Genomic DNA, 144,179 nt, shown 5'->3' on the forward strand with positions numbered 1-144,179 from the left:
ATTTCTTCTGCAGTAAATAATCCCATGCTCTCACTCAGGAATGGCAAAGTGAGGAGATAATAAGCCACCAGGAGCCCAGATAGAGCCTAAATAACCTTTTACTTATCACAGAAAAATAGGCACATTCGCTTGAAGCCCAACCAGTGAAATAAGAAATTGCATATTCTCATGCCGTATAGTCTGCCTTTGTGTGTGCTTCCATCGTGAATCGCTAAACTAATAATCTGTCAGTATAACTTTAATTATTAATATGTGCACCTGGTTGGTTACATTAAATACAAACCTCTTCACAATTCCTGATAAAAATCAACACTAATTAGATGAGAATTTTAAAGAAAAAGCCCTGTGGTTTTTTTCTTAAATCATTCAAATAGAAGGCTTTAAGAGAATGAAACATGTCAAAAGAATGGAAGAAGGTATAAGAGGAAAGCTGAGATAATTCGCCATGTAATCCCATCATTGTGGCACTCCCTCCATTGGCACACATCCCATTCTTCTACGTTTTCTTAACTCTGCATGTATCATATTCACCTCCCCTTCTCTCCATTCACACAGTCACCACAACATTAGTTCAGGTCCTCATCACCTCTCTTCTGGACTATTACAATAGCCTACAAAATGTTTGTTTGCCTCACATCTCCCTTCTCTCTGATCTAACTTCCATAGAACTGCCAAAATGACATTCATATCCCTAAAGCACAGATCTGACCATGCTACTTCTCTGATCAATAAACTCCAGTGGCTCTCTATTTTATCTGGGAGCGAATATAAACCAATCTACTTCGAATTTAACACCATTGACAATCTGGTTCCCACCTGCCTTTGCATCTTTATTATATATTACACCTCTTCGCAAAAACTATACTGGCCCTTTTACTGTTCCTCACATACAACATACCCCCTCCTATCTCCATGCTTTATGCACTCTGTCCCCCATGCCTGAAAAGCATCCCCTTCTCTCTGCTATAGTTTACAATCCCTAGTTTCCTTAAAAGTTCAATTGAGGGCGTAGCTAGGTGGCACAGTGAGTAGAGCACCAAACCAGCCCTAGAGTCAGGAGGACCTGGGTTTGGATTTCACCTCAGACACTTGACACAAAAAACTAACCGTGTAACCTTGGGCAAGTCACTTAACCCCAATTGCCCCACCCTCCCCCTTCCAAAAAGCAAAAAAAAAAAAAAAAGTTCAATTGAAATACCATCTCCTATGTGAAACCTTTATTGATCCCCCTTCCCCCCTTCACCCTCAGATAGCAGTGCTTCCCCCCAAATTACCATATGATAGGCATTGCCATCCATTCTACTATTGCATCCTAAAGACTCTTAGACTTTGTCTTCAATCTTCCTGCTATACTCTAACGACTGTCATGCCCTTGCATCTTGCCTGCAGTTACAACCTCCACTGCGTGCTATCTCCCCTAATTAGAACGTGAGCTCCTTGAGAAGAGAGACTGTCTTGTGTTTCTATTTGAATGCACAGTGGTTATCACACAGTAACTAGTTCAAAAATACCTTCCATTCTATTTCATTTCATTTTGATGTCTATATTTATCTTATGTATACATATATGTGTATGTGTGTGTATACAAGTTATTTTCCCCTATAGAATATAAGTTCCTTGGAGGCAGGAATGTTTTCTTTTTGTCTTTTTATGACTAGTGCTCAGCATAGTCCCTGGCATATGGTACATGCTTAATAAATGCTTATTGATGAATTGATTGATTGGTTGATGAATAGATAGATAATTCATCAGGTCCACATTCAAAGCTTTTCCAAGTTGGCAGAACCTGTCAGAGATGGTCTTCTGCTGGCATAGTCATGATGAAATAAGAGAACAGGACTCAGTGGAGGGCCCAATGTAATAAAATAAATTGTAAAAGGGATAAGAATAAAATCCTAAATTTAGGTCCCAAGTGAATCAATTGTGCAATTCTAGGATGGGAAACATATAAATAGCCAGTTTATTTAAAATAAGACTAGGGATTAGATGACTCAACATGGGACTCAATATAAATCAGCTCTAGGATACAGCTGGTGGCTCAGTGGATAGAGGATTGGGGTGAAGGTCAGGAAGACCTCAGCCTCAATCCAGTCTCAGACATTTACTAGCTTTGTGACCCTGGGCAAGTCTCTTAACCTTTCTCTACCTTATTTACCTCATTTGTAAAAGGGGATAATAATATCATTCCCAGGGTTGTTGTTAGGACAAGATGAGATAACATTTGTAAATCTTAAAGTACTGTATGAAGGCTAAGCTAGTATTATTAATGAGAAAATTTTATTTTTTTAAAAAAGGAAATGACTAAAAGAAACAAAGGGTTTTAAGGGGTTGGTTGAGGAGAGATTCCAAAAATAGGGCAAGAGTGGAAGACTGAATATTGAATTTGGTGAATGGTCTAAGTTCGTTTAGATGGAGAATAGAGTAAGAGAAAGGGAATGATGTGCAAAAAGGTTAGAAAATTAGGCTAGAACAGAACTGAAAGGAGGCCAAGTAATTGCTAAGTGAGTGGGGTAGAACTGAAGAAAACCGTGTCATATTTTTAAAACTCTCATAAAATACACTAGTGAATCAGCTAACAGAGACAGAGCAATCTATGCTATAGATTAACCAACAATATCAAGCTTTTACTAATATAACTATTAAGCTTTATAAGATATGATTCTACTCAAATTACAATTGAAGCCATGAAATCATAAACAAGCTATGTTATGAGACTTCTACTGTTCCTGTTATAATAAATATTTAGGTCAAAGAAAAATTAATTTTAGAACTGAAAGTACTTCAGAGAGTCTCTCATATGGCCTGCATTCAAGGAGAGCCCTTGGGGTGGGCCTGTTCAGTCCACCAGGGTCATGAAGCTTTCGATGAAGCACAGCCTAAACTTGGAGCTATCATCAGTCGCCTGACCTTTTTCCAGATCTATGTTTTAAAATTGTTTCATTCTTTCTTTTTTTTTTTGAGATAATCAAGGTTAGGTGGCTTGTCCAAGGTTACATGGTCAGTGAGTGCCTGAGGCTGGATTTGAACTCAGTCCCTCCTGATTCAATAGAATTGTTTCATTCTTCATATTTGCATCCCTAGCACCTATCATAATGTCTGGCATACAACTGGTACTTTCTGACTGAATGATCTAAGACACATCTTTTAGGTACATGTCTTTTTGTCTAACAAGATGACCTAGATTTGCCTCTTCTTTCAAACATGATTCTCTTGAAATAACTGCTTTTACTAAAACTGAACTGAGCTACTTGTTAACAAATGCCCTGAAATCAAACAACTCTCTAGTCATTCTTGGAGCTTTTGTAGCATCTCTGCTATTTGCATTAGATCTGGATGGCTGTGCATACTTCTTTCCACTAATGACCTATGGCAGTATCTTTCTTCACTTGAAAAGTTCTTTGTTTTACACTCTAATCATACTTTCTGATAACTTTTTAATCCTTTTGCCTCCTGCCAGTGGGTCTTCTGCTCTACAAATTAGCACAGCAAAATAGCAGCCCCATAGCCAGAAAGGTAAATTAGGAAGTGTGGCACTGTCAAAGATGAGAACAGCACCTATTAAAACTTAAAATAAATGTAATTTGAAATATGCTTGCTAAATAATATCTTACACAACCCCTGCCCCCAAAGCCCATTAGTATAGGGCTCTCTCCTTTTTGGTATGGATGCATGACCTGCTCTGTGTGAAGGGTGGGACAGAGTTGGTGAGAGGCAAGAGACCTCCAAACTTCACCAGTCTCTTTTAGGACTCACCAGACTTCAAGTTGAATTCTTGAAGAAAGAAGAAGAGGCTAACCCCACTTCAGATTGCTGAAGGAAAAGACTGGGAAGACATGACAGGAAACAGCAATCTCCATGATGTCCCTATCCCTTACTTGCTACAGTACAGATTGTGGTGAGTTTCCTCTTGGGAAAGATCCAAGAGTCTTTCTCTTGGTTGAGCTGAATTACCTTGCTTGCAATGGTTGAGTTCCTTCACTCTTTATTGTCTGGTAAATATTCGCCTATATATACTTTCTCTGATTTCTGTTTTATTTTGATTTGGGATAAATGAGTGTCTTTGCTCTTTGCTGTTTGTGTTCACTGGGGAACTGGAATTTGGTGAGAAAGGGGTCAAGTTTTGAATATAGAGTTTGGGGTCCTCCTTTTCCCACAAAACGACAAAGTGATAAGAAGTTAGCTTGAACTCAATCATATCCCCCAGACTGACAATATTTAAGGAAGCAGATAGATATACTTCTAGCCTGATACTTGCTCTCTCTGAGGAGAGATGACTCTAAAACTTCTGATTTCCACCCCTCCCCCGGCAGGAATGAAAGCTTTCATAAAGAAGGGTGGGGAGGGGGGAGAAAAGAGGAGAGGATAATTATGCCTCCCTTAGACCCACACAGTGACAGGTCTCACAACATTTGGCCCTCTCTGAGCATGGAGGGCCCATTCCTTCACTAGTTATGTATATCTCCATAGTTTATTTTTTAAAAATCAAAGGGAAAGGCTTAAAACAGGAGCTTTGGTTCCTAAAGAATTTCTGACTTTTAATATGAACTGGTGAAAATTGGTGACAACTCTTAGACTTGAGGTCAAGAAATGCATTACTGCTACTAAGGTCAACTGCTCTCCAGGGACTTGAATGATGTTCTCTTCATCAGCAGTTATGAATAACAATCAAAGAGTATTCACCATTCTGGGATTTTTATGTAACAACTCGGAAAATTCAAGTAGTTATGAAAGTTTAATAAAGAGTGCTGAATGGCTAAAATGTAGTAATATCTTTGCATCTCTTGGGCAATGGTTGATAGCATTAAAGCCCTTAATTAAAAAGCCTGCTTATTCTGAGAAAAAAAAAGGCCATGTAATATTAGGACTAATGTCTGTGAGGATAATATATTTATATGACACTTTATCAATCACCCTCCAGTAACAGTTTGCATTTCTATCACTTTAGGGTAACATTAGCCTTTTGCAAATATTACAGTAAGGGGAAGGAAGTGAAGGTCATAAACACCTACAAAGAGCCTACTATGTGCTAGGCACTGTACTAAGTGTTTTTTTTTTCTTTTTACAACTATTATCCTCACAACAACCTTTTGAGGTAGATGATATTATTATCCCCATTTTACAGAGGAAGAAATAGAAGCAAACAGGTCAAGTGACCTGACCAGGGGTTTGAACTCAGGACTTCCTGCCTCCAACTCCAGCGCTCTGTCTACTGTACTATCAGTTGAAGCATGATAACAGTTTATATTTTTCATAGCCTTCCCACAGGACCTCCAGATTCCCACATGGGAAGTCTGGGGGGGGAGGGGTGGTAAAGGAGAACCCTTCTCATCAGGAATAGTCTTTGAACTATATCCACCTCAAGGCTAAGTTTGGAATTTTCAAAATGGCCATACTAACCCGGTCCAGATTCTGATTGCTTAGGCATACTTCAGGTTTTCAAGAGACTGGGATAATCTCCAGGGAATTAGATATGGACTATAGTCCAGGTGACAGCTAGACCAGAAGACAGAGAAGAAATGATGGACAGCGCCTGGTCCTGATGCCCTGTTCCCTTAGTTGTCATGTTGGGAAGCAACAACATCGTCAAAAACACTCCCTGCCTCCTGGGCATTTGTACCCTTGGTTTGCAACTCCCTGCTGAGAACACCAGTACAATGCTGCTGCCATGGACACTCCCCTAACATCCTGTTAAGAGGAATTTGATGGATGATGCTCCTCTTGTTCTGTGAAGATGGCAGGATGATAAGCCTGAGATGGCCAAGCAGGAGCAGAGACCAGTGCTCCCCAGGAGACATGTATGGGCAGGTGGCGGCTTTGGAAAATGGATGATGAGAGAGCTCACTGATTAATTTAATTCCTTGCTATTCGCCTCTTGATTTGAGAAAATGTCCTTTGCTTTGCTGTTATGTCACATGATTTATTCTTGCTTAGTCAAGGGAGATTTCATGGAAATAGGGGCTCATGAGCTATGAATCAAATAGATGATTACCCCTTAATTATCATGGGCTTGGAAGTAGTCAAAAGCAGGCACACTGGGTACTTGCAGGTATTATATGTTTATATATAAGGACAAAATACTTTACCTATCTTGCAGGTTGTTGTGAGGAAAGTGATTTGTAAATCTGAATCTGTATATAAATGTGACCTAGATGTATTATTATTATGCTCCTCACAAGAAAGGAATTCACATACCGTGTTTCCCCAATAATAAGACACTGTCTTATTAATTTTTTTGGACAGAAAAACACCAGAGGGCTTATTTTCAGGGGAGGGCTTATTTTAATGAACATTGACAGCAATTTTAATAAACAGGTAAATGTGAACAAAAAAATGTACCTTTATTCAATAAGCAAATCACTGGGGAAGAACAGGATGATGCACTCACTGCTGCAGCTCTGATTGGATGCAGCTCTGAGCGTGGAGTGCGTTTCACCTGGGGGGAGGGGGACGGTGCATACAGAGGGTACCGTAATGTAGTGTGTAGTGCAGGGGATCACCTTCACTACAGTAGCAATCTCAATAGGGCTTATTTTCGGGGGAGGGCTTATTTTAGAGGAATCTTACACAGTAAGGGGAGGGCTTATTTTCGGGATAGGTCTTATTATCGGGGAAACACAGTACTATCTACATTTTGCAGATGAGGAAAAAATGAGAGGTTAAGTAACCTGCCTGATGTTACAAAGCTAGTATAAGTAGAGCAGAGGCTTGAATCTGTGATTCCTGACTCACCCAACAGTCTTTGGAAAGAGAAGTCTATTTTGAGTTAGAGGAATTGGATTCATAGTATGGCTCTGCCACTTATTATCTATATGACTTTAGGTAAAACCCCTCTGGGTCTCAATTTACCCAACTGTAAAATGAGAGTTGAACTAGGTGGTGTGCTGAATAAAGCAGGAAAAGTGGGGGATGAAATCAGGAAGACCTGAGTTCAAATATCACCTCAGACATTTACTATGTGACCCTGGGCAAGTCATGTAACCCTGTTTGCCTCAGTTTCCTCATCTGTAAAATGAACTGGAGAAGAAAATGGCAAACCACTCCAGTACCTTTGCCAAGAAAACCCCAAATGAGGTCATGAAGAGTCAGATATGACTGAAAAATTACTGAACAACAACCCTGAAGGTCCCTTCCAGATCCATGAATATGATCCTATGATCCTTCTGATAAAGCACAACCAAAAATATAGTATACATGATTCTTTTCCATTATATCGATGCAAGAGTCTACTATGGAAGAAAAAGCATTCACTTATCATGAGATGATTCAAAGATCATTCCTCTTTGAATAAGGGAATCCTTTAATCGTTCCAGTCAAGACAATTATCAATGATCTCACTATGTGAAGAGTAACAACGCAGCACTGTAAGTCCCAAGAAAGGCATGCAGTCTTACTTTTTCATCATCATCAGTGAAGGGAACACCCTCAGGAGTTTTGTTTATTGCTTGTGCTACACCAATGATCTCCCCATCACTGTTTCTGATCGGCATACACAACAATGACTTTGTCTTGTATCCAGTCAGCTTGTCAATTTCATCGTTGAATCTTCGGTCCTAAACAGAAGAGAGATACAATATTAATCACCTGTGCTTCATTGCAAGAAGAAGGAGGGGAGTTAGGGAGCGATCTTTCCTTGGGTTGTGCAATCAATGAAAACTTTTTCCAATAATCTTTTTTTCCATATTTAATGGGTTTCATTTGATGTTTTGTTCAACTTGGGAATATGGTATAATAAATCATTGCAAACAGCTCTCTACACCCTGGTAGATGTCCTAAAAGATTTGAAGATTAACTCTAACAGTGTATAAAGGTAGGGTGGGGGTGATATTTATTCTTTTTTCACAAAAATGATATTCAGCATTTAATTTCAAAATGAAGGAGATATATCTCAAAATACCATCAGACTTACCAAATTAGGTACAGCTTTTGTGATAAAGAGGTGGGCAATTAGATGGCATAGTAGATAGGACTGGTCCTGAAATCAGGAAGACTACTCTTTCTTTGCCTCAATTCCTCATCTATAAAATGAGCTGGAGAAAGAAATGGTAAGCCACTCCAGTATCTTTGCTAAGAAAACTGCAAATTGGGTCACAAAGAGTTGGACATGACCAAAAAATGACTGCACCAAAACAAAGTAGATGACTACATTTCAGTGATGGGTAGTGCTTGAAACAGAGAACAACGAGGAAGAACTATGTCTTTGAGCTTCAGCTTCCTCATCTCTAAGATACAGGGATCAGATAAGATGACTTCTAATCTTACTTCCAATTCTAAATCCAGTTCTAAATATGACCCTAGGTTTGTTTAAAGTGATTTTAATCCTGCTTCCCAGATTTTTGCACCACCACAAATCATTCCACAACTTGGAGTGAGAGACATGGAAACTGTTGGGTTTTGTTTTGGGGGTCTTGGTGGGGAGGGGAAGTTGACCACAACCAAAAATGATGCTGCTTGGACTAATCTTTAACCATAAGGAAAATGTCATTATAAAATCCAGCTCCTTCAGTCCATGTTGTTCCCATGTTCTGCGTGGCCCTCCCTTAGCTTTTGATCTTCAAAGGATATCGATGCCTCCAATCGATGCTAGCACCAGTCCCTTTAAAGTGTTGTGATGGAAACTGATGAATAAAGACATTGTTTGTGATGGTTAAACAGAAAAACTGGAAAAAAGTGAATTTCCATTTATTGGGAAATGGCTAAACAAATTGTGTTGTAATCATGCAATTATGTAATACCTCATAAAGGAAGGACAAATATGATAAATACAGAGAAACTTGGAAAAACCTGTTTGAACTGACAGAAAATGAAGAAAGAAGAATCAGAATATATATGTATATATATGTGTGTATGCATATACATATATGTGTGTATATATACATACAAACATATATATGCATATATTAATGATAAACAGAATAATGCAAAGGAAAATAAGACTGAAAGACATTAGAATTCAATCCGTATAATGCCTAAGCTCTGTTGCATAGGGTTAAGATAAAACATTTTCCTACAATTGTAAAATGTAAACTAGAATGGGTTCTATGGGGTGAGAGGTATTGGAAAATAGCAGAAATATGGAGAGAAGAGGAAGAATCAATATTTTTAAGTGGCAGCTCCAACTTTCTATTTATTGCCTGGGATCATTAGCCTCCTTGAATGCATGATGTTCCCAGCCTCCATGACCATGGAGTCTCACATTATCTCTTGGATCACCTGAATTTTCCATTCAACTGATAATTGAATTCTCCTAATCCTTGTGGTTCATAGCCACCATCCACCAAAGCGAAAAAGCCTTTTCTCTGCTACCTCTTCCCATACTCTCAGAGCTCAAAAACTCAGTCCTCTTCATCCCCACCAATTCCCTAGTCTCCTCCACAATCTTTTCCCTATATGTACTCTGGAACCTATCAATGACAAATTCCTTCATTCTAAATTTCTTCCTCTCACACTTTTTGCATTTTCTTGAATGCACAGAAAATTAAATTCTCTAAAAGAGTTTACCCCTGACCACCCTCTCCCCGAATGATTACTCCTTTGTTCAGTCTATCCTCTACCACGAGGCCAAGAAAGTTGGCACACTCTTTGTTCCATCCCCTACCACTTCCAAAAGATCTCTGCCATTCTCACTCAGCCAGAACTTCTTCCTTGAGGTTCACTGTATCCTTCTATATCCAGCCCAGATCCCTTTTCCTGTCATGTGTAGCCTCCAAGTGGCTCTCCCATTCTCAACAAGTTCCATACTAGGCTCACAATTTTCATCTCTACCCTAACTCCTGCCCTCATTCTTAGAAACTTTAAGATTCACAGTATTTACATCCCTTCAAACATCTTTTTCTTCCAGTTTATCAACCTCAACTCTCATGATCATGATCTATATCTCTACTCTACTTTATCCATTCATTGGGTTGTCATACCTTAGACTATACCAGCACCAAAAACTATTTTGGACTACGAAATTCCCTTCTGTGCTCAAAATTTTCTATCCTTTCGTTTCTCTCTCTGCCCTACTCCTCCTAAATTGATTCTTCATCTTTTCTATGACCTCTAGTCCTTCCATTTCTCTCTGCTGTCACAGCATAATACACCCTGTTCCAGTGTCACTTTTCCTGCCTTTACAGATTGACCCTCTTGTGAACCAATACAATCATAACTTTCCTCTACCCTTATCCCCTACCCCTGCCTTTCGACCCAACCATGCCCTTTAAACCCAGCTCTGATTTATACCATCTGCCTTCTGTGCTCCTACTCCCAAACTACTACCTATTTTTATAGGAAATCATGCACCCATACCAACTGGCTCCACTACAAATCCATGAATCTTCTTTAATGGACCTTCCCTGCTGCATGACAGTCCTTTTATTCTTCCCTGATAGATTCCCTGGAATGTTCTGTATGCCTGTAGTGACTGTTTCAAACCTTTCCTCTCTCCTTGAAACCCAGATGCCAGTCCTACCCCCTCTGTTTTTCAGTAGATGACCTTACTTCCTGTTTTACTGAGAAAATTGAGACCATCCATTATGAGCTTTCTAATTTCCCTTACTTTATGTCTCCCTATCACTCTGCCTCTTTACCCATGCTCTCCTCCTTCACTCTAGCCTCTAAACAATAGGTGACCCTTCCCCTTGCTAAGGATAATCCTCTATTTATGCGCTTGATATCATCCCCTAACATCTGTAAGAACTTGCACTATTGATCATCCCCCTCCCCAACTCACTCCTCTTTGAATGTACAATTTAATTTCCCTTTAAGAAATTAAAAAAAAAACAAGTTGCTGATTTTCATTTCAGCAAATGCTAAATGGAAAATTACCAAGTCATTTGCTATACCTCATTGTTTATTCCCCCAGAGTCTTGGGTTTATAATAAGCTAAAGAACCCTCAGGAGTATACCAAGGAAACTAAACAAGTTTAAACTAGTCCTGAGGGGTCTGGTGCATCCCAACCTCAACCCTAAAAATGTAGAGAATTCACAGCAAAGAAAGGAAAACTCTATTTTTTATGGGCTTCTTCCTCCATCAACCCTAACCAGAAGAGATCAGGACTCCTTTTGTCAACCTCTCATGATCACTATTAGTATAAACTTCAAGGGTGGCTATAGCTTAGACCTTTGGTTTAACCCAATACAATTCGATGCACATGCATTGGCCTAAGGAACATTCTTGACTGTCAAGCTAGTTTAACATACATGGATACAGACCCAAACTAAGGCCTGTACAACACAAGTATACAACCTCTCAAACTATAATAATAATTCCTTACATGTATATAGCACTCTAGAATTTACAATGTGCTTTGACATACATTATTTCATTTGATACAACACTATTGTGTAGAAAAGACGGGTATTATTATCCCTATTTTGAAGCAGATCTCAGAAAGATTGTTTTTCCTGTGGTCACATCACTAAGAAGCATCAACAGGACTACAACTCATATGTTCTGGACTTTTAGAGCTGTGGGTTATTTTTTTCACCATACTATGGATCATTCTAATATCACTATTACAGTCCTCCCCTCTCCTCCCCTCCACCTCCAAATGAATTTGTGCCTTAGGGAGGAAAAAATTCACACAAGACAATGGAATAAGTCAGTGAAAAAGTATAATCAATAGTCATCCAACTCAAAATTTGAGAAGCAATAGTCATAATATTATGCCACAGTAATTCTTCAATTTATGAGTTTTCAAGGTCTCTGTTTCCCCACTTTATCATTTTCCCTTATAGCCTGACTCTCACACATTGTAGTAAATAGTTCCCCAGAAGAAAAGGAAGAAAATGAATGACAGAAGCCCCCATTTTCCTGACATATATTAGTCTCTAACCTCTTAGACACAATCTTACAATGAAAAGATTTAAAAAAAGAAACCATGCCCCAAACAGATATACTGTCACTTGTAAGAGACAAAGGAAATTGGGAAAACATTCTTTCAAATATAGTAAACACAAAAAGAGGACAAAGAGAAATAATGTTCTTTTGTCAAATGAAAGAGGATAGCTTAATAACAGATGACACCAAAATGGCATGAGTTGTCAATGTTGTTTTCTTTACCTCAGGCTTATCTGAACATCGGAGCAGGCAACACAATATGAGAGATCAGGAAAACAGGCTGAGATAGAGAACAAAGTGGTCAGAGACTGTTCAAAGAAGCTGGGCCTGTTTTATTCTGATAGCTCTGACACTGAAGGACTGGATGAGGTAACCAAAGCTATCGCAGAGTTATGATGCAGTCTCAGAATTCAGAGAGAACAAATAAAATTGAAAAATGTGGAGGTGAATTATTAGCTCTGAAGAGGGGAAGGCGGAGAGTAACAATAAATATCCTCAAATATATAATGAAATATGATATGAAAGACAAAGATCTTCCTGAAAGACAATGATCTTCCTGAAAGGCAGAACAAGAAGAAATGACCAAAAGGGAAGATTTACATTCAACAAGTCAACAAACATTTATTAATCAATCAATAGATATTAATTAAACATCTAATATGTGCCAGTCACTGTACCAGATGGTAGGGATAAAAATACAAAAATTAAACATCCTCTGCCTTCAAGGAGTTTACATTCAAACATGGGAAATGAGGATACGTATGAGTAAATTTTAAAAATTCAAAATAACTTTTGGTGGTGACACCATCTTTGGGGAATAAGAAAAAGACCTAATGTTGCTTGTGATACTTGAACTGAGCTTTGAAGAAAGCTAAGGAGGGAGTGCATTCTAAGCATGGGAATACCCTCCAAAGTCATGAGTACAGGAGATAGAAGGTCATTTTTGAGAAACAGCAAGCAAACCAATCTGGTTAGAATGGAGAGTGCATGAAATAGGGTCATGTGTAATAGAAACAGAAAGGTTAGGCTAGAATCAGATGGCCAAGTCTTTAAATGCCAAATCAAGAAGTATGTGTTTTTGATCCTACAGGAAACAGGGAGTCCTTGATGCCTTCTGAGAAGCAGAGTAGAACAGTCAGACCTGTTTTTTAGGAACATCATCTTGGAAATATATCCATACTGAAGATACCCAGCTAGCTATCTGAAGAGTTTGAAAGACAATTTAAAGAACAAATTCATTATCCCTGGAGAGGAAACCAACATTTTCTCATTCAACTTATTTCCCCACAAGAGTCAAGCAAGAGTTCATACTGCAAATGTAAAAGTCAAAGGGGTTTCTGGAGTTTCCTTTTGTGCTTTTTGGGTTTTTTAAGTTATTTTTTAGTTTACATCATTCATTTCCACAAGATTTTGAGTTACAAATGTTCTCCCCATTTTTCCCCTACCCACAATTATTGTTTTTCCATGTAGGAATGTAAGTAGTTCAACTTGGATAAGTTACTTATGATTTCTTTCCCTATTTACCTTCTCATGCTTCTCTTGCTTCTTGTATCTGAATGTCAAATTTTCTATTCAACTCTGGAATTTTTGGCAAGAATGCTTGAAAGTCCTCTATTCCATTGAATGACTATATTTTCCCCCTGAAACATGGTACTCAGTTTTACTGGGTAGGTGATTCTTGGTTTTAATCCTAGCTTCTTTGACCTTGGTATATCATATTCCAAGCCCTTCAATCCCTCAGTGTAGAAGCTACCAGGTCCTGTGTTATCCTGATTGTTTTTCCACTATATTCAAATTGTTTCTTCCTGGCTACTTTTAATATTTTCTCATTGATCTGGGAACTCAGGAACCTGGCTATAATATTCTTAGGAGTTTTCTTTTTGGGATCTTTTTCAGGAGGTGATCAGTGGATTCTTTCAACCTCTATTTTGCCCTCTGGTTCTAAAACATCAGGACAATTTTCCTTGAGGATTTCTTGAAGGATGATTTCTAGGTTCTTTTTTATCATGGCTTTCAGATAGTCCAATTATTTTTAAATTATCTCTCCTGGATCTATTTTCCAGGTCAGTGGTTTTTCCAATGAGATATTTCACATTGCCTTCTATTTTTTCATTTGTTTGGATCTGTTTAATAGTATCTTGATTTCTCATAAAGTCACTAGCTTCCATTTGCTCCAATCTAATTCTGAAGGAATGATTCTCTTCAGTGAGCTTTTTAGATTCTTTTTCCATCTAGCAAGTTCGACTTTTAAAGGCATTCTTCTCATTGGCTTTTTGAGCCTCTTTTGCCATTTGAGTTAGTCTATTTTTTTAAGGTCTCATTTTCTTCAGTCAGGTTGTTGACTCTCATTTCATAATTTTCTTGCATCATTCTCATTTCTCTTCCCAATTTTTCCTCCACTTCTCTTATTTGGTTTTCAAAATCCTTCTTAAGCTCCTCTATGGCCTGTAAGCAGCTTATTCTTTTGTTGGAAGCTTTTGGTGCAGGAATTCTGACTTTGTTGTATTCCTCCTGTCCATGCTTTGATCCTTTTTGTCCCCATAAAAGGAATCTAAGGTTTGACTGCTATGCTTGCTTAGCTTCCTTTGCTTGCTCATGCTGCCACTCAATTACTTGACTTTTGAGCTTTTTGTCACAGTAGAACTCTGCTACCAGAGGGGGGAACTTTCTCCCAATTGCTGGGGTTTTCTCAGCTGCTGGAGCTTTTAGTTGGCTGCCCTCTCTGAAGCCTCCACGTGCTCTGGCACACTTGTCACGTACCCCAGGACCTTCACCCCAGACAGTGATCCAGATCCAAACAGGTTAAAGTAAGAGCTATTACCCTAATACTCATTGGATATCTTGGGTTTGACCTTCTAAGTCTCCCTTTCCTCACCTGAAAACTGAAGGGATTTGAATTTAACTCCTTTCTAGTTCTAATATACTGTGATTCACTCACCTTATAAATCTAGATATCTTGTTGATGTCTCATGCTCAAAGATGTCCTTCTATCACATTTAACTCTCCTTGGTTAAGATTAATTCTACTAAAACTTTTTGCTACTTCTTTTGTTAGTGAAAGCCCATCAGCAAACATGGAAGGGAACTAGACACAGTGAATTGTCCAGAGGAAGTAGAAAATTTAAAACAGATTGGCTCTCAAGAGTTTGTCAAAATAGACTCTTGAAGTTATCCTGCTTCACTCCCCATACTCCTTAACTACCAGCTACTAAGACTCTCATACTGGGCTCTTCATAATTTAGAATAAATGATTTATAGCCAACTCCTGATTGTCTGAGGGCTGATTATCTAGTGTATGGGTTACCTAGGGAGCTACCTGCCTCCTGCCCCTCCTTTTCCTTTCTCCTGCCTTATGGTCATTTAAATATTTACTTCATTCTGCAACAGGGGATGATAAAAGGGGAGAAAGAGAACAAATACCAAATTTTGCCACAGATTTTCAGCTCTGGAGAAAAACTGGTAGAAAATAATGACTAGCATAAAATGGGGAGAGGATGTTTCCAGTTATTTTTCTTTAACAAAGAGAGGCAATGTGCATAGTGCATAGAAAGTCAGTCTCAAAGCTATGAAGACCTGAATTTGAGTCTTCCTTTAATATTTATGGGACAAATCATTTAACTTCTCAGTACAACTCTCTAAGACTATAAATTCCCTCCAACAGATGATAGTAATCCTCTCCTCCTTTCCACATTACTGTTATTCACTTCTGTAGCTCCTTTTTCCATACACAGATAAACATTAACAACAGTTCTAAAGAGTTTAAGATAAGAAAATCAATTGATTCTCCAGGTTTTTTAGCCAACAATTTAATAATGGAATACCCAGCCACAAAGAGAAAAGACAAGGAACTTTCTCCAGGGTTCTACTGTATTATCCAATACTGTTGTTATTCCTTCATTTTTAAGAGGACCAATGACATCTTCACTTGTAAGTTGAGGATAGGAATACAATATTTATCTCACCAACTTGTTGGGAGGAAAATATTTTTTAAAAAACTTAAAGCACTATTTATATATGGAAACAGGTACCATTATTCTTCTTCCTGAGGCTTACTATTTGAACAGTGATCCCTGGGTATATCCACTTACAATTAAAAAGCACTTTTGACTTTTTAGAATGATATTCTTTTCTTCGGGTAGCTAGGTGGCACAGTGAGCACTGGTCCCAGAATCAGAGACTACTCTTCCCAATTTCAAATTTGGCCTCAACATCTATTAGCTGTATGATCCTGGGCAAGTCACTTAACCCTATTTACCTCAGTTTCCTCATCTGCAAAATAAGCTTGAGAATACAATTACAAACTCCAATATCTTTGCCAAGAAAACCCTAAATGGGGTCACAAAGTGTTAGATATGGCTGAATGATAAAAACAATAAATTCTTTCCTTTAATTTTTCAGCATTATGAGCATGCTTCAATTTTGTAAATGCCAATGGAGAATGAGCACATTTAGTAATAAGAGTATAGAAGTATGACTTCAATTATTCGGGGGCAGCATAAGATACAATTTTAATACAATACATAAGAACTGTGCCACCTTTAAAGTTAAATGTGATACACTGAAGTCGGGGGCAAAAGCCCTTGTTAAACTCCAACCTTCTCAGCATACAATTAACATTTCATTTTGACTTTAATTTGCAGAGTTCGAAAGGATAGGTTTCAGTATTGCACAGAGGGAGTTAGCAACCCAACTCTCATTAATGTTAATGGCAGCAATGTGGCTCAACTTAGCACTGAAAATTTACCCCATGGTGTTATGGAGATCCAACTGATTGCCTTTTCAAAGAATCCACACACCTAAACTCCTGTGTATCTCATGTTATTTTTCCATGTTGTTGCCTGAGATTTTTTTTATTTAACTCATCTATTTATATGTCAGTATTACAGGTAATCCATAACTTATTAGAATTCAGTTTTATACTCTACTTATATTCTTCGCCTTGTTTTTTAATTCTGACTTTTAGGAACTATACTAGTTGGTGTCTGGTGGACAATTATCAGACCATAAACTAATTAACAAATGCAGATTGATAATCCCCCATGGAAATCATGGAAAAGACAAACAAAAATCTTATTTCTCCTAAGTGGGCATGTGCAGTGGTAATGCCTACTGAGATAGCAGTAGTGGAGTCATTTTGGGGAAAAAATGATGTTAGAATTGAGTTTGGGACTCACTTTAAATCTGAGGGATAGGAATTCTCACTTCCTTTCCCAATAATTTTTTGTAATGACAGATGGTATTGTGAACAGTAAAAGGTACCAAAAGAAATTAGTTTCCTTCCTACAGTGTGATCTGTACAATTTCACACCTGTTCTGTTTCCTTTGCTTTAAGACACTATGTTCACCCATCATCCCTGGAAAAGCCCTTAATGCTCCTCCCAAGGCCAGTACTAAGCATGAGATTTTAGGAAAACAACATTCTACTTATCAGACTCCAGAGCATTTTGTTTTGTGATGTTTTTAAAATTCTTCATGTACTAAGAATGTAAATCAGGGTACAGGATCAATAGCTTCCCCAACTAAGCAGGATTTTATTGCTGCTCTTAAAAGAATTTTGGGAGGTAGATAAGGTTCTCTAAGATTCCCTAAGGTTCCATCCAGCCTTAAAATTCTAGGATTCAACAATTTTATGATTCTAAATACTATAGCTAATTTTTGTTGTGGCTCTTAAATCATTTTTCAGTCATGTCCAACTCTTCATGACCCCATTTGGGGTTTTCCTAGCAAATATCCTGGCATGTTTTGCCATTTCCTTCTCCAACTCAATTTATAGATGAGGAAACTGAGGCACACAGGGTTAAGTGATTTTCCCAGGGTCACATAGCTATTAAGTCTGAGGTTGCATTTGTACTCCAGGCCTGGTATTCTATCCACTGTGTCACCTAACTGCCCTACTGCTGCTAATACTAGAGGCAATAAGGTGGCCCAGTGGAAAGAACACTGGACTAGAGTCAGGAGGAACTGAGTCCAAATTCTGCTTCTTACTAGATAGTCTGTGTGACCCCAGAGAAGTCACAACCTCTGTTTGCCTCACTTCACTAAAATAAGAATGATAATAGAACCTACCTCCCAGAGTTGTTGTGAGGATCAATAAGAAAATACTTGTAAAGCACTTGACAAATCTTAAAGGTGACTTTTATTATGAAAGGTAGCTTTTATTATTAATTTATTTAACAATAATCATTTAATTAATTATTTAATTTTAGTTTATTATTAGGTACTGTGATCTGGGGTGGCTACACAGTGCATTGGATAGAATGCCAGGCCTGGGGTGAGGAAAACTCTTCTCTCTGAGTTCAAATTTGGCCTTAGGAACTTACTAGCTGTATGACCCTGGGCAAGTCATTCAACCCAGTTTGCCTCAGTTTCCTCATCTGTAAAATGATCTGGAGAAAGAATTGGCAAAGCATGCTAGTATCTTTGCCAAGAAAACTCCAAATGGGGTCACAAAGAGTCAGACATGAGTGAACAAAAACACTGGAATCAACTATATTATTTACCCTATGTTCCTTTGTCTCTGTTACTGTCTAGAATTTAAATGTTGAACATGCTACCTTGATGAAGGAAAAATTAATAAAGAGACATTTTTTCTTAGGTAGACAAGGCTGGCTTCCCAATTCAAATAAGGGATGACCTGAGCAAAAATAATAAGCGTGTGGGGGCTGCTAGGTGGCGCAGTGAGTAAACTACCAGCCCCGGAGTCAGGAAGACTTGAGTTCGGTTCTGGCTTCAGACACTTAACACACACAAAAAACTAGCTGTGTAAACTTGGGCAAATTACTTAACCCCAATTGCCCTCCAAAAGGCAAAATAATAATAATAATAATAATAAGCAGCATGTGAGCTCAATATTCAAAGGGATCTGTGTTCTCGGCAATTCTGATATTCCCTCCTACAGTGCAGATCACAACCATGCCTGGCCAGCCCGTGATGCTTGTTCATGTCTTCCCTGAGTTCATCACAGAGTGTCTGCCCAATAAGGTGGAGACCTTCCTTGATTTCTCTTCATGTCACAAGGACACCAGCGTAGCATTCTGGCTGTCCACCTGTCATGTCTCACCTTGCCACGTGACCAGCCCCTCACATCATCCTATTTTACATTTCTGGGGACATCTCTTACTCCTTTCCTCCAAACTTCCTCATTGGTTGTAAGCTTTAGCCTATTAATGATTACCAGGTGCCTCCCCATTGCCTTTTCTATGATACTCATTTTCAGTGCTTTAGAGACTGTTGTATTATGTGTCTCATATAGCCATTCAGAAACAACAATAGGTTATTGATCTTTGTTTCCAGGAGATGCTTGGGGTTGTTAGAGATTTACAATTTTCAGAAAGCAATCCTGTCAAATGACTTCTTCCTTTTCAACTTTGGACCCAACGTATTTGTTTCTATTGTCTGTTCCAAATGTACAACCTCCACAAATTAAATACCCATGACACATTAAAATTCCATGTATTTCATGTCTTTTGGGCTACTTTAAATTCCCAAAAGTCCCTTAAGACAAGAAAACCTCTCATGCCAAATATAAACATTAAAAATTCAGTAATATTCGCTGCACTGATAGTCAATAATAGTCCATTGTCAATAAATATTTATTAAGTGCCTATTTTGTGTTGAGCACTGTGTTAAGTACTGGTGATACATATGAAAAAAGAGAAAGACAGTCCTTGCCCTCAATGAGATAACAATCTAATGGAGGAAGACAATATATAAAAAGAAACTGAAAAGGGACAGGTAGTTCCAGAAAGCAGAAAGTACCCAGCTAGTGGGTTGTGGAGGTGGTGAAACACCTGATGATTATGAAATTAAAACCAAGCAGAACACCTGATAAGAAATAAAGGATGATAGTGCTCGAAAGTTTGTAACATATTATGTGTGTGTGTGTATATGTCTCTTTCTCTCTCTCTCTCTCTCTCTCTCTCTCTCTCTATATATATATATATATATATATATATGTATATATATATATATATATACATATATATATATAACTAAAACCTTATAGTCACCTTTTAAAGTAGTTAAAATACAAATATTATCCCCATTTTACAGATGAGGAAACTGGAGTTCATGCTTGTGTCTTGCCCAAAGTCAGAGAATAAATGTCTGAGGAACGATTTGAATACAGGTCTTCCTGATTCTAGCACTCTAGAACATGTGATCTTATCATAGCATATTTTATGCATGGCACATATATAACATGTCAAATTCTTTCTGCCAACTTAGCTTCCTCTCTGTGCAAAACTGGGCTCAGGAAGTATTTCTGTTGAGTAGTATTTAAAATCCCTAGTTGTGCATAAAAATTCTGAAGCATATCTAAAAATCTCAAAGTTCATGTAAATCATTCTGTCTTATAAACTTTTGAAATTAATGTTTGAAATGCAAGTAAACAGCATATATGTGGTCACAAATTAGGCCATAGTCACACAGTTAGAAAGTATTTCAAGGCCAAAACTTGAATATATGTTTTCAGGCTCTTCTTTCCACCATATCCCTCCCGTTCTCTCTAATCTTAACTGGGGCTGCCTTCAGAGGAAATAAGAAAAGAAAAAGGGAATAAATAAAGACTCTCTTAGTAAATCTCCATTGTCCACAGGTTAAGGCCCAAACTCACACCGCTTTTTTCAGACTCCTTCATAACCTATCCCCACCCTAGTCTTTCAACTTTATTCCCTATGAATGCCTACATCAGTCTCCTCAATGCCCTGTTAACATGCCATACTTATTCTCACTCCAGACTTTGCCTATCCAAATCATACTCATCCTTCTTCAAGTTTTACCTCAAATTCCTTCTTCTCCACCACTCCCAATTAACTCCAGTCTATTCTGTTCTTGTCTTTCTCTGAATTCCTAGAGCACTTATGATCTACACCATTAGTTTTTATATTTAACCATACATGCCTTATACTCAGTGGGATGCAAGAGCCAACTCATTCTAGTTTATTGTCTCACAATAGTCACTAAATTAACTCCTAAGATACAGCACTCTAGCTCAAAATGCATTGCCCCAAATACTGACAGGTGGTTCATGGCAAAGAACAAGGAAAATGTAAGAGCAGTACCTCTAATTGCAATTATTGTTATCATCATTATGAATAGTTACAGGGAATTTGAAATGCAGAAAAAGCGTTCATGAGTAGGCACAACTATTGAAGCATTATAAGTAGCTCTGTGGATAAAGTTCAGCTTTGGCATCAGGCACTTACCCTGGGCAAGTCACTTAACCCTGTTTGCCTCAGTTTTTTCATCTGTAAAATGAGCCAGAAAAGAAAATGGCAAGCCTCTCTAGTAACTTTGCCAAGAAAACCCCAAATGGGATCATGAGGAGCCAGGCATAACTGAAACAACTTTGGGCAAGTAATCCAACCTTTCTTAAAAGGTAAAAGAAGGGGATGGATTGGTGGCCTTTGGGGTCCCTTCCAGTTCTAGATCTCTGATTCTTGTGACAGTATCACTGATTTTTTATGATCTGATATTAAAGGATCTCTAATATCTTTTCTTGCTCTAAATATAAGATCCTACCCTATTGGATATAAGTAAAGAATTGTACAAATGATAAACACTAAAACAATTATTGAGTTTCCAGTCACAAGGAAATATCAGTCTCTAAATTATAGTAGCATCAAGTATAGAGTTTGTTTGACTTTTCACATAACAAGACTGACTGACATAGGAGGGAAACAACAATTCCTGTGGCTGAATTTAACAAGGTACTGGACATTTTTATGACTGCTGATACGCTGGTTGAGAAGAGAGAACAGATCATGACAAGGTAGTGATTAAATCCTCTTCATAGCAGATTCAGGAGATTCAATGGAATATTTTCTTCTCTCTGAAGATGCATATATAAAAGAAGAGTTCAAAGGATGTTCACTTTTTTTCCATTTCACTTAAAATTCTTTCCAATTAACAAAAATCTATTTTCTTTCACTTTTACCTATCTTCCCACCCACTTCCCATTGTTGGTGGTATGGGGAACCTCATAACAAATTTGCAATGTCAAGCAAACAAATTCCTGCATGGTCCATTAATATACATATATATATATATATATACACACACACACATATATGTATATATATGTATGTATGTATATGTATATATACACATATATATATGCATATATATTACATTTTATACATTGGGTCCATCATCGCTCTGTCAGTGGGTGGGTAGCATGCTTCATCATTAGTCCTCTGGAATGAATCATGGTTGGTCAATGCACTAAGAGTTCTTAAATTTTCCAAAATTGTTTCTTTTTATAATGTTGTTGGGTTTCTTTTGGTTTTGTTTGCTTGGTTTTGATAAATTGGTCTCCTGGTTTTACCCACATCAGTTCATTCAAGTCTCACCAGATTTCTCAGTAACCATTCCCTTTATCATTTCTTATGGCACAATAATATCCCATTCTATTAATATATAATCATTTCTGCTATAATGCTTGTTTTGAAAATATGAATTTATTCCAAAGGATTGCTACATTTGCTTCTGTGCAATTTCACCCTCAAGAAACAATAGCACAAAGGCAGAAAACTGCCCTACCTCACAATAATTTAGGAGGTCCAACTTTTCTGAAGGCCAATTTCATAAGAAAACTTAGGTCTTTTTCAAAGTGTTATGTTTATTATATATCTTCAAATGCAATCGGAACTATGAGTGCAGGAGAGTTGGTCCACACTCAGGCACTCCACACTCTGCCTTTACTCTTTCTTCATGGCCCCAGCCTGGTGAGGCCTCCTCTCTCGCCTATAGCCCTAGACTTTGCCTGGTCCCAAGGGAAGTGGGACATAGGTAGAGCAACGGTCCAAAGCTGCAGGTGCCACCATTATTGACTATACTCTTTATGTATTTCTTAACCGTTTGACATATATAAAACTGTGCTGACTTCTTCTTAGGTTCCTATCTTTTTTTAAATGTGTCACTAACAAAGTTTCTGTGTATTGTGCCCCAAACCCCATTTTTTCCATAAGCCCTGTGGTCTTCATTGCACAATCTTGCATAGTGCAGTGATTTTTAGGAAGGCAGAACTGACAGTACCATAGTTTGTTCAACTATTGCCTAATTAATGGATACTTTGGAAATAGGCTCCCAAATTACAAAAACTGTGCATACCCTTTGACCTAGAATACCACTACTGTGCCTACACTCCCAAAGAGATCAAAGAAAGAAGAAAAGTGCCTATATACAAAAATATTCATAGGCATCTTGTGTGTGTGAGTGTGTGTGTGTGTGTGTGTGTGTGTGTGTGGTGGCAAACAACTGGAAACCAAGCATAAATTCACTTTCTTTAGATACTCCATTTGCTTTTGGTTGCATAGAAACAGGATTACAACACAATGAGCCATTAATTTTACTGACAATACTGTAACTCCTCTATTGCTGTACGCTCCTGATAAATACTAGGCTAATTAATAGTTGTATCAAAAAAGCGTATACCTCAGTGGTCCCATTTAATAAGAAGAGAATAGCAATCTTCCAAATACATGCCAATATCCTTATTACTTGTTTCTAGTGAGGGATAGGGAAGCATATTTTTACTCAGCCACTGAGCCACAGGAAAAAATAATCAAGGGCTACATAAGCAAAAAGTAACTTAAATTCTTCTTGTTTTTCACAGAAAAATATAAAGCACTGCACTCAACCAAATTTTTCTCATTTTTAACAACTTTAAAAATTAAGAATGAGGACAATAATCAAAGGCTACAGACCCACAAAACTGTTCTCCTTTTGCTTGAAAGAGAAAGGCACTGGAGACAGAATCATGATGGCAGAGTGAGAGGAACCATTTTTTGCCTAGCTGGCCCAACATACCTCCTCCTCAATGACCAAGAAAATTCACCAGACCTATTTGAGAATGCCAAGAAAAAGTCATGAGTCACTTTTCCAGTCAGGGCAACTTAGGGAGACAAAGAAGTCAACAGATACTGGAGACAGGGGCTCAACATGAATGCACCACAGGGGCTGCATTTAGGAGCATCCTAACATCTAGGGACAGAAGGACAACTAAGACAGAGTACCAGGGAAGGATGAGATTCTGAGGGATCCCTGAACTAGCACCAGATGAAGGGACAAGTGCCATATGACAGCTGTATTGTCCCATTACACAATTCTGGGTCAAAGATGCAGGGCAGAGTGGAGTACATGCAACCAACATGGACCCTAGCTATATACTTAGCAAAGTACAAAGTCCAAAAATGTAGCTGTGTGACTCCAAGCTCAGGAGCAAAGCATCATCTCAGTCCTAGCCTTTAGCCCAACATAAAAGCCTACAATGGAATAATTTGGGCAGAAGTCTCAGACCAAAAAAGTTCCAACAGTTCAGTTGCTGTAAACCTACAGAACCTCCCCATGACTGAGTCCAGCAGCTGTCTACCAAAATCCAATTACCTAAAAGCCAACAAATGCATGCTTCAGTCAGGAACTTTCAGAGCTCAGACCAAGAGGGCAATGAACAGATATCTTCCTGGAGAACACTACTTTGGAGGCACTGAAAATTTACAGGTCTCCAGAATGACCTGTGAAAGCACCAGAAGGATATAAAAGGACAGATGCTCAAGCCAGATATCCCCTCTAGAAGTACACATGACACAACATGAACATAAAATACAAAGTCAAAAAATAGGCTGGAAGAATGGGCAAACAAACAAAAAGAATAAAGTCATATACAACTACTATGTGACAAGGAAGCCCAAGACACAAATATAGGAAAAAAAGAATGATGTAAAAAATCAATAAGCAAAGCCTCAAAGAAAAATATAGATTGTACAGAAGTCCAACAGGAATTTCTGAAATAGTTAAATAAAAATAGTAAAAACCAAATGAGAGCTATGGGGTGGGGGGAAAGATATGAAAAGGTAAAAAAGACATAAAAAACTTTACTGAAGAAATCAACTTCTTGAAAATTAGAATTGTCCAAATGGAAGTGACTGACTCTGCAAGACATCAAAAAACAATAAAACAGTCAGGAAGCTGAAAAATTAGAAGAAAATGTGAAATATTTAAAAATACAACTGACCTGGAAAACAAATCAAGGAGAGATAATTTAAGAATCATTGGATTAACTGAGATCCATGAATAAAAAAACAAAGAACTCATACTTCATGTTTCAAGAAATCATAAAAGAAAGCTGCCCAAATACCTTAGAATCAGAGGGGAAAAATAGAAATTAAAAGAATCTACTGTTCATCTCCAAGGAGAAATTTACAAATGAAAATTCCTAGGAATATTATAACAAAATCTATTACTCCCAAGTCAAAGAAAAAATTATGGAAGCAACCAGAAAGAAAGAATTCAAGTACTACAGAGTCAGCCAGTATCACAGAAAATTTATCAGCCACCTAAAGGAATGGAGAGCTTGGAAAAATTATAATCATGAAAACAAAGGCTTACCACCAAGAATAACCTACTCAATCAAACTAGATAATAACCTAGAGAGAACACAAATGGGCCTTTAACCAAAAAGAGGACTTTTAAGCATTCATGATGAAAAGATTAGCAGTTACCAGAAAAACTGTCTTACAAACACATGGTTTAAGAGAAGCATAAAAAAGATAAACATGAGTGAAAAATCATAAGGGACTAAACAAAGTTAAACCATTTATACTCATATAGGGAGATAGATGTAACCCCTCAGAAATATATTTTCATAAAGGGGTCTTAGAATCTAACTAGACAGAGGATGTAGGTAGTAGTCTATTGTTTTTGGATAATCTTAAAAGAAAAATGGAAGGGTGAGGAAGGGCAATGCACTGGTAGAGGGGTAAAGGGAGACAAAAATGGGGAAAGTTATCTCACAAAAGTAAGGTATGCAAGAAAGACTTTATACAATAGAAGGGACAGTGAGGAAGGGAGGTGGTGACACTTGAACCTCACTCTCATCTGAACTGGTTAAAAGTGGGAAGAATACACATTCAGACATAATTGGATACAGAAAAACATTTTACCCAACAGGAAGGTGGGAAGAAAGAAGGAAGGGAATTAAGAGAAAAGGAGTTGAGATTAAAAGGGAGGGCAGATTAAGGGATGTAGTAGTGGTCAGAAGCAAAAACAAAACAAAACAAAAAAAGCTCTTACAGAAGGAATAGGAGGAAAAGGATAAAAGATTAGGATGGAGGAAAATACATTCTTAGTTACTACAACTATGAATATGAATGAAATGAATTTACCCATAAAATGGAAGAGAATAATAAAATGAATTAGAAAAAAGAATGCAAAAATATGTTTTTGTTTTTGCCAGAAACACACTTGACACAAAATTACACACATAGAATTACAATAAGTGGTTAGACCATAATATATTATGTTCCAGCTGAAGTATTAAAAAAAAGTTAGCAATCATGATCTCAGATACAGAAAAAGCAATAAATAGGCCTAATTAAAAGATACAAACAGAGAAAGCATATTTTGCCAAAATATACTATAGACAATGAATTAATAGCAATACCGAATATATATACAACATATGGCACAGCAACTAAATTCTTAAAGGAAAAGTTAAATAAATTATAGAAAGAAATGGACAGTAAAACTATAATAGTAAAATATCTCAATTTCCCTTTCTGATCTGAATTAATCTAACCATTAAATAAAAAAGAAGGTAGTTAAGGAGATGAGTAGAATTTTCAAAAATTTAGAGGATCTTTGAGGAATACAGAATGGAAATAGAAAGGGATATGCCTATTTCTTTTTTTTTTAGAGGGGCAGGGAAGGCTATTGGGGTTAAGTGACTTGCCCAAGGTCACACAGTTTGTAAGTGTCAAGTGTCTGAGGCTAGATTTGAACTCAGCTCCTTTTGAGTCCAGGGCCAGTGCTCTATTCACTGTGCCACCTAACTGCCCCAGTATGTCTATTTTTAAAGCAGCGAGGTGATTCAATGTATAGAGTACTGGGCCTACAGCCAGGAAGACCTGAGTTCAAGTCTGGTCTCAGACACTTACTAGCTGTGTGACCCTGGCTAAATCATTTAAAACTGTTTGCCTCAGTTTCCTCATCTATAAAACAAGCTGGGGAAGGAAATAGCAAACCACTCCAATATCCTTGTCAGGAAAACCCCAAATGGGATAACAATGAGTGGACAGGACTGAAATGATTGAACAACAACAATACCCATTTCTCAGCTGCACAGGCATTTTCACAAATAAGGCATAAAAACCTCGCAGACAAATACAGAAAATCAGAAATATTTGATACATCTTTTTCTGACCATAATGCAATAAGTATTACATTCAACAAAGGGACTTTAAAGCACAGATCAAAAATTAGTAGGAGACTAAAAATAACATTATACTAAATAATGGTTATGTCAAAGAACACATCATAGAAACAATAAGCAATTTCATTAAAACTAATGACAATAACAAGACAATATACCAAAATTTCTGGGATACAGCCAAAGCAGTACTTCAGGCAAAATCTCTATCTCTAAATATTTACATCAAAAAGAGAGAAAGAGCAGATCAATGAATCGGACATGCTAATAATAATAATAAAAATAACTAGAAAGCCACCAAATAACCTCTCCACCTTTAAACTCCAAAGTAGAAATATTGAAAATCAAAGGAGAGATCCACAAAATTGAAAGTATAAAAAAGAACTAATAAATAAAAACCAGGTGCTATTTTAAAAAATTGACGAGTCATTCACTAATTTGATTTTTTAAAGAAGAAAACCAAATTATCAGTATCACAATTTTTCTTAAAAGTTAATTTACAGCAAATGAAGAAATAAAAGCTATTTTAGGAATTCTTTCACCTGACTACATGCCAGTGAAATTGACCATCTAAATGAAATGGACAAATATTTATAAAAATGTAAATTGCCCAGATTAGCAGAACAAGAAAATAATACTTTAATCTTATTTTAGAAAAAATAAATTGAACAAGTTATAATTGAACCACCAAAGGAAAAACAAAAACAGAACTAGATGGATTTCCAAGTGAATTCTACCAAATATTTAAAGAACATTTAATTCCAATAGTATATAAACTGTTTTAAAAAATAGATAAAGAAGGGTACCTACCAAATTACTTCTATGACACAAATATATTCTTGAATCCTAACAGGGGACATCAAAATAGAGAAAGAAAATTATAGACCAAATTCCCTAATGAATACCAATGCAAAAAACTTAGATAAAACACTAATAAGGAGATTACAGCAATATATCACAAAGATAATAAGCTATAATCAGGCTGAATTTCAAAATGGCAGGATTGACTCAATGTTAGGAAAGCTATAATCATAAAAGACCATAAGAAGAAGAAAAACAGCAAAAAAAAAATACATCATTTCAATAGATACAGAAAAAGGTTTTGACAAAATGCAATGCCATTCCTGTCAAAAACATTAGAAAGGAAAGGAAGAAATGGAGCTTAAGTAGTAACTATCTGAACCAAGGACCAATATTATCCATAATGAGGAGAAGCTAGAAGCCTTTCCAATAAGATCAGGAGTGAAACAAGGATGTCCATTATCTCATTACTATTCAATATTGTACTAGAAATGCTAACTATAGGGGCGGCCAGGTAGCACAGCGAGTAAGAGCACCAGCTCCAGTGTTAGGATGACCTGGGGATCGAATCTAGGCTCCAACACTTAGCACCACACCCAGAAATAACTGGCTGTGTAACCTTGAGCAAGTTACTTAACCCCGATTGCTCATAAAAAAAAAAAAAACGCTAACTATAATAATAAGAAAAAATAAATTAAGGGAATAAGCATTGTCAAAAAAGAAACAAAACTATCACTTTTGCAGATGATATGGTGTTTTTTGTTTTTGTTTTTTAGAGAACTCTAGAGAAGCAACTTAAAAAACTAATTGAGGGGGAGGGGAAGAAGGGAGAGAGAAAATTTGAAACTCAAGGAATTGTAGAACTGAATCTTGTAAACTAAAAATAAACAAACAAATTAATAAAGTCCAAAAAAACTAATTGAAATAATTTACAACCAGTAAAATTGCAGAATATAAAATAAACCCACACAGATCATCTATATTCTGTATATTAGCAACGAAATTCAGCAGAAAGAAAAAAAGAGAAATTTCATTTTAAATAACCATGGCCCATATAAAATACTTGGGACATGGCCCATATAAAATACCTGACAGGACACACACTAGAACCATATGAACAAAATTACAAAATATTCCATGCAGGTATAAACAATTAGAGAAATATTGATTGTTCTTGAGAGGCTAAATCAACAAAGTAAAAATGACAATGCAACCTAAATTAATTTACATATTCAGTGCCATATCAATGAAACAACCAGAGGACTACTTCACAGTGTGAGAAAAAAAATAATAACAAAATTCACATGGAGGAACAAAAGGTAAAAAATATCAGAGGAATCAATGAAAAACAAATGTGAAGGAAGTTGGTTCAAACTACACTACAAAGTCATAATTATGGGGAGAAAATTATAATAGATAAGAAATAGAGAGGTTGATCAGTGGAATAGATTAGGTATACAATCTATCCCCAAGCTGCTGAAGAAAAGCAGCACAATAACCTATTATTTGACAAAACCAAAGATCCTAGTTATTGCAGCAAGAACTCATGATTCAACAAAAACTGTAGAAAAAAAAACAGAAAAAATAGTCTAGAAGAAAGTAGGTGAGTTGAACAACTCACAATATATACAAAGATAACTTCTAAAGAGTAAGTAGTTTACACATAAAAGGTGGTATCATAAGCAAATTAAAAGAATATGGAAAAATTATCATCAAATTCATGCATAGAGGAAGAATTCATGACCACACAAGAGATAAAAATGAACAGGGGGGGTAAAATAAACAATTCTAATTATATAAAATTATAAAGTTTTGCACAAACCAGTGGAAACTGAGGGTGGGGTGGGGAATCTTTGCAGAAAGTTTCTCTGGTAAAAGTCTAATTTCTAAGATATATTGGGAACTGAGTTAAATTTATAAGAGCCACTTTCCATTTCATAAACCATCAAATGATATGAATAGGCACTCTTCAGAAGAAGAAATCCAAACTACCAGTAGCCATATGAAATAATGTTCTAAATCAATAATAACTAGAGAAATGAAAATTAAAGCCACTCTGATTTGTCAACTCACACACATCAGATTGGCTAAATTGACAAAAAATGAAAATGACAAATGGGGAAGGAGCTATCAGAAAAAATGGTTCTTTTAATATACTGTGGGTAGAGCTGTGTAACAGTAATGTAATTCAATCCCTTTGTATTGGCAAAGATAACAGGTACTTAGCACTTAGTTAATCAAGCCTCTGTTAAAGAAACAGAAGGTATGAATTACTGTTGCTGACATAACAGGAAGGGGCTGAAAATGGAGGAGCAATACTATGTATAAGGAAAAGCCCTGGAGAGAGAGAGACAAACCTGACCTTCTTGGATCAGAAGCTTAAGAGGAAAGCTCCCTGCCCTGGGCTGGAGAGAATGATTTTTTATTTTGAAAACCTGGATGGAGTGATTTTGATTCTAGGAACCAGCTGAAACTTCTGCTGAGTCTGAGGGCCAACCAGAGCCGCTAAGGATTTCTGAGAGCCAGTCATAACTGAGGGCCAGCCTGAGCTGCTGAGGCTGTTGAGGATTTTTGAGGGCAAAGTGGAGCTGCTGAGGAGTTGCTGAGGATTTCTGAGGGCCAGTTTGGAGCTGCCAAAGACTAAGGAAACATGACTGTGATGCTGGTACTTTGCATAAACCTGTTTGTGGCTTTGTTGAGCCTTGTCTTCTCAGCAACAGAGACTGTGAAGGATTTGAGAAGGACTGGATACTGTGAGCTCCAGTGTGGAGCAGGAACTGTACAAAGAGCTGGAGGAGGGCCTGGGGGCTGTCTGCCTTTTAACCCAGGTGACAGTTTGGTGAATCCAGGTAGGATCTGGGACCATGGAAGGGGATCCAGGGAATCAGAGAAACCACTCCAAGTCAAGCTGAAAGAAAACTTTACTTGGATACTGTGTATTGATTGTGAAATTGTAAATTTACTAGTGACCTAGGGGTGGATGGTCTGTGTATTTTCTAATGATTGAATAGTAAACAATGAAGGATGATTGATTGACTAAATGATTGTACTTAGTGATTGATAACTGAATAAGTAATTGATTTGTGACCTAGTATGCCCCATGAGTAGAAGACTTTGACTATTGTACTTTGTGACTGAATTAAGGATTTTGTGAATGCTTGAGTTACTAAATGATTGTTCTTTGTTCAAAACTTTGTGACCACTGTTGTGGAAACTATGTGGCCATTTTCTGTGATAAGTTGTTGTGAATGCTATATTTTGAATTTCTGTGATAAGTTGTAATATTGTAAATGCTGTTCTTTAACTTATTGTGAATGTTTTGCTTTGATTTGTTATGGAATAAATAGAGTGTTCACTATACTGTGTAATCAGAACCTTAAAAGCTGTTCACAATAGCATTCTTCTGGAAAGCTGCTTATGCATGGCTATACAAGCTGTGAACCATTCTGGAAAGCAATTTGGAACTACGACCAAAATCTATTAAACTATGCATACCCTTTGATCAATATCTTTATTGATTATATACCATAAAGAGGTCAAAGGAAAAGGAAAAGAATCAATCTGTACAAATATATTTATAGAAGTTCTTTTTGTGGTGGCAAACTAAGGGGAAGCTGATCAATTGGGGAGTAGCTAAACAAGTTATGGTATATGAATGTGATGGAACACCATTGTGCTATAAAAATTATCAAAGAATAGCTTCAGAGAAATTTGGGTAGATTTATATGAACTGATGCTGAGTGAAATAAATAGAACCAGAAGAACAATTTATACAATAACAACAATAATGAAAGGATAAGATTTAGGAAATCTGATCAACACAATGACCAACCACAATTCCAAAGGATTTATGATGATACATCCTATCCACATCCAGACAGAGAACTTCTCTGTGATGAATCTTAGGGTGCAAATCAAATCATGTGTATTCTTCTTTCCTTCCTCTTCACATCTCTCCCTCCTTCCTTCCTCCTATCCTACCCTTCCTCTTTCCTTGGACATGGCTAATTAAAAAAATCTGTTTTGCATGGCTACACATATTGATAATGGGCTTTGTTTTTCTTGCCTTCTCAGTGGGTATGAGAGGAGGAAGGGGAAGGGAAGAATTTGTAACTGAAAGTAAAAGTGAAGAAAAAATTTAAAAACATAAAAACAACTGATTTTTTAACAGATTTATAAATATATGTAAAACCATACTGTGCACACTTCTATTTAACAGTTCTTTCTTTGGAGGTATATTTCTTCTTCCTTCATAAGTCCTTTATAGTTGATTTGAGTATTTATAGTATTCAAAGTTATTTGGTTGTTCACAATTATTCTTTGAACAATATTGGTGTTGCTGTATACAATGTTCTCTTGGTTCTGCTCACTTCAATTTTCATTATTTTATGCAAGTCTTTTAATGTTTTTCTAAAATATTTTTTTATTTTATCATTTCTCATTATTCATTTCTCATCATTATCATTCAGTTTATCATTTCTCACAAGACAGTGGTATTGCATCATAATCATACACTACAATTTGTTTAGCTATTCCCCAATTGATGGGTATCCCCTCCATTCCTAGTTCTTTGCCACCACAAAGACAGCTGCTATAAATATTTTAGATCACATAGGTTCTTTTCCTATTTCCCTGATCATCTTGAGAAACAGACCTAATAGTGATATTGCTTTCTTTGGGTATTACATTACACTGAGTCAAAGGGTAAAGGCAATTTAATAACTCTGGGTATAGTTTCAAATCTCTCTCCAAGATGATTGGGTCAGTTGACAATACCATAAATAGTATATCAGTGTCCCAATTTTTCTACATTCCCTCCAACATTTGTTATTTTGCCATTCTATCATTTTAGCCAATCTGATAGGTATGAGACAATATTTCAAAGTTGTTTTAATTTGCATTTCTCTAATTAAACATGATTTAGAACATTTTTTTCATATGACTATCATTTTGATTTCTTCATTGGAAAACTGCCTGTTCATATCCTCTGAACATTTATCAATTGGAGAATGACTCATTCTTATAAATTTGACAAAATTCTCTATATTTGAAATATGAGACCTTTATATGAAAAACCATCTATAAAAATGTTTTCCCAGTTTTTTACTTTTCTTCTAATCTTGGCTACATTGGTTTTATTTGTACAAAAACCTTTCAATGTAATCAAAATTATCCATTTTATATCCACAATACTCTCAATTTCTTTTTTTATTCATAAATTCTTCTCCTATCCATAAATCTGATAAGTAATATGTTCCATGTTCTTCTAGTTTTCTTTATCTCCCTTTATAAATAGTTCATTTTGACCTTATCTTGGTAAATGGTATACCCAATTTCTTCCAGACTGTTTCCAGTTTTCCCAACAGTTTTATTTTTACTGAATAGTTTATTCTTATCCCAAAAGTTAAATCTTTATTTTTGTCAAAGATAAGGTTACTATAATCATCTACTACTGTGTATTTTATATCTACTCTATTCCACTGATCCACCGTTCTATTTCTTTTTTTTTTTTTGCTTTTTAGAGGGCAATTGGGGTTAAGTGACTTGCCCAAGGTCACATGGTTAGTTTATGTGTTAAGTATCTGAGACCGGATTTGAACTCAGGTCCTCCTGACTCCAGGGACGGTGCTCTATTCACTGCACCACCTAGCCGCCCCACCACCACCTTTCTATTTCATAGCCAATGCCAGACAGTTTTGACAATTTCTAATATAGTTTAAGATTTGGTACTGCTAAACCTCCTTCCTTTACATTTTTTTCCATTGATTCCTTTGATATTGCTCTTCCAAATGAATTTTATTTTTAATTTTTGTTGCTCAAAATAATTTTGGTGGTTTAATTGAGATGGCATTGAATAAGTAGATTAGTTTAGGTAGAATTGTCATTTTTATTTTATTGACTCTGCCAACACATGAACAACCAATTTTTCCCCAATTATTTAAATCTGACTTTATTTGTATAAAAAGTGTATCATAACTACTTTCATGTAGTTTCTGGGTTTGTCTTGGCAGATATACTCTCAGATGTTTTATATAGTCTAAAGTTATATTAAGTGAAGTATTTCTTACTATTTCTTCTTGTAGGGTTTTGTTGGTTATATATTGAAATACTAATGACTTTTGTGAGTTTATTTTATATCCTGCCACTTTGCTAAAAAAGATTATTAATTATTTCAACTAACCATTTAGTTGAATCTCTATGATTTTGCAAATACATCATCATATTGTCTGCAAAGAGAGATACTTTTCTTACCTCATTGTTCATTCTGATTCTTTCAATTTATTTTTCTCCTCTAATTGTTATTGCTAGTATTTTTAATTAAATACTGAATAATATTGGTGATAATGGCCATCTTTGTTTCACTCCTGATCTTATTTGGAAGGCTTCTATCTTATTCCCATTACAAATAATTCTTGCTCATGGTTTCAGGTAGATGATTCTTATCATTTCAATGAAAAATCCCACTTATACTTATGCCTTTAAGTGTTTTTAATAGACATGGTTGCTTTTTTTGGTCAAAAAGCTATTTCTGTGTGTATTGGTATAATCATATGATTTTAAAAATATTTTTGCTATTGATATAATTAATTATTTGTTTTGTTTTTTGCTTTTTGGAGGGGGGAAGGCTGGGCGATTGGGGTTAAGCGATTTGCCCAAGGTCACACAGCTAATAAGTGTTAAGTGTCTCAGGTCAGATTTGAACTCAGTTCCTCCTGAATCCTGGGACAGTGCTCTATTCACTGTGCCACCTAGCCACCCCTTGATGTCTTTGTTTTTTTTTTTTTAGGAAGCTCATTTATAGACTGTTCAATTTCTTTTCCTAAAAAAAGGTTTATTTAAATATTCTATTTCCTTGTCTGTTAATCTAGGTAGTTTATAGTTTTGTAAATATTCCATTTCACTTAAATTGTCAAATTTATTGGCATATAATTAAGCAAAGTAACTCATAATAATTGCTTTGATTTCATCTTCATTAGTGATTTATTCACCCATTTCATTCTTGATACTAGTCATTTCTCTTTCTTCTGTCTTTTTTTCAAATCATATTAGTCAATGGTTTATTTTATTTTTTTTTCATGAAACCAATTTTTTATCTATTAATTCAATGGTTTTCTTATATTCAATTTTATTACTCTCATCTTTAATTTTTAGGATTCCCAATTTGGTGTTTAACTGAGGATTTAAATTTTTAAATTTGTCCCACCTTTTCCAGTTTTTCTTAAAATTGCATACCTAATTCATTTGTCTGCTCTTCCTCTATTTTATTGATGTAAGCATTTACACATATACATTTCCCCCATGATTATTGCTTTCATTGTATCCATGATATGTTGTTTCATTATTATCATTCTTTTAAAAAAAATTATTTGTTTCTATGACTTGTTGTTTGACCCACTCATTCTTCAAGACTAAGTTATTTAGTCTCCAGTTAATTTTTATCCTGTTTTTGTGGTTTCTTATTAAATATAATTTGATTGCATTATGATCTGGAAAAGATGCAGCTAATATTTCTGTTTTTCTGCATTAAACTATAAAGTTTTTATGCCCTGATATATGGTCCATTTTTTTAAAGGTACCATATAACTGAGAAAAAAGTATATTCCTTTCTATTACCATTCAATTCTCTCCAGATATATATCATATTTAGCTTATCTAAAATTCTACTTGTTTCCTTGACATCTTTATTATTTTTTGTTAGATTGGTCCTGTTCTGAAAGTGGAAGATTGGTGTCCCCCCACTGTTAAAGTTTTGCTATAGGGGGCGGCCAGGTAGCACAGCAAGTAAGAGCACCGGCTCCAGTGTTGAGAAGACCTGGAGATCGAATCCCGGGCTCAGACACTTAGCACCCACCCAGAAACACCTGGCCGTGTAACCTTGAGCAAGTTACTTAACCCCGATTGCTTAAAAAAAAAAAAAGTTTTGCTATAGCATTTGGAGCATATAGGTATAGTATTGATTTTTACTTCATTATCTATGATACCTTTTATCATAATGTAGTTTCCCTGTTTATGTCTTTTAATTAAATCTGTCTTAGTTTTAAATTTGCCTGAGATTATGATTGCTACCCCTACATTTTTGTATCAGTTGAAGTATAATAAATTTTACTCCAGCTCTTTATAAGTTTGTCTGAGATTATGATTGCTACTCCTACTTTTTTGTATCAGTTGAAGTATAATAAATTTTACTCCAGCTTTTTATTTTTTCTCTATTTGTATCTCCCATTTTTAAACATGTTTTTGTAAACAGCATATTGCTGAATTGTGGTTTTCAGTCCACTCTGCTATCCATTTTCATTTTATGCGTAAGTTCATCCCATTCGCATTTAAAATTATAATTACTAGTTGTGCATTCCCTTCTATCCTATTTTTCACCATTGTTTATCCTTCTCTCCCTCTCTTTTTACCTTATCCCTCCTCAAACATCTAATTGACTTCTGACCACTGTCTGCCTAATTCATACCCCTTCTAAGAATCCCTCACTTCTCTTCCCCCCTTATCCTCCTTTTCCTTAATTTACCCACACTTCTAAGAGTTCCTCTATTTTCTTTATCCCCTCACCCTCCTATTCTCTATAAGTTAAGAAGACTTTTATACCCTTCTAGATATATGTTATTCCCTCTTTAATCCAATTCTGATGAAAATAAGATTCTACCACTACCAACCCTCCACCCATTCCTGCCTCCATTCACATTTCTTCCATTCACATTTTGTTTGTATCAGATAATTTATCCATTTTACCCCTCCCTACCCAATTTTATTTTTTAGGAGCATCTATCATACACAACTCAACCCTAAACATAAGCTCTTTCAAACTACTCAAGTAATGATAACACCCTTAAGAGTTACAGATAACAAAGGACAGGTTCATCTGATGATATATAAATGTCAAAACCAGCCTGCTCCAATTTTAGCCTGATACCTTAACTAAGGGAAAACATAATTTCATCAGTTTCATACTTGATTTAAGTATGGAAAAGTCTTTGAAATCCATTTAATGAAATAAAATTGTTCCAGAAAAGAGATCTATCCCAATTGTTTATGAGACTTTATTATCCCTCTGGGTCCTTTATGAAAGCATTGAGTTTGAAGCTAAAGAAGAAAGCTTTTTCAGGAATTGAAACAAATGTAACTTTCCAACACTCTACTAAGATTGGAGAAAAGAAAGACATTAGCTACAGCTGGGTCTCCTTCACCCTCATCTTTGACAAGAGAAAGATCTTCCATTGTGGAAGGGTCTAGTGTGTATTGGACTTCCCATCTTCCCATCAGTATCCTAAACAGAATCCCTGGATCATTTGACAACAACTTCCACATTACCAGGAACCAGGGATAGATTGAATTCATAGCTCTATAAAGAACCTAGCAAAAAGACAAGACTATATCTAATATGGTTCTTGAATACTTCGTGAATGGGGGTGGGGGTGGAGAAGGGGGGGAGACCAAGAGTTAGAAGTTATCTCTTTGCCAAATGTTTTCTCTAAGCTTGAATCCACTTTCCTCTGGACTCTGTATGTCCTTGTGGGAAAGTGCATCACGCTCTTTGGTGAATGTTTTATGGCAACTATTCTCTTTTACTCCCTGAGTAATTACCCTTTTCTAAGGCGTAATTACCCCCTTTCTCAGCTAGAATCAGCTCAAATCAGCTTATAAGAATCTATTATTAAATTTTCTATGTGAGTATTTACCCCTCAGAAATAATCAAATGCTGACAAACTGACTTGTTTTGTTCATTGTCTAGACTGAAGAAAGTGATAGAGAAAATGTTAATCATACATAGTTAACTTAAAAATGTGTTGTGCATATATACATATTGTTTTTTTCAGAGTTGGTTGTTAATCTATTTACCAACATACCACTTTACTTTCTAAAAGTTATTTAAAACTCGTTGACTAACTAATTCTCAGCTGATAATCTTGGGGGAAAGTATACCAGTGGGGATTCAAGCTTATGAAATTAAAGAAAGTCATCTTCTAACCATTCAGAGTCCTTTAGGACTCTTTGGGGGAAATCCTGTAGCCAGCCTATCTCTCAAAACTCTTCATTTGTGAGAGTCAGGCTGGTATAAGGATGCCCCAGAGCTTTACACTGGCTACATAAAAACACAAAGTAATGACATAAGAAAAGTCACTGAACCTAGAATCATCTTGCTATAATATTCAAGTTGTGTGAAAGGATTGATCAAAATCACCAAACTGGATTCCCGCTGAAGAGTGGTTTGATATAAACCTAGCCTATTTTTCTATTAGGTCAGTGGCTAATCAAGTATCATATATCCAACTGTTTTCATATGAAACTGTTTTCACTCTCTGCCACCTGCCTGTATCCTTGCTCCCCTGGGGTAACTAAAGTGTAATGACTAAAATCCATGACAGTTACTTACTGGTAGATAGGGAGTAAAAAGGAAAAGAGAGAGAGAGATAGGCAGACGTGACAAGAGGAAGGAAGAAAGAAGATGAATAAAGTCCTGTGATAGGAATAAAGAGACCAGATTTTCAGGTCTATTTGTAAAAGGACACTTCCTTAGAGGTTTTCATATATTCCATGTCTTACTTAAAGTAGTCAAATTCAAGATTAGCAATTTGGATCTTCTCTTTTTTTGCCTTTTGGAGGGCAGTTGGGGTTAAGTAACTTGCCCAAGGTTACACGGATAGTTGGATCTTCTTCTGTAATGGTCTTACTTCACTCTAGGCACCATAGCTATTAAGACCAATTTACTATGTCCCTCTCCTCCACCACAGGACTACCCTGTGAGAAATCCCATTTAGGCAGTAAATTCGATTTTTAAAATTGAATTCTGAGGAAGTCTTTCTTTCCCAGTGTCTGAAGAAATTCCCCTCTAAGCTCATCTAGGTTTTCCTTATCTAAGCATCGGCCAAGTATACCATGGAGCCTCATCTATACCCAGTTGAGAAAGATGATCTTTCCATACCTATTTGTCAATGTAAAAATAGCCCACCACAAAGAACTGGAATTTGAGGGGATGCCTATCAACTGGGAAATGGCAAGCTGTGGTATATGAATGTAATGGAATGCTATCATGGTATAAGAAATGACGAGCAGGTAGATTTCAGAAAAACCTGGAAAGATATATGAATTGATGCTGAGTGAAGTGAGCAGAACCAGGAGGACATTGTACATAGCAACAACAACAGTGTGCAATTTTGATAGCTTTTCTCAGCAATACATGATCTAAGACAACTCCCAAAGACTCATGGTGGAAAATGCTATACACACCCAGAGAACGAACTATAGAGTCTGAATCCAGATCAAAGCATACTATTTTCTTTTTGTTTGTTTTTTCTTTCTTGTGGTTTTTCCTTTTGATTATGATTCTTCTTTCAAAACATAACTAATGTGGAAATATGTTTAATATGATTATACATGTATAGCCTATATCAGATTGCTTACTGTCTTTGGGAGGGGGAGGGGAAGGCAGAAGGGAGAAAAAAAATTAGAAATTCAAAATCTTATAAAAGTGAATGTTGAAAACCATCTTTACATGTAATTAGGAAAAAATAAAATACTATTAAAAAATTTTAAAACAGTCCGTAAAAGTTTATTCTATAAAATTCTGGAATAAAAATTCAGGAAATAGGAGTACAGAGTAGCAATGCTCTACAACCCAGAGTGCATAACCAAACAGCATACTCACAGTCAAAGACTGTGCAACACAGATTTTTTTTTCTGCACACATGTGGGTATTTCAGAGTATTCTAAAGTCTCTAATACTAGAGTGCCAATCCTGAAGAAACATATGCTACAGCATAATTTGCTTTAAGATGCAGGGGTACAGAAAGTAAAATGACAATAAAAAACAATAAATAAAAAGATTTTGCACAAACAAAATCAAATGTTGCAAAAACACGAAACTGGGGTGAGGGGAGGTGAAATTTTACATCAAGTTTTTCTGATAAATGTCCAATTTCTCAAATATATAGGAAACTCTGTTAATTTTATATTTAAAAAAAACATTCCCCAATTGCTAAATGCTCAAAGATAGTTTTCAGAAGAAGAAATCAAAGCTATCTATAATCATTTGAAAAATGCTCTGTTATTATTGATTAGAGAAATGCACATTAAAATACTTCTGAGGCACTGCCTCACACCTATCAAATTGTTTAGCATGATAGAAAAGGAAAATGACAAATGCTGGAGGACATGTGGGAAAATAGGGACACTAATGCACTGTTGGTGTTGTGGACTGCTCCAACTATTTTCGAGAACAATTTGAAACTATACCCAAAGGGATATAAAACAGCGTATGCCCATTCATCCAGAAATACCACTACTAGGATGTATCCCAAAGAGATCAAAGGAAAAGGATTTATTTGTACAAAAAAATATTATAGCATCTCTTTTTGTAGTGGCTAAAATTAGAAATAGAAAGAATAAATATCATATGTGGCATATAATTTTTTTATTTTAAATTTATTTATTATTATTTTTAGTTTACAACATTCAGTCCCACAAGCTTTTGAGTTTCAAATTTTCTCCCCATTGCCTCCCCAAGATGACACACAATCCAATATAGTCTCTACATATACATTCACATTAAACATATTTTCACGTTAGTCATGTTGCAAAGAAGAATTATAAGCAGTGGAATGAACGATGAAAAAGAAACAAAACAAAACAAAAAAGAGAGAGCAAACAGTATGCTTAGATCTGCAATCAGATTCCATAATTCTTTCTCTGGATGTAGATAGCATTTTCCATCATGAGCCTTTTGGAGTTGTCTTAGATTCTTCCTTTGCTGAGAAGTGCCAAGTCTATCAAAGTTCATCATCATACCATGTTGCTATAACTGTGTACCATGTTTTCCTGGTTCTGCTCCCCTCACTCAGCGTCAGCTCATATAAGTCTTTCCAGGTTTTTCTGAAGCCTGCCTGGTTCAGTATTTCTTATAGCACAATAGTATTCTATTACATTCATATACCACAACTTGTCCAGCCATTCCCCAATTGATGGGCATCCCCTCAATTTCCAGTTCTTTGCCATCACAAAAAGAGTTGCTATAAATATTTTGATACATGTTTTTTTTTCCCATCTGTATGATCTCTTTGGGATACAGTGTGGCATATAATTGTAATGGAATACTCTTGTGCTATAAGAAATGACAAGAAGGATGATTTCAGAAAAACATAGACTTATATGAACTGATGAAAAGTGAAATGAGCGGCACCAGGACAACATGGTACATAGTAGCAGCAATGTTGTAATGATGATCAACTGTGAAAGACTTAGCTGCTCTGATCAATGCAATGATCCAAGACAATTCCAAAGGACTCATGATGAAAAATTCTACCTCCAAAGAAAGAACTGATAAAGTCTGAGTGCAAATTGAAGCATATTTTTTCATTTTCTTTTACTTGCTTTTTTTATCAACATGACTAATATGGAAATATACTTTGCATAATTTCACATATTTAATTGATAGCACATTGCTTGCCTTCTCAATGGATGAGGAAGGGACCAGAGGGAGCAAAATAATTTGGAACTCAAAAATTTTTTAAATGAATGTTAAAAATATATACATAATAAATTCAAAGTGGAAAAAAAATGTATGGGCATTCCTTATTCCAAAGCCAAAATTCTATCCCAGGGTTTGCTAAGTTCACTTTGGATTTAGTATGCAGAGCAAATTTTTTTTTTAAATTAAGGATCGATATGAATTAAATAAGATACAGTAGTCAAAAGGATTTCAAAGTATCAAACATGTTTGGGCTCTTTTTTTTTCACCCTATATATGTGACCAAGGGAAGGGAAAGAGAGGTGTAGAAAAGGGAAGAAATGAGGACTCAGACTCAGGCTACAATCTCTTCTAAAACCAAACTTTATATATATATATATATATATATATATATATATATATATATATATATATATTTTTTTTTTTTTTAAGCAATCAAGGTTAAGTAACTTGCTAAAGGTTACACGGCCAGGTGTTTCTGGGTGGGTGCTAAGTGTCTGATCCCAGGATTCGACCTCCAGGTTGTACTGACACTGGAGCTGGTGCTGTTACTCGCTGTGCTACCTGGCCGCCCCTTTTCTATTTATATTTAAGTGTTTTAAGGCTACACAGTGCTTTCTTCATTATAACCTTGTGAGGCAGGCAGTACAAATATTGTTATCTCCATCTTATAACTGAGGAAACTGAAGCTTTTTTAAAATTACTTTCCTATCAGTGTCCTCTCCCTCAATTTTCCTCATACTATGCTTTTTAAAAAATATACCTGAGTTTAAATCCAGCCTCATCTACTTACTACTTATTATGTGTGACCCTGGGCAAGTCATTTAACCTATTTGCTTCAGTTTCCTCATCTGTAAAATGGGGATAACAATAGAATCTACCCCACACACCAGTTCACCCAGCAGTGAAGGTCAAATGAGATGATAACTGTAAGGCACTTAGTATAGTACCTGGAACAAAGTAAGCACTACATAATGCTAGCTATTATTAGTAGTAGTAGTAGTGTTATTATTAGTGTTATCATTATCATTATTATTAATTGTATCTGCTTCACCTCAAAATAAAAGTAAGGTCTTTGAGGTTAAAGCCTTTTCTGTTTCCATATAAGTCACTATGGACATAAAGTAGGAATTTAGTGGTGTTAAATTTAATTGTCTAGTTCTTACATATTGAATAAATATCTGAGTCCTGTAGAGTGCTTGCCCTGGAGTCAGGAGGACGTGTCTTAGGATCCAGCCTCAGACACTTAACATACACAAACAAAAAAACCTAGCCGTGTGACCTTGGGCAAGATACTGGGGGACTAGGTGGCGCAGTGAGTAAAGCACCAGTCCCGGAGTCTGGAGGACCCGAGTTCAGTTTCGGCCTCAGACACTTAACACCCACACCCACACACACACACACACACACACACACACACACACAATACTCCTGTAAAAGTGTGAAAAATAAATATCAAAATAGATACTCCAAAAAAAAAAAATATATATATATATATATATAAATATATATATATATATATATATATATATATAGATATATATATATATATATATATGAGTCCTAATACTTAGAATATAAGGTCCTTGAGGGCTTTGCCTTTCTTTGTCTCCAAGACTCAACTCAATGCCTGGCATATAGTAAAGGCTTAATAAGATAGTTCACTTACTTCCAGACAAAGTTGCTCTTGCTCTACCATCCTCCATTTTCCCTCTGTTCACAAGTCAAATATTCTTTCTCTCCCTAACCTGACTAGGAGCATATTCAGTCAAAATAGGAACAGCCCTGAATAGTTTCCCTACCTCCACTCCCATCCCCTCCTTTTCTAAATCAGTATATTGAAGATTTTGAGGCAGGAGGGAAAGAATCCAGTACTCCTCCAATACTCCTTTAGTATTCAGTACTCCTCCAGTCCTCCTAAAGATCAGTCACAAAAGAGTTTGGAAAATAGAGTTGGAGGGGCAGCCAGGTGGCTCAGCGAGTAAGAGCACCAGCTCCAGTGTCGGGTTGACCTGGGGATCAAATCCAGGTGCAGATACTTAGCACCACACCCAGAAATAACTGGCTGTGTAACTTTGAGCAAGTTACTTAACCCCGATTGCTTAAATAAATTAATTAATTTAAAAAAAAAGAAAATAGAGTTGGAACATAGTGTAGAAAAGCTACTCTTCTTAGAGGTAGATGTTGGATCAGGGTTGGGGTGGGGTTGAAGGACATATAAAGCACCAGCACCAGCCCTGGAGTCAGGAGTCCCTAGGTTCAAATCCAGCCTCAGACACTTAACACTTAACTAGCCATGTGACCTTAACCCCAATTGCCCTATCTTTCACCCTCCAAGAAGCAAAAAAAAAAAAAATTCTAACGTGCATAATTTACTAATTTTCTAATATACATCATAGTAAAGTTTCTTCTTTATTATTACAATAACTTGAAAAGTCATACAGGGCCATCTCTGAGTATTTCCTGCCACTGAACCCAGATGGCTCCAGACAAAAAAGTAAGGCCAATGACTTTGCCTCATTTAAATCCATTTCACTTGCAAGTCATGGCATCACCTCCCTGCTGTCATGCCCTCTTTGAGAAAGCAGGACAAGCAACACCTGAAAAGTGAGTAATGATTGTCAAAGATGCTAGGTGGTATAATCAAATCAGTATCTGTAGTCAGTTTTTAGCAAAATATATCAGAAATAAGTCTCAGAAGTCTTGAACACACACACACACACATGTAAAATATTGTTTGTATGTGGAGAAATAAACTATGTATATATGTGTATGCATATTATAAGAGATTTACCAATTAATATCAGTGAAACCCAACCCTAGCTTCCAGCCTTCAGTCCATCTATGTTTGTGCCTGTAATTTTATACTAAAGATTAAAATTGTTAGAATAGAATTAAACCAGAACTGGACCTGTCCTGTGTTCTAAGGTGCAAGTTTGGGGCGGCCAGGTAGCACAGCGAGTAAGATCACCGGCCCCAGAGTCAGGATGACCTGGGATCAAATCTGGGCTCAGACACTTAGGACCCACCCAGAAACACCTGGCCGCGTAACCTTGAGCAAGTTACTTAACCCCAATTGCTTTAAAAATAAACAAACAAATAAACACTAAAATGCAGGTTCAAGACCAAGCTCTAAAAAAAAAAAAAAAAGACCCAGCTCCTCACTGAGGTCTTTTGACCTTAGGCAAGTCATTTAACTTCTTTCAGTCTTGATTTCTCCATGTGTAAAATGAGGGGGTTGAATCAGATGATCTCTAAATTTCCTTCCAGCTTTAACAACAAACAAATCCAAAATGTATTAAGTATATAGTCTTAGAGGCAGCGAGGGGATGCAGTGAACACAGCAGTGGGCCTGCACTCAGGAAAATCTGAGTTCAAATATGTGATTTGACTTTATTAACTGTGTGACCCTGGGCAAGGCACTTCATCTCTGTCTGCCTTGGTTTCCTCAACTGTAAAATGGGGATAATAATAGCACTTACCTTGCCAGGTTGTTGTGAGGATCAAGTGAAAGAATATTTGTAAAGAATTTAGCACAGTGCCTGGCACATAGTAAGCACTATATAATTTATTTTTTTTATTGTTGGTGTTGGTGTTGTAATTGTAAGAAGGTAGTAGGCCAAAAGTCCAAGAAGGGGAGAGAGGCATCACATTCCAGCTCCTGTTTCATCCTCCCTTTGGCCTCTAGACTCCCTTCTCACTCAGTTGGAATCTGGCTCTTCCACTGCCACCATATCTTCCTTTTGGCTCTATTCCTAACTGTCCCTCCCCTTCATATTCCTAGGATAGCAATAAAGAAAAGCTGCTGAAGCTAACCAGGCTCTTCAGAGCTATTCTGAAATACAGGAAGGGGGGAGGAGAGGTCTTTGGCCCAAGGCCCCAAGAGCTGAAGGCAGAAAATCAAACCAGGATTAATAGCTAGATATCCACCTGGTCTCACCCAACATTAGTGGTCACCTCTGAAGTCAAAGGACTAAGGGGAGGAATCCAAAGTGAAATTATTTGGGTATCTGGAACAGGTGGTCGTTAGAGAGCTGGGAACACCATTTCGCTTTCAAGCCAGTCATTGCTTCTGAAGTCCCTTATGTAAAAACGCACAGAAATGGAGGCTGGTTACCTGGGCAACCCTATCATACTCTCTTTCACAATGTCCCAGGCCTATAGTTCTTAATACTATTACAGCTGTTATTAAAACTTTAAATATGTAATCATGCACATTAACTTGCTAAATGCCCATTAAAAATGTTAACTTGTTAAACAGTTCCCTGCAATTTCCGTTTTTAAAAAGGAGCACTTCTTTTTTTAATGAGAAAAAAAATAAGGAAACACTATTAACAAAGCCAATACCCTACTTTCAATCCCTTGTTCCCAAGATCTTCAAAAAATGAAAACATGCTGATAAAATGGTGGAATCAGATTCATCTGAGAAACAAGAAGAAAGAAATCCCAAAGCTAGGATTAGCATAAGAATTCCCTAATCCAACACTCACAAATATGGTCTTCAAATCAACACAATCTGAATATAAAAGTACGCATAAGGAAAGCACCGCTTGATTAATAAAAGGCAATGAATTAAACAATGGATTTTAGAGGATATACTACCCAGTTGAAGAAAAGATCTGATCTACAATGAATGAGGAAATACCAGAGATTCAGGCTCACTTATTCTTTGATGTTAGGTGACCAAATTTATTTTTTGTACAGTTTGTGATCCAAATTCATCAATGAATTAAGGCTCTAGAATTTCATTGGTGTGGAAATTCTCTCCTTGGTATACATCAGCTAAGTCTTAGGAAGTTACCTGAGACTCAGATGAAGCATCAATATAGCATTTTAATGTCACATTTAAAACAATCCTGTGGAGTAGAAACTATTATCTCCATTCTATATATGGGGAAACTGAGACTTGGAGAGGTCAAGTGACTTTTTCCAGGATTACACAGCTAGTTAATATCTGTGGTTTTGAATTTGAATTCAAATTTTCCAGACTCTAGGTCTAGCACCCTTTGCACTGTACAGCCAAGTTATCTGATAGTTAAATAATTTATCATGTGGTCACAGGTCTAGCAAATAACATTCAGTTAATCAACTAAAACATTAAATTTCTATTATTTGCCAGCTCTGGGGATACAAGAAGACAGAGAGAAAAAGACATAAAAGGGAGATTTTAGGATGATCAAAGAAACAGGACTTGGCAACTGATTGGAATTTGGGAGGGGATTGATGAGAGAAAGTGAGAATTTGAGAATGATGCCTAGGTAGGGAGCAAAATGCCTTAGAAGAATGGGGGTAACCTTCCCAGTAATAGGAAAGTTAAGAAGAGGTAGTAATTTGGGGGAAAATATAATGAGTTTGGTTTTAGATAGGCTGAAATTAAGATGTCAACAATACATCTAGTTCAAGATGTCCACTAGGCAATTAGGGATACAAGACTAGGGTGAGAGAGAAGTTACAACTAGATTAGACAAGTAAATCTGAGAATTATCTACATAGGGGTGATAGTTAAATCTATGGGAGCAGATAAGATCACCAAATGTTTTGCAAAACTTAAAGCACTTTGTAAATACTAGGTATTATAATAGGAGTAGTAGTACTACCAGAATACTATGATAGTGCTATTATTACTGCTACTACTACTACTACTACTACAAAGGAAGAAGAGAAGAGGGACCAGGGCAATGCCTTGGAGAACACCTAAGGAGACCTCTTCGTATGAGCCAAGTGAAATATGAAGAAAAGTTTTCAGTTGAAGCGGGGGGGGGGGGGGGGGGGGTAGGAATGGAGACACAGGATGTTTGATGAGATATAAAAAAGGTATGGAAGAGCTTCTTGGTGAAAGGAATAGTGAGCCAATTGGGGAGATATGAAAGGATTGCTTTGCAACAGTGAGGGCCCACTTGAAATGATGCAGCATAAATTTGTAGAGCACACAGTCAACATGGTCTCATGATTCTCAGCAGTTTCATGCAGCAGCACCCAAGTAGGAACAGAAGTAGCAGATGGTGGGAATAATGCAAGGCTAAGACTCAGCAGGACAAGATTTCCAGTAGGATAAAGGGGCAAGAGATTCAAGAGAAAAAGGTGGGGTAGTGTCAAACTGATTCCCCAAAGGATCAGATAAGGAAAGGAGGGGAGTGTAGTCAGTACAAAGGTAATGAATGGCCTGGGAAGTAGCTGAGAGGTATTGTGATGGGGGGGGCGGGAAGGGGATGTAAACCCAGCACACCTTCCTGACTCTATGTCTAACACTCTTGTCTATTATCATATGCTGACTCTGCATGATTTTTTTTTTTGCTGTTTTTTTTTTGAGGGGAGAGGGCAGGGCAATTGGGATTAAGTGACTTGCCCAAGGTCACACAACTAGTAAGTGCTAAGTATCTGAGGCTGGATTTGAACTCAGGTCCTCCTGACTCCAGGGCTGGTGCTCTATTCACTGTGCCACCTAGCTGCCCATCTCTGCATGATCTTAACACTGCTAATAAAAATGTCTTGAAATTCCTTAGAAATGTTATAACAATAATATTGATAGTTTATTAAAAAAAAAAAAGATTCCAGCTAGACATTCATTCTGATATTGATATGTATGTAATTTCTTACAGAGTCAGTTAGGGGGGGGGGGGAGGGCAGTCAGGACTCTGTTTGCAGTCGATGGCAGAGAGAGAGCAATATTCTTCCAACACCCCACTTGCTCCTCACCCTACTACTGATTTAATTCATCCAGATGAGTTTCCCAGTATAAAAGTTTCATTCTTCCTTCTGGTTCTATAATTGTCTATCTTTATTTTAATTATGTTCCCAGGAGCCATGGATTGTGCTTTGGGCAAAATACTTCAGCGTTAGAGCTATCTCTGTTCCTCCTCTGGGAATGTCTCTCCTTCTTAGTTGCCTCCTCCCAACTGTATTCCCATTAAGTACACCCAAAAGAACAAATGCTGATGGTTAATGCAGTTTACAAAGAAACAGTAAATATTTAAAACAAAGAAAGGCAGACTTTCCCCATGCCTAAAAGAAAAGGCTTTAGGTTCCCATGAAAGAATCCACTGAGTAAAAAGGGTTAGAGAATTACTCCCTAGAGGTCTGGAGAGGTTTCAGCAAACCAGCTTCTGTCACAACATTATGTGGGCTTCCCCACCCTGATCCCAGCAGAACTGATCCCAGAATGCTATCCCTTTTCTTTGTGGCATTTTCTTCTGCTTTTGTTTCTATTCTCCCAGCTCCGTGTACTTTCTCAAAGCTTTCTCTTTCTCTATGTACTTCATCAGGAGTTAAGTCCTAGACTCAATGAACTGATTTAGAAGTCACCCAGAGTCATGGCCTATTATATTTCATCCTGTGGAATTACGTATTTTCCAATTCATTCAAGGAATAAATTTCTACCTCATGGAAGGGGTCATTGGTCAGTGATTATGTCTTTGAAAAACCATAATCCATACACTTTTAAGATAAAAGAAGAAATATGAAATGTACATCCCTGTCATACTTCACCATCATAGTCCCTTCAGATAAATCCAAATGATATGATCTTTATTTCAAATACCTTCTCTATTAAAAAAAAAATTGTTGGGGTGACTAGGTGGCTCAGTTAATAGAGCACTGGCCCTGGAGTCTGGAGGACCTGAATTCAAATTCAGCCTCACACACTTATCACAAAACTAGCTGTGTGACATTGGGCAAGTCATTTAACACCAATTACCCTATCTTCCCCTCTCCAAAAAAAAAAATTGTCAGGAATACATTACACTTTCATGTACACAGTAGTTGTGGTGATGCTATGTCTAAGATTGGGGATTAATTTAGTATGTTTGTAATAATGGAAAGAGTTTAGAAACAGAAGTACCAAAAGCTAAGTGTTAGAAAGGAGCTGTTCTAGTCACTTCAGTTCTCTGGGTCTCAGTTTCTTTATCCTAAAAAAAAAAAACCCAGGGGACTGCACAAGTAAACCTCCAGGTAGCTGCCAGTGCCAAATGCTTCAAACAATAAATCTATGAGTGCATTTTATGATATTAATTGCTTTATATTTGCACAAGATTTTATATGCATCAAAATGCTTTTCCGTACATTATTTCCTTTGTTCTTTGTAACAACCCTATCAGGCAGGTGTAATGCCAAGCACAAGCAGCTTTCCAGAGGACTGCTTCTATGAACCGCTTTCAAGGTTTGGATTATATAGTATAGCGAACTCTCTATTTATTCAATAACAAATCAGAGCAAAACATTCACAGAAAATCAAGGTACAGCATTCACAATGTTATAACTTATCACAGAAAGTAAAAATAGAGTATTCACCATGTCACAACTCAACAACTTAACACTAAAATGGCCACATAGTTTTCACCAAAGTACAATCATTTAGTAACTCAATCATTCAATCATCCTTAAGGAGACTTGCCTCCTTAAGGGTCACAAAGTACAAAAGTCAAAGTTCTCCACCCCTGGAATACAATTAAGTTACAACTTCAACAGTCACTACTCTGTACCCTCTTAAGGGGTAGTGGAAAATACAAAAGCTATCCATCCCTAGGTCACAAGTAAGTTACAATTTCATCAGTCACTGGTCAGTATTCTATTTCATCAGTCACTACTCAGACAATTATCTATCAGTCACTACTCAGTATCCACAGAGAGGTCTTTTCATCTTGACTCGGGGCAGGCTTTCAGTTTCCATGGTTCCTCTTCCATGGTCCCAGCTCCCACCCGAATCTAACCAACTGCCACCTGAGTTCAAAGGCAGACAGCTCCCAGATCCTTGTCTAGCTCTCTGTGCAGTTCCTGCTCCACACTGGGGCTCAGTGTCCAGTCTATCTCAAATCCTTTACAGTCTCTGTTTCTGGGAATACAAGGTTTAACCAAGCCACAAGAACATTCATACACATTAACAAAGCCACAACAACATTTATACAAAATACCAGCACCACAGTCATGCTTCCTCAGCCTTTGGCAGCTCCAGCTGGCCCTTGAAAGGCTTGCCACCACAAGTCCAAGTTCTGTATCAATTCTCAGTTTAGTCTTCAATAGTAGCAGCCCAGCCTCCAGATCCTCACTGAAAGAAATTCTCTTTTTCTGGCAGCAGCTGCCCTGCCTCCATGATGCCTACCCTAGGAAATTCTGTCTGTCCAGCTTGTGTTCTTCCTTATATATGGTACAGCTCCTCCCTGTTCTGCCCCTTCCTGTTACAACAGCAACCTCCTGCCAAGATGTTAATTGCTTCTGTGTTAATTAAATAGCTTAAACAAGGTGTTAACTTGGAACAAGGTGCTAAGTACCTGCTTACTTGCTAATACAAAGGGGCATGGAAGATCTTCAGATTCCATTAACATTACAGCAGGCAGGCCAGGCATTGTTATTCCCATTTTACAACTGAGGAAAATGAAACTGAAAAGTAAGTTGACTTTCCCAAGGTCATACAGCTAGTGATGGAGTCAGACCTAGAACATTGGCTGCCAAACTCCAAATTCAAAGCTCTTTATACTATGCTGTGCTGCCTTTGTTTTAAAAACCAAACATCATAGGGGCAGCTAGGTGAAGCAGTAAGTAAAGTGCTGGCCAGAGTCAGGAGGACCCAAGTTTTGTTCTGGCCTCAAACACTTAACACACACACAAACTAGCCATGTAACCTTGGGCAAATTACTTAACCCCAATTGTCCTCCAAAAAGGCAAAAAAAAAAAAAAGCCAAAAGCACAAAAGAAATAAACAAAATTTTCATTTCTCATATTTTGTCGATATCAACTTAGATGGCTCGTGCAGGGGAAAAGTCACAAGGTCATAGAATCTTTACTTCATTATACTAAATCTGGAACTGGAAAGACCTCAGAAGTCATCCAGCATTTTATTGATAAGGAACCTGGAGCCCAGGGAAGTTAAATTAATTGCCCAAGGTCATGAAGTCAATAAGCATCTGAAGTGGAATTTGAACCCAGGTCCTCTGATATCAAAACCAATTTTCTCCACTGTTCTTGCTACTGCCTTCCAACTGGTATAACTAAACCTAAAGCACATATTTACAACATCTTTGGTCAATGCGATTCAACAGTACTAAATTTACCCACTAACTGACAAAGCAGAAAATTATACTTAAATGAATTAAATCCTAAATTATTATCCACTGCAGGGAAGAAAGTTGCCATTTACTTCAATTAAAAAGTTTCATGGGAGAAAAGTTTTTAAATCCTATTATGAAAAAGGAAACAAATTCATAGATTTCATTAAAAGATAAATCATTTTGAGTTGGAAGAGACCTCAGGTACCATCCATGCCAATCCCCACCTTTTACAAATGAGCAAACAAGTTCCCAAAGGAGAAGTCAGTCAGGAAGTCAATAAACATGTATTAAGCTCCTACTGTGTGTGTGTGTGTGTGTGTGTGTGTGTGTGTGTGTGTGTGTGTGTAGAATGTGCTAAGTACTAGAGGTGAAAAAGAAAGACAAGAGTCCCTGTCTTCAAGGACTCACAATTTCATGGGCAAACACGAATTAAAACTATGAAATCCTCATGATGAGTGAGAAATAATGATGTGGCTGCCCTGGGCTCCCTCCTTAAATGGAGGATCTGGGAGGATCTCTCCAATTTCTGTCCCCCATCTCTACAATCAGATGGAGGAAGGGACCCCCACTGGTAATAAGTAACTTACCCAAGCTGAGAGCAGTTAATGAATCCTTCTCCAGTGCTCTGCTATACCATGACATATAGTGTGTTTTTAAAAAAATTAAATTGAATTGTTAATAGACAAAAATCTATTTTCTCTCCCTCCTACAACCTCACTCAGTGAAAATAGAAAAACAAAAATTAAACCACTTTAATAAATACGTACTGTTAAACAAAAGTAATTTCTATCGTTAATGTTTAAAAACTATATCGTTCAATCTAAGCTCCAAATCAAACACTACTCTGTTAAAAGATGAACAACTTGCTTCATTATGAATCTTCTGAAATCAGGGTTCATCTACATTTATATTAAATCAATTAAGAAATAAGAATTATATTAAGATTAGAACTTTTAAGTCCATTAAAGTTGTTTGTCTTTATAATGTAGTTGTTATTACATAAATTGTTCTCCTGTTTTTGTTGACTTCACTGTGTATCAGTTCACACAAATCTTCCCATTCATTTCATCAGTTCTTAAAGTGAAATAATATTGCATTACATTCACATACCATAATTTTATCACATCCCTAATTGTAGCCACCCTCCCTTAGCTTCCAATTCTTTGCCACTACAAAAAGAGCTGCTATAAGTAATGTTTACTTGTATAGGACTTTTTCCTCTTTCTTTGATCATTTTGGAGAAGATACCTAGTAATGGTATCACTGAGTCAAAGTATGCACAATTTAATAACTTTGGGGGGCATAGTTACACATTGCTTTCCAGAATAATTAGATCAGTTCACAGCTCTGCTAACAGTGGATTAATATGCCTGTTTTCCTGCAACACATCCCATCCCACAAACATTTGTTATTTTCCCTTTTTTATCAGTTCTGCCAACCTATTGAGTATGATATAGAACCTCAGGGTTGCTTCAAATTGCATTTCTCTAATTGTTATTGATTCAATTATTGATAGGTTGGATTTCTTCCTCTGGAAACAGCCTACTCATATCTTTTGACCATTTAGCAGTTGGGGGATGACTCCATGATATATAGTTTTAAAGAATAATTTCTTTATTTCAGTTGAATCTGTTTATTTAAAACAATCAATTCTTGGGCAGTTTTTTTCCCTTATGATTAATAATACAGATAGTGACTTTGAAAAAACAGCAAATAAATGAAAGCAAAGATATGCCTTTTCTAGAGAAATTTAATTCATATAAAATGATTGCCACAATAAAAAGGTTGAGAGAATTCAGAAACTGGAGTAGCCAGAAAATAAATAATCTCTTTGCTAAGCAGAAAAACAATTCACAAGGAAAAAATAGTTGAGAATAAAATCTCATTTGTAAGATATCAACAAAGACATCAGAAAACTGTGAGAAATTTTGCCTCAAAAGTAAAACAGCAAAAGAAATGGAGTGAACATGATGGGGGAAATAGATCGATTCCAACTCAGAAAATATTGTTATAGACTGGGTCTGGGAATCCATTTTTAATCTGTTACTCTGTTACACTGAGTAATGTTTCCTATTGTATTACCATTAATCTCATATGATTAAACACTTTGTACTTCATCTGGAGGTGAGCAGCGAAACATACAACCAATGACAGAACAAATGGAAGGAGCTGGTAGGATGGGGGCCAACTCATTGATCTGATTGGTGGAACTATGAAACCATATACCCCTAGAGAGCCTGAAAAACACCACCATTCATGAAGGGGCAAAGCCAAAGGGAATATAGTAGCCAATTGCTCTGAGAGCAAGAAAAGAACATAAGGAACTTGGCAGTTATTTTAGAGAGTCTTTGGTGTTAGATGAGACACATGACAGATAAAGTCTAGCGTTTATTTGACAACCCTATGCTTAGAGGTCTAACTGTCAAATTGGATCAGGCCCTGATCATAGCAACACTTCATGTGTCAGAACATTCATTATATTATGTCTAAGAATATTACAAAGCCTCCCTAGTGAAATATCCAATAATTATCAGCAGTTCTAGAAGAACAGGTGTTGAGGATAGGGAATATGTAGGCCTATACTTATTACAGCAGCAAAAGAGACACTCACCAAATATCATGCTAATAATACAGATCATCCTAGCTACAAAATGGTGGGTAATACTTCCTGGAATACCCCAGCTGGGAAACAAATTTCCTGCCATAATAAACTTCTTCAAGGTGAAGCTGGGAAAACTTAATGTTCAACAGGACAGATTCTTCTATATCTGTGTGAATATCCTGGCTAGGACTAGGATTTTTCTAACCCTGCTGCCCCTTCACCTTATTTTGCACAGGCAAACAACCAGGGGATTAGTCAGTCTGGTTGTCTTGTCATTTACGATGACACAACAGTATTGTCATGACCTTCCTTTCTATTCTAAACTCATAGTTAAATTTAGGGCATAAGGTCAAGGTTAAAGGAAGACCCAAGTTTGTGAGACTCAGATCTGACACAAACCTCAATTAGTGAGAAAGGTTCCCTATCACTAATGAAACAAAGGTGATGTAAGGCTTAAGTTCTGAGATCTAGGTCAGACTGTTCCAGAACAGGGCATTCCAGAGGGGCAACTCCCTGGCATATTTTTGGCTATTTAGGGGAAGCTCCAGGAATGTCTAATATACAAAATTCAGCTAAGCTTTTGTACTTATTGAACTTCATCAATCTCAATGGTCACTATGTGGCACCTTTTATCAGGAAGCTTCAAGAAGTCTAAAAGGTAGAAGAGGTTCAATTCCCAAAACAATTTTTTGATTTATTTGGACAAACTCTGAAATGCATATTTTGCATCAAAGTGCAGAAGAAGCTAATGAAAAATCTCCTTGGAATCATCAAACCGATGACTTTTCAAGAAGCAGGATGAGTGAAGAAGAAGAAAAAAAGAAAAATAGCAAATATACAACAAAATGGAATCAGTTATGTTCTCCCAAAAATCCACTTTCAACACTACTTAACCTAATCACTGACACTTACCTTGTTTACCAAAACGAGGGAAGGAGTTCAACTCAGTGGTCATTACATTCCCTTCAACTTCTAGAATTCCCAATATTTCCATGTGTAGGAACTGGAAGAAAGGGGGATGTCCTGTCTGTCTGTATTCTGGGAGAAGAGGGTTTTCTGGTAGGGATTCTGTGAATTTGGGCAGTCTTTGAATAATATGATTAAGCCATGGATGCAATCCAGTGCTCTCAGGTTGCTATGGGAATAAAGCTGTGATGAGAAAGGGCTCTGGACCTTGCTCATTTAGGGTGTCTAAGATGTCTCCATTTGATGCTTTCAAGCCAGGAGATGAAAATAGGAAGCTTTCAGACTTAGAGTGGGCCCACTTTGCAGATAGGTAAGAGAGATGATGAAATGTGAGGGTGTGCCCCTTTCAGACTTTGAGTAGCTGAATTTGCATTTGAAAAGATCAGAAATTCAGCTAAGCTTTTGGCAGAGACTATGGACTTTTTCTCAGGCTGTGAATTGCCACTCAATTAGGAAGACTAACATAAAAAATAGGTTAACTAGGGCCCTCAGAGGGCCTCTTGCCAAAAAGAACTGAGTAATGTTTCCTTGTAACCTCTTGCTTTCCCCAATTGGCAATGGCATCTTGCAACAGAAATATGTGGTAACATCTGTGGGGTTGGATTTATTTGTGGAGTTGAATAGAACTGAGCCCATCAAAGAGGAGTTGAGTCTAACCCTGAAGTTAAAATCCTGCTCAAAAGATTAGTAGATCCCAGAACTGAGGCTTTTGCTAGTGTGGTTTTTGGTTCTTTTTGAAAGTGTACCCATCAATAGAGAAATGGTTAAACAAAGCGTGATACATGAATCTAATGACATTATTACTGTGCTATAAGAAATGGTGAATGTGATATATACAGACAAGCATGTAAAGATCTATATGAACTGGAGGAGAGTGTAATAAGCAGAGCCAAGGAAACACAACAAATACAAAAATGTAAGTGGAAAGAACAACCACACACAAAATCAAAAGTGAATATTGCAAAATTCCAAGGAATAAGGAAGGCAGAAAAGAAGAGATGTAAGAGGATACTGTCAACCTACTCCCTCATGGAAGTGGGAGGTTCACAGGAGTTGCACATCGCACATGTTTTTGTACCTTTTAAATGTATTGGTTGATTGTACTGATTTGTTCCTCATCTTTTTCCTTTCTCTTTTTTTTTGTCTTTAAAAATACTAGTTGTTACATAGGATGGCTCTCTGGTAGAGGGAGGAACTAAGATTCTGGGGGAAAATATGGTGCTGTAAAACAAACAAAAAAAAGAAACCCAAGACATTGTGATAAATGAAAAAACCTTGAGAGACAAAGTTTCCGTTCAATTAATAATCAATGTATTAATGAGGCTAGCTGGCAATCAATAAATTGATGGTCAGTGGTTTATCTCAGCAACCAAAGATCCCCCAGGGAGATATTGAATGCCTTAAACACCTCAGTAAAAGGGAATGCCCCGACAAGTGAAAATCAGCCCTGATTGATAGATGTTTAATGAAGAGATGGGCTAGAAGTCTTCAGCTCCTCCAACTGAGAATATGGCTTGATCATGACGCTTAGCCACCTCCAGCAATCTAGGCAGGGAAATCTATCTGCATTCGGGCTACTCCAGTTGGTTTTCTCCTTCATGAGTTGGGTCACCCTGAACTCTAATGGAGTGGTACAAGAACAGGGGCTCATTTCCTTCTGGATAAGAACTCACCTAGGCTGAATTCTGTTTACGCACTAAACAGAAGTACGGTCTCACAGTAAACAAATTAGTGCTATCTTATTCATAAGATAAAATATCTTATGAAAATATTAACTTTTCTTTTAATAAAAAAAGAAATTCTAAAACATAGAACCTTGACAGTTTCCATTTTAAATCTAGCATAAGCACTTGTACTCACATTGGCTTTGACCTTGAGGATTTCTATCAGCTAAATTCACCATAGGAATTCAAGCCTAGTCTATGTTGAGCAAAATTTAATTATTGAAAATTTCAAAGGAAAAGAAAGTGAGCTCAAAATCTGTCATAGAGTCTGTATCACAAGCTCAAGACAGATGTGAAATATAATTGTTCCTTTTGAAATTGCCCAAAGAAATGACTAAGTCAAGATTTCTCTTATGTTTCGAATCTTTGAGCATATGCCTTCCCCTCCCAAAATAAAAAGCTGTCCCGTGGTTTCCTCCTCATCCATGCCAGAAGACTGGGAAAATGGAGAAAGGAATAAGAGGGAATAAAACCCTATTTTTCATCCTCCTTTCTCTTCTCTATGTATTTGTCTCCTTTCAAGTAATATATGCAAACTCTAAAGTATCATATAAATGCTAACTATTATTGCTATTACTATATTTCTACAGTGTTTCAGCTCAGTCTGGGAGCAAATGAAGGTACAACAGGCTCCAATTCAGATAAGTATATTTAGTTCTGGATTCAATACGGGAATCAAAGTCTAGGACTCTAGTTAAGTCAAGAAACAGATTAAAAATGACCAAAATTCAGATTGGTCCAAGGTCCTATAAAACCAGGAATAATCTGGAGCCAGATTACAATCCACACCTGGACAAAGACAGAACTATCAAGTGGTTTGTGGGGACCAAAGGATATAGTGACAATAATGAAAGGGGGTTGGAGGGATGATAAATAAGCTTAAAAATATAATCCCTACCTCTAATTCCCAAAAGATTAACTACTATAGTGATAATAATAACAATAATCATCATCACTGGCTTTTAGATAGTGTCTCAAGGTTTAGTGGCATGTATATTATCAGACAGTTCATAAAATTCAACAAGACGGAACCTCAAAATTACTTTACTTGCATTTCTCTGGTTATTAGTGATTTAAATTATTTTTCTATGGTTTTCCCTTCTTATCAGCTTTGCCAATCTGATAAATATTATTTGGAACCTCAGGGTTACTTTAAATTTCATTTCTCTAAGGAGAAAATCAGATATTGATTTTATATGTGATGTCATTCTGTAATTGATTTTATCTTGTAACTGCCTGAGTCATGGATTTTGGGAGGATTTCTTTTTGGTTTTGGCAAGAGTGAGGGGGGGTCTCTAGTTAAGTTCTGAAGTTCATGAGTCCAGTAGTTTAGTTAAGTTTCCCCTATAAATCACTTTAATTGAAAGAAAACTGTCATCTCTGTACCACTAGCTGCCGTCATACAATTAGAAGAAATCTGTTATCTTTGAAGGATTCAAGTGGATGTCAAGGAGTCTAGTCTGTTATCTCTGCAACACTGACTGTCCTTCAGGAAAGTCTAGTCCACTATCACTATGACACTAACTAGCCATGCAGGTGGACACCACCAATGAACTTTTCCTAGCAAAAAAATGGAAGGAAGGATTGTTGCTGGCCCTGAATTGAAGACTTCCATCAAATCATTGTTTTCTGTCATCTATGATACTTCAGACTTTGTACTCAATCATATTGTTTTCCATTTGTGATGTTTCTATTCCTTGTTCTCTTGTACTTCCCAAAAGTATATGAAGGCTAGTAAGCCCTACCTCATGGCCTTTTGGCTTACTGAGGAGATGAGAGACATCATTTACTGGTAATTTCCAGCCTTACCAATAAATTGATCATGCTCAGAACTTTGTGCCTCCTTCTACTTTATTTTCCATCATGACACTAATTGTTATTGATTTGCAGTATTTGGTTTCTGATAGCTTGGATTTATCAATTTAAGAATTGTCTATTAATATTGTTTGAGCATTTATCTGTTGGGAATGGCTGTTTTTCTCATAGACTTTCCCAACAGTTTTTGTTAAAGACTAGTCCTTAACTTTAATAGTTGGGATCTTTGGGCATATAGAACATTAAGCTACTGGCTTCATTTATTTCTGTATATTGTGTAACTAGTCTGTTCCACTGATCAACCTTTCTGTTGTTTTTTTTTTTAACTAGAACCAAATAGTTTTAATAATCAAGACTTTGTAGTATACTTTGAAGTCTAGTGGTGGTAAGCCCCCTTCTTTCTCATGTTTTTCATTGATTTCCTTGAGACTCAATATTTTGTTCCTTCAGATGAATTTCATTGTGGGTTGTTTCTTTTTTTCTAGCTGAATAAAATAATCCTTTGGTAGTTTGACTAGTGTGGCACTGAAAAAGGTAAATTAATTTCAGTAGCATTGTCACGACTTATGCATGAACATTTACTGTTTCTCCAATTATTTAATTCCATCTTTACTTTTGTAATGCTAAGTTCATATAGTTTCCAAGTGCTTCTTGGCAGCTAGATTCCCAAATATTTTATACATTCGTTAGTTATTATGAATGAAATTTCACTTTCTATCTTTTCTTGCTAGTTTTTGTGGGTAATGTACAGAAAAGCTGATGGTTTATGTGGATCTATTTCACATCCTACATCTTTGCTGAATTTGTTATTTCAATTGATTGTGGTTGACTCTTCAGAGTTCTTTAGATAGACCATTATATCATTTGCAAAATGTGCTAATTTCTTTTCTTCTTTGCCTATATCTGTTCCTTTATTTCTTGTTCTTCTCATTATTAGCACTATATTATACAGTAAGGTCATAATAGGCATTCTTGGCTTACCCCTCCCTGATACTATTGGAAATTCTAAACATTTTCCTTTACATATAATATTTAGTGTTAGTTTTAGATAGATACTACTTACCATATAAAGGAAAAATCTACTTATTCCTATGCTTCTAGTGCTGCTAACAGAAATGGGCAATGAATTTTGTCAAAAGCTTTCTTAGGATCTATTGATGTAATCATATGACTTTTGTTATTTTTGCTATTGATATGGTATGTTTTGTTTATGTTTTCCTTATGTTGTACCATCCCTGCATTCCTGATACAAATCCAACCTGGTCGTGATCTTTTTAATATATTGCTGTAATCTATTTCCTAATATTTCATTTAATAGTTTTGTAAATATTCTTTAGGAATATTGGTCTATAGGGTTTTATTTTCTGTTTTGTCTGATTTTTTTATTTATTGATTTTCTAGGGTTTTTTTTAGTTTTATGTTCAGTTCATTTGTTCTTTCTCTCTTTTGTTGATTAAACCATTTAAAGACTTAATTTTTTCTTAAGAATTTATTTATCTGATTCTCATAAATTTGGTGTATTGTCTCATTGCTGTGGTTTTCTTTGATAAAATTTTCTATCATTCCTATGATTTTTTGATTCACTAATTCTTCATTATTGTTATTTAGCCTTCAATTTATTTTTAATTATTTCTTCAAAGGCCACTTATTAAACATAAATTTATTATACTGTGGTCAGTAAAATAGGCATTTCATATTTCTGCTTTTCTGCATTTGTTTGTGAGGTTTCAATGCCCCCCCAAATGGCCAGTTTTTGTAAAGATTCCATGAAATGCTGAAAAATATGTATGCTCTTTTCTGTTCCCATTCAGTTATCACCAGAGAGCTATTATCTTTAATTTTTCTATTGTAATCTATTAATTCTCCTTGCTATATTGTACCTCATTGGCTATTCTATTTTGTGTCTCTTGTGTCATTTCTTCCAGATGCTTTTGTAATTCTTATAGACAAAGCATTCTATTTTCTGAGCCTCTACATGGACTTGTCATGGATTTACTCCCTTCTTTTGGGTTTATTCTTTGCACTAATCTCATAAGTTATTTCTTTATTATGTTAGCTTTCCCCTCCCCCCCCCCATTTGTTCATATCTGCAGCCTCGGTTTCTAGATTAGTAGCTTGTATTTGAGTCAATTCCTGTACTACTGGATGGTATGGGTAGGCACTGTTTGATCCCAAGTTTGGCGTCTTAGAGTCTTAGATGTCTTAGATGTCTATCGTTGCCCCTTGCCACAGATCAGGCCCAGGCAGCCTAGATGTTGGTCTGGTCCTATTTTCTCCTGGGGATGAGGAAGAGATCCCTGGTACCATTGAGTGCTGATCTGGACCTGTGCTCTTCTATGGGACTGGGCTGCTTTGTACTTCACCTACTACCTCCCCTAGCTTATCTCCACTATAGGAGTGGAGTCTTTTGTGTAATCCTAGACTGGATGGAGTTTATAGCTAATTCTCTTTTGTTTCTTTATCATTATTTCTTCTGGTACATTTTTAGAGCTTTATTAGGCTATTTGTGAGGAAACTGGGATACTAGAGACCCTAACATGGCAGTTTTCTTACTTTCCTCTTGAGAACAGCAAACATCTTTAAGTGCCTACTACACAGAGAGCACTGTACTATGTACTAGCACATTTACTTGCTTAATGTAAAATTTAATATCACAAATCTCATCATGAGTAAATATGTTGATCACTAAAGCATGTGCACATTTGGTTGAAGTTCCCTGTATGATTAAGTGACAGACAGTTATTTGGACCAATGTGTATGAAATCAGTGGCTGGAGAAACATTGCCTGGTGAAACCAGTGACCAAGAAAAAAGTCAGCAAGCCGAGTGAAAGGGGGCTGGGATTGAGTGGGAAGATGTGCACAGCAATTCCCTGCTACATCTGAGTGGGCCTCTGTGACTCCAGCATTGGATAATTTTCACATCAGAAGAGCTATCCATGCGATGTAACCCAACCTATTATAAATTAAATATAGCCTTGGATATTTTATTTTCTATTCTTTTTATCCATTCTTGACTAATAAGCAGTTGAGCTATATATTAATTAAATATCGTTATAATCAGATTTAGTGAAAGTCCTTCTCTATCCATAATAACAACTTACACAACTTGAGAAATACATAGAGTTTAATAGTGGAATGAATGCTAAACTTCTTGCAGTTTGCAGTTAGCTACCGATGAACAACTGTGGAATTTTCATTAGCATCTCCCACTACTATAAATGCTTATTATAAAATGTAAGCACTATCTTACTGACCTTTCTGAGATTTTTCTTTTAAGTTGGAGAATGAGGAAGTTTTCTTGCAAGGTAATCTCCAGCTAAAAGAGCTTCCAGAAATCTGAGAGCCATTTCTACCTTATGAATCAAGACACTTAAAGCTCTATGTCAGGCAAGTGTATCACTAATTTAGCTTTATATCATATAACGTAATACACAACTGATCTTGAAGGTATTTTTATCTTTATATGCCTGGTGTCTGGCATAAGTGCTTTATAAAGTGAATTAAATTAATATTGTCATAGAATCATAAAACTTATTTTCTTTTTTTGTATTTCTATACATTTCTATAACAAACATGTTTAGTTTCCTTCTTGTAAAAAACTTACAGAATAAATTATGTCTATCATTTCACCTGTTGACAATTGTTTTCTTTTCTTTTTTTTTTTTTTTGCTTTGTGGAGGGCAATTGGGGTTAAGTGACTTGCCCAAGGTGAGGTGGCTAGTTTTTGTGTTAAGTGTCTGGGGTTGGATTTGAACTCCTGATTCCAGGGCCAGTGCTCTATTCACTGTGCCACCTTACCACCCCATTTCTTTTTTTATTTCTAATACAGTATACAAGATAATAGAAAACCCCTCTCAGTACCCATTATTAACTCTTCTATGAGGTACCATAACCATGCAGCAGAATTTGCTTTTCTTTCACCATTTCTGGCCTCCTCTTATAGCAGCTGTGCTTACTTATTTTCAACTGATTTTATGAATCATCAAATTACTTTCCCATTTTTACACAGTGGAATATATAACATGCTTGGAAACGTGGTCTCAGACTCCTTTTAACTAGAACATGCTGTTGATATGTAAGAAGATACAAGTAACCTCCTCACTGAGAGAACTACAAGTCTGTTAACAACTACAATACCTATTTTTAATGTGCAAAGTGAAATGACAAAAAATATTTGTGACTTCATGAAACTCCTATCAAGTGTTACTCCTGTTTACAAAAGGAGAAATCCTGAAAGAGAGAGTCAGTGACTCAACCCAAATTGCAGGGAGAGGAGGGGATATTTTCAGGGTCATAATGAAAAGGAATTCTTCCTAAGTAGGCCTGCACCCAAGCCATATTTTCCAGCCTGTTATTTAAAATCTATTTTAAAAAATTAAACATTATCAAGTGAACCACTTACTAACAGGGCTAACAGTCTTTGAAGCTGTTAACTTAAAACAGACTGCACATTTACTGATGTTATAGTCCCTTTGAAGAAAGCATGTGGGCTCTTACACAATTAAATGAAAATGTAGTAAAATTTGAAAACCGATGGCCAAATTATTTAACTGGTCTATCTGCCTTCTTCCCCCTTCTACCCACCCAGCATGTCTAATACTAATTATTATAAACACCATTTGAGTTCTAATCCTATAATAATAACAAAGAACTTCCACTATGGACTCGTCATGGAGAGCTGCCTTTGCTTACAGTTGACACTGAAGGATAACAGACCCTGGCAAGCCATGAAGGGAAGGAGGCAAATTTCAAAGGGCCCTACCCTGGAAATCAGTATGGAGAACATCATAAACAGTGAGAGCTAATGGAAATGTAAACAAGACAAAATTCTTCCGTTCTATATACTCTCTTGGCATCAGTCAAGTGATCCCTGATCCCATGACAGCCTACACACTTCTGACCTTCCACAGCCTCATAAAGGCAAAACTCGGAAACAGGGCAGGTTTGGTTCCAGACCACACGATAAAATAAATATCATGATAAAGAAAACCACATGAATTTTTGGTTTCTCTGCACATATAAAGTTATGCTTATTCTATAGTGTAGTTGAGTAAGTGTGCAATTGTATTATGTCTTAACAAATTTATATACCTTAATTTTAAAAATATTTTATTGCTAAAAATTGCTAACCATCATCTGAGTCTTCAGAGAGTTACGTAACCTTTTTGCTGGTGGAGGGTCTTGCCTCAGTGTTGATGGCTGCTGACTGATCAGGATGGCGCTTGCTGAAAGTTGGGATGGCTATGGCAATTTCTTAAAATAAGACAACAATGAAGTTTGCCCGCATTTATTGACTCTTCCTTCACTTGAACACCTACAGGCCACTGTAGAGTTAACTAGCCTAATTTCAATATTGTTGTCTTAGAAAATAGAAAGGCCTGAGAAGAGGGAGAGAAACCGGAATGGTCAGTCAATGTAACAGTCAGAACACATACAACATTTATCAATTAAGTTTACCATCTTATATTGGTGTGTTTTGTGGCACCCCAAAACAGTTATAATTGTGACATCAAAGATAACTGATCACCTAACATAATAACAATGAAAAAGTCTAAAATATTGTAAGAATTATGTGACACAGAGACACAATATGAACACATGCTGTTGAAAAAATGGTGCTGATAAACTTACTCAAAGCAGGGTTGCCACAAACATTTAATTTTGTTTAAAAAAATACAATATTTGTGAAGTGCAAAAAAGCAAAGTGAAATAATATGAGGAATGCCTATACACATATTACACCAAGTTATTTCATTCCCCACACAGAAGTGTCCTAAATTCTTCTAAGCCAATAAGGCTTTTGGAACACCCTGTATTTGTTGAGTATCTACAATAATATTAATATTAATAATAATACAACAATTAAAGTTTCCAAAATACTTTTTAATCCTTACCGCGCTTGATCCTCCTGACAATTTTATAGGACAGGTATTAAAGGTATTTTTATCCTTAGGTGAGAAAACTCAGGGACTCACAGAGCTTCAGTGACTTGCTGAGGGGTCACTGTCGAGGATGAATATAAACCCTGATTGTCCTAGTTCCACGTTCAGCATTCCATCTATGATATCTCAATGCAGAAAACTATCATAGAGTAACTGGTGTGTGTCTAAGTATGCCCAGTTTGTCTAATATACAAATCCCTACTACATGGGTGGGGGTAGGTCGCCTCCCCTGATTGGCTGCCTACAACTTTAAAATGGTGAGATGAAGCCAATAGATCTTTTCCATCTCTCATTTCTGCTGCATTCTTTGCAACTACTTTTTATCTGCTACATCCAGAGGGTGAAAATCTAAGTTAACCCATAGCATGTAAATCAAGAGCTGAATTGATAAGAAGGGAAGGACTTTCCTTTCCCTGCTCCCTCTTTTACCTCAACTCCTGAGGAATAGGCCTGGGGGTGTTTGTTTCTGTACTGCTATTTGCCCTCTTCAGTTTCAGGAGCCAGAGCTGATCCCTACAGGACCTGGTAATTCAAGCCACGAAGAACTTGGAGCCAGGAATGCAGGATGAATGATAAAGCCAGCCTGCCAGGAATAGATACCCTGAGAACTCAAGGTGCTGGAAACTTGAACCCAAGAGGAGTTTTTGGACTTGGAACTGGGACTGTGTTCCATGCAAACCAAGGCAAGCTGTGAACTTAATCTTCTTGCTCTCCCCAGAGTCTGAGGTGGTACACTGAAAAGAAGAGGATTATGTTTATGTGTTTGTGATTATACCTTTGGAAGTAAGTACTGTCTATGTAAAAGCTAATCTGACTGCTAATGGCTAAATGGAACTGGGGCACTAGAGACCATCAATTAAGGAATTATTACAACTAGGGAACGTCACTGATGGGGGTTAGAAGCATTTTCTGAGAATTTAGACACCCTTAGAGAATCCTGAGAAGGGTAAAATCTAACCTACCAGACCTTCAGTTGGTAGGGGTCAGAGTAGTCTGTGTGTACTAGGAATAGGGGGTAATAAGTGCTAGCACTCGTGAAGTTCACAATCTATTAACAAATATGTACATACCTTGTTCTTTCATACCAACCTCTTTCTTGAATACATTTCCATGCACATATAATTCTACCTTTTTTTTGCCAAAACCCTATTCTTATTTCCAGTTTCTTTTTCTGTTAACTATGTGTCACAGACACAGATTTCATCTCCAATATAGGGCCACCATATTGTAAATGCATGGCCACAAGAGGGACCAAATGAGAATAACTGGATGGAGCTATAAATACGTACTATCAATACTAGCAAAATTATTCAACATATTGGGGGGGGGGTGTTAGTAGCTTTTCAGCATACAAAATAAATAATTACTTTTTATTACTGAGCAGGACCATAACTACACTGGGCCACTTGAAGGCAATGCTACATGTTAGGGTGCCCAGATGCCAGCTGGAAGCTCTTCTCTTTCTTTCTCTATCCCCTATTGAATTCTAAGTCTTCAGCTGGTGTCTGCTGTTGCTTCTAGCATTTCTGATGGCAGGGCACACATCCTTGGATTGATAACCAAACCTTTGTGTATTTCATTGTAGAAAGGAGATGGGAGACATTGTTGTGTACTCATATGCTCTGACACTAACTAGTTGCGATATTGATGAATCAGTTTTAGCTGATCCATATTGCAACCAAAGAAGCTTCTCCTCCATAGGGTTTTTTTTTTTAAGCAATTGGGGTTAAGTAACTTGCTCAAGGTTACACGGCCAGTTATTATTTCTGGGTGTGGTGCTGAGTATCTGAGCCCAGATTTGATCCAGGTCATCCCGACACTGGAGCCGGTGCTCTTACTCGCTGAGCCACCTGGCCGCCCCTAAGCAATCGGGGTTAAGTAACTTGCTCAAGGTTACACGGCCAGGTGTTTCTGGGTGGGTGCTAAGTGTCTGAGCCCGGGATTCGATCTCCAGGTCTTCTCAACACTGGAGCCGGTGCTCTTACTCGCTGTGCTACCTGGCCGCCCCCACCTCCATAGGTTTTTACATACTCTACAACTATATCTGATGTCTTTTGTGTACAAAATTTCCACATACGACCTTGCTACATATTGTTTCAGGTAGGGGCTGTTACATACTAACACAAATTCTCATGAGTATGAATTTAGTTCAAGTCAACATACTACTTGACAAAGCAGATGCAAGATAAATACATCTAGTATGTGCTAGGTGCTGGGAATAAAAATGTATAAGGAACTCAAGATACAATTAGAAGATACATTAAGAGACCAGGAGAAAATCATGAATAATAACAGAATTTCAGCTTTAGAAAGAACCTCAATGCTATCTACTTGAACTTATGCCTAAAAATGTTTCCCTCTATAACATTCATAAGTAGCCCCTGTTTGAAGACCTCAAAAGAAAAGGAATTCACCTCCTGAAGCAGTCCATTCCACTTTGGACAAATCTAATTGTTGGCAAATTTCCCCACCATCAACCCTAAATTTGCCCCTTTGCAAGTTCCTCTTATGGCTCTTGGAGCTGCCTTCTTGGGCCAAATAAAACAAGTTTTATCCTTATTCATCTAAGAGCTCTTCAAACACTAGAAGAGAGGTATCACCACATCTACCCTGATTCTTCTCTCCCCCAGGCTAAACATCCTCAGTCTCTTCAAAAACTTCCTATGATTAATTCATCATCATAATGCAATAGCTAGTACTGCATAGTACTTTAAGATTTGCAAATATCAGGGGCGGCTAGGTGGCACAGTGAGTAAAGCACTGGCCCCGGAGTCAGGAGGACCCGAGTTTGGTTCTGGCCTCAGACACTTAACACCCACACAAAAAAACTAGCTGTGTAACCTTGAGCAAGTTACTTAACCGCATTTGCCCTCCAAAAGGCAAAAAATAAAGATTTGCAAATATCTCTAGTTCTGTTACCTCATTTGATCCTCACAACAATGTGAATGCTACTTTTTCCCTTATTTTACAGATGAGGAAACTAAGGCAGGGAAAGTTTCAGTGACTTGCCTAACATCACACCATTAGTACATGTCTAAGATAGGTTTTGAACTCAAGTTGTCCTGACTCCATGTCCAGCACTCTATACACTGTACTACCTAACTGTCTGAAAAAATACTAAATAACTAGAATTTTCCTATGAAAAAATGAAATGAATTTAAGACCTTACACCTGGATGGTTAATCTTTTCTAAATAAAAACTGTGCTACAGAACTGAGCATGATAATCAATATTCAGTCTGTCTGGAACAGAGTACATAGAGACTATTACCTCCTTATTCCTGGAAGCTATAATTCTGTTAAGATCACGTTAGTTTTCCTGGCTGCCACACCACAATGCTCATTCATATTGAGCTTTCAGTCCACTAAAAACCCAAGGTCTCTTTCAGGTAAACTAATGCCTTACCACATCTCCCCTATCCTGTACTTTGGGAAGTTGGTTTTTAAGACTTGACATTTATTTCTATTGAATTATATCATATTAGAGTCAGTCCAATGTTCTAGCCTGTCAGGTTCTTTTAGAATCCTCATTCTTTTATCCAGTATATTAGCTTTGTGTCATTTCCCAGTTTGAGAACATGTCACCTTTCCTTTTATCTAAGTCACTGAGAGAAATTTTAAAGAATACAGAGTCAAACACAGTTCCCAGGGGGCAAGATCTCCTTCCAAGTTGGCACTGAACACTGAACCATTAATGACTACTTAGGTCTGGCCAATCAACCAGTGCCATTTAGTCATATTATTTTCTAATCAATCAATCAATCAATCAATCAATATTTATTAAATGCTTACTCCAAGCCAGGTACTGTCAGGTGCTAGAGATATAAAGGCAAAAATGAAACTTTCCCTACTGTCAACTTCACAGTCTATTTAAAGAAACAACATGCACACATACAAAATATATGCTAAGTAACACAAAATAATTAGTTAGGGAAGAGGGATACAAGTAGTTTCCTCCCATCCCATTCTCAGGGAAAGAACCTGAGCTGGACTTTGAAGGAAGACAGGAGCTCTAAAAAGGAGATGTGAAGTAAGTGTGCATTCCAGGATATCCTCTTCAAAGACAAATAGCGATGGGATGCCATATATAAGAAAACACTATGTAGGCCAGTTTGGATGGGTGAGTGAAGGGAAGTAATGAGTAATAAGACTGGACAAGTAAGACAGAGATAGACTGAAGGGTTTGAAAAGTCAAACAAAGGAGTTTGTATTTTATCCTGAAGGCAACAGAAATCACTGGAGTTTCTTTTTTTTCTTCTATTAGTTAACTTATTTATTTTTAGTTTGCAACACTCCAATAAGTTTTACATTTTCTCCCCCTTCCTCCCCAAGATGGCATACAATATGATACAGGCTCTACATATACATTCCTATTAAACACATTTTCACATTAGTCATGTTGCATAGAAGAATTATAATGAATGGGAAGAACCATGAGAAAGAAAAAAAAAAGAACAAACAAAATGAAACAAAAAAGGAAATAGTCTGCTTCTATCTGCATTCTGACTACATAGTTCTTTCTCTGGGTGTGGATGGCATTTTCCAACATGAGTCTTTTGGAGTTGTTTTAGGTCCTTGCATTGCTGAGAAGGGCTGTCTATCAAAATCAGTCATTGCACAACGTGGTTGTTACCATGTACAATGTTCTCCTGGTTCTGCTCACTCCACCCAGCACCAGTTCATATAAGTCTTTCCAAGTTTTTCTGAAGTCTGCCTGTTCATCATTTCTTATAGCACAATAATATTCCATTATATTCATAAACCACAACATGTTGAGCCATTCCCCAGTTGATGGTCTTCCCCTCAATTTCCAGCTCTTGGCTACCACAAAAAGAACTGCTATAAATATTTTTGTACATGTGGGTCCTTTTCCCATTTTTATGATCTCTTTGGGATATGGACCTAGAAGTGATATTGTTGGGTCAAAGGGTATGCACATTTTATAGCCCTTTGGGCATAGTTCCAAATTGTTCTCCAGAATGGTTGAATCAGCTCTCAGCTCCTCCAACAATGAATTATTGTTCCAACTTTCCCAAATCTTCTCCAACACTTATCATTTTCCTGTTTTGTCATATTAGCCAATCTGATAGGTGTGATGTGGTACCTCAGAGCTGTTCTGATTTGCCTCTCTCTAATCAATAGTAATTTAGAGCATTTTTCATATGACTATAGATAGCTTTAATTTCTTCCTTTGAAAAACTGCCTGTTTATATTATTTGACCATTTATCAATTGGGGAATGAGTCATATTCTTGTAAATTTTACTCAGCTCTCTATGTTTTTTAGAAATGAAGCCTTTATCAGAGACACTAGCTGCAAAAATTCTTTCCCAGTTTTCCTGCTTCCCTCCTAATCCTGGTTGCATTGGCTTTGTTTGTGCAAAACCTTTTCAATTTAATGTAATCAAAATTATCTATTTTGCATTTCATAATGTTCTCTCTTATTTGATCATAAATTCCTCCATTCTCCATAAATCTAATAAACTATTCCTTGCTCCCCTAACTTATTTATAGTATCAGCCTTTGTATCTAAATCATGTACTCATTTGGACTTTATTTTGGTATATGGTGTCAGATGTTGGTCTATGCCCAGTTTCTGCCATACTATTTTCCTGTTTCCCCAGCAGTTTTTGTCAAATAGTGAGTTCTTATCCCAGAAGCTTGATTCTTTGGGTTTGTCAAACACTAGATTGCTATAATCATTGACTACTGTGTCTTGTGTACCTAACCTATTCCATTGATCTACCCCTCTATTTCCTAGCCGGTACCAAGTAGTTTTGATGATTGCTGCTTTACAGTATAATTTAAGATCTGGTATGGCTAGGCCACCTTCCTTGGTATTTCTTTTCATTAATTCCCTTAATATCTTGGAACTTTTGTTCTTCCAGATGAACTTTGACATTACTTTTTCTAGCTTTATAAAATAATTTTGGGTAGTTTGATTGGTATGACACTGAATAAGCAAATTAATTCAGGTAGAATTGTCATTTTTATTACATTAACTTGGCCTCCCCATGATCAACTGATGTTTCTTCATTTAATTAGATCTGACTATATTTGTGTGAAAAGTGTTTTGTAATTGTGTTCATATAGTTCCTAGGTTTGTTTTGGCAGGTAGACTCCCAAATATTTTATAATGTCTACAATAACTTTAAGTGGAATTTCTCTATCTCTTGCTGTTGGGCTTTGTTAGTAATATATAGAAATGCAGATTATTTATGTTGGTTTATTTTATATCCTGCAAATTTGCTAAAATTGCTTATTATTTAAAATAATTTTTTACTTGATTCTCTAGAATTCTCTAAGTATATCATCATATCACCTGCAGAGTGATAACTTAGTTTCTTCTTTGCCTATTCTAATTCCTTTGATTTATTTTTCTTCTCTTACTACTAAAGTTAATGTTTCTAGTACTACATCAAATAACAGTGGTGATAATAGACATCCTTGTTTCACCCCCTTATCCTCTTGGGAATGCATCTAGCTTATCCCCATTATATATAATGCTTGCTGAAGGTTTTAGGTAGATGCTACTTATCATTTTAAGGAAAGCTCCATTTATTCTTATGCTCTCTAGTGTTTTTAATAGGAATGAGTGTTGTGTTTTGTCAAAAGATTTTTTCTGCATCACTGGAGCTTCTTGAGTGGGGGAGAGACATGGTTAGATGTTTGATTTAGAAATACCACTTTGGCAGCCTTATAGAGTATAGAGTGAGAAGGGAGAAATTGAAGGTCAGGGGTCAAGTAAAAAGTGAGGCCAATAGTCCAGGCAAAAGGCAATGACAAGGGCCTGAACTGTAGTGGTGATTGTGTGAGTAGAGAGAAGGGCATGGATTAGAGAGACATTATAGAAGTAGAATTGACAAAAATTGACAACTGATTAGATATGGGGGGATGAGGGAGAAAAGAAAGCTGAAGATTACTCTGAATCTATGACCTTAGGTGACTGTTAGGATGGCATTACCTTCAATTGAAAGAGTAATCTTCAGAAGAGGAGTGGGCTTGGAGGAAAGGGCAATGGATTTTGTCTTGGACATGTTGACTTTGAGATGTCTATAGGACAGCTAATTATAGCTCAGGAGAGAGACTATATGTATACACACATATCTCCCCCCACATACTTATATATGTATACAAATACATATATACAGATATATATGTAAGTCATATACACATATATACACGTGTACACATATGTGTCTATATCTGGGAAGCACTATACTAAGCATGAGATAAAAATAGAAAAGTAAGGTAGTCTCTGGTTTCAAGGAGCTCACATTCCAAGGACACAACACATACAGAAGGATTCAGCTGCAAGTCAGATGGACAATTTCCATGGACCTTAGGGTGCTGCAGATGTTAATGTTGTTCTGTCATTTTTCAGTCATGTTCAACTCTTTGTGATCTTATTTGGAGTTTTCTTTGCAAAGCTACTGGAATGGGTTTGCCACTTCTTCCTGCAGCTCACTTTGCAGATGAGAAAACTGAGGCAAACAGGGTTAAATGACTTGCCCAGGGTGACACAGCTAGTAAGTATCTGAAGTAAGATTTTAACTCAAGAAGATGATTCTTCCTGACTCTAAGTCCAGAAGTCTACTGTGCCACTTAGCTACCCAGATGTTAATCACTCTTCTTTAATGTCATTCCCACTGATAAAAATCTCATCAGTTTCTGATATTGAACCATCTGATGGTGTCAAAGACCATGGTGGTAAGAACTCTCTTTTCTGGGTCTTCATATGGATATAGCACCTGCAGGAGCAGTTGCCAGGCTACATTGCCAGAGGGTTGCTTCTTAGGATGATGGCTGTCAGTATTGCTATTCTCAAGACTCATGGTGTCAGGGTCCTGGCTATCTCCTTCATGGTCTGAGGAGAAATGGTGGTCAAGGTGGTAGAGGTGACAGTGGACTTGCCTGGCTTTCTCTCTCTCCCTTAGGGTAACTTTCAATTAGATTGACTTGGCAACTCTTTGTATGGCAGTAATATGTGTATACACACTCACATATACACATGTATTTACAGATATATGTGTGTATGCACATATATATGTGTGTGTGTGTGTGTATATATATATGAAATGATAATTGAATCCATGGTAGTTAATAAGATCCATCAAGGGAGAGAGCTAGAGAGAAAAGAGGAGACCAGATAAAGCCCTGGAAAATAACCACGAATGGAGCTTGGGAGAGCAAAGGAGACTGAGAAAGAATGGTCAGATAGGAACAAGGAGAATCATGAGAAAGCAGTGTCCAAAACAAACAACAACAAAAAAAACCCACAACCCAGAGAGGAGAAAGTGTCCAGGTGAGGGAGGTCAGCAGTGATAAATGCTATGGAGATCCAAAAGAATGAGGACTGAGAAAAAGTCATTAGATTTGGCTAGGAAGAGATCACAGGTAACTTTGGAGAGATGGTTTTAATTGAATGAAAGTAGGAAGCCAAATTGCATGGGGCTGAGAAATGAGTGAGAAGAGAAGAAGTAGAGGTGACAAATATGGACAGTTTTTTCTAGAAGTTTGGATGAGAAAAGGAGGAGGGATATACAGTGATAGATTGAAAGGATGATAAAAGCCTATATCTCTCCATGTTTTCCAACAAAATAATATAACATATTCTCAAATTCCTTGCTAAAATCTAACTAAACTAGGTATTCATCACTTTTTAACACACTAGTTTAGTAACCCTGTCAAAAAAGGAAATGAGGTAGTCTGGCACAACTTATTTTTGATGAAGTCTTGCTGCCTCTTTGAAATCTCCAGTATGTTTTGTAGTTTTTCACTAACAATATCTTTAATGACATATTCAAACTCACTGACCTCTCATTTGAAAACTCTATTCTCATCCCTTTTTTTAAAATCAAGACCAGTTAGGAAGTACCTCAAAGATGAGAAAAAAAATAGGTTAATTCCTTTCTGGAATCTTAGGTTTTGGAACTGATATTTACTGCTAAACAAATCCTAGATTAAATTGGAAAGAAACGCCAAATTCCAATAAAATTTAAACTACATCTATAAGAGAACAGAAACTCAATGAAATATTCTTTGAAGTAATACAGTAATAACTTAGGTAGAGTGTACTCCCAGAAATTGATGATGAAAACCTGGGAGAGTCCAAATAATACAGGACTAATTTGTACCTGCCTAAAATCCTCAGACAAAAAGAAAAAAGAATATCTGGAAATAACTTTGAAAGATTTTACCTATGTTAATTATGGTCATCCAAGTCCATAAAAAGAGGCAATGAAAAAAGTTTACCTCTAATTTTAGAGTAAAAAAATTTATTATGGGGAAACTTATATTTGGGGATTTAAATAAATGTATTCCACAAATATTATTTTATAATATGATATTATAATAATCATAAAATTATAATAATTATAAAATAACATTTGTGGAATACATTTATTTCAATTCCCAAAATAATTTTTTTTTGCTCTAAGTAGAGGTGAAATTTTATATTTTATATATATGTAATTTATGTTATTTATATTTGGGGAAACCAGTTTGGTTGAACAAAGGTTATACTTAACAATGGAACTCCATACCATACACAGGTTACCACGGAACAATTAAAGAAGTTCTAAGAAAGACCTATATTTGGTCTGTAAATAAGAAATTCTTCATCACATAGCCAATGTAGGAGAAAGAACGGTCCATCCCACAGAAGCAACAGAATAAAGGAGCCAAGAATGAAAGTAGGAAAAGAGCACTATGCCCCAAGCACTACCAATTCAATTCAATTCAATTCAACAAGCATTTATTAAATGTATACTACATTCAAGTAACTCTTCAGGGAGCAGAAGATAAAATCCATTGTTCAGTAATTTTTCAGTCATGTCAGACACTTCATGATCCCATTTATGATATTCTTGGCAAAGACATTGCCACGTTTGTCATTTACTCTTCCAGTTCATTTTACAGATGAGGAAACTGAGGCAAATAGGGTTAAGTGACTTGCCCAAGGGCACATAGCTATTAAATGTCTGATGCCAGATTTGAACTCAGGAAGATGAGTTTTCCTAAGTTTAAGGCTTGGCACTTTATCCACTTAGCTGTGCTGAGAAGATACAAAGACCTTACCTTCAGGGAGCTTACCTTCTATTTGGGGGAAACAATTTGTACACAGGTAAGTCAATGAAATTTCAGCAGGTTTGGGGTCAAGTGGGATCAGGAAAGGCCTTGTGTTGTTAAAAAAAACCACTTGAGCTAATCCTTAAAGTGAGCTAGGATGTTCAAGAGGTAGAGGGAGGCTGAAAGAGCATTCCAAGCATGGCAGACAGCCTGTGCAAATGTCCATGGAATGTCCATCTATGCAAATGTCCATCTATGTATGGGAAACATTAACTAGAACAGTTTGCGTGCAGCATAGAAGGTATGAGGGGGAGGGATGTGAAATCAGTCTAGAAAGAAAGGTAGATTGGCACCGGACTGTGAAGGGATTAACATGTCAAACAGCAGTCTGTATTTTTTCTAGAGGCAAGAGGGAGACACTGAAGTCTGAACGGGGGAGTGACATGGTCAGACCTCCTTTACCTGTCATTTCCCAAAAAATCCAATCATTCTTATCTGAAAACCGACTTACAAAAACTGCAGTTGACATTAAATAAAGCTGCTAACGAAGTTTTTTTTTAACCTGTAATTTCTCATGACTTTTAAATCTCTTTTCTTTAACCCAGTGATCCTAATACTGGGAATATATCCCAAGGAGGCCAAAGAAGGGAAGATAATGTACATATGCAGCAAAATAATCATAGCATCACTTTTTGTAGTAACAAAAAATGGAAACGATGGTGGCTAGGTGACACAGTGAATAGAGCACCAGCCCTGGAGTCAGGAGGACTTGGGTTCAAGTATGACCTCAGAAACTTAACACTTAACTAGCTGTGTGACCTTGGGCAAGTCGCTTAACCCCAATTGCCCCTCCAAAAAGCAAAAAAAAAAGGGAAACAAAGTGGGTGTGTATTGATTAAGGAATGGCTGGACAAATTGTGGCATATGAGTGTAATGAAATTACTATGCCTTTAAGAAATCACAAATATCAAGAATTCAAAGAAACAATGGAAGACTTACATGAAAAGATTTGAAATACATGAAACCAAAACAACATACACACCAAAAAAAAATAAAATAAAATGAGAACAACACTAAAATTGAGGCTAAATCCACTGACAGATCTTGGCTCCAGGGGACATATGAGTAAACAAACTTCATTTTTATAAAGAGGACTAGATGGAGGGAAAAAAAGAACAATAATTTATTTAGCCAGGCACTATAAAACACTTTACAAATCTTGTCTCATTTGATCCTCATAAAATCCTGGGAGCTAAGGGTTATTATGATACCCATTTTACAGTTGAGGAAACTGAAACAGACAGAGGTTAAGGGCCAGGACCATACAGCTAGTAAGTGTCTAAGGATGGATTTGAACTCAGGTCTTCTTGAGTCCAGGCCCAGCACTGTGTCACCTAGCTGCTTCTACTAGGGATGTGGAATATTGTATATATTATCAAGTATGAGAGTTGTGTTAGTCAGTTTTGCCTTCCTGTTTTCCATCGTACAAAGGAAGATTTAGGGGAGAGGCATGAATAAAACTTTTTTAAATTTAAAAAAATTTTAAAAACCATGCGTGACTAAGACATAAATTAATACAATTGGACAAATGCTAAATAAAATTCCAAAGGTAGGAGCTACTTTCCATAGGTACCTTTTCCTAAGAAGAAACATCCCTAAACAGTGAACACTAGGCTAATGGTTAGTAAGTCAGAAAATTCAGTTAACCAAAACACTTCATGCCTCACTCATACCATTCACAGATGTTATTAGACTAGGATGTTTTATCAGACTTTTAGTTCACTAAGGGATATTCTTTTAAAGGAGATCGGTTTATCCACCAAAGTCCTAATCTGATGCCTCATCATAATACAGTGGTGACTATAGATTTTCAAGGTGATATCAGCAAATCAATTATTAATTTTTTTTAATTAAACGCCTACTAGGCCCCAGGCACTGTGCTAAGCTCTTGACAATACAAGACAAAAACTGACTCAAAACTCCTTGATGAGTTTCCATTCTCATGGGGAAGACAACATGCACTATATGTGTGTGTATGTATTCAAAAGGTATGCAAAACCAATAGAGTAAACTTCAGGGTAAGGAGCTTAGAGGACCAGGAAAGATCTCACAGTACTGTAGAAAGCATTGTCCAAACTGACTCTTAAAGGAAGCCAGGGGTTCTAAGAGGCAGAGAGAATATATTAGAGGCATGAAGGACTACCAGTGCAAAAACATGGAGACTGGAAATGGAGCGTCCTAGGTAAGGAGAAGCAAGAGGGTCAGTATAAGGCCAGAATGGAGTCAGGCTGTAAAGAAATTTAAATGCCAGTCAAAGGACTTTATGTTTGATCCAAGGGATGAGTGAGAAGTCACTGGAGTTTACTGAGTAGGGGAATGACATGGTCCATCCTACACTTTAGGAAAATCCCTTTGGCAATGAACGGTGTGGAGGATGTATTGGATTGTTGAGAGACGGAGAACAATTAAGAAGTTATTGCATTAGTCCAAGTGAGAAATGAAGAGAGTTTGATCAAGGAAGGTTGAGTGGACAGAAGGGAGTGTTGGCAAGAGACACTGTGGAAATAAAAGCAATTGATTGGATATGTGGGATGTGTGAGAGTGCAAATAACACCGAGGTTATAAACCCGGGTAGCTGGGAGGATGGTAGAACCCTTGACAGAAATAGAGAGGTAGGTTTTGCAGAGAAGATAATGAGTTCTGGTTTAGACATGACGATTTTAAAATGGCTTGTTGTTTCAATCATGTCTGACTCTTGCTGACCCCGTTTGGGGTCTTCTGGGCAAAGATACTGGGGAGGTTTGCTATTTCCTCCTTAACTCATTTGACAGATGAGAAAACTGAGGCAAACAGGGTTAAGTGACTTGTCCATGGTCACACAGCTCGAAAGTGCCTGAGGTCAAATTTTTGAACCCAGGAAAATAAATCTTTCAGACAACAGGCCCAGTGCTCTATGCACTATGGCGCCACCTAGCTGTCCCTTTAAAATGTCTGTAATGTCTGACATGTTCAACAACTAGTTTGTGATATAAAACAGAAACTGAGGGGAGAGGCTAGTGGTTGATACATTGGTCTAGGACTCCTGTGTTTAGAGATGATAATTAAACTCTCAGAAGGTGATGAATTCACCAAATGGTGAATCAGAGAGAAAAAGAAGAGGCCCAGGACAGAATCTTAGGGCAAACTTCAAGCTCTGAAAATGCCCTAAGCATGTGTCCAGAAATGGTTCGTGCTTGTCAATTCAATTGGATAATTTATTATTTACCATTGTGCCAAGCACTGTGCTAATTATGCAGGGGAGGGGAGGGGGAAAACAAAGATAAAGGAGCAGCTAGATGGCACAGTGGAGAGAGTGCTGGACCTGGAGGCAAGAAGACTCAAGTTCAAATCTGGCCTCAGACACTACCTAGCTGTGTAAGCCCTGTTTGCCTCAGTTTCCTCATCTGTAAAATGAGCTGGAGAAGGAAATGGCAAAACACTCGTTTCTTTGCCAACAAAACCCCAAATGGAGTAGAGAAGAGCAGGACACCACTGAAAGGACTGAACAACAAAGATAAAACAAAACAGCCCTTGCCCTCAGGGTGTTTATGCTCTAATTGAGGGAACTGCCACATACCCTGAGAAACACAAAATAAATATAAAGGAGGTAACTCCCTCCTAACACTAAAGTAACAGTTGGAAGATTAAAAAAAGACAATTATTGAAAGAAACTAGGAATCCCAAAAGGTTGAGAGACTGTAAGGAGGGAAGGTATGTCATGCGCGCTGGCCCAGCTAAGTGGAGAGGGACTCAATGACCAAAGGATGACCACCAGATAATGATACCCTCCTCCAGCAACCCATGAAATGGGGGCTATACGGTATAGTGAAAACACCGTATTGCAATTGGATACTACTGGAAAGAGAGGATGAAAATTTATGCCAGAAAATACAAAGGACTCTAGAAAGAAACGTTTCTTCATTTCTTCCAATTGCCTTCTCTATTCTATAGGAATTCATCCTGTTTTCTTTGAACTGAATTTCATGACATTTATCTCCCCTTTAGTACTTAAAGAATTTTCATCAGACAATGGGAAAGAAATTACATGTTGATTAGATTTAGCTGGGGAAAAGAATACCATATGTAAATTAATCAGTATGTAAATTATTTGACTCATATATCCCCATGATTTTTTGATCGATGGAACAAATTGAATGATGCATTAACAGGAGTCCTAATCAATCTTTGAGAATTTGCATTGGGGAAAAGAAAGACTAAAATGATCATGAGGATAATTCAAAGCACTTGGAAGCAAAGATTTTTTATATATCTGATCAAATAAAAATGGGTCATCCTTTCCTTTTTTCACTGCTAGAACCAAGTCAAAATTCCAAATCTAGATCAGATATCATTAGGAAAATGAATACATATCATTCAAACCTGACCCACAGGTTCTTGAAGCCTATGCCTGCAAATTAATTATTGTTCCATTCCTTGGCTTGGATAATTTTCCCTGAAGAAATCTGGTGGTAAAAATTAGTTTCTGGGGACTTTTTTCAGAGTGGCTAGTCTACAAGGTCTCCATAGCCAGAACGAAGCCAAAGAATAGGCAATTGATTTTTTATTTGGTTATTAATGTAGAACAACAAATCCAAATAATGCACAAACTACTTAGGCTCTAATAAATCATGATTTTAAGATTTTTTTAAATCCAATTAACTAAAAGTGGACTTTAAAAAAGAATTTATCAATCTCAGCCATCTACACTGTATGAATTTACTGAATCTCCTAAAGTGTTTTGGTCGAATAGACCTGTCCTAAGGGAGTTGAGAGTAATACTCACTATCAAACTGTCAATGGGCCTGTAGTTCAATTTCTGGCATTCACCATGATGGGGAAAAGTCAGTCTAAGAGATGTCTCACATTGTCCATATTCCATAAAAAGGAAAAGTTCTTCTTACTAGGCTTCAAATCACCCAGAGCAAAATTATATGACATGGAAATGGAAATTATCATCAATTTATAGAATCTTTGTTTAATTACTAAAATCTATCAGCTTAATTAGAAAAATGGAGGCCTATAGAAGAAGGTAATGGTATATAATTTGGGAATGTCTACTGTGTGTAAGACACTAATCCAGGGTCTGAGATATAAAGATAAATAAACCTATACTCTTTATTCTGAGAGATTATTGCCTAGACTATGAGAACTAAGATATGTACACAAATAGATATAATACCAAACAGAATGTGATAAAAGTACAAAAAAGTATATGCATGGTTTTATGAACATTTAGAGGAGAAAAACATCATTTACAGCTAGGTAGATCACAGAGGGCAGAATCCAAGCTGGGCCCTAAAAATTATTAGAATTTCAACAGAGGGGGAAAGGAAGGAATAAGCATTTATATAACATCTATTATGTGCCAGCACTGGGCTAAGCACCTTGCAACTATTAATCCCATCTGAGCCTTACAACAACCCTATAAGGTAGATGCTATTATTATCCCCATTTTACAGACCAAAGCGAATAGAAGTTACATGACTTGTCCAGGCTCACACAGCTAGTAAGTGTATGAGGCTGGATTTATGAGGCTCCAGGCACAGAGCTCTATCCACTGCACCACCTAGCTGCCCCTATGGTTGGTACACAGTCTACCAGGTCTCCACAGTCAGAATGAAACAAAAGAAAAGGTAAAGATGAGAAAGCAGAGAATACCAGGTGTATAGAGTGGCATGAGGCATTAAGCTCAGGATTTGCTTGGAAAAGGGGCAAAAAGTACTGTTCTGTACATGTGCTATGTAGAGGGGAGGCTGAAAAGTTTAGGTACGGATTATGAAGGGCACTGAATGCTATACTAAGGACTTTATCTAGAATGTGCTAGGAAGGCACTGAAAGTCTCAGAGAAGGAAAATGACTTGAACAGAGTAGTATGTAAGCTAGTTAACTCATCTGTGAAGAATAGATTGAAACTTCCCTCACTGGAAGTCTTCAAGTAGAGAGCAAATGACACCTGTTGGTTATGATGTAAAGGGATTTTTTTTTAGCATGAGGTCCTTCGCCATTTAAAATTTAGAGATCCTATAGGAGACACTAAAACAGGGTTTATTTATTTTTTCAACACTCCAATGAGTCAATGGATAGATTTCCAGGAGTATGTGAACTTGGTTGGGAAACAAAATTCCATCTTTATTTTCAATAACCTCTAACTGAAGTTTGACATTTCCTTCCAATATTAAGGTCTGCAACAAACATTATTCTTCGATGGGTTTCATAGGTTTCACCAGGCTGCCAAATGGGTCTGTGACACCAGAAGGTTAAAGAACCCCTAGACTAGAAGCATGGAAACTGGCTAGAAGAACATTCTATTTTTATTTTAATTTAAAGGATGTTTACATTCAGCCTGACGATGTACAGAGGAACAATAACCAATGTCTCCTAAAACATGTCTTTTAATTATAGTGTTTTACAACTAAGATTCCTGCCAATTGATCAATAATCATTTATCAAGCATGTGTCTGGCACTGTGCCAAGCGCTGGGGCAGCAAAAAGATACAAAAGACAAGGAGTTCACAGATTAATGGAAGAGACAACAAGCAAACAAATAAATATAAACATGCTATATACAGAGTAAATAGGAAGTAATTAAAAGGAGGGCACCAGAATTAAGAGCATTTGGGAAGGTTCCTCATAGAACAGACCTGTACAACTTGTAAACTTCCATGGGTCACAGAGAGGTTAGACTAGAGACAGGCTGCCCATAGTTGGTTGCCGTGGGTCACGTGACAAACAATAGCTTTCGCATTGGCAACCCTACATTTTTCCGCCCAGCCCGAAATCCTTTGGCCAAGTGGCCTAGGAGGTAAGCTGTCCAGCTCTGCTGTAGAAGGTGAAATTTTAGTTGGAACTTGAAAACTCCAGGGAAGTCATGAGTCAGAGATGGGGAAGGAGAACATTCCAGTCATGGGGGACAGACAGAGAAAATGCTTGGATATGAGATATGCAGTATCTTGTTCATGAAATAGCATGAAAGCCAATCTCACTGGATTCGAGTATTATTGGTGGGGTATAAGGTGTAAGAGTGGAAAGTTCGGGGGGAGGTTATGAAGGGCTCTGAATGCCAAAGAATGTTGTATTTGATCTTAGAGGTGATAAGGAGTTCTTTAAGGGAAAGGTGATGTGAGGTGACAAGGTTGGACTACTGCTTTTGGAAAACTACTTTGGTAGCTGAATGGAGAAGAGAGGGATTTGCCTTGGTGAGAAACAGGGCCACCTCTTCATGTGAGACAGGATTAGCAGAAGATATAGTGGGAAAGGGTGTATGAGTGATAGGAGATGAGCAAGAGGGGAGAAAAAGGAGCTCACGGTGAATGACCATAATTTTTTCTATAAAATAGGAGACAAGGATCTTGGCTGAAAAGCTGGGACTAGGGAGAACCATGTGAGATTGAGAAGAGATAGACAGTTTGGAAGAGCCACTATAGAGAGTGAGATACTGAGCTGAGAAGGGAAGCATGGAAGGATTGTAGTGCTGAGGGCCCAGTTGAAGTTGTGCAATATAAATTTGGAGTGGACTCAGAAGGGTCACATGATTTTCTCCACCTTCATTCAGCAGCATATGTATAGTAACAAAGGTGGCAAATGGTAGAAATCATCAAAGGCTAAGACTTGGCAGGGCACGATTGATGAGATGATAAGGAGACCATAGGATAGGATAAGAGTTGAACTAATTCACCAGTGGGTCAAGATGAAGAAAAGAGGAGAGAGTGGTTAGTGCAAAGATGATGGCATGGAAGATTCAGGGATTGGAGGTCACAAGGCAGAGAAGAGTATTGTTTGTTATGGAAAGGTAGAGGGAAAGATAAAAAGTCGACAAATTATGGTTAGACAAGGAGATTTCAGAATTCTTGAATATGGTATATTTGTGGGTAATGACAACAAGATCAAGTGTATGACTATCTCTGTGTGTGACTTAGGTAGGGTGGAGTAGTCATGGGAAGTGAGTAGGCTGAGGAACTGAACAATGAGAGTATTTGAGGAAGAGACAACATGTACATTAAAGTCCCTGAGTATGAGGGCAGGAACTGGGGAAGAGAGAAAGATTGTGAACCAAAGGCTAAAAACATGAGCATCATTTTGGTTTTTGGAGGGGGGAAGGCAGGGCAATTGAGGTTAAGTGACTTGCCCAAGTCACTTAGTGAACAGCTAGTAAGTGTTAAGTGTCCGAGGCCAAATTTGAACTCCGGTCCTCCTAACTCCAGGGCCGGTGTTCTACTCACTATGTCACCTAGCTGCCCCTATAAGCATCATTTTTTTAAAAGAAATAGATGGATTTCATAACAGGTGAATGGAGCAGAAAATGGTAAACTGTGCAAAACTTGTTGACTTTCCTAGAAGACAATTCAAAGATTTTATAAAGGTAAATGTCACATTACTAAAAACATCCATGTAGCCCTCCACTAAAGTACTACTTCAGTGCTGAGTTGTGGACATGGAGGTGAACCTCAAAGGGTCACTCAAAGGTAAGTTCTCAAAGACTATGCCAGTGGAGTATAATTATATACTATCATGCTGGAAAGGTTTAAAGTACCAACCCAGAGAGGGACTGTATAACCAACATCTCAGCATTGACCTAAATAATTTCCACAAGGTGAGGCTAAATTACGAAAGGGTTGGTTACCAGGTAATGAATTTGAGGGCCACAGCAACTCATGATGCCATTATAGAAGAATTAAAATCTTCAGTGGAAGAAATAAATAGCCAGAGCCATAACTAAGGCAGGATGATAGTGGATCTAACCCAAGGCGCTGAAATTTAGATAACAAAAAATATAACTGAATTTAGCACCTTATGTCATAATTTCAAAAATGGTATTTTTTTTTTGGTTCATAAGACCTTAGCTTTGAGTATTTCTATTCCCTAGCTACTTTGGAAAGTCATTGATAACCTAAAAAACACTTTAAAAATGGAGAGAAGACTGAGAGAAAAAATAACACTGACCACACTAGGGAAGGTAAATATTTAAAGAAAATGTTTAGAAACTTATCTTTTTATAAAATGAAAATTTACTTCCCTTTTTTTCCTATTCCCATTCAACTGAAACTTCTTTTTTGGCAGTCACTAGTGGCTGCGTAATTGTCAGAACCAATGACTTGCCTTTCTTGACCTATCTAAAGCATTTGACACCACAGGTCATTCACATGTTCCAGCTTTTGACTTCCAAGACCCAGCAGTATTTTTATTCTCTTCCCTGGCTCCTTCTCCATTTCCACCTCCTCATTTTATTCTCTAAATGTGAGTGTTCATCAAAGGTTAACATCAACCCTCTTCTCTTCTTGAGGATCTCATCCATGCCAATGGCTTCAAATAATTGTGCAGATGATTCCCAAATCCACAGACCCAGTACCCAAATTCTTTCAAGCTCCTATCCTACCTGTTAAAGATTTCTACCCAGATGCCCACTAGAACCTAAAACTCAACATGTCCAAAACTGAAATCACCTACCCTCCCTCAAATCAGCTTCTTTGTCCTGACTTCCCAATATCTGTGAATGGCAGACACCACCATCATACAGGCTTGAAATCCTGAAACAAAATCATAGAATTTGGATGTTGGGAGAGCACTCAGTAGCCATCAACTCTAACTCACACACAAAACAAGTCCCCACCATAGCAATTCTGACAAGTGAACATATAGCCTTTGCTTGAACATCTCCAAGGAAGAGGAACCTACCACATCCTGAAGCAGCCCATTCCATTTCTGGACTAGTCTAATTACTTGGAAAATTTCCCTGACATTAAGTCTAAATTGATTTCTTGGCAACTTTCACTTGATGTTCTGATTTTATCTTCTGGGACCAAATAGCACAAGTCTAATTGACTAAACCGAGACTTGAATAAAACCTCAGTTTCCTCGTCTGTAAAATTGATATCACAGAAGCACCTACCACATGATGTCTTTGTGAGAATCAACTACTTAAAGACAAATAATCTCCCCCTCCCTCCAACACCCCACCCCCAGCCTTCTCTTTTCCAGGTTAATCTTGCTGGGCAAACCTGTCAAGTTCTTTCAAACAATATTCACCTTTAACTCTTCTTTCTCCCTCACCTCAAATCACTGAATGGGTGTTGCCTTAGACAAACTGAGACCTTAGCTTAAAAAGGCCAAGGTCTCCCACTGCATCTGGGGCCATTGCCATGTCCTGCCACTAGACTCAGATGACTGGAGGAGAGAGCGAGGCTGATGATTTCAAACAGCCCTCCCTCATTTAAATCCAGTTCACTTGCAAGTCAAGATATCACCTCTTGATGTCATTGGTTCTCTTTGAGAATGAAGAATAAACAACAAACAATGTCACCAGGACCTATTGTTTCTGAATTTGTAGTCTCTGGCTAATCTAACTCTTATTTCCATTACCATTGCCACCATCATAACTGAGCCACTTCTCCCCTAGATGGATGTAATTGTCTCCTAATTAGCCTCCCTGCTTCTGGACTCCCATCAGCATTCCATCCTGTGAATAAATGCCAGATTAATTTTCCTAATGTCACTCCTATACTCAAAAGTCTTCAATGCATCCTGATTTCCTACTGAAAGAAATCCAAAGTCCTGAACCTACTATTCAAAACCCTCTGTAATCTGGTCCTAAATTTCCTTTTTAATGCTATTATCCCTTATATGTGTATATACATCATATGCTTCAGACAAACTGTATTACTGGGAGTTCCCTAAAATGCCCCATGCTTTTCCACCTTTGTATCTTGGCCCATGTTATTCTTTCCATCTGGAATGACCTTCTGGTCACCTGGAGTGGCCTCATCCCCTCTTTGCTTACTATCTTCTAGGAACCTTTCCCTGACTCATGAAACATACTTTACGCATAGTAGGCACTCAATAAATATTTGTTCAATGAATAAATTCATGAAAGGAATGAATGAATGTTATGTAAACATCCGGTTTTTCTTAAAGCCTCGAACACCTGTGTTTCTGTCATCTGTCTCAGCTCACCCAACAAAACAGCTTGACTCTGTTTTTCAAATTCAAAACTGATCAAGCACCTGTATCATCATTAACAACACGAGCAAAACAAATAGTAAAGTGCTTTTTATTAATGTTTAAAGTGCTGTGTTCTGAATACTAAGAATGCTCTGAAAGGGAACATCTGTCACTTTGGGCATGTTGACATCATTTTAAACCTCTTTAGGGCATTTTTTTATTAAGGTATGGAAAACTCCTCCTGTTTGTTGACTATGAAGATAGATAGATTAGATAGATAGATGATAGATAGATAGATAGATAGATAGATAGATAGATAGATAGATAGATAGATAGATAGATAGATAGATAGATAGATAGATGAAGGAATAAGCAAATAAGTAGATAGATAAAGAGACAGACCGACTGTGGTCATTCTGAACATGTTTATTAACAACAAATGTTATGGCTCATTTATAGATAAGGATTTGTTATGTTACAGAGTCCATTATTTTGCTTGTAAGGTTAAGTCTGAGTATAGTGGGTGATTGGGGAAAAGTTGTTTATTTTTTTAAACTGATCTTTCTAAGTGTACTATTTTGAAACTATTTAGTTCAAAACCATTTAGCTCCCATTTCTAGAACTCTCAAGGATTGAGAGTGTACTCTCCTCACCATCACCCCTGTGGCACAGTGAATGCTAAATGCTGGCTATGAAACAACTGCATCTGAATCTCAGCTCTGCCATTTGCTATCTGTGTGATATTGACCAGATCTCTGGACCAAATCTCTCTGGACCTCAGTTTACTTGTTTGTAAAATAAGGGGTGGGAGGAAGAATAGGTGGTGTCTAAGATTTAAATCTGCTGAAACTATGAGATAGAGTATATCATCCCCATTTTACAGAGGCTCTGAGAGATTGGATTCCCCACAGTCACATAACTAGTAAGTATTACTCAAATCTAGATGTCACATTTAAATCCAGAATTCTACCCACTATTCCTCACTGCTATTAGACCTTAGCACGATTACTGTTTATTGATAAAGCCTTGACTGTTTTCTTCCTCTTCACCATAAGCCATTAAAAGCAACCTTTAAAATGATTACCTTAAAATGCAAAATACTTCTTAAAAATTTTAAGTACTTTCAATTTCAAAATCACCCTCAATTCTTCACCCTCTCTTCATATCCTATCAGTTGCCAAGTTTTGTCAATACTACCTGTACAACATCTTTCTAATCCAGGGATGGGCAACGTGTGGCCTCAGGTTCACATGTGGCCCTCTAGGTCCTCAGGTGCAGCCTTTTGACTAAGTCTAAGTTTTACAGAAAAATTCCTTTTATGAAGGGGTTTTGTTCTATGAAGTTCTGTGAAGAATGACTTTTATTCTTATAAATTTGACTCGGTTTTGTATATATTTGAAAAACTAGGCCTTTATCAGAGATATTTGCTATAAAAAATTTTCCCTCGGTTTTCTGATTTCCTTCTAATTTTTGGTTGCATTGGTTTCGTTATGCAAAACCTTTAATTTCATATAATCAAAATGATCCATTTTACATTTCATAATGCTCTATATATCTTGTTTGCTCCTAAATTCTTCCTTTCTCCATAGATCTGACAGGTAAACTATTCCATGTTCTTCTAATTTGCTTATGGGATCACCCTTTGTGTCTAAATAAAGTACTCGTTTTGATTTTATCTTGATATATGGTGTGAGATATTGGACTATACCTAGTTTCTGCCATACTACACTGAGCAAAAAAAATTTTTAAAAGTCCAAGTAGGAAAAACAAGTTCTCTAACATATATTTAGATAGTCCATCAAAACAAATGTCTACATCTTTTCCAAAAATTTGTGTCTCTTCCTGCATTTTAAGTTCATCACCTCTCTGGCAAGAGATGAGCAGCATATTTCATCTTCATTCTTTTGGACTCATGATTTTCATTATATTAGTCAGAGTTCTTTTAAAATTCTTTCAAATCTTTCAAAGTTGTTTTTCTCAATAATTGTGTATTATTATATAAATTGTTCTACTACTTCTGCTCACTTAACTCTGCATCATTTCATAAAGGTCTAACTAGTTTTCTCTAAAATTGATGATTTCACCATTTCTCATGTCACAAGAATATTCCATTACATTTATATGCCACAATTTGTTTAGCTTTTCCTTAATAAAAGGATATTCCTTTATTTTCTAATTTTTGGCTATCATAAAAAGAGTTGCTATAAACGTTTTTGTTTATGTAGATCTTTTTTCCTCTTTCTTTTAGTTCTTTGTATAATAATGCAAAGCTATTGAGTGATAATACAATAGTCCTACCAGTAGTATTGCTGGGACAAGGGGTATGCACAATTTATTGAATTTGGAGGCATAGTTCCAAATTGTTTTCCAGAATGGCAGAAGCAATTCACAGATCCACTAACTATTATACCTGTTTTCCCACAAATCTTTTCCCAACATTTGTCATTTTTTTTCTTTTGTCATCTTTGCCAGTCTGAAAGGTGTGAAGTAGAAGCTTAAAATTGCTTGAATTTGCTTTTTTCTAATTATTACTGATTTAGAATATTTTTTCATACAATTGTTGATAGTTTGGATTTCTTCCTTTGGACAGTGCCTACTTATATTCTTTGACCATTAGCCTGCTAGGGAATGGCTCTTAGTCTTATAGATTTAATCAGTTGAAATAAAATCTTTATCAGAGAAACTTTTTGCAAAGATTTTTTTTCTATTCAAAATTGCTCATTTTATCTTATGTGATCCTTTCATTTGTGTAGTCATGACCTCTCCCCCGAGACCCAAACTATAGGGGAATTACATATGGTTATTGTTACACATATTTTTGACTATGGCATATTTGAGTTATGCTTATTTTGCTCTTTTACTGGGAGTTGGTTTGCTCATATATTTGTTTTATGTTTGTATTATAACAATATCATCCCATTTTTCAGGTCTGTCCCTTGCCTTCTGTTAAAATCAGTTTAAGTGTTCAAATAGCATCATCAAAAGCGGAACATCTTGCTGATCACCACCACTACCCACAGGGGCTAGTGCTCTCCTTGGATTTATTTTGTATTTTCTTATTTTTATTTATGTTGGTGCTCTCTAACCAGCTAAGCAGTTAGGTGTGGCAGAAGATAGAGTACTGGGCCTGGAGGCAGGAAGACCTAATTTCAGATATTACCTTAGACACTAGCTGTGTTACCCTGGGCAAGTCTTTTAATCTCTCTCACACTCAGTTTCCTCATTTATAAAATAGGGACAATAATAGCACCTACCTCTCAGAGTTGTGAAGGTCAAATGAAATAATATTTGGAAAGTACTTGGTGCATAACAAAGTTTTGTTCCTTTTTTCATTTCCATTAGAATAATTATATTTCTTGAGGGCAGAGACTAATTTCATTTTTATTTTTTCATCTTCAGTGCCCAACACAGTGCCTGGAACATAGTAAGTGCTTAATAAATGCTTATTGATCAATTTCTGCTTAACTTCTCTACTTCCTCTTTCCACTCAGCAGAAGCAAGATTTTAATTATCATACAATTTAACACTGAAATTCACCAGCCAGTAACAAAAAATTAAGTGGCATAAAAAAAAAAAAAGCTCATCTCCGTCAGAAACATAGAAGCCTGGCTCTTCCTAAACAAATGGCGGATTTAAATATTTTCAATAATTAAAAAAGTGTCCCAAAAGTCTTGGTGCAGTTTTCAGCTATTAAAGCTAGAAAAGATTAAACTGCACTAAGACTTTTGGGACTCTCTGTATGGGGGGGAAGGTCCGCAAGGGGGAAGAGGATACTTGGAACCAGAGTGGTTCTGCTTTTACACAGAAAGCTCAGATAGAAATCTCAAATAATTGTGCACAATGTTAATCATGGTACAAACAAAACAACTGATGATACATTTAGAGGATTATTTCAGAAAGAGAAACCAGTACTATGAAGGAGACCGTGTGTGATAGTAATGGCAATTAAAGATTCCCCTGTATTGGCTTGGTTTTCAAACTGATTGTGTTAAAACCCAGAGCTTGTTAATCCCACCTGTGGGATGGATTTGTTGATGTGAAAAGAGAGTCCTGAACTGGGAGGAGCTGGTGACAAATAGATTTGGAGAGACAAGAGAGAGGCAGAAGAACTTTTTTTTGGAAGCCGCACCTCGTGGAGAGAGAGAGACTAAGACAATTGCTGGTGGCTGCTTTGAATTGCCCTGGACTTTTGAGACCTGCCCCCTGAGCTGCCAAGGACTGAGGAGACATGGCTGTTTTGCTGGTACTTTGTCTGTCTGTTTTGATGTTGTTTTGCCAGATTTGTCCACTGGTGAAAGACAGTCCTGTTGTTGAAGAAGTCCTGGAACCTGGCTTTTGGTTAAGAAGCCCTGAGACTGTCCTGCAGACAGAGAGTGAATACTGTCCACTGGTGAAGGACAGTGCTGTTGTTGCAGGGGTCTGGAGACTGTCCTGCAGACAGAGTGAATACTGTCCACTGGTGAAGGACAGTGCTGTTGTTGCAGGGGTCTGGGAACCTTTCTGTTGGTTCAGAAGCCCTGAAGAAGGATTTTCTGGTTGTATGTTTACAGAAATCCTGGGAGAGGGTTTTGCTAATGTTTTCAGGGGTTCTAGGACTGTTCTACAGACAGAGGATGAATTGATGAAGGGACTGGCAATGTATCTTGTGGCTTTGCTGAGCCTTGTCTCCCCAGGAACTAAGATTGCTGAGAATTTGCCTTGTGTCAAGATGAAGAAAAGACCTCCATTTGGGTATTAAGTGCTGTGTTTAAACTTGATGTAACTCTGGGGTAGATTCAATTGAGATCCAGGGGTGGGGAACTTTTGACCTTTTGGTGCTCTGTGATTGACAAATGAAGGTACTTTACTTATGTTTGGAAACTAATCTCCATTTGAGAAGAGGGGCTTTGTGGTGGACTAAATGAAGGTATAGCCTAGGGGTGGAGAAGTATTTAGACCAGGGACTTTGTAATTGATTGAATGATTGGAAGGTCCTGGGGTGGGGTAGTCCTTGGAGATTATTTAATCACACTTAGTAAATGCTGTATTTTGAATGATGTCATGTTTTGATCTTCTCTGTTCTGGGTTTGTCACTGAATAAAATGGAGAGCACCTATGCTGGTATTCTGAACCTTGGGAAGTTGACTTTCCTTGGCATTACATTACACCGTGGTATCACAGATTTAGAATTAGAAGGAATTTTAGAGGATATCAATGCCAAATTTATCATTTGAGGAATCTGAGGCCCAGAGAGGTTAAGTGTCATACTCAATGTCACATAGCTAGTATTTAAGGAAATTTTAATTCAGATCTTCCTGACTTTTTAGTCAACATTATATTGGGAAAGAGATAAGGAAAGCATTAGAATCAGAATGGGGGGGGGGGGGAGAGTAGCAATACCAGAACAAAGTGTTCTCAAATATTCTTTCTTACTGTCTCTGTCTCTTTGTCACACACACACATTTATGCAGTGAATATGGATGAAGAATTAGAATGCTTAAAACAGCTGAAACAAGGCCAAGTTTTAGAGGTTACATTTCAAGTGACATAGATGGAGAGTGGAGAGGAAGAGCGTGAACTGAATCTACAATAATGCCACAATTTTAGTGAGGCCATGTTGGTAAAGGATGGCTCTTATAAGTTCCAGACTTGTTGGAATCCACTTACAAAGGAGAAAAACAAAAATAAATTACCTGATGAAGCTAGAAAAGAAGCAGCTAGTAGGACAACATAAAAGAGTAAGGAATGGAGGGGGAAAGTCAGAGAGATTATTAAAAAAAGCAGCATAAAAAACCAAGACAGGCTTACAGGCAGCAGAGATAGTTTAAAAAAACAACAACAAAGAAGAGAAACCAAGAGGGCAAATAAGAGAAGAACCCACGAGCGAGGACGAATAAAATGAAGAGAAATTGAGATAGCTGTATTCAAAACCGTACTATAAACAAGGTGAGAAAGGAAAGTGTCAGTGATGAGTCAGAAAGGGAAATTAGAAAGCTGGAACAGGTAGCAAAAAGCAGCCAAAGCAAGGAGAAAACTGCTTCCTAGGCTAGAAACAAAGATGAGACTTGACTTCTAATCTGCTACCTTTGAGTTCCTTTGCCTGTACTATCTCACCATCACCAAACAGGCCCCTAGTTCAACAGGTATCACTGCTCTTAGAAACAAAATTCTTCCCAACTACATTTTCAAAATTTAAAAACCAAAATCTAGCACCGAGGCAAATACTAACTGCAGAATTAAAAGAATTTAAAAAACCAAGAAACTAAAACCCTGAAGCCATGCTGTCTCTGCCTGTGGTACTCTTTTAGAATTCTTCTCCATTCTTTGACAAATAATTGATGAGGAGCCTAGTAAAATGAGGAGGAAAGAACACAATATAGTATTTATTGGAGGTTAGAAGATGAAGGAGCCCAGTAAGAAACAAGGAGTACAAAAATAGGAGAAGTTCCATCAGTAAGGAATTTTTAAAAGGAAAGAAAAAAAATAAGGAAGATACATTGCTGGGTTTTATGTTTGACATCAACTGTTGTACAACTAATTGTTGGACAGTGTGATGGTACAGTGGGTAAGGTGCTGGGCCTAGAGTCAGAAAGATGTATCTTTGTGAGTTCAAATCTGGCCCCAGTCACTTACTAGCTGTGTGACCCTGGGCAAATCACTTAACCCTGTTTGTTTCAATTTTCTTAACTGTCAAATGAGCTAAAGAAAGAAATGGCAAACTATTTCAGTATTTTTGCCAAGAAAACAAACAGTTAGACACAACTGAAATGACTCATCAGAAACATCAACTATTTGACATGCACAGCTGGATGCAATTTTTGTGGTTATTAAAAAGCAAACTGAGTATACAGGAGGACTCAGTGAAAATGCTAGCAACAGAAAAATAAAGAGAACATTTTGAATATCTGCTTCTCATGGATACACCCAAGATTTTGTAAAGTTTTATATGATAGGAGCTCTAGACATATTTAGTATTCTAGTGGAGTACACACTTGTTGAATCAAAATAACATCTTCCAGCAAATTACAGCTTGATGTGAAACCATTTGGTTTTCTGTGAGAGAAGGAATTGAAGAACAGCATGCTCACCTTTATTATATGCTTTTGTTTTTGGACCTGGTTTATCCTCAATGTAGGGAACTCCTGGTATGGAGATTCCCTACATTGAGGAAGATTGGCAAGTCATCTGTAATTTATGGTCTTAGGATCTCCCACTGCATCTGGGGCCATTTCTAGTTGTCCTGACCTATATCTTGCCACTGGACCCAGAAGACCCTGGAGGAGAGTGAGGCTGGTGACCTTGCACATCCCTCCCTCACTTAAATCCAATTCACTTGCATCATGGCATCACCTCCCTGATGTCATGGTCCTCTTTGAGAATGAAGGACCAACAAAAATAACACTGGTTTTAGGGAATTGTCAGGGAGCTCTGAAACATTAAGTGACTTACCCAAAATCATGCAAATACTATGTGTCTGAGGGGCATCTAGGTGGTGCAGTGGATAAAGCATCAGCTCTGGAGGCAGAAGGACCTGAGTTCAGATCAGGACTAGATCTAGACCTGCACAGATCATGGGGCAAGTGTGCCAGTATACCTAGGCCCACCTCTCATACTGCCTATGCCTGCCTATTAACCCAGGTCTCCCTTACCCCACCACTGGTCTGTTCTCTCCCCTTTGCCACATTGGTTATCAAGCTGAGTTTGTTACTGACAAATTATTAATAAAGCTGAAGTTCTGGGTATGCATTCTATGACATAATAGCTCTGTAAAGTAAGGACCCAGAAAATCCATACTGGAGATTAGATTGCTCTACATTATCTTTCAGATGAGGTTAAAAAAAAAAAAGATGATTTTTTTTCCATTTCTTTTCCACTCTGAAAATCCGTTCTGGTTAAATGAGTACTAGGCCTACATGCACCCGAATGGGACAGCTGGAGGTTAGTTCACAGAATGACTCCAAAACTTTTGTGACCAAAGAATTATATTTGCATTTCTTGTGAATCCTAAAAATACTATGGAATATTATATACAACATTAATATTTTCAGTCAATGACCACTGACAATTATAAGTGATTGGCTTTCAAAGTCTTGGCACCTGGGTACCAAAATTTAAATCACTGTTTAAAAAAATGAAAGTAGCTAGTGACCCCATGGGTCACTAGGTGGCAGAGTGGATAGAGTGATGTGCCTAGACAGAAAGACTCATTTTCCTGAGTTCAAATTTGACCTCAGGCACTTTCTAGCTGTGTGACCATGGACAAGTCACTTAACCCTGTTTGTCTCAGTTTCCTCATCTGTAAAATAAACTGGAGAAGGAAATGGCAAAGCACTCCAGTATCTTTTCCAAGAAAACCCCAAATGGGGTCACCAAGATTTGGACATGAATGAAAAATGAGTGAATAAAAGCAAAAGTGACCTCACAGTACATAGAATATTGTTTTCTCCTTCCCAGCTCTGAGCATCTGAAAGTCACCTTTTCCCAAGTATTTACCTTTAAATCTAGTTATGACTTTAACTGAGTCTTCTCACAAATAGAAAACATACTCACTAAGAGGTTAATTACCCTGTTAATTAGAAGTTAAAAATAAGTTAAACACATACTCTAAGAAGTTAATTATTAAGAGCTTTTCTTCTTTCTGAGCCTAATGATAACCAACTACCAGCCTGTTTGGTCAAAACTCAGCAATCAAGAATAATTCACATTTAATAGAGTGCTTTACAGTTGTTTTTTAAAGTCATGCTCATAATAATCTTCTAAGTTAGAAGCACAGTTAACTTAGGTATTAAGAGGACATAGAGAGGCAGTGAGGAGCAGGAGCTTAGAGTGGCATTGACCTGAGGGTCAGGATGAGCAGGACCTCAGCCCAGTGATCTAACTTCTTGGTGTCCCAGGGCAGCTCTCTACGACTACAATTTAACAGTGATTTACCGGTTTAAAATTTGCTGATTTTTTCTCTGGTTTCACTCTTCTGCTTCTCTCCCTCTTCTGTCAGTGCAGCATTTCAAAAGCTTGTCAGTAAAGTAATCATTAGCATTTTTATGATCAAGCTATCTGAAGACTACAAACAAAAATGATGCCAACTTTATACTGCAAAAACTATGAGAACTACATACTTGAACAAAAAATCACAAGAGAGTGTCCATATAAACAGAAGAGGCAAATAATGCCCTTGGAAAATGAAAATTCACCTAAGAAGTTACTGACTCCTCCTCACAGGGGTGGGGTCTAATTTAGATACTTTGCCAGACAGAGAGCTAGGAAACTAAAAAGTGCATTGCAGTTAATGGACATTAAAGGGTCTAAAGTGGTTTTTTTTTCTTTGTATTAACATTAGATTGTTAGAAGATCTAAAAATTAAATATAAATTAGGACTGGATTCTTAATTTTCAGATATATTCTGAAAACTCATATGACTTGTTAATTTTGTATACATACTGGTATTTTTTTTTAAACAGAGATCTAAGAGTCTGGGTTCCCAGTAAACCATATATGTTGGGAAGTACCCAGTATGTTAGAGTTGTAGTAGATAAATTCTGATTTATGGAAGCACATGAAGGACCTCACATAACAAGTTTCATTTTGGACATAGCTTTATCTGTGTTGAGAGTAGTGAAGGGCATCTAATTGGAATGTCTCCAGTGGCTACTGAATGGGGGGGGGGGGGAGGGGGCCTGGGTTCCTAGCTAGGACATTGAAATGGTCCTACCTTGTAAGCATCAGGAATGTTGACTGTCTCCCCATGTTCCCCAACATAGCCAATGATGCCTTTTCCCCAAGGCACCTGCACCTCATTAGAGTTCTCTGTGCTGCTGCAGGGAAGGAATGGGGTCCCAGCATGCACATCAAAGAACTTAGAGACCAGGCTCTTCTTGCCTGAGGCTGTCCCCTCCACCAAGAACAGGGAGCATCGGTCAGCATCCACCATGAGGCAGACAAAGATGAGGATCTTGTAGCTGAGACTGGTGAGATCCAAGTCATTGGAAATCTCTTTGACCAGCTCCAGGAAGAACTGGCGCTCGTTGCTCTGTTTGAGGTGGCATTTGTAGTCAATAGCTGTTGGGGGATATTGTGGCAAGTTGACCCGAGACTCCAGGAGGGCGCTGAGAATGTGGGCAGTAGTTGGAGGCAGGGAGCTGGCCTTTCGAAGCAGGGCCCTCCGCCTTACGCTGCTCAGTGGTTCTTGGGCCCTAGAAGTCACTTGCTCGTCATAGGTCCTATTCACATGGATGGCTTTGGACCTGGCAAAGCTCTTTCTCAGTTCTTTCTGGGAAGCCCTCCGCTGTAAGCCTCCATCACTTCCACGGCCACTACTGACCCAGTTGGGACTTATGGGAACGTTGCCATGGTCTCCCACGCTTGGACTGGGCTGACTGTTCACAGACCCCTGCGGGACAGGAATACCACAAGTACCAGCAGCAGCAGCAGCACCACTCTCTAGGGTCCTGGCCTCAGAAGCAAAGTGGCCTGCCGCTGAGACCTTCTGGTTTGGGCCATGCTTCTTCAGCCACTTCTGCACCAGCTCCTGCCTCCCCTTCCTCATCAAATAGTCTTCGAAAAGCTCTGGGTGCCTGTCCAGGAAACTTTCCACCTCCCCAAAATCTAAGCAAGGAGTTGACATGGTCCCAGCTGTGACTGCAGACACCTCTGGGGCACTTGGGCACAAATTTTTACCTCCTGCCAGTCAACTCTCTTTGCTTCCACATGTTCTACCCCAATCAAGCACCAAGAACTCCAGCGGGACCCTCCTTTGCCAGCTGGTGGATCATGTGGAGCAGAGGAATCCCAGCAGGCAGGTTTCCTCGCCTTCCTCCAGCTCAGAGGGTGGGTCGCATGGGTTCCCCAGCTAGTCCTTCTTCCACCGCACGCTGGACTTGGAACTCACAGGTGCCCGGAGCCGCGATGCTGCCGCAGCTGCTGTTTGCTTCTAATCTTAAAAAAAAAAAAAAAAAGTGCGGAGCTAGCTAGTTGCTGCTGCTGCCCTTGCTTCTGTTGCTGCTGTTGCTGAAATCGATGAGTGGACCACAGTGAAAGCAGTAAGGGGACTGACTGATGCCTGGGTGTTTGGGGAGTGGAGGGGGGTGGGGGGGAAGACACGCCCCTGAGTCAGGGACAGTGCCTGGAGGGAGGGAGCAAGGGAGGGTGTGAGGAAAAGACTAGGAGCTCAAGTCAACAAGCCAGAGACTATGGCAGGCTGTCGCTGCATGGGAGGGGGTCAGTATCCACTGAGGCAGAAACCAGGGGATCGGGGTGGACTGTCTCACCGGAATGGAACTAGGGGAAGAGGAAAGAAAAGAGTCTTGTTCTTATCTCCTTCCCTCCTCTCCTCGCCGTTTGCAGCCCCCTCCTCCCCTCTCCATCCTCCCCCACCGGTTATTCAGCAGCATTCGTGGCAAGGGATCCCAGCAGGAGCACAGCTGGGACCTTAAGTGAAAGTGTTTATGTTTTACAAAGAAATCAGAATCCAGAGGTTAGTTCCTGTGGAGATGAAGGTGGACAAGAAGAGGTAGGGCTATTTTGTGTTTGCTTTGCTTTGCTTTTGGAGGGGGAGGGGAGTGATTGGAGGTCATTCATTTGCCAGATTAGAGTACTTCGTGATAGTGTCCTGTACCTCCGGAGAACTCAAGAAATATTAATTGAATTAAATTTTCCCCAAAGTAGCAGATAAAATTCTTTGTGCAAGCTGTTCGGGGTAGCTAGTAGAAATTCATTTACCTTGAAGTAAAAGGGAAACAGTATTTACCAGGTAAACACATTAGGGGGCTTACTTAGCGCAAGGCAGGATAATATGCTCTCTGACCTCAAGAGGAGGGGTTTGGGGAAGGGGGACGAGAAGGAGGGGAGAAAGAGGGCAGGACGCTTCCTCCTCTAAAAATCTATTTCTGTGATTTCTTTCATGAATGACTTACCCCTTACTCCTTCTTTTTCATCCCCAAGCCCACAGTCAGATATGTTTTCTCTCCTTATGAATTTCTAGTGCTTTTATGTAATGAATTCGATTATTCTTTCTCCAACCTGGAAGTTCCCTGAACCTTGCTTCTCTCTGCATAGTTAGGTTTCTCATTTAGAAAGGGTTTTCCTTTTTTTAAATATAGATAGGAAGTCTTAAGCAATTCATGGGGAAGGGAGGAGAATGTCAGAGAAGTGGATCCTTGCAGGCAAATGCACAGGGAGCAGATCAGCTCTGACCTTCCGTGGGGGAAAGAAGCAGACAGGAACAGGACTATGGTGATCTAGTCATATATGATCCCAGCGAATAAACTAATGGGTAGGATCAACATTCAAGAAATGGAAGATATATGTACAATGGTGTGCAAGTAGTAAGAGTTAAATCAATAGTTATTGTACTGATCTGCCCCCTGCTCCTCCTTGAAGAATCCTAAATAGTCAGAATTGAGGCCCACCAGAACCACGGGGGCCTGAAAGTGGGATCCAGTAACTGATAGGGCTTTGAAGTTCTATATTTGTTTCTCTTGGCCCATTAGCAGGATCCAAGAGGATAAAAAGTGTCACTTGTTTAAAAGCTCTATATTTTGGAGTTTTCCTGGAAAAAGGAGAGAAAAATGATGGACACAGATTGGGGAAAGACCAGTTTTGGAATGTCCATCTTATAAGAGCATTGGGTTTGAAATGAGAAGATTTAGGTTCAAACCCAGCTCTAGCTAGCTGTGTAATTTTACAGCTCATTTAGCCACTTAGTGTCTCAGTTTCTTAAACTGTAAAATGAGAGCACTGGGTCAGATGATCTCTAAGCTTCCTTCCACTGTTCAATTCTATGACATTAAAGGCAATGGACTATTTGGAGTCACAGGGCTAATTGGATAAAACTTCTCCCTGATTTAATTCTTAGTCTCAATGGTATTGTTAATTAGTGAAGGAGAGAGGAAAAGAGTGAGGTGAGAAACCTAGGGGAGATTGGGGGAAATCAACTTAATAGCATTTTGATGGCTATGGTCTCTTAAATCCCGAACTTAAAGGCCTTATGTGCAAGAAAGGAGGCTTCCAAACTGCTTTGGGGGCTCATTTGTTTTTCACTGAAAAATACTCATTTTTGGTGGGGGAGATGGGGAAGACATAGAGGCCTGGGTTGAAGCCTGCTCCTTACCTAAGTGGATGTTTGATGGCATTGCTTCAATTGACATTTCCACTTTATTCTCAGGTTCTTGACTGAAATCAGACCCAAGGAGATCAGCTCTTGGGACTCAGAAGATGCTGCCTTGACTGCCATAGCTGCTGCTGTTATTGCTGTTTTTCTGCTAAGTACCTCCTTTACCCCTGCTCTGTCATTTTCCTGCCCTGGATAGTTTTCATGGTTGTACATACACTAACCCTCAGATGTTAGAGGGATTTCAGTCATATATAGGTCCTACAAATAATTCAGTAACAGGTATTTATTAGACAGTTACTATGCTCCTGGAACTGGGCTAAGCCCTTGGGATAAAAAGAAAAAAAAAACAAACAAAAAAAGACCCTCTCTTCACATTCTAATGAAGGAGATATCACACATATAAATATGTATATACAAAACCTAGAGAGAGTACATAGAAAGTGACCCAGGAGAGGAAGGCATTAGCAGGAGGTGTAAGGCAGGAACCAGAAAGGAGACCGACCCACCTGGGTTGTATAAGGATAAGATAAGGATAAAATAAGATAATATTGCCTGGGATCACACAGCCAGTAAGTGACTAAAGGCCGATTTGAACTCAGATCTTTTCAACTCCAGGTCCAGTGCACTAACCAATGTACTACCTAGCAACTTCCCATCTCATTCATATCTGCTACCAAAGGGTATATATAACTTCTAATTTCATTGCTAATTTTAAAAGATATCATTTTCCTTTGAACAAAGGATAACCCTACAAAGGCCACACTATTAAGATAAGATCTCTTTGAAAGGAAAGAATATTTAGATGGGTACTAAAAATACATTAAAATTCAACACAAAACTTATTGTGAAAGTTATTTTAAATTTTCTTTCCTTTCCAATAAAAATATTTTATTCATGTTTATCATCATTTCTCTTTTTGTCATCAGGAAGAGAGCAATGGTGATAAACATGAATAAAATTAAAAGTATGATTAAAAAGCTACCCAGGCTTGACACAAGTCATATTTAAGGGAGAATTATTACCTCTTTCTTGTTCAGATGTCCTAGTTGTGTCCAACTCTTCATGAACTCATTTGGGGTTTTTGTAACAAAGATACATGAATGATCTGCCATAGAGCTGAGGAAACTGAGGTAAATAGCATTAAGTGACTTGCCTAGGATCACACAGCTTGTAAGTGTCTGAGGCTAGATTAAAACTCAAAAGAGATGAGTATTCCTCACTCCAGGCCTGGCCCTCAAACCACTATATTACCTAGCTGCCCTATTATCACCTCTTTTGGGATCAAGATCTCAAAAAAAATCACAGACTCTCAGAATTAGAAGCATAGAGGCCATCTAGATCAATTCATAATTGAACAAGAATTCCCTCTATAATATTTCCAAAGTGGCTGTCTGGTCTTTTTTTTTTTTTAAGATCTCCTGTAAGTAAGAACTCAATACCTTTTAAGTTAGTCCATCCTAAGTTTAGATAGTGGCAGTTTTTAGAAAATATTTCCTTATATTCAAGCACTTTGTGAAGCTCAAATAAGATAATGATTGATTTAAAGCATTTTGCAAACCTTAAATTGAGAGAGAAAGACAGAGAGAGAGAGGAGAGAAAAAGGGAGAGAGATTGCCTATTATTATTATTCTCCAGCCTCCATGCCTTCAGTGCGGTGATGACTTCATTCCTTGAGGCTTCTTGTGAACTTCTGTTGACCTCAAGCAATGTTTATTGAGCAAGGGAGTATGCCAGTAAACCGTTTCATAACCACTCTCTGGAAATAAAAATATATGTACAGACATTTAAGTTTAATTTGCATTATTAACACTTTTCTAAGTCTAAGAGTCAACAAAATAGTGAATCCAGTCCTGATTTGTAGTAATTTGTGAATTTCTGTGGTGTGAATACTCATAGTCAAAGTTTAAAAGTTGACTTTCCAATCCTATCAGAGCGGACACCAGCATACCTTGGCTTCTTCTGAACTGGAGTCCCCCTTTCTTTGAATTTCACCCACTGATCCTGGAACACCCTCTAGACCTAAGCAAAACAACATGGAGTAGTGGGGGAGATACTCGATGTGAAATCAAAGGACTCCCACATTCAAATCCTGGTTCTACAATTTATGCAATATTTTGGTGATCTTAAGCCAAATAGGTCACATATCTGGGTCTTAGTTTCCTCATCGGCAAAAAGGATTTTGGCTAAATGATTTCTAAGGCCCTTTTTAGCTCTAAGTCCTGTGAACTATATGTAAAATTCATTTTTCACATACTAGCCCTTCAAATATTTGTCATTTCCTCCCTCCTTCCTAAGATTTTTGTTTTCCTGCCTAAATATACCCTGTTCCTTCAACTGACCCTCCTTAGATATGCTTTTGAGTGTCCCCAGTAGTCTGATTATTAGTCTCTGGCTTATTAGAATCCTTACCAAAATCTAGTTTTCCAAATCTAGTCTAAGGCAAAATGCAATAGGGCAATCATTACCTTCAGTCTGAAAATCTAGGCTTCTGTTAATTGTATTGCCTTTTTGGCTACCATGCCATACTTTCTGACCTCAAATTAATTCATATTGAGCTGGTCTGCAAATGTATTCTGATGACATCACTTCTGTTTCTGTCCCCATTGATCTTTACCCAAAGTCTTTCCACTTCTTCAAATTAAGCCTCAGATATTTCCTAGCAGTTTGACCCTGGGCAAGTCACTTAAATCTTTGTTTGCCTCAGTTTCCTCATCTGTAAAATGGGGATAATTATAGCATTACCTTCCAGGGCTGTTGTGAGAATGAAGTGAGATAATAATTGTAAACCATTTAGCACAATGCCTGGCACATAGTAAACATGATATAAATGTTAGCTGTTGTTATAATTATTGCTATTAACATATACCATAGCCTACCTTGTTCCTGGATTTCCTCACTTTAGTAAATCTATTTCAGCTAATCAGCAAGTACTTATTTAATCCTATGTTATGCTAGGCACTACGATAGACACTGGAGAGACAAAGACAAAATTGGAATAGCCCCTCCCCTCAAGGAGCTCACATTCTATTGGCAGGGACATCATGCACATACACACAAAATAATTGTGAAAACTACTCACCATTCTCTCTACCCTTTAACCTCTTTTGTTCTTTTTGAATGAAGTACATCCTTCCAGAGCCATTTTCCATATGTGTGTTCATAGGTTTCATCTAACTAAGTGTTAGTGACATTTGTGAGGTCAGATTTGTTGTTTCTGTTAAGACCCGTCTAGCTCTTCGTGACCCCTTTTGGGGTTTTCTTGGCAAAGATGCTGGAATGATTTGTCATTTCTTTGTCCATCATTGTACAGATGAGGAAACTGAGACAAACAGGGTTAAGTGACTCTCCCAGGGTCACACAGCTAGTAAGTTCTGAGGCCAGATTCGAACTCAGGAAGAGGAGTCTTCCTGACTCCAGGTCTGGCACTCTATGGCGCCACCTAGCAGCCAAGTTCAAATTTACCCCTGTGTATTAGGATCATATTCTCATCCATTCTTTGTGCTTTCCTATTGATATCTGAGGCCTGGTATTTTGTTGCTATATCTTTTTTTGGCGTTGTTTCCTCTGTGCTTCTACTGCTATTATTCTTTCTATTTTTGCTGTTCTAAAGCAACAATTTTCTTGGGATAGGGAACTCCCAATGAGGAAACTTTCTTCACCAATGCAAATCAGCTATTGTTCTAGAACTAAGAGCCTGAGAGTTGCCTAGTGTCCTGAGAAGTTAAATGACTTGCCTTGGATTACATAGCCAGCATATCAAAACGGGACTTGACTTGAATGCAGATATAACTGCATCTGAGGTTGTCTCTCGATCTACACAACAAGAACTCGTATTTAAAGAATACTTTAAAAGTTGCAAAGACTTTATCTTCACAACAACCCTGGGACATAAGTTCTGTTGTTACCTCCATTACTCAGAGTATTCAAACTCAAGTCAATTTGACTCCAAGTCCAACACTCTAATATCCCAGCTTGCTGCCTCTCTGTTTATATGTGTGTGTGTGTGTGTGCACATATACATATATAACAAACTATCTCTCATTCTTCCTAGGTTGTAGCTCTTCTCCATGCATGCACACATGCACATCCATGTGCAAATACATTCTGATAATATCACGCGTTTCTGTCCCCATTGATCTTCACTCAAATGCTTTCTACTAGTGCAAATCCAGCCTCAGACACTCACTAGCTGAACAAGTCACTACCCTCTGTTTGCCTCAGTTTCCTCATCTGTAAAATGAGGACAGCAATAGCACCTACTTCCCAGGGTTGTTGTGAGGATAAAATAGGATTATAGAGGGTTCAGCACAGTTACTGACACATGGTGAGTGCTATATAAATATTGGCTAGTATTATTCTTATTACCATGACTCATCCCTCTGGTTCCTGGATTTCCGCACTTTAGTAAATCTATTTTAATCAGTCGACAAGCATTTATTTAAGTCCATATGATATGCAAGGCACTGTGTTAGGCACTAGGGATATAAAGACAAAAGTGCATCCATATAAGTGTGTGTGCATATATCTATGGATGTATGTATACACACATATATCTTATATGTATCGGCAATCTTCTCCCTCTCTCTTCCTTTTCCATTAAGAACCCTCTTTCTTAGATTTATCCTCACCTCTCCTCTCTACCCACTGACAACTTATGCCTCCTCCAAACTTGGCTCCTTCTGCCAAGGGCACCACTTTTCTTCTAGTTAACCACACTCACAAACGTGAAGTTCGTTTGTTGTTGTTATTTAGTTATTTTTCAGTCGTGTCCGATTCTTCATGACCTCATGTGAAGTTTTCTTGGCAAAGATACTAACATAGTTTGTCATTTCCTCCTCCAGTTCATTGTACAGAAGAGGAAACTGAGGCAAACAAGGTTAAGTGACTTGCCCAGGGTCACATAACTAGCAAATGACTGAGTCCAGATTTGAACTCAGGAAGAAAAGTCTTCCTGATTCCAGACCTGGCAGTCCATCCACTATCACCTAGCTGCCCCACCCTGAAGTAAGTAAGCCTTTACTCTTCATTCTTCCTCATGCCCCATATCTCATCAGTTGCCAAGTTTTACTGATTCTTCCTCTGTAGGGTCTTTCTTATCTGGTCCCTTCTCTCTGGACAGCTAGGTGGCATAGTGGATAGAGTGTTGGACTAATCAATTCTTCATCAACTTCAATAGATAGTGCCTATTATGTAAACACCTCTATGCCAGACAAAGAGTGAGAAACAGAAGTTGAGTAGGACTCAGTTCCTTTCCTTAAAAAGTTCACAATCTAGTAAGGGGATATAACATGGACACAAATAATTATGCTACCCAATGCACAGCAGGTATATAAGAGAAATTCAAACCAAGTACTCTATGAGATCTGAGGTCTGATACAGGAAGGACCATTATGGAATGGGAGGAACAAGGAAGGCTTCCTGGAGGAGGTGGAAGAAATGGTGTCTACCAAGCCACTCAATTTTCTCTATTCCAACCTAAAGGGGAGCAGTAATGATAATGTACCAGATGTGCATCTAGCTGTATGTCATCATCTGAACAATGTATGGTTTCTGCCTTCTTTGTTTTTCTAGTGGGGATGGTTAGACCGATCTCTCTTTCATTGCTGTAAGCACTGACTTGTCATTGTCCAGATGGGTCTTTGAAAATGAATTTAACGTGATATTTTGTAAGAGCTAAGAATGCGTTTATATTATCTTCAGTAACTTGAGGGGCAAGAAGTATGCTGTGAAAGACCCCAGTTAATTCAAATATCCACCTGTGTTTCAAACTACAAATGACTATATTACTTAGTTTCTACTGCCATTAGCCCAAAAAATAGGTCCCCTTCCGTGGTTATATTATTCTTGGCTATAACAATATCCAATAAATTATTACTGGTGTAGTTAAAGAGTAAGTTATTTCATACTTTAACTTTGTTTCTTTTTTTTTTTTTTAAAGCAATCGGGGTTAAGTAACTTGCTCAAGGTTACACGGCCAGTTATTATTTCTGGGTGTGGTGCTGAGTATCTGAGCCCAGATTTGATCCAGGTCATCCCGACACTGGAGCCAGTGCTCTTACACGCTGAGCCACCTGGCCGCCCCTAAGCAATTGGGGTTAAGTAACTTGCTCAAGGTTACACGGCCAGGTGTTTCTGGGTGGGTGCTAAGTGTCTGAGCCCGGGATTCGATCTCCAGGTCTTCTCAACACTGGAGCCGGTGATCTTACTCGCTGTGCTACCTGGCCGCCCCTTGTTTCTTTTTTTTTAATCATATACTTTGTACACAATTTTCCTCTTTCCTTCCATTTGGTTAATGTTACTGAGTTTTTGCACAAATTCTTGTTAAGTCAACAATAGATCTGAAGCTACTGAATTTATTACATACTTTAAAAGAAAATCAAGCTGAACATACAAGAGATTTGCAGCTTCCTATATAATCCTCTATTCAGGTCCTACTACATCTATGGAAATGCCTATTTTATTTGTTAAGTTTAGGATAAAAACAACAACAAATAAAAGAATAAATTTTAAACAAGTCACTTCCCCTTTTCTTCATCTGTACTGTGAAAAGAGAGGGATGGACTAAATGAAGTCTTACAGATCTAACATTCTATTATTGAAAAACTGAATAGGGTCAGTACACTAGAGAAGGCATCTGACCGTAACAGGTGACTTCACTTCCTGAGGAAATGTAATAAAAAGAGGACCATGACTTGTTTCTGAAGTTGATCCATGGTATCACTCCTGTGGGTAATTCTTCACAGTCTTTCCATGACTTCTGTCCTGTGCAACTCTTGTCCATGTCTTTCCACAAATCTTCCATAAAGAATTTATTTAATGTCTTATTCATTTAATATATCAAGATAACAATGTACCACTCGGACTGTTAATACATTATCTCTAATTCCTGATATGGTGATTGACCCATTTAACTTTCTAGTCTTACGTGAGTTGATATATTTTTATATCACTTTTCACTTACAACTGATTGTTGGCAATATACAGTAATCTATTTCTGCCCACCATTTGTTATTTCCAGCTAAGTGGTATAATGAATAAAATATCTGACTTGCTATCAGAAGATGTGAGTTTGAATCCTGCTACAAGACATTTATTAGTAGTGTGACTCAGAGTCAGTTTTCTCAGCTATAAAATGGAAATAATAATAATAGCACCTAACTTGCAAAGTTGTTGTGGGCATCAAATTATATTATATAGGTGAAGTGCTTTGCAAACCTTGCAATGTTATAGAAATGTTAACTATCGACAATTAATCATTATTTCAGAGGGCCAATGATGAAGAATGCTATCCATCTCCAGAAAGAGAAGAAATAGAATAAGCATTTATATAGTATCTAGTTACTATGTGCCTGCCACAGTGCTAAGTGCTTTTTACAAGTATTATTTTACTTGATAATAGATGTAAGTTTTTTTCATTTAAGAGAAATAATGGATTAAATATGCAGAAAGAGAATCACATTTTTTAGCATGACTAATATGGGAATTTGTTTTGCTAATACCACATGTATTTCTTACAAGGGGTTCTATTTTTATTTTCAGTGGGGTAGAGATAGTAATGGGAAAATGCTTGGTAATTTTAAAAAATTAATTTAATTTTAAAAATTTGAAAAATAAACATTAGCTATTATTGTTCCACTGCCCTTTGTGTTCTCTGTAATTTTGATTCTTCCAAGATCATAGTGATCTCAGAGTCACAGCTATATTACATTGCCAGGAGACTATTGGTACTATAAAGGTAAGCTTTTGCAGAAGGAATAGTTTGAGATCATTGTGCACCTCCTGCTGTCCATCACAATCTCCTCAAATGTGAGCTGAGCTCATTATCTATCAGCAGTGGCTACCCACAAGGTACCTGTTGTTCAGTTAATTTGAAAGTGTTCCCTATCCAGTTGCATGTAATAATCTGGATATGTGGTTTTCGCCATCTTTGTTTTTCCAAATGGTTAAAATGATCTCTTTCTTTTTGTTGCAGATTTCATTGGGGGCTTGGAGGGGGAAGGAAGCTTTGTACTATTCCAGAGCATAGCACAATTATTCATAGTGTTATCTCTGACTAGAAGAATTTGGCAAGTCTTGTGATCAACAGAGATCCCTTCTGTTTGAATTTTGCAAGGGATATCTCCATACAAGTTTTCCTGTTTTATACTTTACTTGGTATCAGTATTTATTAGATAATTGAACAAAACTAGCTCCAAAGTTGCATCAATCTTACATAATTTTAATGTATATATATGGGAGATTCTTTGCCTGATGAGAACCTACAGGGACTCATTTTTTTACCCAAACATTTTTAATTGATTTTTTAAAAATACAGCAGGATCTTATATTTTCACTGCTTCTGTCATTTGTTTGTCAATTTTTAAAATGTGGTCTGCTCCAGAAAATTGCCCATTAAAGTATATTTGTTTCCTCATCTATGCATAAGGCACATGTTTAATGTGTTCATAGACTATTCTCAAGGATTAGATATATAATTGGTAACTACCTCTGTCTTGTCAGATTTGATTTAGCAAAAGAAACTTTTCTTTTAGCTCATTCAATAAGTACTTCTTTAGTGTACATTATATCTGAAGAGATGGGGATACAAAGACAAAAAGGAAGAATGGGAACATTCCCTGCCCTAAGAAGCTTATATTCTATTGAGGGAGGTACAAAACGCACATAGAAAATAAATACAAATTATATGCAAAATGCTTTCTGAGGAGGTCACTAGCAGCTGAAATGATCAAGATAGACTTCTTGTAGGTAGAAGGTGATACAAGCTAACCTGTGAAGAAAATTAGGGATTCAACAAAGCCAGATACAGAGACAGTAAAATCCAAGGTTGTGTGACTGACTGCCTATGCCAAGGCACAGAAGCTAGAAATAATTCAATTGACAAACATTTATTATGTACCTACTATATGGCAGATAATGTTAGGCACTGACTAAAATAGAAGAATGAAACAGACCCCACCTCAAGGAGCTTACATTTATATTATAGAATGTAGACCCATTTGGAAGGAATATAAAATGCAAGAAGGAGAGTAATGAGCAATAAGCCTGGAAAGGTAGGCTGGTGCTAGGTTGTAAAAACCAGAGGAGTTTTTATTTTGTCCTAAGGGAAAGAAGAAGCTATTGAAACTTCTTGAGTACTGGAGTTACCTGGTCAGATGATTTAGAAATCCCCCTTTGGCAGTTGTGAGGAGGAAGGATTAGAAAAACTAATTTGGAGTTAGAGGGATCATTAAAGAAGGTATTGCAAGAGTGCAAACAAGAAGTGATAGTAGTCTAAAATGGGGTTTTGGAGATAAAAGAAGAGGATAGGTATCGAGATACAGGGGCAAAGTCTGAAAGACTTAGCAACTGATCGATATGAGGGATAAAGGAAAGGAAAGATGCTAGGTAGTGAATCTAAGTGAATAGAAAGGTGGTAGCATCCTCAAGATCTGTGATGCCTCTCAGTTTAGCTCCAAGGTCTATTGGTTTCAGTGAAATGTTTATGATACTTTGAAATATGCCTCTCTTTCTGTCTCTTCACTCCAATTATGGTAAGTAGCTTTCATCTCAAGCCCTGTTTGCTACTTTGATTCTGGTAGCCCCCATTCTTCTTATTTCTGTCTCATCTCCATGTGGCCCCAAGATGCCCTGGAATATACTCCCTCACCAGCAGGACTCCCCTTTCCATGAGACCTCCCATTTACTTTCTTCCTTGTCTATATTCAAACCACATGACCCTGGCCAAGTCACTGAACCACTTATTACCCCAGACAACTAAGATTAATAAATTATAAACATGTTGTCAATGTACATCTGTAAAGGGAATTTCCAGACACATCCATCTATCTAGGTTCTTCCCTCCTCCCCAATATATATATATATACATATACATATATACATATATATATATGTATAAAGTAGAAAGAACATGGGACCTAAAGTCAGAGGACTTGGGTTCAAATACCAGTCCTACCACTTACTACCTGTATAACCTTGTTGTTGTTTGTCCTTTGTTTGTGAAGAGGACCAATGACATCATGGGATGGTGTCTTGATTCATGGGGGAATTAGATTTAGGTAAGGCAGAGTTGCACAAAGTCGTCAGTCTCACTTTTTCTTCCTGAGTCATTGAAGTTCAGTGCCTTGACAAAAATCAAGATGACTGGCAATGGGGTCAAAGATCCATAGACTGAGGAGTGCCTGATATACTAGGCTAAGGGGTTTACATTTTACCTTGCAGAGTCACAGAAGACTTTGGAGTTGAAGAATCATGTGGTTAAACCTATAAACTGGGTAGATTATTTTGGAAACTTTGGGAAGAACAGATTGCAGAGAGGAGCAACTCCTGGCAGGGATATGAGAGTGGTCCAGGCTAAAGGTGATGACAATCTAGTGTGGTGACAGTGAGAATGAAGGAGATGGATAGGAGAGATTTTTTGGAGGTACCCAGACAGAACTTGAAGACTAGTTGGATGTACAAGGGTGAGGGTGGAATGAAAGATGACTTTAGTTCTGAGTCTGGGTAACTGGAAGGATGTTGGCAGGATCAGAATAAATAGGGAAGAAGAGGCACATTTGAGGAGAAGGACAAATTCAGTTTTTAATTGGTTGAATTTGAAGCACTAAGAGGACATCTATAAATGCCTATTGACTGTCTGACTGGAATCCAGATGGAGATATTCAGTATGCAATTGGATATTCAGGTCTGGAATTTGGAGAGATTAGAGGCAGATCTATAGATTTTAGAGTCTTCTTCATAGAGTTGATAATAAAAGCTTTGGGGGTGAAAGAGATTGCCAAGTATAAGTATGCAAAGAGATGAGAGCCTACCATTTTTTACTACTTGAGTGACCTTGGGCAAGAAATTTCTCTCTAGACTTTAGGTTCCTTATTTATAAAATGAGAGAGAAGGGTATAGACAATGACTTCTAAGGTCCCTTCTAGGTTAAAAAAAAACTATGAAAAACATTAAGACAGTGCCTTGAGGGAGACCTGCATTTATTGCTTATGAAGAAGGCAATAACCAGTAAAGGAAACATGCAAGGTTGTCTAGACACATAGAAGAGCCAAGAGAGAGCAGTATTTGCCACAGAATCCAGGGGAGATGAGATAAATTAGGAGGGTCAAGCTTTAATTGTTGCAGAAAGGTCAAGGAAAATGAAGACTGAGAAAAGCCCTTTGGATTTAGCAGTTAAGAATAATTAGTAACTTCTGAGAAAACAGGTTTAACAGTGTGATGATATTGGATTACAAGAGGATGGATGAACAGTAAATGGGTGATGAGGAAAGTGGAGGCAGCAAGTGTAGACACTACAGACTTGTGCTCTAAGTGTAGCAGAGGAAGTGGTCAAACCCGGTCTTTATGACTATACATTTGCTTGGCTTTTAACTACCCAACATAGGCTTCAGGGTATGCCCAGTTCTGACTATTATCTGTTCTGCTAACCACATGGTGAAAGGCAGCTAGGTGGCACAGTGGCTAGACCTGACCTTGAAATCAAGAAGACTCATTATTATGAGTTGAAATCTGGCCTCAGATACTTATGAGCAGTGTGATCCTGGGTAAGTCACCTAACCCTGTTTGCCTCATTTTTTTTCATCTGTAAATGAGCTGGAGGAGGAAATGGCAAGTCCCTCCAGTATTTTTGTCAAGAAAACCCCAAATAGGGTCATGAAGAGTCAGACATAACAACAAAACCACATGGTAAAAAACTGACTTGTGATGCACTCCTGAGCCAGAACTAAGAATGTCTCTAAAAGGTACTAACCATGTGCTTTGGTCCCCTGTTCCTACCTGGACACTACTGATCATGCAGCAAGCTTCCGGGTGGGGAGAAAGGCCTCAAGCCTTCATCTACCCACCTTGGTTGGCATATGGCCCACAGATATGTGCTTCTATTCTTTTCCTCTATTTTCCTGCTCTTGGGTGAAGGGTCAGGTTGTTTGGTCAGGAGAGGGCACCATCAGAGTCTTGGGAGCTGGATTCCATGCCAGATTTTGTGGACAGTTCAACCCAGCGAGAAATTCTGAATGACCTGATTGTCCCAAAATAGAAGTCGACTGGGGACAGCCAAGAGGAAATGACAACAGCCTCAATTTTGCCTCATTCAGAAACATTCTTAGCAGGGAAAATATTGTGCGGAAACTGCCTTAAAATTGAGCTCACTCTTTCTAGAGACTGAGGTAGTAAAAGGGAGAATGTGCTCCTGGGTATGTGTCTGTGTATGTATATGGGGGGAGGGGAGGAGGGGGTGTGATGATTGTACTCCATATCTTCTTAGTAAATATCCCTTTGTAAAAGAGCTAATTGATGTTAATTGTTAATCACTAGCAACCGATATTGGGGAGAATACACTGGAATTGGGACTTGAGTCAATGACATTAAAGAAGACTTATTCCGACCCCTCAGTGGTATCCTCAGAACCCTGAAGGGAAGATGTAGTCAGTCACATACAAACCCTCTGGGAACCTGGCTGGTCAACATGATAGTTGGATAAGAACTTCAGAACATATTTGACTCCATCATAGATTTGGCAGCTATGGGGGACTGATTGGAAGAGGAGAAGTTGGATGCTGTAAGAACAATTATAGGGCTTTTACAATAATCCAGGCAAGAGGTGATGATGGCCCGACCTATGGAGAAGATGGCATTATACCCCAGATACTGACCCTCTGGCTCAGACCATGAAGCTCCTGTGAGCTGTGGTAATCCATTGGCAATCCATTTACTCTGTGCCCATTGTCCATTTGCAAAGTGTCTGAACCTCAGGTCATTATCTATAAGGTGTGAGTAATAATACCCCTACTATGTACCTTACAAGCCAGAATTGTCACAAGGTTGTTGCGATATATCAAATTAGAAAATAAGGAAGGGAACAGCATCTACTATATGCCAGGCACTGTGGTCCGTGCTCTGCAAATATTTCTCATTTGATCCTCTCAACAGCTCTGAGAGATAGGTGCTCTTATTATCCCCATTTTACAACTGAGGAAACTGAGGCAAATAGAGGTAAAGTGACTTGTCTAGGATCACAGAGCAAGAACGTATCTGAAGCTGGTTTTGTACACAGGCCTTCCTGACTCCACCACCAGCACTCTACCCACTGTGCCACCTGTATCTTAAAATGCTTATAAATATTAAAGCACTACAAAGATGTTACTCATTATGAATTGATGGGACAGAGAAAAGTATAGCTTTGAAAATTCTTCTATAGCTGGTCAGCTACAAAGAGACAGAAAGATTTATACATATATGATTTGAGGCTAGAGAACTGGCCTGAAAAACAGGAAGACCTGAGTTCAAATCCTGCCTCTGACACATACTCACCATATGACCCTGGACAAGTCACTTAACTTCAAGTGCTTTAGGCAACTCTTTATGACTACAAGTTGAAAAAAGTTTCTTCCCCTATGAACTCCCTATACCAATGAAAATATAGATTCAGCTTCTCTTTCTCTGTGTTCCATTCAAAATATATTACTAGCTGTTTCCTGAACTTAGCAGCTCTGTTTAATCTCAGTCTCTCATGACTGGAATGCGTTTCTTCCCCATGCCTTAACAAACTGCATCTTTCAAGGTGCAGCTCAGGCTTCCTCTCCTCTGTGTAGCTTTTCCTAATTCCTGCAGCTGAAAGTGATCTCTACCTCTGTGAGTTTTCCTTGTGCACTTTGTCTGAATCTCTTCTTTACCATCATCACATTCTAGTTTTTGCTGTACTGTATACGTCTTTCATCTTTTTGTACCCAGAGTCTACCTGGCTCTCATATAGTATTCACTTAACAAATGTTCTTTGAAATGAATTGGTTAAGATACACTTTGGGTACATTTGGCATATCCCCTCTATCATAGTTCTAATGTATCTAATGCCTTGGTTGGTGACACCCTGATTTCCAGAATTAAGATATAACAAAATTCCAGTAGTTTTTTATACATGCAAATCCCAACTTATAAACAGATTGGATCCTAAAAGTTCATTTATGAGATGGTTGTTTAGAACGCAGAATGAATTCTTCTATAATGGTCATTATCTTCATTCACTAAAGTCCTACTTTAATGATGCATCTTGGCATGGAGTTGAACCTGGCTTCCCCAAGTCTGTGCTTGAAGAACACAAAAAAGACAAACTGGAAAGATTTCAGATATGGCTCTGGTGTATTCACACTCTAGCTAAGAGTATGGGAGTTCATTAACAGATGTCTAGTTATTGTGTATGTAGAAAGTTAAAACTAGAAGATTTGAGTTAATGAACAGAAAGTTTCAAATAGTCATTCTGAGACTGTATCTTAAAGAAATGTAAAGGGGCAGCTAGGTGGCACAGTGAACAGAGCACCAACCCTGGAGTCAGGAGGACCTGAGTTCAAATCCAGCCTCAGACTCTTAACACTTACTAGCTATGTGACCTTGGGCAAGTCACTTAACCTCAATTGCCCTGCCTTCCCCCTTCCAAAAAGACAAAAAAAAAAAAAGAAATGATAAGTATCAAATAGCTGGGAGGTAATCTGGCTCTGGATATTTCATTCTAAAAGAGGTATAGTACTAGAGAACTGGAATATGTCCAATGCAGAAGAAGCATTGCAACAGGATACCAATACAACAAAACAAAACTGAGGACAGTGAATGTGACAAGAAACATCCCATCAGTCAACAACTGAGCACATGTGGGGAGAGGGCAGAGTGGTAGAGCACTAGTGGTAGATACACCAGCAGCAAATGAGAAAGTGGTCCAAAGAGAGAGGACCCAGTGTAGGAGCAACTTGGGGGAAACAGCAACCATAGGAAAGACAGGCTGAGGAGGAACAAAGGCCAAAGACCCAATGTGAAGAACGGAACCTGGGTCCTTCCCTTTTGTGGAAGAGTAGCACTTTGGGTCATGAGATCTATGCAGATCCCTTTAGGGGATGAGCAGAAAGTCATCTGACCCACTAGCAAACTCTTAAGTTCATACACCTTTCTATGTCCTTTATTGTATTTTAGGTTTGATACCTTGTGAGCCTGAGTGCTTTTAAGAGGAAGATGATCACCACCCTTGTAAAAAGTATCATGAGCTGATGTTCCTAGGTATCACTTAGGTGAGGATAAATGAACCAAAGATTTGAGAGTCCCTGCAAAGTCCTTTTAGATGTTGCATTTCAGGGCTGATTCTGATACAAGAATATCAGCATTAATAATACTAAATTGAGCTGCAGGTCCTTGGATTAAGAAGCTTTAAGAGTAAAGAGGAGTTCCTACCCCATTTTCTAGGCACAACCTCTGAGGGTAAAAGTCAGTAGAGGAGCATGGCAGGTATGTCTATTGTATGTATGAGTTATTTATAAATCAGATGTTAACCATATACTTAGAAAACAAAACAACTCCTTAGCACTCACAGTATTGGAATATACCTTGTTTTAATGTGCTATCATTAATATATCTGTTTCTGGGGGTATGAAAAGATAAAATAATTTTTAAAGAGCCTAATGTATATCAGGGAATAACAATATTGTTAGTGTTAACAACAATAACTGTATATAGCTCCTTAAGGTAATAATTTATATAGTGGAAGAATCTAGTTCCTTTAAATTACTTTTTGCCTTGTAACTAACATTAATATTCACCCTGTTTTATTTAGCTAGCAAATGAATTATTGTAAACAAATGTAAATATAATTCTTAGCCTTCTTGTCACATAAGGTTGTTTTTAGAGGAATGAGAAATTTGGACTAAAGAAGATAAGAATTGATCAACATTCTAGCAAGATTCCAGACTCTGAAATATCATGACAGAATTCCTGACCTATTGACACACAGATGACAAAAACCATAGAGGAACAAAACACCTTAAAAAATAAGCTTGGTTCAAATCTCCCACCTACATGAATATTCTGAAACTGAACTGAACATTCCTAGGCAATTAAAAAATTCTCAGAATATGCTACTTAATATACTACTTCTCACTGAACTCTCAAGTTCTAAGAGATTCCTTCTTCTTAAAAAATCAATGGAACTGGGGTGGCTAGGTGGTGCAGTGAATAGAGCACCAGCCCCAGAGTCAGGAGGACCTGAGTTCAAATCCAGCCTCAGACACTTAACACAAAAACTAGCCATGTGACTTTGGGCAAGTCACTTAACCCCAATTGCCCTCCAAAAAGCAAAAAAAAAAAATCAATGGAACATTGCTATCCAACAAATCTACTAAATTTTAATTTACTCCCTGAAAGGATTTTACTCACCAGTATAAAAAAATTTCAGAAAGCATGCAAAATCTCACAGTGTACCATTGCTCTTGAAGGGTTCTCTCTGTTCCCTCTGAACCACATGTTTAATTGCCAACTTAACTCAGCTTGGTATAAATATTCTCTACAGATCTCACACTTGGATTTTAATTAAGTGAAACAACATTTTCTTGTTCCAAAGATACTCCTTGAGAAATCTAACATATGAATTGCCTATGCTATAATTCATATATAACTTCTCAAATTAAAGACATATCACAATAAATTTCAAATTCATTTCCATTCTTCTTGTACAGATTTTTCTCGATGCCAAGTACATGCCAAATACAGCATTTTCTTGTTTCTCAAAGTTTTTGTCACCCTTATTATGCTGTTATTAAAATGATAACTAGACTCAGATTTTCATATATTGATAATCATAGTCAAGTCAATAAGTATTTATTAAATGCTCACTATGTTCCAGGCACTGTGCTAAACTCTGCTCTCAAGGAGAGAGCAGAGACAATATGCAAAGAACACCGTGTGTACAAAAAATATACAATGTAAGTAAGAGATCTCTACTTTGATTCCAGTGAATCCACTTTCCTAGACCAGACATTTCATATATTGCAGAAACTGTCATTTTTATAAAATCTGAGTTACTTTCAATAGACAGAAAATTAATTGTTTTCTCATTTGTTCCCCAAAGATACACAGAACTTAGTTTTGTTGTTATTATTCAGTCATATTTGACTTTTTGTGATCCTATATGGGTCTTGGAAAAGATACTGGAGTGCTTTGTCATTTCCTCCAGCTCATTTTACAGATGAGGAAACTGAGGCAAACAGGATTAAGTGATTTACTTGGGTCACACAGCTAGTAAGTATCTACAGCCAGATATGAACTCAGTAAGATGAGTCTTCCTGACTCCAGACCCAGTATTCTATCCACTATGGTGCCACCTAGCTGCCGCAGAACTTAGTTTAAAGAGCACCAAGTCAGGAATATCTCTAGAGATGTAGGTATGTGGTGTAGACAATGCTACAAGACATAGACAGGTATAGTCTTTTTATTATCCCAGGTGATGGTCAAAGGAGCATTCCTGGGACAGCTAGATAGTGTGTTGGATAGAGCACCAGCCCTGGAGTCCACAGGACTTGAATTCCAATCTAGCCTTAGATATTTACTAGCATATCACCATGGGCAAGTCACTTATCCCAATTGTCCCCAAAATAAAAAAAGTGCCCTTCCCCTGTGAGTTCACATTATGGTCAGTCTACATTATAGTCAAGTGAATCTACTTCTCCTCACTTCAGAGCATACATGTATACCCTCCAATTGCTTCCTGTAGACCATGAGGACCCAAGGATCTGTACTGTTTGATACCAAAAAGCCTTTTAATTGGCTAGTCGGCCAGAACTCCATGATGGGAAATGTGCCCATCAGTTTTCTTCTTTTCCAGTTTTAATATATGAGGACTATTCAGAGCTACATCTAAGGGAGCCAGGTGGGAGGAACATGAGAAGCTCTGTCCCTCCCCTAGCCCCCTACCTAGGTAAGTCTGTGTCTAGGATGGGGTCATCTCTCTTTTCTTGAGTCTTCTTCCTCAACTAGGTTCCTGAGCAGATGGACAACCTCAAGATAGATAGTTCCAAGTACTCTTGTGAGTTTCAAATGGTCATGAGTTCCTGGGAAGCCAGTCAGACAGTGGGTACCATGTCTACCAGAGCAATTTTGGCTGAAATGGGAGCAGAAGTTGACTGGTGCCAAGGGAATAATCAGCATTAGAGAGAGAGGGGAGAGTCACTAAAAAAAAGTCACATTTGGCAGCTAATTAATCTGTATTCAGTAGAGGTGGAATGTAAAATGAATAATTTCATTTTTCACTGGCATCATTGCTAAACTATTGCAACATGTATGCTGTGGCCCCGGTCTCTCAGGATCAGGCCACTATGCCCTGAGGCTGTTCTCTATTCTATTGACTTGAACCCCCAGGGACAAGTAACTGTCACCCCAGTTCCATTTAGCCACTTAACATTGAGTAACCAAAGGATATTTACTTCAAAAATATAGGAAGAACAAATATAAATTTTCCCTGATATTTCCAGGGCCTTCTCTCTCTGATAATACCTTGATTTCTAGAGGACTAGGCTCAAAACTTACCTCCATTCCTCCCTAGCAATGGTACCACAAAATTAATGTCCAAAGGCAGCATCCTCACCAGAGGAGTCTTTGTTTCAGCTTTTTACTACCATGGATCTGGAAGATTACTCCCAAAGATTTGTCCTTGTTCCTCAGGGTATTGGTGCTGCATTAGCTGCAAAAGACAGACTGTATTCCAACCCCTAGGTTCTTGTGTCTTGCTCTCCCTTGGTTGGAGATCACTACTTACATCCAGAATGCAAAAGAATGGATGAAAAGGTAGAAGCCAAGCCTATTTCTCAGGGGCCGCTTGGCCTCAGAGGACAGGAAGGTCCTATGGCCCTTCCTCTTACCACATGAGATTATGAGGAAAGGAGTCAGAAAGGAGCTCCTTCAGATCCAAATGGACCAAAAAAAGAGCAGGTCAAAGCTGACTCAGGCCTTTTTTAAAATGCCAAATGGGGCGGCCAGGTGGCTCAGCGAGTAAGAGCACCGGCTCCAGTGTCGGGATGACCTAGAGATCGAATCCCGGGCTCAGACACTCAGCACCCACCCAGAAACACCTGGCCGTGTAACCTTGAGCAAGTTACTTAACCCCGATTGCTTAAAAAAAAAAATGCCAAATGTTCCAACCATGCAAACAATAAAAAGGGGGCACCTCCCAGTCTGCCGGCTGACCAGCTGGAATCATTTATAGAATGCCCATCCATGCTCCATAACATCTCCAAAGAACTCCCCTTACACATCATCACATTCCCTTACACATCTCTGGGAACCAAGTTCTGCAGGTTCTCTACAGGGGCAATTCGTATTAGATAATCAAGCTGATAAAGTTTTCATATGCACTAAACACCCATTACACTGTTACTATATCTTGAAGGAGGTTATTGCAAGTCTCCCAGAAGACTATTACCTGGCTATTCTTGGAGTTTCTGAATGCTGTGTAAATAATTTTGTTAATGAATGTTGTGATTCTTTTATTCTTATCACTGTTTTCTGTGTGGGATTAAAATAACCTGTCCTAATTTATATAATGCACTGGGTACCATTTTTACTTTCACTTAGGAGCAACTATAAGCTAGAACCAAAAATAGAATTGTCCTTTTAGTAGATGGGATAGAGGTGGTGAACCATGAAATTGAGAATTCAGGAGCCAGTGATTTTAGAGAGCTAGGAAAAAATAAAAACAGAATTCATTGTGAGGAAGAAAAGGTCTAGAATCTCAAGAGGAATAATGAAAAAAGTGGGGAAGATAGGGGCCTTAGAGCATTAGTTCACATTCTCCAACCATAGGTGTCCCTCAGGGCTCTGTCATGGGACCTCTTAGCTTCTCCCTTTATACTTCTTCGTATAATATAATAGTGATCTCATCAGTTCCCAAGGATTTTATTACCATCTCTCTGCTGACAATTCTCAGATCTACCTTTCCAGCCCCTATCTCTCTGCTGACCTCCAGTCTCACATCTTCTGAGACCTCTTCTCTTATCCCTTTGTACTACTTCACTTAATGAGCTCATCAGTTCCCAAGGACTTAATGACCATTTCTATGCTAACAGTTCTCAGATCTACTTTTCCATCACATCTCTGATGACCTCCAATCACATCTTCAACTGCCTTCCAAATATCTCAAAACTGAACGTCCAGTAAACATCTTTAAACTCAATTTATCCAAAACAGAACTCATTATCTTTTCCCCTAAACCTTGGAGCATCCTACCTTCCTATCAATACAGAGGGCAACACCATCCTCCCTGTCCCTTAGGCTAGCAACATAAAAGTCATCCTGGATTTCTTATAATCTCTCACCCCCCCATATCAAAACTGTTACCAAGACCTGCCAATTTCAACTTCACATCATCTCTCCAATACATCCCCTTTTCTCCTCTGACACTGCCACCATTCTTCTAGTACAAGCTCTTATCACCTCAAGCCTTGATTACTATAATAGCCTGCTGAAGATTCTGCCTGCCTCAAGTCTTTCCCCCATCCCCTCCAACCCCGAAGTTCAGCCATTAAAGTGATTTTCCTAGAATGCAGGTCTAATCATGTCACTCTCCTACTCAACAAACTCAAGTGGCTCCCTATTACCTCTGGGAGCAAATCCAAAATGCTCTGCTTGGCATTTAAAGCCCTTCACAACCTAGCCCATTCCTACCTTTCCAGTCTTCTTACACCTTACTCCCTAACACATACTCTTTGATCCAGTGACACTGGCCTGGCTTTCCACAAATAAGACACTCTATCTCTTGGCTCTGGACATTTTGTTTGACTGTTCCTCATTCCTGAAATGCTCTCCCTCCCCTTTTTCAACTAAATCTCATCTTCTAAAGGAAGTCTTCCTAACCTCTCTTAATTCCAATGCTTTTCCTCTTTTATTTCCTATTTGTCCTATGTATAGCATGCTTGGTATATATTTGTTTGCATTCTGTCTCCCCCATAAGAGTGTAAGTTCCTTGAAGGAAGGGACTGTCTTTTGCCTCTTTTGTTCTCCCCTGAGCTTAGCACATTGCCTGGCATGTAGTAGATCTTTATTAATTGTTTGTTGAATGTTCCAGGCACTGTGCTAAACACAAGGAATGCTCTCAAGGACCTCACAGCCTAATGGGGGGGGGGAGGATAACATATAAATAATCTTGCACAAACAAGACACATGCAGGATAAATGGAAGATAGTCTATAGAAAGAAGACCTTGTTAGCATGTAGGACCTACTTCCCTTCCTCCTGCAGTCTTGACCATACAGGATTATTTCAATGGGGCAGGTCTTCCACTCTTAAGTCTCTCATTCCCTTGTCCTATCTTTCTTCTTACCCTAATAACACCAAATTCCAGGTCCTCCTCATCACTATCTGCATTCTCTACTCCTCCTTCCATATTCTCTTGTGAGAAACCATTATAAGTATGCCAAATGGCTCCATGGACACTTTATGCTATCTACCTCTTCTGGGTTGTACTGCACAGCCATGCTTTTATTCATCTATGATTGATGAACTTTCTATAATGCTTCTCTTAGAAGTTATTCCAAACCTTCTCCTATCTTCTTAAGCCCATAAGTTTTCACTTTTAAAATCCTTTTTCAGGTGACCCTGCTTCCTACTTTACTGAGATGGAAGCCTACCATTGTAGACTTCCTAATCTTCCAATTTCTACACTTCAGAACCTCTTCGTGTTCTCATGAATCTTTTTCTTAGCTCCAATTTCAGAAAATGAGGCAGCCCATCTCTTGGTCAAAATTAATCCCTCCAATTATACCCTTGATCCAATCCCAATATTGTTTCATTGATATTAATTGCTAAATCCATTGGCCTCTTCTCAGTCCCCAACTTTCTTGACATCTTTGATGCCATTAATATTCTCCAAGCTCTTGGGCAGTCTCTCCTTTCTGAGTTCTCCTGAAGCTATTCTTTCCTGGCTCTACTTCTATTTGTTTGACGACTCTTTCTCAGTTTCCATTACTGGATCATCTTCCACATCCTGCACCATACTGTAGGTATAGCTGAACATTTTGTCCTGGTCCTTCTCCTCTTCCTCTTCCTCCTTCTCCTTTTCCCCTTCTTCCGCTTACTCTTCTTCTTCCTCCTTATTCTTTATCTTCTTTTCTCTCTCCATCTTTATTTCTGTCTCTGAATCTGTGTGTCTGTCTATTTGTATTTGTGTGTGTCCCCCCATCATTTCCCAGGGGTTCTCAGTTGCCCTCTATGCTCAGATTTCTATTGGATCTATATATCTAGTCATCATTTCTCTCCTGAATTCCAATTCCACATCACCAACTTCCTGACATTAGCAATTGGTGTCATATAAACATCTCAAACACATGTCTAAAGCCAAACTCTTTATTCCTGTCAGGGATGATACCATCTTTCTATTCATCCAGGTTTGTAACTTTTGAGTTGTCCTTGACTTAGTAGTCTTCTAGACTCCTCCTTATTCCTTACCATGCCAATAACCAATCAGTCCCCAAGTCTTAATGATTCTACTTCTACAATATTTCTCACATATATCCCCTTTTCTCCACTCACAAAACCACTATCCCAGTTCATTCTGTCATTACATCTCACCTGGACCTACTGCCATAATCTATTGATTGTTTTCCTTGCCTCTAGTTCCTCCCCTTTTTCCATATAGCTGCCAAGTTGATGTTACTAAAGTAATAAGCAATTACTAAAGCAAAGGTTTGGCCATATCTTTCCCCCCACTGAAGAGGTTCCACTGGCTTCCTACTGCCATTGGGATAAGATACAAATTCCTCTGCTTGACATTTAAATCCCTTCACAATCTGTTTCCATCCTACTTTTCCAAGCTTATTGCTCATTATTCTCCTTCACAATTCTGTGCTCCAGTTAATCTGGCCTAGCTGATGTCCTCACATTTAGGATTCCATAACCCATTCCCTTGCCTTTGCAGAAGCTGTCACCCATGTCTAGAACATACTCCTTCCTCATCTTCTTTTCTTATAACCTTAGAACCTCTACCTTCAAGCCCTCAGGACTCAGCCCAAGTAATATCACCTACAAGAGTTCTATTCCAGGGCGGTGAGGTGGCGCAGTGAATAGAGCACCGGCCCTGGAATCAGGAGGACCTGAATTCAAATCTGGCCTCAGATACTTAACACACAAAAAAAACTGGCCGTGTGACCTTGGGCAAGTCACTTAACCCCAATTGCCCTCCAAAAAGCAAAATTAAATTAAATTTTAAAAAAAGAGTTCTATTCTGATCCACCTGATGCTAGCACCTTTCCAAGTGGAAATTGCTTTATATGTATTCATCAATGCAGATGTTCTTTTTCCCCAAAATAGAATTTAGGCTTGTTGAGGTGATGGACATTTTTCCTTTTGTCTTTGTGTCTCTGGCACCTAGCATGGCTTCTGCCACATAGTATATATTTAATGAATGCTTGATGCATGAAAGAATTAACTGCCAAAGGGAAGCAACAGCCAACATCACTCCAGATCATTTTACAAGTGAATTTTATCAGACATAAAATGTAAATGAAATATTAGAAAGGCTATAGAAATATTTCCAAAAATCATTCACTATAATTAATTTGAATTTATGTCAGGAATGCAGAGATGGTTTAATATTAGGAAAACAATGAGCAAAATTAATTGTATGAATAACAAAAACCATGTAATTATGTCAATTGTTACACAAAAAGCATTCTTTTACATTAAAAACTTTAAAAAATCACTAGCATGGAAGAGCCCTTCATTAATATGATCAAATGTACATATTAAAAACCAGTAGCTAGTATTATTTGAATGAAGAAACAGTATAAGCTTTCCTTGAGTGCACAAGGATGCTACCTTTACCTATTGCTATCTGACACAATACTAGAAATACTAATTGTAATTATGAACTATGAGAAAAATATGTCATAAACATCAGCAAAGAGAAAGTTATCCCTATTTGCAGAAAAAAGATGATTTTCTTAAAAAAACAGAATTCAAGAAAAAACTAATCAAGATAATAATACCATTAGTAAACTAGCAGGACACAAATTGAATGATCAATATTTCTATATAGTAGGGATAAATACCATGAGAAAATTATAGAAAGATAAATTACATTCAGAATGACTACAAAATGCATTAGTTATTTTGAAATTAACTTACTGAGACACATTCAGCATTGATATAAATACAACTTCAATTCACTCAACAAAAATAAAGGAAAATTTAAGTAAGACAATTGATTATGGGCAGTTGAGCTCTACCAATATAATAAAAATGATAACTAACTAAATCAATTTAGATATTTACTACTATACAAATCAAACTACCATGTTTCTTTATACAACTACTCAAAATAATAATAACATTAATTTAAAGGAATAAAAAGTCTAGAATCTCAAGGGAAATAATGGGGGTAAAATGTTGTAATGAGGGAGCCCTATCATTATAAGATCTCAGTTTACATTGTAAAGCAGTAATAAGCTAGATCATTTGGAACTGATTAAAAATAGAAAAGTAGATTAGTGCAACAGTTTAGATAAAAAGAAGAAAATGAATACAGCAATCCAATATTACTGGTAGAGGGTTATTATTTAATAAGAACTCTTGATAAAACCGGCAAGGAGTTTGAAAGAAATTATAGATTTGTAAGTAGTACCACATGCCACAATAAGCTCCCAGAGCATAAATAACTAAAATGTAAAAAAAAAAGTCACATCATAAATTAATCCATCAATTAGTTAGCAAACATTTATTAAGTCAGGTGCTATGCTAGGTTCTGGGTATGCAAATATAAGAATGAAACAACCAATATTCTCAAAGAAATTATATTTAAATGAGATAAAAGTACATTTGTAAGTATGTTCAGTCATTTCAGTCATGTCTGATTTTTGGTGACCCTATTTGGGGTTTTCTTGGCAGAGGATTCTAGAGTGGTTTGCCATTTCCCTTCTCATTTTGCAGATGAGGAAATTGAGGCAAATGGGGTTAAGTGACTTGCCCAAGGTCACACAAATCTGTCTGAGGTCAGATTTGAGCTTAGGACCTCCTGACTCCAGGAGGTTCCTATCCTATCTAGAACTTTAGTTCTCTATCCACTGCACCACCTAACTGCCCCAAATTTGTAAGAATATACAGAACAAATACAAATAAACAGTATGTTAGTTTCCCAAAGTGGTTTGCAAGGGAGGGTACTTAGCAGTTGTGGTGGATGGAAAATCAGTAATAGCTTCATGCAGAAGCCTGAACTTCATTGCATGTGCTTAGACTATGCCTCAAAAAAATGAAATCAAGTTGAAGAGATGAAGGTGAAGAGGAAATGACCAATGCAAGAAGAGAGATAGGGGAGCAAGTGCCATGTGTGAAGAGCAGAGAAAGCTTGTTTGGCTGGATCAAAGAGGGCAGGAGAAGAAATAATATGAAAAGGAAAAATAGGTTGGGCTCAGGTTGTGAAGGGCTTTAAAAGCTAAACAGAGGAATTTGTATTTTATCACAGATACAATAGGAAGCACCTGTAGTTTATTGAGTAACTGAGTGATGTGGACAAATCTTCATACTTAAGGAAAATCTCTTGGGCAACAGTGTAAATGATGTACTGAAATGAAGAGAGAGAGTTAAGGAAGGGAGACCAAGTACAGAGTCAATGCAATAATCTAGGCAAGATCTTAGTCATGAGGTCCTAAAAGTTAAGATGCATTGAGACCAAAAAATTCAATAAAAATTATTTTACAGTAATAAAATATTTATACATACATAATAACAACATATTTATACATACATAGTACAATTCCCCAGATCCAAAAAGACAATAGTTCAGATAAAATGGCAACTTTCTTTTGCTTCCGTGTTCACCACAATTGACCACAACACACTAAGTCATGATGTTGCTCCCATAAGGATAGGAGGAATTCCACTGACACTGGTGACAAGGAAGTCAAACCAATGATAATCCCCAAAATGTCCTCCCCATCCCTTTAAAGAGAAATAAGCTCAGTCTATATATAACAAGTGCTATTCTAATGATAGCTGTTCTATAGAGGACTGATTGTGTGACTCTGAGAAAGACAAGATGGGGAGGGTAACAATGTTCATAGTATTGAGAGGTAAGATTTAATTTTCATTTTAGATTACTTTTTAAAAATTTCATGAGACTTAGCTGCCTTTAAGCATCTCTTATCCTACATAACCACTTATGTCTCCCCAAAGGAACAGAGGTGTGTTTCAAGATGGAAGAGTCCTACATCCTTAACATAGGAGAGATTAGGAGTGAGATGTGTTCATTGTTTAGGCATAAACTATTAAATATTAACTACCTCATATCTTCCTTTAGTCCAGCAACTAGGAGTTTTAGTTTAACCCTTTCTCTACAATGACCAAAATTCTTCCCCAAATAATAGATTTGAGTAGGTACCTCCTCACTTATTTCTGTTGGGGGGAGGTAGGGCTGTGGGAACTATGGTAGTGGTAATGTCAAGAGTTTTTTATATGTAGGTTAGTTTTGCTGAAGGGTCTCCTCCTTTTCCTTCCTTGTTATATGAGATAGCTATCTAGGAGGAGAGGAAGTAGAAAATGTAAGTGATGTAAAAACAAAAGAAAATATCATTTTTTTAAAAAAGACTTTCTTTCTTGGCATGGACAAAGTTTATTCTTTAAAGAAGCCTCTAGGTTAGTGGGAATAGAAGTTATTTTAAAGTAGGTGGCTTGAAGAAGTATGCTATGATTAAAAGGATGAAGTGCAAACAAAGATAAACAAATGTAACATCAAATCACTTTCCATTAAAATAACCTAAACGTGCAATGACCAAATAAAAAGTAAATATTATAACACTACTGTGGGGCAGTGGAGTACGAGGTTTGGTGTAGACAGACCTTCCTTCAAATATTGCCATTGACCTCTAATCATGTGTTCCCAGATAAGCTGCATGACTTTTTTTATACTCACATTATCTTGGAGGTAGAGGAAGGATCAAAAGTCATACAGTTCCTCCTGTACCTAACGAAAAATCTCCTTTATACCACACTCTCTGAAACAATTTTTTTTAAATCTCTAAGATGGAAATAGCCTTTTTATAGCCTATTTGATATAGTTGTGGTGATCATTCTCTGTAAACCTTTAATTGGATTGAACAGATTCATGCTCTCATTTCTGTGGGAATTTCCTCCAATTAGGCCAAATGACCAGTGATCTATACTTCCCCATGTCCAATACTAGTTTTCCTCCTCCTCCCCATCAGTCATCCATAAAGTTCTGCCTAAAGCACCAGAGACCTTCCCCTACATTTTTCATCATTTTCTGGAGACTTGGTATATTTGGGGCCTTTTTTTCTATATATGACTTCCTTTTACATTTAGCATGGGATCCCAGAACCAAAAGGTATCAGTATTACCATCTTTTTTTTTGAAAATTCCAAATGCTATAAGCAGTTCTTGGTGAAGCCAAGCTTCCTTTTCTAAATGTTCACTAACATCTTTAGTAATACATTAGGGAATTTTCTCAAGAATCAGACGTCTTTGTTGGCATATAGTTTGCAGATTCCACTCTCTTCTTTTTTCCCCAAAATTGGAACATCTAGTTCTGTAATAGCACTCCCCTTCTTCATGATCTTTCAAAGACCTGTCAGAAATTCAAGAATCACATCTACCAGTTCTTTCATTATTTTAGGATGTATTTTATTTAGACCTATTGACTTGAGCTCATTGAGGAAAGTTAGGTTTACTCTTACCACATGTATTCTCACTGATTTATTTTAACTCCTTGTTAAATATTTTGTTCTGACATTTCTAGAAAAAAAGACCAAAAAGACAAAAATTAATTAAATAAAAGTTGAGAAAATCAGTCTTTTTTATCATCCAATCCTCTAGTCTTCACATCAACCCTATATAATGGCTCTCCTCTTTCTTTGAATTATCTATCACCATGAAGATGATATAATGGTAAGGGAATTTGAAGCTCTTCCCTGCCCCTTAATGGGTCTCACTTGGAGCCCAACAAGAAAAGCTTGCTTAGGGGAGGCTTGTTTTTCAGGAAGGTCCAATATATATATATATATATGTGTGTGTGTGTGTGTGTGTGTGTGTGTGTGTGTGTGTGTACTCTTGAGGTGAAGTTTTGCTCTGGGGCTCACTTATGGGAAGAGTTGTGTGATTTGAACAGATGAGATTCTGAGTAGCTGCTGAGCCCCCCAGCTTTGAAAACCCAGATGCTGGTGCTTCTCTCTCTGGTAACTATGTGTGTATGTAGTAATCAGACAGTTAGTTAGAAGCCCTGTCTGTTGGTCTGTTGGATTGTGTTATTTTCTCTGTCTGTATTTTTTGTCTGCTTGTAATTTCTGTTTGTAGTTTCTGAAGTTCAGGGTGCTGAGTTTTTCCCCTGAACTAGGTAAATTATATATATTTGATTAAAGTGAGATTGTTAACCCCTTTTGAGTTGCTTTCCCTTAGAAAAGCTAGATCAAAGAACCTATGCTAGTAGCCATCCTGGGCATGCTGGGGTGCTTGCTGCTACAGATGACTGAAAAAATGACCTTCTTCTAGCCTTCATAAGCTACCTCAACTCATGCTCAACTAGTATATATTTACTTCATGTTGGTAAAGATCCCCCCAGCAGAATGAGTGGATAAGAGCAATTTGTTCCAACAGCTATGAAAGCGACTGAAGCAGGTGCTATGGAGTACTTAGGGCTTGGTCATGCACAAAAGATGCCAAGGTCATCCACTACATCCCAGGTCCCTGCCAGTTATCTTGACTTTTGTTTTGCCACTAGACCTCAATGACTCTGGAAAAGAGAGCGAGGCTGATAACTTTGTGCAATTCTGCCTCACTTAAATCCAATTCACTACAAGACACCACCCTATGATGTCATTTGTCCTCTTCAAAAACAAAGGATGAACCTCTTGTTGGTCTTGCTCAGCAGAAAAAGATTCTGCCTCTAACTCCTTTGCGGTGGAAACTGAAAACAGATATATGCAAGCTAATCTTAACTATAGTAATCATGAATAAAGAAATAGGCTATCTTTAAAACACCTGCAATCTAACTTTTTAAGATTATCATTCTATCCATGAAAACTCTGATACATTAGGAGACTCACAAAGGAAGGCAAGCCTAGACGAGGAAAAAGTACTAGAATTGTATTTAGAAGACCTGAATTCATGTCTGGTCTCAGCCACTTACAAGCTATGTGACCTGTAACAAGACAATCAATCTCTTTTAGGTTTTGGTTGCATTCTCACTTGTAACATAGGAATAATTAAATACCTATATATTTCATGAGGCTGAGAGAATAAAATTAGAAAATGCATTGTAACCACGAAGCTCTATGTAAATGCAAGCTACTGTTGCTAAAGGTCTCAAAATTTTAGCAGCTAGGTGGTATAGCTGATATAGGGCCAGGCCTGTAATCAGGAAGACTCATCTTGAATTCAAATTTGGCCTCAGTCACTTACTAGCTGTGTGACACTGGGCAAGTCACTTAACCCTGTTTGCCTCAGTTTCCTCATCTGTAAAATGAGCTGGAGAAGGAAATGGCAAATCGCTTCAGTATCTTTGTCAAGAAAACCCCAAACGGGGTCACAGAGATTTGGACGTGACTGAAAAACAACTGAACAACAACAACAAAATTCTTACACATGCTGAGAGAGATGTCAAGTGTAGAACTGGAGGACATTGCCAGAGAACACAAAGGAACTAACTGCCCACCAGCGCCAGGTCAAATAAGCAAACAGAAGCTTCAAAAAATATTAATAAGTAAATGAATCAATGAATTAATAAATGAATGAATAGATAAATGATTGAATGAATGAATATATATAAATAGGATTTCTATAGTGCTTTAAGGTTTATGAAATACTTTAAAAATATTATTTCATTTATCCTCAAATCAGCCCTTAACACCCCTATTTTACAGATGAGAAAAATAAGGTAAACAAAAATTAAATGATTTATTCAGGGTCACAAAGCTCCAAAGTGTCTGAGACTGGTTGCATACTAAGATCTTCCTGACTATAGGTCCAGCACTCTACCCCTTCGGCCCCCTAGATGACTTAAAATGGTGTTTCCAAACATTATTGGGGGGTCCAAGTGGAGAAAAGAAAAGTTTGTTGGTGAAGGAAGGGTAGTATTGAAGAGAGGAAATTAGGAAATTTCTTTTCTAGGAGTTCAAATTTTGATGTTATTCCATCTGTTTATAAGTATTCATAATGTCATAGAATTTTTGAGTCTTAGAAATAGTTAGTCATAGGTTTGCAGTTATACCTAAAGAATGTTTTTAAAATTACCTAAAGGGAGACTTCCATTACGTTAAATAGATTTTCTATGGATGCTTTGTAAGGAGACATATAAAAATCACATATGATAAGAAGTCAGTCATACCCATTTTAAGATCATGAATTGACTGAAATGCTTAAGTATCGAATGCTAGTCCTAAAAAGTCCCTGAGGAAGCATTTAGTACAGCCCATTCAATTTACAGTTGACGAAACTGAGGTTGAGTAATTTTACAAAGGTCACACAGATAATAAGTGTCTAAGGCAGAATTCAAAGAAAGTCAGATATTCTTGATCCAAATCCATTGAAATATGTAACTACAAAATGATCTCACTGGAAGGGATCATTTAATTGAGTTGACTCATTTTACAGATATGGAAATGAAACTCAGAGAAGTCAAGGTCACAAAGCTTTTTAATTTATTATAGAATTGAAATTACAATCCAGGTCTCCTGACTCCTGGCCATGTGTTCAAAACAATAATCCCCATATAATTAAGATACTTTTCCATGAGTTGTATTTAAAATTTATTGCTCCAATTTTTTTATAGAAACAATGTAACACTTAAAAATTGTATTTTTACTTAATTTTAATATAATTCAAGTATTTTATTTTATTATTGTTGTTATTATGTTAATAAATTCATTATTGTTGTTCTTACTAAGAAGTTCTGAGTATACTTTGATAAATCACTCATTTTATTATTAAGATTCACATTTGTTCAGTCTCCATCTTCCTTTTTTTGGTTGGGAGAGGGGTAGGATTCTGAAAATGGAATTTTTGTCTTTTTACTTTCTATGCAAGTCCTTTGCTAAGAAGGCATCAGACTAAGCCCAGGAAATTTTGTAGTTCCTCATCATGAGCCTAGTGCCTTGGGTTTGCAATGTGAAAACTGTTAAATCACTAGATCAAAAGCAGAAAGGAAAATAAAACCTAAAAGCCATGTCCTTCAGATTTTGTCACAATCAAGCATTTCAAGAATAGTGACGCCTGACTCAAATTCTTTCCTTAAAGCATGATTACCACCAGAGTGGGTTCATCAGAGAATTTCCTTGTATGGAATCATGGAATCTTAAGAGCTGGCAAAATGCTCAGATGCCAGTCATAGAGCTGGAATGGTCTTCTAGATCATTCGGTCCAATCCCTTCATTTTACAGATGGCCAGACTGAGACTCAAGAGAGGTGACCTGAATTTTCCAGTCACTCATTTAGTGAGATGCAAAACCAAGACTAGACTTGGAGTTCTCTGATCTTTCAATCAGTGCTCTTTCAATTATGTCATAGCTACTTAATTTAATCCAACTATGCCCGAGGGAGGACACTCTGAAAGAAGTGATCTTTATTCTAATTTTAGACATCTTTAACTGCTTTGGTCATCTTGAGCTATGAAAGGTAAACTTTTGCTTCATCTTGCCTCTTACAAGCCACAATGGAACTTTTGACTATTTCCAAACCAGGCTGCCATGGACATACCGTCTCCCCCACTTTTCCTTTAGAATGCAGACTAATTGACAAGAACCATCTTAATCTCCCCAGCATTTAGCACAGTACCTAGCATAATGCAATAAATGCCTTTTCATTCATTTATCCATTAGTCTCTAATTGCTATCGAGTTTTATCTTCTGCTAAGCTAAAATATATCCCCCTTCACATTTTCTCCCTCATTTTATGTTATAGGTACTCATTCTCTTCTCTGGACCACATAAAACAAATTTAGTTCTTTATCTAAGTATTGTTATTGGAGTAGTTTTTCAGTCACGTCTGACGCTTCATGCCACCATTTGGGGTTTTCTTGGCAAAGATAATGGCATGGTTTGTCATTTCCTTCTGCTCGTTTTACAGATGAGGAAACTGAGGAAAACAGGGTTAAATTTCTTGCCCAGGGTCACACAGCCAGTAAGTGTCTGAGGTCAGATTTGAACTCAAGAAGATGAGTCTTTTTGACTCCAGACCTGGCACTCTATCCACTGCTCCACCTAGCTGCTCATATATGACTACCCTTTACAGTTTTGAAGGAAACTATTTTCTTATTTTCCTATTCCTGTCCTAACATTATTTCCATCTCCAGGCTTAAGATCCTGGATTAGTTGTTTTTAATTGAATAGGGTGATTTAAAGACCCCTCAAAATCCTGGCCACTTAATTCTAGCCATAGAAAGCTTATTAAAGCCTTGCCTAATATGTGGTGTCCAACACTGAAAACAATGTTTTCAAATTGATCCAGCCCAGGAAGACTAGAGTAGAATTATCACTTTTCCTCATTCTGGATCCTAAAATGGTACATAATTACAGCCTAAGAGGTAGTAATTTTATCTTTCCTCTCATATTGCAGTCCACCAAAATCAGGAAACTTATGCACTCGTGGTCTGTGAAGGGAAGGAAGTTGTACCCATTGCTATTTGCTTGGGAAGATTTCCTCCCCCCTTCATACCATTGGTACAGATATTGCAGGAAGTAGCAATTAACTGGATGATGTTCAGGGACATCAGGAAGCAGTCAGAAGGACAACATGATCAGAAGGATGGTCAGGTAGATACCTTCCACAAACTTCAACACTAAATATCAAGAGTAAGTTATTATGTGTCAGATATGGAATAATTATAACTGAATCTATAAGATATAATAATAGTAAAAATAGCAATACACATATTGTTCTTAAAGGCTTGCAAAATGCTTTACACCTTTATTCAAGTTTTAAAAACAACAACAGCAACCACCAGGAATTAATGCTAGAGAACTTTAATATTTAAACCTGTCAGCACTCCACCATACCTGTATTCCATGTAGCTCCCCCAGTAATAACGTCTGTAACGATAAATCCAGCTGTGGGAATGTCCGACCATGCAAGAAGTGGTAGATATTGATCCTCCTAAGTCATGGGTGAGGGAAATAAGAAGAGAGGTAGATAGAAATATCTGGAAAAAAATAAACAGAAGACATATTGCATGTGCTCAAAATCACAGGTTGAAGGGAAACAGCTTCAGAAATGAAAGAAATGGGCCTGGAAATATATCTGGGGTCAATCTTCCCCTAAGAGTTGACTTAGAGCAGGGACCTTACCCATCCATCTTCTGCTATGTCCCAACATTAAGAAACTAAAGCCATGGGGCAGCCAGGTAGCACAGCGAGTAAGAGCACCGGCTCCAGTGTCGGGATGACTTGGGGATAGAATCCAAGCTCAGATACTTAGCACCACACCCAGAAATAACTGGCCATGTAACCTTGAGCAAGTTACTTAACCCCAGTTGCTAAAAAAACAAAACAAACAAAAAAAAATAACTAAAGCCATAAAGCAAACTAGGCTTGAAGGTCTATGTAGTGGAAAAGGAGCTGGAGGGTGAATGAAAGGAAATACAAAAGAAAAGTTGTAAGACTCAGGACAAAGACAGAAATTTGAATAAAAATCTATCAAGAAGATAAGCCATAGAGGAGATAGAGGTTGTTAAAAGGAAAATTCTTTGTTCTGGCTTTCACCCTGATTAACGAGGCATAACTCAGGGGAAAGAATTAAAAGAGTTTATTAAAAATATGTCAAGATGGAAACACACTGACAGGCTGATCACCGGAGATTAGTAAGGGTTTCAAGATGGAGCCAGCTTTTATTAATAACTTTCATAATGAGATAAAGACAATTCAGAAAGGACTATATAGGTAAAGGGGGATGGGCCATTACATCTCAGCTCCTCCCCAATTGCCTAGATGTGATGTTTAACAGGTAGGAGATGATGTTAATAATAACACACTGGAGAGCAGGTAACAAACTGAGTGATGCCTCTCCCAACAGAGCCTCCTCCAGATGAGTTACAAGCAGAGTCATTGAGTCAGCATAAGTTTCAATAAGGTGACCCTAAAATCAGAAGGAAAAATGAGCAAAATTGCCAAAAGAAACCATAGCTCTTTAAACAAACATAACATGAAGGGAAATCAACCACTATTATGCAGTGAAATGAACTATGGACAATTCCAATAATAAGATAGGTGAGAATCACAAAAAGAAAAATGAAACTCTTAGAAGAAGAAACTAGAAATCAATTTAGAAAAGAAATAAGATATATTAATAAAGAATTTTCTTTAAAAACCAGACTAAGAAAAATTGAAAATGTTAAAAAGAATATCTGCACAGAAGACAAGCTCTAGGAGAGGGAATTGGAACACAAACTGAAATTAAGTCAACAAGCCTCTATTTAGTGCTTTATTTATGTTCCAAGCTCTGTATATAATAAGGCACTATTTGCTAAGCACTGAGAATACAAATAAAAGCAGAAAAGTTCTCCCTGACCTCAAGAAACTTATATTTTAGTGGTGGAGCTGGGAGGGAGAGAAAATATCAAATAAAAGGGAACCAAAAAGGGGAGGTGGAAAGCGGTGAAGGTACCTAACCACGGATAAATGATAAAGTCATGTGAAGTGAGTCAAAGTACAGCCCGCAAAGGAATAAATAATACACAGTTGGATCTGGGTCTGCTCCTTAAAGTAAAGGCTCTGGAAGGAATGAGCCAAACAGAAGGAGAGGCTTCTGGGCATTAGACTAAACAAAACTAATTACAATGACAATTAAGTAGAAGAAAAGTGAGTGAAAAAATCAAGAAAAGACTAAGTAATGAAATAAATGTTCTCGTGTTCATATTTTTAAAAATAAATCAGGAAAAGAGAAAATGGAAAAGTTGAGTTGGTGTACTATGGACTAAATAATTTGACACTCCCCCCCTACCCCAAGGCAAACCAATATTTTTCATAGAAGGCAATAGAAAAGTAAGAGAGAGCTCAAACTTGATATTTTAGAAGCTTTGCCATTGTGAGAAAGAATGAGAGAAAAAAAAGGAAAGAAATTAAGTGTTTATCCCATGAATCAAAAATTAAAATTCAGAGTAGACTGAAAGGGAAGAGTAATAATGAGGAGAAAAGAAACAAAGGAAAACTTCTTAGACAAGAGCATAGTAAATGATTTAAAAAAAAATTTTTTTTTAAAGATTGGAGGTGGGGCAGCTAGGTGACACAGTGAGTGAAGTGCTGGCACCTGAGTCAGGAGAACCTGAGTTCGGTTGTGGCCTCAGACACTTAACACCCACACAAAAAAACTAGCCATGTAACCTTGGGCAAGTTACTTAACCCCAATTGCCCTCCAAAAGGCAAAAAAAAAAAAAAAGATTGGAGGTGGAGGAGAAGAAGGAAGATTTGGAAAATTCATTTAAAGTGGCCAGGAAAAAAAAGTAAAAGAAGTGGAGAAAAAGATTACTAAATAAAATAAAAGAACTAGAGATTAACATATATAAATTCAAAGACTTTGGGATAGAGTTGGCAAATTAAAGAGGAGTGAGGAAACCTGTGGGTATTAGACTAAACAGAACTAAACACAATGAAAATGTGCTACCTTAAAAGAGGAAAATAATTTTAAAAATCAATACAGGAATTAATTAGAGTGCTGCTCTCAATGGCTTGGTGATATTAGGCCACTTGCTAAGGGGAAAAGGTGCTGTGAGCTCTGGAGAATAGAAGGAAGGTTTGGAGGAGTGGTAGGCAAGGGATTGGAGAGCACAGAGCAGCTGTGAGTCATTGTGACATGAATAATAGTAGGAAATGAGAGATGTGTGAGTACAGTGCCTGAGGGCCCTCAATGTTGTGTCACAGAATGAGAACAGAGGCTACAGAGAAAGTTCAGAAAGAAATCTCGGTGAGCATACATTCAAGAGAGCTAAGTGGAGAACAGAGACAATGCAGGGTTTATTAGGGAGTTCCTTTCTCCCCATGGTTGCCATGGGGGTATGGATGGAGGTTGATATAGAGGTCTGGTTGCTAGTACAGTTTAACATCCTCATGTACCATATGCCAGCACTGAAGGAGAAGTGACAAGAATTATAACATATTGTTCAGGTGTGTCGGACTCCTCATGACCCCATTTGGGGTATTCTTGGCAGAGATACTGGAAGAGTTTCCCATTTCCTTCTCTAACGCATATTACAGATGAGGAGACTGAGGCAAATAGGGTCACAGAGCTAGTAAGTGTCCCTGGTCACATTTGTGCTATCTCTCTTACTGGATTAGTCGATTACTGGATCACTCATGACCTATTAAATTCAAGGAAGAGAGAAACACATCTTAATATGTCTTCATGAGCTTAGGTACTAGAGTGATGTGTCACATTATATGTGTGATTATTGTAAAATCCTTTTCCTCTTTTCCCTTTGTCTCTTCCTATCTAAATAAGTGTGAAAAGACAATTTATACTGGGACACTTGAAGGGCAGTTCATTTCATGTCAGTTGAATGTGATTTAATTGGTTTCATGAAATACAATTGGGAGCAGCTAGATGGTTCAGTGGATAGAGCACTGCCCCTGGAGTTAGGAGGACCTGAGTTCAAATTTGGTCACAGATATGTACTAGCTGTGTGACCCTGGGCAAGTCACTTAACCCCGATTGCCTTCCCCCTCCCAAAGAAAAAGAAAGAAAGAGATCCAATCAGGATTGTTGATTTGGATTCATATGAGTTGAAAGAATCATGTGTTTATACTGTTTATGTCAATTTGCCCAGTAGGTATAATCAGCTTTTCTTGTTTCAAATATATGCGATATTTGAGCAAGCTAAGTGAACCCCTGTGAGCAATTATCACTGATTATAGAAAATAATGTTTGCCAATGAAATACATATTTATTCCAATACCATCTTCTATCTAAATGTGGCCACAATCACCTTTTTTTTTGGCCAAAGTCTCAGAAACTTTGAAGTGTCTCCAAAAAATAAGATTCCAGGGGATCTTCTGTCATATTCTTGTCTGAAAATACATTTTTCAATAGATGATTAATGTTAAATGAATGGTGAACCTGATCAAAGGAGGACCAGGTGGTCACAAGGGCCCTGGGAATGACAGATACCAGGGTGGCACCAAAATAAAAATAATATGTGTCGAAGGGAGGGTGCGTATGGACCTGTAATTTCATGAACATGATGAACTTTGATTGGAAGTAATCTCTACAATGCTGATCAACCACTGATCTAACTTACAGTTACTCAGTAATTTATAATCTTAGAAAGCTGCCTGGGAGACTGAGAGGTCAGGATATTCCCAGTGGCCACATAGGCAGCATAATTCACATGCAGAACTTGAACCTGGCCCTTCTTGACCACAAAGCTATTTCCCCTCTCTGTCCATTTTTCTTCTCCTTACATACATACAAGCACTGCAATATTTTTTTTTAAGCAATCAGGGTTAAGTAACTTGCTCAAGGTTACATGGCCAGTTATTTCTGGGTGTGGTGCTGAGTGTCTGAGCCCAGGATTCGATCTCCAGGTCATCCCAACACTGGAGCTGGTGCTCTTACTCACTGAGCCACCTGGCCGCCCCTGCACTGCAATATTTTAATGACTTGTTATTTCATTGCCATATGAACTCCTCCCCTTGATGCAGTCTCAACTCCTTAACAACATGGCAAACAGTGTTTGGGAGTACGTCTTGGCCCAAAAAGCAATCACCTTTCCATAGCATCTGCTAAGGAGCATCTCCAAACTGGACTGGCTTGGTTCATAGTAAAAGGCAACATCCACCATCAGGCCCAGTTTTGATGCTGCCACGTGGCAGGACCTACCAGAACTTGTTTTCTACTAATACAGAATATGAGCACCCCACATTTTCTCTGTGCCACGAGATACTGATGTGGTAAGAATGAAGAGAAACCTCATTATGTATGTGTGTGTACATATCTATATACTTTGATATCCGTAAATTATTTTTATTTCAATTTTTCAGAGGACATAAAATTATTTTTAGGACCTGATACTCACAATACTAGTATATACTAATATCCACCTGTGGCACTGCCTTGAGTATGTATGATAATGGAAGGTCCTGTCCTGCTCTTTCTCCCTCATTTCAGTGCACATCTATTTCAAGCACATATGCCATCTGACTGCTTCCCATCAGTTGGCTGTTGAGTCAGGACATATGAAAGGGGGCACTCCTCATCCTTCAGGTCCCTTCTTCTTTTGGTCTTCAAAATATAAGGATGACATTCTGAAATCCAGAGGAATGCTCTGTTCCTCACACTCAGGGTGAGCTTGGGGCCTCCTAAGCTAAATGTGTGTCTGAATAAAGCTGCCTCCTGTTTCTATCATCTTTCCTCCGGAATTAATCAATCAATCCATTTATAAGCATTTGTTTAAAGTCTACTATGTGCCAGGCACTATGCTAAATGCTGGAGATATAAAGAGGCAAAAGATGGTGCCTACCTTCAAGGAGCTAACACTCTAATGGGGAAGACAATATATAAATATAGACATAGCAAGCTATGTACAGGAAAAATAGGAAATAATTAACAGAGGGAAGGCATTAACATTAAGAGGGGGTGTGAAAAGTTTTCTATAGAAGATGGGATTTTAGTAGGAAAGTCAGTAGGCAGAGATGAGGAGGGAAAGCATTCCAGGCACAGGAGACAGCCAGAGAAAACGCAGGAGATGGAGTGTCTTGTTTGTGGAACAGTCCATAGGGCCTTGTGAGATTTTGAATAAGAAGCTGTAATAATGAAAGAGAAAGGGGTATAGGGAAGGAAAGTATAAGTGAATGGTATGGAGGGAAACACATAACTACCATAACTGTGAACGTGAAAAGAAACAGAAGAGTAGCAGAATGGATTAGAAAACAAAATCCAACAATGTGTTGTTCACAGGAAACACAATTGTAACATAAAACTTGCACAATAATAAGGGACTGGAAAGAAACCTATTCTGCCTCAGGTGAACACACAGAAAAGGCAAGTGGTAGTGATTATGATTTCATACAAGACAACCACAAAAATAGACATAATTGAGAGAGATTAACAGCATTGGTAAAAGGTAACATAGACACTGATTTCATTTTAGTACTTAATGTGTATGCACAGAATGGCACAAGATCTAAATACTTAAAAAAAAAAAAACTTAGAATATAGTTCCAGCACTATGTAAATTGATTACAAGGAGAAATAGTAGAACTGTTACAGTGGGGGACCTCTATGTGCCCCCTTCCAATCCTAGTTAAAACTAACCAAAAAAAGAAGTTGAGAAATGGAATTTTAGAAAAGTTAGATAAGATAGATCTCTGGTGATTATTGAATGACAATAGAAAGGAATACCATATCTTAACTATAAATAGTAATTTTTCAAAAATTGATCACGTTTTAGGACATAAAAACCTCACAAACAAATGCAGAAAAACAGAAATATGAACATTTTTATTAATCACAATGCAAAAATTATGCTACATTACTACTGAAAAATGTTAAATATCAATTGGCCAAGGCGGCTAGGTGGTGCAGTGAGTAAAGCGCTGGCCCAGGAGTCAGGAGGACCGAGTTCGGTTCCAGCCTCAGACACTTGACACCCACGTAGAAAAAACCAGCCGTGTAACCTTGAGCAAGTTACTTAACCCCAACTGCCCTCCACAAAAGGCAAAAAAAAATCAACTGGCAACTAAATTACTTTATCCTAAAGAATTGGATCAAAGAACAAATTATAGATCATTTCTTTAGAGATAAAGTCAACGAGACAGCATACCTGAACAAAATTTTTTAAATGCAAGCAAAGTGATTCTTACAGGCTCTAAACATTTTCATTGACAGAAAAAGAGGAGAAGAGATCAACAAGTTGAGAATGCAACTAAAAAAACTCTAGAAATTCAACAAATTTTAAAATTCAGATTAAACAGAAAGTAGGAAATTCTAAGAATTGAGGAAGATGGCAAAAGAAATTTAAAACAAAAAAAATTGAATTAATAAATAAAAGTAAGAGTTGTTTTAAGAAACTAATAAAAAGATAAACCATTAGAGAAAGAAAAGGTAATAATCAGTTTATGATTATATGATTTATGACCCCTTAAATGTTCCATGACCACATCTAACATTCATTTCTTCTTTTAAACTTCAAAACCCTATGAGGATAGGTGCCCCACCTTGGTAGCCATTTAATAAATAAGAAGCTGAGGTCTAGAGGAATTAAGTAATTTGCCACAAGTTACAGAGCTGCCAAGAGTTTCAAGAAGGGAATGGACTCAGTCTCTAAGAGCCATATTCGGTCTACCCCACCATGCTGATGCTCTGATTTAAGGTAGTGCTAGTGAGAATAATGACAGGGACAAGAAGCTTCCCAGGTCTAATTCATAAAACTTGCCAACTGAGTTGATAGGAGAGGTGAAATCTAGAAGAGTCAAAGAGAACTTGATATTTTAAAACCTGAGAAACTGATGGACTGAAGGTGCCATCAACAAAAAATGGGGGGGAAACACAGCTAGTAAGTGTTTCTTTATCTTTAAAGAAATAATTTATCATTTCATTGTTGGACTTAGATTATAGTTTCCAGCACTATGTATAACTAACCTTGGGGAAAAATCACTTCATTTCTCAGTGGGTCCTGTGGGAATAGTCTCCCAGTTGACTATCTTGAGTCTTTTTTTGTTTGGCTTTTTTCTTTTTTTGCTTTTTGGAGGGCAATTGGGGTTAAGTGACTTGCCCAAGGTCACACAGCTAGTTTTTGTGGTAAGTGTCTGGGGTCAGATTTGAACTCTGATCCTCCTGACTCCAGGGCCAGTGCTGTAGTCACTGTGCCACCTAGCTTCCCCAACTGTCTTGAGTCTTAATGGTTGTTGAAACTTGTGATCATTCAGCAGGGTATAGAACCAGAGTTAGATGGCAGGAATAGGAATAGTATCTGGTTCAGTTACACAAGCACAGGCATTCAGGAATTGTTAGCACATCAGAAGATGTAATGGATGGCTTTATGCTGCAACACATCATCTGTTTCTGACTCTCAGGTGCCTGGGAAATAGGGGGAGTTCCAACAAATCTAAACTGTTATTGATTAACATGAAAATCATGAATCCCTCAGTGAACACCTGTGCAGGTCAAAGCAATACATTTTGTCAGAGGGTGAGGTCATCCAGAGGGTGAGCACAAAGGCTTGTAGTTATGCCCAAGCTCGGGGCATAGCCTGCTTCCTGGGCCTTACTTCTGGGCAACAGGGTGTCTCCAGATATCTTGACATGAGGTAGGTACTGAAGTGGACAACCAAGCAGAAAAAGGACAGCAAAGCCAATTACAATTTGATAGGGGTGTTTATTTAGCCGGCCACTGCCTCCCAATAGGGAAGACAGCCGCGAGCCTTCTGCAGAGCAAATTTTTATAGAACGAGATGTTGCTTAACAACAAAGTGCCATTTCTAGTGAAGCCTTGATTACCTAGCAAAGCCCTGGATACAAACAAAAACAGACCTGTATCTGGGGTATGTTTCTAGCAACACAGGTGGAAAGTTCCCTAACTTTTGTGGCCTATCAGGTAGTTTCCAGGGACCTTGGTAGGGGCCTCTTCTTGCAGGTATTGGGACAGGGCTTAGGTGTATAATTTCTGGTGGACACTTCAGTACTACAGCCTTTATTATTTAGATTTTAAAAATGAGAGATGAAGCTACAGGTAACTAGTAATAAGCTTACTTGGGCCACAGCAGGCAGCATGGCCTGCTTATTGCATCTCCAACTCCAGGTCCCCCAGGACTGCCCCAGGCTCCACCCCAAACACCACACCTGAGGAGTAGGCTGGGCCCAGGGCAGCCAAGGGATGGTGCCAGCATCCTGGGGTCCATATCAATGCCTCCCTGTGCTTGTGCTGCCGCGGGCGCCACCCCTGCACTGCGTCAGATACTGCCCGGCCTCCTTGTTGCAGTGTTTGTCCTTCATTCTCGAAGAGGACCATGACATCAGGGAGATGATGACATGACTTGCAACTGGCTTGGATTTGAGTGAGGGAGGGCTATACTAGGACACCAGCCTCACTTTCCTAGCCTCCTTTGTGTCTGCTCAAATGCTCTTTCCTTCATAATTTTGAGGGTCAGCAAAGCTTTCGGGGGCCCTATGCTCTTTCCTTGAAGAGCCAGCTTTGGCATTACAGAAGAAACAGACCCCATCTTGTTTGCAAGGCAGATAGTTACTGAGTAGCAGAGGAGTCTACAGGCACTGTGCCTCCCAGAAAGGACCATTGCATCCAATCTGTACCCTCACAAGAAATTCCTCTACCCTGGACCCCACCATAGCCATATTCCTTTCTGAGAGCTATCATTGTTGGGTTGTTTGCCTTTTAGCCAAGCCCAAATCTGCCTCTCTTGCTTCTATCCCACATGGCTTCCTAGGGCCCAACAGAACAAGTAAAGGCTCTTTTTTCCAATTACTCTTCATTAAAAATAAAATGAAAAATATATTATTGCTAATAATCACATATAATTAAACATATATCGTATCATTGAATATGAAATTAAATTCCTGACCTTGGCATTCAAGGCCCAGTAGAATAAAACTCCAGTTTCTTGGCACAGTCTTATCATATGTTAATTTTTAATGTATTGTACCAGACAATGGTACTCTCTCCATGCCCTACATTTATCTTGCTCTTCTCTTCCTCTGTATTTTGGGTTCATGCCCTTCATCCCTATCTAGAATATATGTTTTCCCATTTCTTGTTCTCTCCCCACCCCACCCCATTGGTGTATGTCTGAACTGGAAGGCCCAGTTCAGAATGTTCCTTTTTTATTAATTCTTCACAGAATACTCCAGGTAAAAAAGATAATCCCTTCCCCAAATTTCTCATACTATTTTCCCATATTTTTCCTTCACACTTATCTCATTCTCCTTTGTATCACAGGGGATCCCTAGTATCATCATCCTTAATGGCATATAAACTTGGCAAAGGCAGGACCTCTACTATATCTCTGGTTTGATCTAATTTTTTTTCTGTCTCCATCACAAAGAACAAGATCTCATCGTACTTGCTTAGAAAATGTGCATTGACTTTGTTTTTGACACCTCTAAGCAAAATACATTATACACACATACACAGATGAAACTGATTATATTTTATAAATACAACTCATAAAATTGCTAATGATTTAAAAAAAGTGTGTTGTGCATGCTTTTTTTTTTCTGAAGAGCTAACTGGTAACATTTACCAGTATGCCCCGAGATATAAATATACCCGGGTATATTTGCATCTCAAACAATATTTCTCAGTTGAAATACTTAGGCCATCCCTGCCTAGAAGAGAGAAACATAACTTAGTCTTAATTTAGTCTTAAAGGCTTATGTTTATTGCCACACAATTAATTCAAATATTGTTATCCCTATCAGTTACAGAGAGTATGTATGTGAATAGTTTGGCAAATTTACCAGATAGATCAACATACTCTTCAATAAAGTTTTTTATATTATTCAAAATTATATGATTTCATCAGTGCAAGAAACTCTTGTTGTCAAAATTCCTTCCATCAATGTAAATCAGTAACTCATCTGCAAATTTTAGTCTTAGAGAACTGTCTGGGAAACTGAGAGTCAGTAACTTACCAATGGTCTCCCAGCTAGTATGGGTCAGAGGCAGAATATGAACATTTACTCCAAGACCAGCCCTATCTACACTATGGGACACTGCCTCTCTTTCAAGAAGATAAGAGTTGATTGTTGTTTTTTGTTGTTATTGTTGTTATTTTGAGGCAATCGGGTATAAGTGACTTGTCCAGGGTCACACACCTAGTAAGTTTCTGAGGACAGAGTTGAACTGAGGTCCTTCTGACTCCAGGGCCAGTGCTCTATCAACTATGCCACCTAAATGTCCCAAGATAATAAGTATTTTGTTCTATTTTAATTAATTATTTTCTTTTATTCTGAACTTAAGAAACAAAATAAGCATTTCCATAACAAAATGGAATAGAAAGACAGAGAGCTGCCTGTGAAATTGCAGTTCGTTATGTACAATTTGCTAATCCTTTCACATATACAACAAAGTTATCATGTAACTTTCTCTCCCCCTATGTCAAGATGGCTATCATTAGACACAAATGTGTGCATATGTTCTCTCTCTGAACATAAACAGCATCTTCCTTCATAGGATGTTTGTGGTTAATTTGGGTATTTATAATAGTCAGAATTACTTGGTCCCTCAAAGTTGTTTTTAAAATAGTATTGCTGCTATTATATACAATGTTCTCTTGGTTCTGCTCATTTCACTCTTCATTATTTCCTGAAGGTCTCTCCATGCTTTTCTAAAATCATTGAGCTCATCACTTCTTATGGCAGAGTAATATTCCATCATGAATATATATATATATTTCAATTTGTTTAGCCATACCCCAATTGATGGGCATCCCTAAAATTTCCAACTCTTTGCCACTACAAAGAGAGCTGCTATAAATATTTTAGAACACATGGGTTCTTTTCCTTTTTCCCTAATGATCTTGAGAAATAGGACTGATATTGGCATTGCTGGGTCAAAGGGTAAAGGCAATTTAACAACTCTGGGTATAATTCCAAATCTCTCTCCAAAATGGTTGGATTAACTCACAGATCCACCAACAATGAATTAAGGTCACAATTTTTCAACATCCCCTCCAACATTTGTCACTTTTCCTATCATTTTAGCCAATCTGATAGGTATAAGAAGTTATCTCAAAGTTGTTTTAATTTGCATTTCTCTAATCAATAATGATTTAGAGCATTTTTTTCACGTGACTATAAATTGTTTTTATTTCTTCATCAGAAAACTACCTGTTAATATTCTTTAACCATTTATCAATTGTAGAATGACTTGAATTCTTGTATATTGACAAAGTTCTTTACATATTTGAGATTTATATCTCAAATTAATTCTTATGATCTTTATCTGAGGAACTGTCTAAAATTTTTCCCCTTTTCTACTTTCCTTCTGATTTTGGCTACATTTATTTTATTCTATAAAACCTTTTTAATTTAATGTGATCAGATTTATCTTTTATATCTCACAACACTCTCTATCTCTTATTTGTTCACAAATTCATCTATCTATAAGACTAATAGGCAATATGTTTCATTGTTTTTCAGATTTTCTTGTAATATCTCCCTTTATATGTAGGTCCTGTATACATTTTGACCTTATCTTGGTAAATGGTATAAAATATTGGTTTATGCCCAATTTCTGCCAGACAGCTTTTCAGCTTTCCCAAGAATTTTCACCAAATAATGAATTCTTATCCCCAAAACTTAGGTCTTTGCACTTCTGAAACACTAGGTTACTATATTCATTTGCTGCTGTAAATTGTATGTCTACTCTGTTTCACTCTTCTACTTTTCTATTTTTAGCCCATACCAGATAGTTATGATAATTACTACCTTATATTATAGTTTGTCTAGTACTGCTAAATCTCCTTCTGTTACTTTTTTTTTCAATTAGTTCCTTTGATATTCTTGATCTTTTGTTCTTCCAAATGAATGTTGTTTTATTTTGTTTTCTAGTTCAGTTAAATAATTTTTTGGTAATTTAATTGGGATGGCATTTAATACATAGATTAATTTTGGTAAAGTTGTCATTTTTATTACATTGGCCCTGCCTACCCATGCACAATTAATATTTTTCCATTTATGTAAATTTGATTTTGTGTACAAGGCTTTTCCTGATTTTACTCATGTAGATCCTGTGTTTGTTTTGGTAGGTATATTCTCAGGTATTTTGTACTCTCTAGAGTTATTTAAATGGGGTATCTCTAATTCTCTCTTCCTACAGGGTCCTGTTAATGAAATATAAATGATGATTTATGTGGGTTTACTTTATATTCTGTTACTTTGCTGAAATTATTTCAATTAATGTTTTAATTTAAACTTTAGGATTTTCC

At 37.6% G+C, this 144,179-nt stretch overlaps 1 protein-coding gene across 1 annotated transcript; it reads right to left on the minus strand.

Moving 5' to 3' along the window:
* Window positions 1–7,283: 7,283 nt before the first annotated feature.
* PDE11A (phosphodiesterase 11A) lies at window positions 7,284–96,298 on the minus strand. Its single transcript, XM_069068482.1, has 2 exons — window positions 95,121–96,298; window positions 7,284–7,550 (listed from the first exon to the last, which is right to left on the minus strand). The coding sequence occupies exons 1-2, from the start codon at window positions 96,030–96,032 to the stop codon at window positions 7,335–7,337; spliced, it is 1,128 nt and encodes a 375-aa protein (XP_068924583.1). The 5' UTR covers window positions 96,033–96,298; the 3' UTR covers window positions 7,284–7,334.
* Between the last annotated feature and the right edge of the window lie 47,881 nt (window positions 96,299–144,179).

This window comes from Petaurus breviceps, unplaced genomic scaffold, assembly GCF_028583685.1.
Source record: "Petaurus breviceps papuanus isolate PSGF00001 unplaced genomic scaffold, PetGlider_PUasm1.0 90763, whole genome shotgun sequence".
NCBI lineage: Eukaryota > Metazoa > Chordata > Mammalia > Diprotodontia > Petauridae > Petaurus > Petaurus breviceps.

Excerpts from the sequence above, each read along its gene's own strand:
- PDE11A (XM_069068482.1), bottom strand. The coding sequence starts at position 96,032 with ATGTCAACTCCTTGCTTAGATTTTGGGGAGGTGGAAAGTTTCCTGGAC. Across the intron at positions 7,551-95,120 it reads ACATTCCTGATGCTTACAAG|GACCGAAGATTCAACGATGA; the intron begins GTAGGACCATTT and ends TCTTCTGTTTAG.